The following is a 144,179-nucleotide window of genomic DNA, read 5'->3' as shown; positions in this document are numbered from 1 at the left end:
AACTAGTTCGTCAATATAAATGCTCACTGAATGGAGGAGAAACGAATAATCATGGTTCCAGCCTTTTTCGATCTCTGGAGCAGCTCTAACCATAGCATCGACATCAGCAAGGATATCTGGTGGAAATCCTTCCATGGTCTCAGCATCAATAAGAATATATATGGAGAAAACTCAATCGTTATCTCAGCATCAACAACGGGAGAAACATCCTCATGACATGGCTTCATCAACTAACCGTTCTCTGAAATGTTACACATGAAGCGGGCTTCTCCAAGCACTAATGATTCATATAAAGGTATCTAGACGTGAAAACACGTTAGCATGAGCATCTTCCGAAAGCTTGCATGGTGGACGGTCACAAGCTAAAGTCTTCTACAGATAAAGTACAACATACTTCAGCCCATGGGTTCACAAAAACGTACCAATGACCGAGGAATAGGACAATACTTCCTAAACAAAAGATGTTCGTCTATGTCTCTTATATAACATACCAAAAGGGAGCATCAATCGGACATACGAGCTAAAAGATATGGCCTTTACTGTCAGGTCTACGAGATCTGAAAAATCTGTACGGGATTACAAATTACAAATGTGCACGCCTCGTTGGCTGACTTATACAACTCCAAATTGAGTGATTCTTTTCTCATGTGATAACTCCCTCTTAGATTCAAAATTTTGGGTCAAGCATCGAATTCCGACGTCGTATGAGGTTTCTACAGCTTCCAGAGCATACAACGCGCAACCAGAGATTCGTGGACGGGATTCTTAACTTCCACAGTCGATCGGTGTCCACCAGGTATTTTCGCTAAGTCCTTCATCAAGGTACCTCCAACTTCGACCACCTAGGTCTTTACATTGATTTTTCTACTCGGGTCCTCTATCTAGGTCTTGACAGAAGAAGGGAAAACGAAAGAGGGAGATTCAACAATATACTGGGGACTGTCGGTCCACCGATCATGACGATCAATTTCACAGCCCAACACTCGTGGTGACGGGCTCTCCAGTGCTAATCATTCATCATAAAATGAATGCGACCACCGGGACATGAAACCATGGTCATTACATCATCCCCTCTTGAGAGCAACCTCAGTTATGGTCCCATGACCAAGGTTTCAGAAGTAATGTTTCTACGACTGACAGAAACAAGGTGGTAATCAAGCACCATGCTTATGTACCAATCAAGGAGTCCTGATATCAATTGAATCAATGGCATCAATCCTTCACCAACCGTTCAAGACACAAGTTAATGGTCTAAAGACGCAACATGAGTGTTTTACAACAAGCCCGTCTGAAATAATTTTATGCTGTCATGTACAAACCGACGAGATGGGAGCAATTGGTGAAGAATATAGGTATAGGTCATATACCATTTTCTTCGTACGTATGTCCTCTACAACATATCCAAAATTCACAACAATTGGAGAAACTAGCGAGGATTTTGTGGCCAAAACATTGGACCCCATGCCAGCTGTAAATTTTCTGAAGGTTTCCTGGAAGTTTACTGTTTCGTCGATTTCGGATCCTAAACAAGCTCTAAACTCAAAAAGTTTCTATGTTAAAGCTTGGAAATTTCCTGGGCTTGAGGATACATATGCATATGTCGAAAATACGACCCCAAACGAAGATTCTACAACGTTTTTAATAAAGGCTGAAGTCTGAAATTTCCTGGTGACGTATTTCGGCAAAATTACTCGTGTATTCACATGGATTTTCATTCATTCACTCACTCACAAATCAGCAATTTCATACTTCTATGAAGAGGTCAGAGGAGATATACTTACTAGGGGAGTCTCTAAACCATTTGAGGGTTCGGCAATGTTGGAACCTCCGTTAGGAACTCCATTATCTTCATTCGGGATTTTGGGAACTCTCCATATTCTCATATCCCAAATAAGAGCACGTTTCATCAACATAATGCTTATATACCATGATTTCTTCCTGGGTTCGTCAACAACAATTATTATTATGTCATTCAAGGAGATGCCACAATCACGTGCACGAAAAAGGGTACTTACATCGACTTCTTCATCAGTGCTGGATTCATGAATTGTTTACCCGGGAACAAGTTGAAGACCGTCAATCGATGGAGCAAAAGTCTGAAAAGAAGTAACAAACCTTGATCTCATGATCCTAATTACACGGGTAAAGTCATGACACAAGGAGTGGCTGGGGACTGTACGTCATTTGCTAACACCCTATAGTCCTTACTTCTGGGCTCTCCACTCCCGTAGATTTTCCTCCATTTCCATGGAGTCTACATTGATCCGTTATCTCACTACACGATCATCCTATGGTAAAGCTAACAGAATAACCAGGAATACAACTCAGTATGAAGGATCTATCACCACTCAGAGCACATCGTTCATACAAAGCGCAGGATTCGACAGAACAATGAATCATGGATTAAAGGTGCTCAAAACAGCGTCTACAAAAATGGTAATCCTCCACTCTTACCTATTTACGTTTCACGAACTTAGTGATAATAACGTAAAACCCTCGAAAAACTTGCTCGCCTCTTCAAACTTGCCAAGATGAGCAAAATTCATTATTTAAAACCAGCACCTGACTTTTCATGAAACTATGAATAATTCACATAACCTTTCATATGAACATTCACTGGTTTTCTACATGTGTGCATACACTATAATATCGCCAAACTCACACAGGCATTATTTCACCATGTATAATTGTCTACTTTCAACAGTTGTTCAAAATCAAAACATGATTTTACAAAATATGTAAATATTTAACGTGAAACCCATGTAAATTTGAAAAATATATCTACATACTTTTTCTCCTTCTCGCGAGCATCTGTCTTTGAAGCGAGAGTATATTTTCAAAAATTTGTGAACACTCACATATCGAAAATAAAAATTTTCATGAAAGCTCATAGACAAATTTTTTATTAACAGACGCATGTCTTTTCAAAAAAAAAAACTTTTCTCTCGTGCGAGCATTCACCTTTGGAACGAGAGTTTATTCCATTTTGTGAAATCTCACAAAGATAAAATTTTGGTTTTCGTGAAAGCTCATAAACAAAACTTTATATCATTAGACTCAAGTCTATTTTGTTTGTTCTTTAAACTAATGAACAAACGAGCGTCTATTCCTAAAATAAGGATTTCCTTATTGGGCCCGACCCGCGAATCCTAATCGACCAAGGACTCGTCGTCCAAACCAACGGTTTAGCACCAATTTATGCTCATCATGCGACGCTCTAATCATGACATTGAAGCCTTCATCAAGTCGTGGTTTGCTCATACTCTCGAAATCCGGTAACGTCCCAACTTACGACTAAGTTCAATTACTTGTATAATTTAATGGCCGGAAAATCACTATTTAATGCTGACTGAGGAACACGGCTTTCCTTACTCAGCAGGGGACTTAATGTAGATGGTGAATTTTCGACAAGGGCCAAAATCGTAGACCCATGATTATACAAACCTCTAATCCAGCAATCAGACGTGAGTATCGAGAAACGGGTCTCTCATCGAATTCTCTTACGGAGAGTACTTTCTCTCAGAGTACACGTAGATATGTAATCTCACGGTTGTACAACGGCATATCTCATGAATACTGAACACTTTCAGTGATTATTTCTATATAGTATCATGAGATGGACGTCTCCTAGACAGCTTGCTCTGCTAGTATAGAGCGATAACGTCTTCAGGAACAAACAAAGAGTTTACCCTGACTATATAAAGGATATCACTTACCGGCAAGCTCATATCGGGATAATTAATGCTCCCAGACAGCTTGCTCTGCTAGTATAGAGCCACAAAGTTAATTATTCCTAATTAAGATTAATTCTGTCATGACATTCACTACTGAATTCCCAGAATAATCTATTATTGCTCCTATTCCATGGTCGAATCCACGGCCTGATCCCATGGAATGGCAATAACAATTGCTCTTATTCCATGGTCGAATCCACGGCCTGATCCCTTGGAATGGCAGTAACAATTGCTCATATTCCATGGTCGAATCCACGGCCTGATCCCATGGAATGGCAATAACAATTTCTCCTATTTCATGGTCGAATCCACGGCATGATCTCATGAAATGGCAATAAACAATTATATTATCTCATTACTCTTATTTCATGATCGAATCCACAACTAGTCTCATAAATGGTAATACATAAATCTTAATTACTCTGATTCTGTGGTCGAATCTACGATCCCATAGAATGGTAATGCCCGTTTTATTATTCTGAATTTGTAGTCGAATCATCAGCTGATCCTATGAACTAATAGTAAACATCTATTTATTTTATTACTCAGTTTCATGAATTATTCTCCACCGAATTTCATAAATTAGTAATAAATAATCAACAATCGGGCGTCTGATCTACCTCTAAGTAAGCCCCGATTCAAATGGTGAAGGTGTACACTAACAGTCACCGCACGAACGAGTATTTCAAAAATACAACGAAACGATGAACCTATGCAAAATAGAGAAGAAAATAATAAATAATTCAAAATATTGAACAGGGTGCTGAGAGCACGGACACACGACCGACCGACCGTGTCGTGGTCAATCCCACACCAGTTTTATATTTTTAATGCATTTTTATTATTTTCCATGATTTGATGAAAATTCTCTCATTTTATCAAATCTCCTTCGCCTCGAGGAAACTCCTCGGTTTCATGGTACTTCCATAAATCCATAAAAAATAATATAAAATTAAGAAAAGGAGTGTGGGGCGTGACCATTGGCCAACCGGCCATGCCTTGATCCCAACCGGCCCCACACCCCACGGTTCCTTATTATTTTATTATTATTATTATTATTTCTCTAATTTCATGAAAAAACTCCTTGATTTCATGGTATTTTGCACAAATCATCATATAATAATAAATAAAATAAAATTATGAAAAACTTGTGGGACCGGGCCACTAGCCGGCCGGCCATGCCCTAGCCGGTCCCACACGCCCTTTGCTTTATTATTTTATTATTATTTATCCTATTTTTCCTTGAATTCATCAAATTCCTTGATTTTATGGTATTTCTCTCAAATTAGGAAAAAAATTTTCAAGTCATCAAAAATACCTAAAAATATTAAAAAGTTATGAAAAACTCGTGGGATCGGGCCCTAGCCGGCCGGCCGCGCCTTCACGGTCCCATACGCCCGTGTTTTTATTATTATTTTAATATTTTTTGCTTCCCTGAATGCATGAAAACTCCTTCAATTCATGGAAACTCCCTAAATTCATCAAATTTCTCAAAATTCATGAATTTTTCATAAAATCATCAAAATATTATAAAATTAAGGAAAAGGCACCACGGGACCGTGGTGACGACCGGCCGACCATGCCTTGACCACGGCGGTCCCACGCCTCCTCATTCCTTATTTTATAATTATTTTTCATCATCTCATGGTGTTTTCCTCAGTTTCGTCGAAACCCTAATTTTGGCATATTTTCTCGAATGGATGCTCAACTGCACGCTAGAAAATATCAAAATTCTCAGGACTGAGACGCGGAGGCCTTGGGGACACGAGCACGCTATCTTGACCAACCAAGATTGTCTCTTTGGCTCACGGAAGCCGGTCCCATCAATTTTCACAGTTTTGACCTAATTTGCACAATTGCTCGTATTAGGTCCAAAACTCTTCCAAACACTTTGGATTTTCATGAAGTGATCGTCAGGAGGTAATGTGACAACCCAGGTCCGGTTTCATGACTCCATGGTCGGTCCCTCGCCTCGTCATAATTAATTAGGTTTTCTCGCCTAAGGCTCAGACGAGCATTTTGAATAAATGATTAAGCCAGCATTTAATCATTCTTCCACCAACAAATCGTCAACTCTTCAGGAGTTCTTCGTATTTTCTCACGTGAGCATATGAACACTACATGGTTGATCCACGGTCCTATGTAGTCGCTCCCTCCTTTGTCCCATGGTTAAACTTCCGAAGAACCATGAATTGATCATCAATTGATCAAATTAGGGTTTCTGAATCCAAGGATCATCATTCCAGATTCCAACCTTAATAATTTTACGACGACCTCATGGTCATTAATTTTATTAATTATGCTCGGTTCAACGACCAGTATTCTAATTAATATTTTTTGGTACGCTGCCAATAATCCATCAGATGAGCAACACATGCTCAGACGATCAAATATTCAACAATTCATCACATGAGCAACACTTGCTCAGATGATAAATATTTTCCCAAACCAAGGAATATTGGTTCAACAATCAATATTCAACGATCCATCGAATGAGAAATACTTGATCGCTTCATCGTAAGAACTATACCTCTGTCTCATGACATGTTCAACTCATGAGTTTCAGAACATCATGTTCAACTCAGCAACTACATGGACTCATCGTCCCATCAAACCACGAAGTCATAAATTGACTAACATACCACGAGACGTCAATCGTGTCACTTTGTGGGATATCACTTAGGGTTCTGGTCTGGCGGTCAACGGCACGTGTGTTCAAACACACGATGGAATGTGAGCAAGTCGTGCAATCAGTTGAAGGAATTCACGAGGTAGTGGGTGGAAAATCGACCAAGTCCCCACACGTTGAGCAACTGGTTTCAAACACGATCTCCACTTCCCCACTCCTTGATTCCATCAACTGTCACACTTCATGGGATCATGGTGTCTATAATTCCAGCAATATAAATAAGTCTCTGAATCATGATTGAAAAACACATAACAAGAATCTCACGTCTCATCGACAACACGAGATCATCAACTCATCAATTGAGCAATCACTCTCAATTGAGCAATTTTGATCATTCAGAACTTATCATATTCAGAGTTCACACACCCACAATCTTTGATTACCATTTATTCCACACATTTCCCAACTTCCCTCCTACAGATCAACCCATCCTCTCTTGTGACCGAATTTACTCTGGAACGGTCATTGTCTTGATTTAGGCCGGAGTACTACAGATTGATCTCTCGAATCTAAAGCACCCCCTTTGCAGCGGTACATCTGTGTGAGGTTTAACATTTCGCTCGGTTCGAGGACTCTCCTCCGTACGGTTTCTGATAAACGCATTTTTGTGTCTAATTTGTCTCGATTCTATATATTGATGCTCATTTTTGTACATATTATGGTATTTTATGTGTGTGTAGATACTTTTGGCCAATAAACATTTTTGGAAAAATCTGCTCGAAAAGTTGCGCGGGGCACCCCCGGAGGGCACTTGCTATTCGGACCCCTCAAACGGATAAGGGGCGACCAATTACTAAGGGGCATCCATTTCAGGGCAGTTGCTAAAGGGAGACCAACACAAGATAAGGGGAGGTCACTTTCTTATCAAAATTTGCATATTTTTTGGCGGGAAAAATAACCAGTGAGCAACCAAATTTTCGTTTGGATTTCGAAGATGTTTGAGTGAGATTCAATCGCTGAAATTTGCTGGGCTAGATGTGATTCAACTAAATAAGCCTGGTATGTGCGCTGGAATCAATCGAATTGGGCTGGATAATCCAAAGTAAGGAAACAGAGTTTGAGTTTTGCACGGGTCTCTATTTGGGTTTATTTTTGGTAATTCAGATAAACTAAACGCGTGAAATTGTTTCCTAAGGTAGTATTCTATCTAAGGAAGAGTTTAAGACAATCGGGAAAGCTCAGAATTGGCTAGGGAAGTCGGCAGAAGAGATTATTGCCGTGACTTGCACATAAAGAAAAAGCGAGAATTAATCGCTATTTTTAGGTTTCTGAGTAGTATAAATGGTGTGTTTAAGTCCCAGGAAAGGTAACGAAGTTATTGGAGCAGTTGAAGAGGAGTTAGAAACACTACAGAGCCATATTGATCAAGTTGCAGGAAACCGTATTCTGCTGCTGCTGAAGAACATCCGCTGCAAATAAGACCAACGTCTCAAATTTGTAACGCTGCTACAGTGACTTCTTTGTAACAGTCATTACTTTGTCTTGCAACGCCAATACATCGTCGCAAACATCCAGTGTTATAGTTTTTCATTTTTAATCAACTTTTGGGCTATAAACATGTATTTTGAGAAAGTGATTAATATGAGGAGCTAAACCCAAACATTGGGATGACGGAGGAAGCCCTATTTCACGCATGTGGTAATTCTAATAATTCTTTTATGACTATTTGATTGGGAACATCAACCTTTTCAAGGTTACGGCTCATACCATGGTGAGCCCAATTACTATACACACACACACACACACCGGTCATACGAGCAAGAAAATAAGGATTATTATAGTACTAGTTCCTCGTCTTTGGACAATATAATGAAAATGTTGAAAACTAGTCCCTATTATGATCCTTCTGAACCTGTTCTTCCTCTAGAAGAGTCTCTCAAACAATTAACTGAGAATACAAATAGGTTTGTGTTAGAAATGAATAAACAAAATGCACCCATGAGTGAACCTTCTATACACGATACTATAAGGAAGTCATGTGAGTCGATTCAAAAGCTTTTATTAGAGGCCCAGAACAGAACTGCTCAAGATAGTCTTAATTTCCAATATAGTGTTTCCAATAGTACCGTTGAAAATGAGGATAGTTATTTGCATAATCAAGATGCCGAGGTTAGAATTGGTAACACTACTTTTTTGGATGAGGCTCAACCATTTTCATGTTATTATGATGATTATGACGAGGATAGTTTTGATGAAGAATTTGAAATATGTAGGCATAGTGATCAGGAATTTGTTACTCCAAATGAACTTTATGATGATAGTGTTATTTCTGGTTCAGATCCCGATAATTTTAATGATTATTCACCTATTCAAAAGGACGAGGATTTGATTAGAGATACCAATTCTTTAGATGATGTGGTATTTCCTTTTGATTACGAAGTCGATAATGTTTTAGAGGAACGAGTTTATTCTGAGAATATCGTTTTAGAGTCTAGCGATTTAGAAACAATGGTCTTAGACGAAGAGAATGAACTCGTACAGCTATTAAATATGGGTGAGGATGTGTCACTTGAGTATAACCTAGAAGAAGCAATTGACTATTTTCAGGATTCCAACGATCTAGAAATTAAGGAAATTGTAGCTAGTCTATCTAGAGATACCCAAAACTCTAAGTTTGGGGGTGATTATCATTCTCCATGTGCCTCAACCATTTTACAAGATTATCTTCACACACGTTTTCCTGAACCTAGTGATGTCCATATGGAAGTTCAGTTGTTAGAAACCCATCCTCTGGTTGATGAGGTTAGACCAGGCTATGATACCAAGATCGACTTTGTTTTCCCACCAAATATTTTTCAACCAATTGTGGGAACGTATAAATTTCTGATGTGTCAATTATTTAGTTTTGAGACTAAACCTAATTACTTTAAGAGATTAGGGTCGATACATTTGCTTAAGATTGACCACCAGTTTCATCGTGGTCGATTGTGTGAGTCAAAACTGATTGACTTTAAGGATCCTCAATTATTCAGGTTATTATTATGTGCTTTTAAATTTTTACTTGAGTTTCTTAAGACTCTAATACTGAACCGGATCTTAGCTTTGAGGAATTCCAACCCATGAAAATATTTTATTTGGACCCAGTTATAGAACCTGAACCTGAACCACAGCTAGATGTAGTTGTCTTAAACAGGAAACTAGACAAGGGTGTGCTTTATTTGTTTATTTTCTTGACAGGTTGCAGATTCCTTTTATTTGTGATAGCTCTATTTGGTTTTGATGACTCACAGAAATTTCGGCTATTACTTTATGATTCTATGAGGTGACTAATCCTTTCTTAGTCTGGCTGAAGACTTTAAATTTAGCACTTCTTGGGAGGTAACCCAATCTCATGCAACACTGTAATATCTTTCCTTATCTCTTTTGCTTCAAATGGTAACAGTTTCTCCTTGTTCATGCTTTTAATTCATCTTTAGAACATTGAGGACAATGTTAGATTTAAGTTTGGGGGTATGGGAGAAACTTTTTAGTTGCAGTATGAATAAATAAACTCCAGAACCTAGAAATTTATTCCTATTGAGGATTGCACTAACTAATCTAAGTGGATGGAAGCATTTTGATCGTAGGAGTTGAGGAACCAATCCGATTAGACGGAAACATCTAGAAGAGTCTATTCATAAAAGCACAGAGCTCAGGTGTTAGAAATAACATGATAGTTTCACCATATCTCGTTGAGTCCTTTTCACTTCTATTTTTATTTTATTTTGTTTTTAAACTATGTTTCTCTAAGTGATTAGGTGGGGCTCACGATTCAAGTTGTTACCAATGCTAGGGTGAATTAGAGTGATTGAGATACAAAAAAAAAAAAAAAAAAAAAAAAAAAAAAAAAAAAAAAAAAAAAAAAGAAAGAGAAAAGTTGAAAAAAAAATGGTAGTTACCAAAAAGTTGAAAAAAAAATTATTATGAAAAAAAACAAAGAAAAAAATATATAAAAAATAAAAAATTGAGACCAGACCATTTGACAATAAATTCAATAAAGTCGACCACTGGTACCCTTGTATATGCCAGTTGTGTTGACCTAGAGTTAGGTTATCGACCAATGGTTCCCTTGTATATGCCAGTGTGTTGATATTAGTCAGACTAATATCTCAATCCATTAGGATAGGTTCATTTTGGCGGAGGCCTTCAGAAAGATATGGGAAACGGCGTTCACTTAGTAAACATCAAAACCATCTACGTTTTTCTATATCCATCTCTTAATCTATCCATGTGATTAGTTTTGACTCCGGATATTGATGTCCATAGTGCAACTATATGAGTAGAGCTCTGTCACTTTATATGAATTTTAGTATGCTTGAGTGCAAACTCGTGTACAACAATTGGAATTTCGCATCAGGGTACTTCTTCCTGTAGTCAATAAGTATGCCAACCAAGGATATTCTTTAGTGCCTTCCAAGGTTCTGCGTAGATAGCTAAGGTCTGGAGTAAAGGTTTTTTGGGTATATCTCTTGTAAGCCCTCCGGAGACAACACTCCGCCACTAGGGCCACCTAGGGGTTTAAAGGCTTATTGCATACGCTAAATGCAATCGACGATGCCTGCGACAGTGAGTTAGGATTTTATTTTGTAGTTTTGATTTTCTCGGGACTAGCAAATAATAAGTTTGGGGGTATTTGATAGACGCATTTTTTTGTCTAATTTGTCTCGATTCTATGTATTGATAGTGCTCATTTTTGTACTTATTATGGTATTTTATGTGTGTGTAGATATTTTTGGCCAATAAACATTTTTGAAAAAATCTGCTCGAAAAATTGCGCGGGGCACCCCCGGAGGTCACTTTCTATTCGGACCCCTCAAACGGATAAGGGGCGACCAATTACTAAGGGGCATCCATTTCAAGGCATTTGCTAAAGGGAGACCAGCACATGATAAGGGGAGATCACTTTCTTCTCAAAATTCGCATATTTTTTGGCGGGAAAAATAACCAGTGAGCAACCAAATTTTCGTTTGGATTTCGAAGATGTTTGAGTGAGATTCAATCGCTGAAATTTGCTGGGCTAGACGTGATTCAACTTAACAAGCCTGGTATGTGCGCTGGAATCAATCGAATTGGGCTGGATAATCCAAAATAAGGAAACAGAGTTTGAGTTTTGCACGGGTCTCTGTTTAGGTTGATTTTTGGTAATTCAGGGAAACTAAACGCCTGAAATTGTTTCCTAAGGTAGTATTCTATATAAGGAAGAGTTTAAGACAATCGGGAAAGCTCATAATTGGCTAGGGAAGTCGGAAGAAGAGATTATTGCCGTGACTTGCACGTAAAGAAAAAACGATAATTAATCACTATTTTTAGGTTTCTGAGTAGTATAAAAGGTGTGTTTAAGTCCCAGGAAAGGTAACGAAGTTATTAGAGCAGTTACAGAGGAGTTAGAAACACTACAAAGTCATATTGATCAAGTTGCAGGAAACCGTATTCTGCTGCTGTTGCTGAAGAACATCCGCTGCAAATAAGAACATCGTCTCAAATTTGTAACGCTTCTACAGTGACTTCTTTGTAACAGTCAGTCCTTTGTCTTGCAACGCCAATACATCGTTGCAAACATCCAGTGTTATAGTTTTTCATTTTTAATCAACTTTTGGGCTATAAACATGTATTTTGAGCAAGTGATTAATATGAGGAGCTAAACCCAAACATTGGGATGACGGAGGAAGCCCTATTTCACGCATGTGGTAATTCTAATAATTCTTTTATGACTATTTGCATTGATTTTTAATCGATTTATGATTTTTATTGAATGGGTGTAATTTCGTTTGACGGTGTATGCTTGGTCTATGTATTTTTGATACATCATGCTTTTGATTTACAATCATTGCTTTTCAAAAATCTATTTTTGGCAAAGAACAAGAGTCCATATTTTTAATATTTGATCTATAATTGATTGGAATTATTATTTGAGTCGCATGAATGGAATTTGGTGGAATCTTGAGTCTTAGTCTCTCTCGACATTGTGACAAACCTTTTGTATATATATTTTCTATTTTTATTTTAAGTTTAGAACCCAATCTTATCAAGTCCGAGTTGAACGAACTTTACTACCACTTAAAAACTACATCAGTTTCCTTAAAAGCCAGCAAATTGTTTTCCCCCATCTACACAAATGAAGGAAAATGATAAATATGATAAAATATAAAACTGGCGTGGGATTGGTCATGGCACGGTCGGCCAGTCAATGAGTCCAATCCCTTGGCGCCTTGGTCAATATTTTGATTATTCATTATTTTCTTCCTATTTTGCAATAGGTTAATCGTTTCGTCGTATTTTAAAATACTCGTTCGTGCGGTGACTGTTAGTGCATCGTCGTTGAACAGGCTTTCACCATTTGGATCGGGGCTTATTACGAGGTAGCTCAGACGCCCGGTTGTTGATTATTTATTACTAATTGTGGAATTCAGTGGAGAATAATTCACAAAACTGAGTAATAAGATGTTTATTATTAATTCATAGGATCAGCTGAGGATTCAACTACGAATTCAGAATAATAAAGTGAGCATTACCATTCCATGGGATCGTAGATTCGACCATAGAATCGGGGTAATTAAGTTTTATTTATTACCATTTATGAGACCAGTTGTGGATTCGATCATGAAATAGGAGTAATGAGATAATATAGTTATTGCTATTCTATGAGATCAAGCTGTGGATTCGATCATAGAATCAGAACAATTATTTATTTCCATTCCATGGGACCAGTCGTGGATTCGACCATGGAATAAGAGCAATAATAGATTATTCTGGGAATTCAGTAGTGAATGTCACGGCAGAATTAATCTTAATTAGGAATAATTAACTTTGTGGCTCTATACTAGCAGAGCAAGCTGTCTAGGAGCATTAATTATCCCGATATGAGCTTGTCGGTAAGTCATATCCTTTATATAGTCAGGGTAAACTCGTTGTTTATTCTTGAAGACGTTATCGCTCTATACTAGCAGAGCAAGCTGTCTAGGAATCGTCCATCTCGTGATACTATATAGAAATAATCACTGAAAGTGTTCAGTGTTCATGATATATGCCGTTATCCAGTCGTGAGACTACATATCTACATATACTCTGAGAGAAATTACTCTCCGTTGAGAATTCGATGAGAGACCCGTGTCTCAGTACTCACGTCTGATTGCTGGATCAGAGCTTCGTATAATTATGAGTTCACGATTTTAGCCCTTGTCGAAAATCCACCATCTACATTAAGTCCTCTGCTTACTGAGGAAAGCGGTGTTCCTCAGTCAGCATTAAGTGGTGATTTTCCGGCCATAAATAACAATACCAGTATTTCAACTTAGTCGTAAGTTGAGACGTTACCGGATTTAGAGAGCATGAGCATACCACGACTTGATGAAGGCTTCAATGTCATGATTGGAGTTTTGTTTGGTGAGCATAAATTGGTGTTGAACCGCTGGTTTGGACGACGGAACCTTGATCGTTTAGGATTTGCGGGCCGGGCCCAATAAGGAAATCCTTGTGAAATTAGGTTTTGGAAATAAAATTTGGTGTAAAAGGAATTAATCCTTTTTTTTTAATTTCTCCTTCACACACACACGGCCAGCACCTTCATCACCTCTCCATCACCTTCACGTCAGCAACGAGTGGAGGAAAATTTTTTGCCGAAGCTTCGCCGCCGCGTCGCCGCCGATCAACTTCCGGCCGACTCGCCTAGGTATGTGTTTTTTTTTCTTTCTAATGTCCATGAGTATCATGGGTTTTTCATGCTTTTATCATGATGAAGTTATATACATGTGTGTATATTAGTGTGAGTTTTATGAAAAAACTCTCGTTTTTGAAAACGTATGTTCGTTCGATTGTTAGTTTTTAAAACTAACTATAATCCCTGATTTAGGAGAGATTTTTTTTTAATATATGAACCTAGGTCCAGTGATAAAACTTAGTGTATGATATTTCATGTGTGCCACGATTTTATCATAAAAGGAGTAAATTTTCACGAAATCGAAATAATCCTTCGTTTTAAAGACAAATTACGACGACTCGAAGGAAAATTCATATGATGAACTTGTGTCCAATGATAAAATTTTGCTTATGGTCTTTCATGTAAATACAAAACTTCATCATATGTATGAGATGTGAGCTTTCATAATATTTTTGAAATAATCCTTCATTTTAAAGACAAATATCGACGATACGAAGGAAAAATAGTTTTTTTTTATATATGCAGCCGTGACATATATTGTGCAAAATATGATGGTATATTTTATTTGCATGAATTTGCTTTCATTAGATAAAAATCCTTGAGAATTTATGTATGCAAGTTGCATTAATTGCTGCTTTTCTCGAAAAATCAAAGCGTGTGTTTTGTGGAACCTTCGAAGATAGACGATATATTTATGATGAAATACTTTATTGCTATAAAATTCATAGGTCAGTTGTGTGAATGATCAAATTATGAAAATTGTGTCCGTGATTTCATGAAAAATCAGTTTCGGAAAATAAAGTTTCGTTCGTTTTTGCAGTTTTCGAAGAGACGAACGATTTTGAGGTGTTAACTCTAGCATTACTATCACTATTGTTAGAAGTAAAAGGTAAGAGTTAGAGTTACCATTTTTTTGATGTTGGTTTGTTTACATAGTAGTAATCTTTGATCTTCCGGTTCCAGAAAATGTCGACCAACAATAACAGCAATTACGATTACTGGTATTCCTCTTCTTCCTCTGGCTCTTCTGATGAGGATTCCGACGCTCCTGTAGCGAAATCAAAGGCTAGGGTTACCCAGGAAGGGAAGCCTAATGTTCCGGGTGAGCGAAGAGTCTCTTTTGCTGAACTCGAAAAGAGAGCTGAAGACAAAAAGGAGGATGCCCGTCAACGTGAAAAGATCGCACCCGGCGTAAGAGACAGAGGGTTGAGGAGAAGCGTCAATTCTTGGATGGGTGCCTTCTGATTCTGATGCTGATGCTTCTGAAGAGAGATCACATGGGAACCATCCGAGCGTTACATTAAGCCTGATCGATATGAAAGAGAGCATCAGAGGATGATGAAGAAAATTGAAGCTGAAGCTGCAGCAAAGATACTCGGATTCAGATGATGATGTTATCTTCCGTCCACCGGACTTCACCAATGATCCTGACAGTGACTCTGAAGAAGATGATTCCGAGAAGGAGTGACGATGAAGCTGACAATTCGGATGAGTCCGACGAGTAGTTTTACTTCCATCTTCTTTAGACGTTAGAGCATTCCCTTTTAGTCTTCATAGTGGATATCTTTCTTTTGACTGTTTAAAGACTTTACTTCAATTAGACTTTTCTTCTGAATGATGAACATTTTGTTAACGTCGATTTCTTCTAATCCATGACATGGACCAATGTCCATATATCCAAATTCATCATGACTTGTCGATTTTCATGAGAAGTAACATAACACGGCTGAGAATTCATGACGTGTACAAGGCCGCGTGGCCTATCCTTTGACCCGTGATGTTCAGTCCCCAGTGTATTTTCCTCCGCGTCTTCGGTATCGATCTTTGAAGCCTAGGGTTTCAGTGAAACTCGTAACTGAGTTGACTATGTATATCGCCTGATATATATATATTCAAGACTCCAAATCTATGATCCACGCAAATATTTCTTCCATTCCTGAGTCAGTTTCATCGTGCAGAGAAGTTTTGATCCTACCTCTTGCCGTCATGTCGAGCAATAGCATTTCTTCTCAAGATGATCTTCAGTCGAAGCGTGAAATAGCAACGTCTATCTCAGTAAGTTGTACACTTCTTCTTCTCTCCTTTCTTGTCTCTGTTCAATCGAGATTGTTGATCACAAGAGAATGATTTGTCGTAGGACTGTAAGAAGAATGCTACTCCTCATAATGCAAGGCCTAAGCGGACTGTTAGAGCTCCTGCCCGGTATGGATCGGCTCGTGCTGAAGCTGGATCGTCTGTAAGTAAACCTATGACTCTTGAGATTGTACTGAGTCCCGGGATTAACACTCCTTTTTCATCATAGGCGGATGTCCGTGTCGTCGTCGATGCTAGACGAAGAAAGAGTGGAAAGTCCGTGACCGTGGTTGAGGTTGAGGAAAGCAGTAACCAGGCATGTGAAGATTCTGCAGGATCCGTGGAGACTGGAGACGTGTCCATGCTCGTGAATACCCAACCGCTGGACTTTTATTCGAAGCCCCATTGATTAATACCTTCCCAGACAATGAAATGGGTCGGATTCGTGATTCCCAAATGTCATGCGCCTGTACACCAAGATTGGAAGAAGTATGGTCACATTGCTACCACAGAAGTGTGGAAAGGTTTTCTTCCAACCCTTTTAACCACGGTAGCGGGGCTATTGCCGATCATCGAGGAAATGAATCAGATGCACTTGCGAGACGTCAAAAATGAACTGCACCAATGGGATGAAATGATCTCGAATTGTGAGATATTGCGATTCAATGTAAGCTGGCTCCGTCGTCGTCTTGAGATAATCAAGGTTCATAAGGCGCAGAGGCTGCTGATGCAATTTCCATGAATGCTTTACTGGATGAGGAGAGGATACTGGCTCTGGAGTCAGCAAGGGTTGAGAAAGCGGTCGAAGACTTGAAGGCAAAGACCAAGATTTTTCAGAAGAAGCTTGACGAGGCTTCTTACAGGGATTATCCGTTGCTGGATGGTTTGCTCTGAGTGAGCATTTGGTTGTTGTTTTTGAATAAATCTGAGTTTCTAGTTAGGTGAAACAGTTGATCATGGTATGAACGAATTTTGCTCATTTATGAAATGTTTAATGAACAAAGGAGCATTCGCATGCTCTTTGGAGGAATGAAATTACATTTTTGAAAATGCTTGAAATGATGAAGAGGTAGTTTGTTTTGGATCAGGCATAATAAGCTTTGAGCCATTTGCCATTGATGATGTTTCCTTCCTTTCCTCCATTGATTGCTAAAATTTTGTAGTATCCGCTAGACACTGCTTTGATAACAATATGGCCCTTCCCATTTAGGAGAGAACTTAGGAGCACATGTCTTGTTGAATGTGCTTTGCCGTCTTTAATACCAAATCTCCTACTTGAAATGTTCGAGGTCTTACCATTTTGTTGTAGGCTCTGGAGATCCTCTGTTTGTAAGCTTCCACATATTTTTCCACCTTGGTTCTCCTTGATTCAGCATATCTAGCTCAGCGATTCTTGATCTGGAGATTTCACCTCATCCCATTGTACACCACTGGATGCTGCAATCCTGGCTGAGGGAACTTTGATTTCTGCTGGAAGTATGGCGTCGGCTCCATAGACAAGGGAATATGGCGAAGTACCGATCGAGCTCCTTGGTGCAGTTCTGTAAGCCCATAGAGCCATGGGTAATTGCTCATGCCATGATCGAGGATTGTCATGAATCGTCCGACTGATAATCCTGACAAAGTCTTGTTGGTACTTTCTGCTTGACCATTTCCTTGTGGATAGTAAGGCGTGGAGAAGATTTGTTTGATCCCATATTTATTGAGCAGCTTCTCAACATCTTGATTGGCAAAAGGAGTTCCGTTATCTGTGATGATATGCTTAGGAACTCCGAATCTGCATATTATGTGCTCTTTGATGAAGGCGGCAATCGTAACTCCAGTGGTGCTTCGAAGAGGAATAGCTTCGACCCACTTGGTGAAGTACTCTGTCGCAGTGATGATGTATTCATGTTGTTTTGAAGATGCTGGATTGATCTTCCCAATGATATCTAGTCCCCAGCTGTAGAAAGGCCACGACTATTCACAGAATTCAACGGGAGACAAGGAGTGTGGATGAGATTACCATGGGTTTGGCATTGGTGACACCTCTGAACGTGTGCGCTGCATCATCTTCCATGGTTGGCCAATAATATTTCTCATGAATTTGAAGAAATAGTTTCCTCTTTCCTTGATGTTCTCCATCATGTACTTCCTTCAGGATTGTAGGGATTTCATGTTCGGCTAAGCACCTCAGTAAATTTCCACCAAAGCTTTTGCGGTATAAGATCCCATCGAGATAGACGAATCTCTTAGCTTTCTGAATGAGTTTGACTGCTTGCTCTTTTTCCAGTGGTAGTTCGTTGTCCCGGAGGTATTTGATGTAAGGCTCCCTCCAGTCCCCAGTGTGGTGGACTGTCAAAATCCAAGTGATGAGGAGGTGTTTGGCAATCAGGACAAGATCCTTGTAAAGCTCTTGACTGAGTCTCCATGGATGGCCAGTAGTACCCATTCTTTGAAGCTTTCTGTAAAGTGTTACCACTAACGTTTGCCCACAGACTTCTCATGTATGCGCTTGAGTTGTTCTGCTTCGTTGCTCCCAAGACATCGTGATAGAGATCCATCAGGGTTTCGATAGTATAGCCCTCCATGAAAAAAGTAGTTAATTCCTTGAGGCTGACTTGGCCTTCTGAAAGAGCTGCTCAATTCATGAATGATGGGTGCTCGCCAATCGTTCGCTGGAATGTCTTCGATCTGAGTGAGCCAAGTTGAAGATACTGTACGCCTCTGTACAGTGATCGTTTTCTTTGCTCCTTCGAATTGCAGCTTGGAGGCGAGAGTTGCTAGGCAATCAGCATGCCTATTGTTAGTCCGTCCAGTATGGACGATCGTTGCGTCAGCAAAATAGGTCAACAGTCGCTGAGCTTCGGTTCTGAATGGAGCAAGTGTGATTTCTTTGAGAGAATACGTTCCATTCATCTGGTTGACCAATAATTTTGAATCTCCCCTTATCTCGAGGTGTGTTGCTCCTGCTTGCTTGGCCAAGGATAATCCTAATAGGAAGGCTTCATATTCCTGAGTTGTTGGTGCAGTGGAAATCCAACTTGAACGAATGTGAGAAAACTTCACCAGATGGAGACACCAGCACTATGCCCGCTCCTCCGGTGTCACTACTAGGGGTGGCAGATCCATCAAAGTATAGAAGCCATGTTTCTTCCTTGATGACCAAGATGTCTGGGAATTCGCCGGGCACTTCTTCATGTAGTGTTGTTGTGTCTTCCCCTGGAAAAGCAGCGAGCAAGTCTGCGACCGCTTGACCTTTGATGGCTTTAGGTGGCGTGCAAGCTATGTCAAATTCTGACATCTGGAGTAGCCACTTCGCTGGTCTCCTATCAAGGCTGGCTTTGATAGCAAGAACTTTATGGGATCAGCTTTGGAGATGAGTACGACCCTGTTAGATAGTAAGTAATGTCTGAACTTCTGGATTGCATGTACCAATGCCAGGCATGCCCTTTCGGCCTTTGGATATCGGAGTTGAGCATCTCTCATTGTGCGGCTGAAGTAGTAAATCGGTCGTTCGACGCCTTCGTCGTCTTCCTGAGCGAGGAGTGCGCCGATGGCGACGTCACTGGAGGCTGTGTAAAGAATCAGAGGTCGTCCCTGCACTGGAGACCTCATGACGGCCGGTGACAATAATATCTGTTGTATTTTATGGAAAGCTTCTTGTTGAACAGCTGTCCAGGTGAAGCTTGCTCCTTTTTCAGCAGAGGTGTGAACGAAGCAATGAGTTGAGCTAATCCAGGAATGAAGCGTCGAATATAATTTACCTTGCCCATAAAGCTCTGTAGTTCCTTCACGGTACGTGGAGGAGGCATGGTGGTAATAGCTTTTGCCTTGTCTGGGTCGACTTTGATCCCTTCAGCCGTGACCAGGAATCCTAAGAATTTTCCGGAAGAAACTCCGAATGCGCACTTTAAAGGATTCATTTTTAATTTGTATTCTCTGCATCTTTCAAACACCTGCCTTAGAACTTCGAGATGAGATGCTCGAGTCTTCGATTTTACCACCACATCATCAACATAGTCTTCTACTTGCTTGTGCATCATGTCGTGGAATATGGCAGTCATGGCTCGTTGATAGGTGGCACCAGCATTCTTTAATCCAAAGGGCATCACAGTGTAGTGAAAATTCCCAATGGGAGTACGGAACGCAGTCTTGTTGGCGTCATGTTCATACATCTTGATCTGGTTGTACCCACTATAGCCGTCCATGAATGAGAACATACCGTGACCACTGGTTGCATCGACGAGCATGTCAATGTTGGGTAGAGGAAAATCATCCTTTGGACAACATTTATTCAAGTTCCTGAAGTCGACACAACATCTGATTTGACCATTTTTCTTCTTAACAGGTACCACATTTGCTAGCCACGTTGGATGAAGAATAGGCTTGATGAACCCTGCTGCCAACAGTTTCTGGATTTCGACCTTGATTTGCTCCTCGACTTCGTGTCTAAATTGTCTGGGCGGTTGTTTGACAGCTTTGGAACCAGGGACGATGTGCAGGTGATGGGTGACGAGTTTGTCATCCAGACCCGGCATTTCTTCGTACGTCCAGGCGAAGACATCTTGATATTCTTTCAATAATTTTACAGCTCGGTCCGCTCCTCTGGTGATAGTGCTGAACTGATCAGGATTGGCCTTGGATCGTCTTCAGTCCCAATGTTGATTGTTTCAAGATCGTCAGTGGTAGAGTCAGTGTCGTCCTGTAGTTGTCGTGGGGCATCTTGGACTTCTTCTTCAAGTGATAGCTCACTCTGACACGATTCTTCATGGTGGGGAGACTTTTCATCGTTCTCCCCGATTAATTGCTAATCTTTCCGTCGGCGATAAATGACTCTCCCTTCTACGTCTCGATCGGTCGTGAAGTTTTCCCTGGAGTTGAGACTTGATCATTATGGCGTTTAGTCGTGTGTAGGTGACTTGATCATTTTAGCAGCTGAGGATGACGGATCGTTATCAGCCTTCTCGATAGTCTTCCAGCTTGGAAGTGGAGTACTGCGAATCCTGCTTGGAGGTTCCGGGACGCCTTTTTGAGATTCAAGGAACTCAGTATCATAGACGGGAGCATAAGGAGATGATGAAGCCGGAATGCGAACGATCTTGTTGTCGAGCAGGGCCTTCATGCATTGATGGTATGTTGAAGGAACCACCTTGTTATCATGGAGCCATGGGCGTCCCAGTATTATGTGGTAGTCAGGTTCTTGCTCGATCACATGAAACTTTGCTTTCGATCGAATCGGCCCCACCCTCAAATCTATGTATGCATATCCATATGTATGGCTTTGACTTCCTTCAAATCCTGTCATTAGGATGGGATAGCGAACGATTTTACCTTGTGGGAATCTGGCCATCCTGAGAGTCTTCATAGTGACAATGTTGGTGGAAGCACCGGTGTCACAAGAGCTCTTCTAAATTCGGTGCCTTTGATGAAACCAGTGACATACAATGCTCGGTTGTGTCCTTCATCCGTCATGCGATCTTCTTCTCCAAAAGAGATGTTGTCGATCGAATGCCCAGGCACTAGGGAGACTTCTTCAACTGATGGTGTTGGTGGCGTTATTTGCACGCTGGATGATATCTGGTTGAGTGCTGAAAATGTGTCTGTGCGCTGATCCCTGGAGAAGTGCAGGAGTTCACATAGATTTTCAATCAAATGTGTGACCTCTTGTTCCACCGGCTTCTCGTATGTGGTGAAGCTGTTGATTTGAGGGTCAGATGACGCTTCAGTCCCCGGTTTGAGGCTTCTGGAGCGGAGATACCCCTAACTCGGATGTTAATCTGATGAGAAAGTCGAGGATGTGGTTTATCGTCTCCTTCATCAGGTCCATGTTCCTGGTATGGACCTCTAGGATTTGAGCCAACTCTGCCAAAGTCGGGATCCCTCTGCCTTCCATGCCGCCAGGTGTAACATGAGGAATGTTGCCGTTTGAAATATTCTGATCTGAATTAGTTGAATTAGTCCTAAGACCAACCATCTTGTGAGATTGTGAGATTGCAACCGAGAGAATGATCTCCCACTGTGGTCGCCAATCTGTAGATGGGGAAAAACGATTTGCTGGTTTTTAAGGAATTGAGGAGACGACCGTACGGAGGAGACTCCTCGAACCGAGCGAAATGTTAAACCTCACACAGATGCACCGCTGCAAAGGGGGTGCTTTAGATTCGAGAGATCAATCTGTAGTACTCCGGCCTAAATCAAGACAATGACCGTTCCAGAGTAAATTCGGTCACAAGAGAGGATGGGTTGATCTGTAGGAGGGAAGCTGTGTGGAATCAATGGTAATCAAAGATTGTGGGTGTGAATTCTGAATATGATAAGCTCTGAATGATTGAAATTGCTCAATTGAGAGTAGTTGCTCAATTGATGAGTTGATGATCTCGTGTTGTCGATGAGACGTGAGATTGATGATACTGTGATGGATGATTCAATCATGATTCAGAGACTTATTTATATTGCTGGAATTTAGACACCATGATTCCATGAAGTGTGACAGTTGATGGAATCAAGGAGTGGGGAAGTGGAGATCGTGTTTGAAACCAGTTGCTCAACGTGTGGAGACTTGGTCGATTTTCCACCCACTACCTCGTGAATTCCTTCAACTGATTGCACGACTTGCTCACATTCCATCGTGTGTTTGAACACACGTGCCGTAGACCGCCAGACCAAAACCCTAAGTGATATCCCCCAAGTGACACGATTGACGTCTCGTGGTTGTTAGTCAATTGATGACTTCGTGGTTTGATGGGACGATGAGTCCATGTAGTTGCTGAGTTGAACATGATGTTCTGAAACTCATGAATTGAACATGTCATGAGACAGAGGTATAGTTCTTACGATGAAGTGAGCAAGTATTGCTCATTCGATGGATCGTTGAATATTGATTGTTGAACCAATATTCCTTGGTTTGAGAAAATTTTATCATCTGAGCAAGTGTTGCTCATGTGATGAATTGTTGAATATTTGATCGTCTGAGCATGTGTTGCTCATCTGATGGATTATTGGCAGCGTACCAAAAATATTAATTAGAATACTGGTCGTTGAACCGAGCATAATTAATAAAATTACCATGAGGTCGTCGTAAAATTATTAAGGTTGGAATCTGGAATGATGATCCTTGGATTCAGAAACCCTAATTTGATCAATTGATGATCAATTCATGGTTCGTCAGAATTTAACCATGGGACGAAGGAGGGAGCGACTACATGGGACCGTGGATCAACCATGTAGTGTCCATATGCTCACGTGAGCAAATACGAAGAACTCCTGAAGAGTTGACGATTTGTTGGTGAAGAATGATTAAATGCTGGTTTAATCATTTATTCGAAAATGCTCGTCTGAGCCTTAGGTGAGAAAACCTAATTAATTATGACGAGGAGGGACCGACCATGGAGTCATGAAACCGGCCCTGGGTTCACGTGACCGCCTGACGATCACTTCATGAAAATCCAAAGTGTTTGGAAGAGTTTTGGACCTAATACGAGCAATTGTGCAAATTAGGTCAAAACTGTGAAAATTGATGGGACCGGCTTCCGTGAGCCAAAGAGCCAATCTTGGTCGGTCAAGATAGCGTGCTCGTGTCCCCAAGGCGTCCGCGTCTCAGTCCTGAGAATTTTGATATTTTCTGGCGTGCAATTGAGCATCCATTCGAGAAAATATGCCAAAATTAGGGTTTCGACGAAACTGAGGAAAACACCATGAGATGATGAAAATAATTATAAAATAAGGAATAGGAGGCGTGGGACCGCCGTGGTCAAGGCATGGTCGGCCGGTCGTGACCACGGTCCCGTGGTGCCTTTTCCTTAATTTTATAATATTTTGATGATTTTATGAAAAATTCATGAATTTTGAGAAATTTGATGAATTTAGGGAGTTTCCATGAATTGAAGGAGTTTTCATGAGTTCAGGAAGCAAAAATATTAAAATAATAAAAACAAGGGTGTGGGACCGTGGAGGCGCGCCGGCCGGCTAGGGCCCGGTCCCACGAGTTTCCCTAATTTTAATGATTTTTAATGTATTTTTCATGATTTGAGGGATTTTCCTAATTTGAGAGAAATACCATGAAATCAAGGAGTTTCATGGTTCAAGGAAATCAAAAATATAATAATAAAACATGGGCGTGTGGGACCGGCTGAGGCATGGCCGGCCGGCTGGGCGGTCCCACGTGTTTCCCTAATTTTTATTATTATTTTTAATATATTTTATGATTTGAAGGGATTTTTCCTAATTTAGAGAAATACCATGAAATCAAGGAGTTTCATGACAAGGAAAACTAAAAATAATAATAATAAAGGGGCGTGTGGGACCGGCTAGGCATGGCCGGCTGGCCCGGTCCCACGTGTTTCCCAAATTTATTTATTATTTTTATGTATTTGAAAATGCCATGATTTGAAGGAATTTTCATGAAATCAGGGAAATAATAATAATAATAAAATAATGAGGAACCATAAGGTGTGGGGCCGGATGGGACCAAGGCATAGCCGGTTGGCCAATGGTCACGCCCCACACTATTTTTCCTTAATTTTATATTATTTTCATGGGTTTATGAAAACGCCATGAAGTCGAGGAGTTTCCTCGAGACGAAGGAGATTTGTTTAAATAAAAGGATTTTCATCAAATGAAGGAAAATGATAAAATATGATAAAATATAAAACTGGCGTGGGATTGGTCATGGCACGGTCGGCCAGTCAATGAGTCCAATCCCTTGGCGCCTTGGTCAATATTTTGATTATTTATTATTTTCTTCCTATTTTGCAATAGGTTAATCGTTTTGTCGTATTTTAAAATACTCGTTCGTGCGGTGACTGTTAGTGCATCGTCGTTGAACACACTTTCACCATTTGGATGGGGGCTTACTTAGAGGTAGCTCAGACGCCCGGTTGTTGATTATTTATTACGAATTGTGGAATTCAGTGGAGAATAATTCACAAAACTGAGTAATAAGATGTTTATTATTAATTCATAGGATCAGCTGAGGATTCGACCACGAATTCAGAATAATAAAATGAGCATTACTATTCCATGGGATCGTAGATTCGACCATAGAATCAGAGTAATTAAGTTTTATCTATTACCATTTATGAGACCAGTTGTGGATTCAATCATGAAATCGGAGTAATGAGATAATATAGTTATTGTTATTCTATGAGATCAAGCTGTGGATTCGATCATAGAATCAGAACAATTTTTTATTTCCATTCCATGGGACCAGTCGTGGATTCGACCATGGAATAGGAGCAATAATAGATTATTCTGGGAATTCAGTAGTGAATGTCACGGCAGAATTAATCTTAATTAGGAATAATTAACTTTGTGGCTCTATACTAGCAGAGAAAGCTGTCTAGGAGCATTAATTATCCCGATATGAGCTTGTTGGTAAGTCATATCCTTTATATAGTCAGGGTAAACTCGTTGTTTGTTCCTGAAGACGTTATCGCTCTATACTAGCAGAGCAAGCTGTCTAGGAGCCGTCCATCTCGTGATACTATATAGAAATAATCACTGAAAGTGTTCAGTGTTCATGAGATATGTCGTTGTCCAGTCGTGAGACTACATATCTACATGTACTATGAGAGAAAGTACTCTCCGTTGAGAATTCGATGAGAGATCCGTGTCTCAATACTGACGTCTGATTGCTAGATCAGAGCTTCGTATAATTATGAGTTCACGATTTTAGCCCTTGTCGAAAATCCACCATCTATACTGATACAAGTAATACATAGCCAACACCTTCACAATCTCAAAACCTTCTTCGCTTCCCTCACTAAGATCAACCCCATCTCCTTCACTTTGTGATCGAAGCAAGTTTGGAACGACCATTTCTTGGTTTAGGACGGAGTTGTACAGATTGATTTCTCGAATCACAAGCACTCCCATGCAGTGCATTTGTTTAGGGTTTAGATTCATTTCTCATCCACACACCCCAAATTACTAAAACCAACAGAAATATGTTTCACCCATAAACAGTCACCGAATTCCCTATCGTCAACAGACATTGGAACATAAGGTTCATGAAGAAAGGAGTCAATTCTAACAAACCTTCTTGGTTGTTGTCCAACCAGAGGCTTCTGAATTTCAAGAGATCTTAAAAAAATAGCCTTTATTTGCAGCATATCCAACCTTGTTTCTTTCAACTCTTCAAGAACACCAAAAAACTTCTGAAGATTTGAGGTGTTAACCCTTGGTTTTTTCATATTCTTCCTTTTTCTCTTCAAAGTTGTAGAGGAATGTGATTTGTCTTTTTCCTTCATGATTGATGGCTTAACAATCATATTAACATCTTTTTCATCAGAAGTGAAGTCTCCATAAAGATATGGTATTGTGACAAAAATACACAAGACAATAGTTCCACAAGCAGTCTTTTGATGAAAAGAGTTTTGGAGGAGGAAAAAAGAATGTAAGGTTACAGAACCTATATACAGAGTAAGTAGGGTTCATGTCCGATCAACATACACAACCCTAAGAAGGGTAGAGATGTCGATTTTGATCCCCTTTTATTAACCAAAGAAAAAGAACTCTTTTCAATACCATTTGAGGATATGAAAGGAACAAAATGTTATTCAGAATTCAAAATTCAAGGGAAGACAACCTAGAATTGTTTCTGACCTTAAAATCCGACAGTGCACAACTCTTGTCTCTTTTTGAAATTCGGGCATATGAGACAAGATGCGCCTTCAACACAATTAGATTGTGTTGGGGTGGACAATAATATGTTCACCACAAGGTTTCTGCACGAAAATTTCAACACCCCCTTTATAGGTCGTTTAGACCTGTTCTTTTCTGTAAAGGTCTAACTTTTTCTTTAGAAATCAACTTCTTAGGAGATGAGTTAAATTTTCATACCTCAGATGGATTCGACTTTAAAACAAATTTGAGCTTGTTTGCTAACCGATTTTGTTAGAGAATTGCTCGGTCGAACTCGCATGCGTTGCTATCTCAAGCATGTTTTCAATGTTAGTGATCAAAACTATAATTCTTGATTTCTAGTCTGCTATAACTAAGTCTCGGACTAGGATAGTAAGTGTAGTTGAACTCAAGGACTCCATGGGGATTCATCATACAGGACAAAGATCTACTCAAAGAACCGGTGGAACTTCTCGACAAAAAGGTATGTACAGACTTGAACTTATCTGTCACTCAAAAGTCTATCTATTCTATCTCCTACTCTTTGAGACAAAAAGTCATATGCTATATATATAGACTAGGATTATACACATTTGGTATTTCGAGCCGAGAATACCTTGCCTATCTATATCTTAAAATATGTGTTGGTAAGCTTTTCGCTTCGACCAAGTTTATCTTTACCTAGTGACGAAAGTCATGATACGTTTCAATGACTTTGAAAATTGCTTTGACGAGAAATGGTGTAACAACTGTATAACGTCCTCTAAGAATGTTTCAATGATTGGAATGAGAGTTTAGATTACATAACCAATGGTGGACATAAACATTGTTGTGGAAACACAGTTATGTATAAGTCCTATTCCTTGAACCAAAATTTTTGAAATTTGTTGATCAAGAGAACCGGAAGAATGGCAAGTGCCAAGTCCGCGAACTGCCGAACTTCTCATCCCGAGAAATTCTGCTGTAGTTGAAAAACTATTTGCGCGAGTACCAGTCCGCGAACCCAGTGTGCGAACTTGAGAAGGTTATATATCTAAAGATGATTTTTGAACTTGAACTTAAAAAGACTAAGGAATGCTATTTGCAAACCGTGGCTATAAAAGTTCATGAACTGATTTGAGTGAATCAAATCATGTTTGATTCAATTATGTCTTGTGTAGTTACATAAGATTTCCTTGCAATTGAACAACTCTCTAACTAGTTCAATTGAGTCATTTGAACTAGTTATGGTAAAGAAGAACATGGTTGATATGAAATGCTCATTAGATTGAATATAAATCAGATTTTCATCTAACGGTGGATATTGATTTCTTTGTTACCAAGGAAAAACCCTGATTTGAAAGACTATATAAGGGGACATCTAGCAACTATGCAAAACTGATCCCCACACCTTACGTGTGATACTAGTTTGCGTTATAGAGTCGGTTATCCTTTAACCTTTGGTTTTCTTCTTCTAAAACCAGGTTAAATGACCTAAAGACTTCATTGGGATTGTGAAGCCAGACCGATACTACGTTGTGTGATCTGATATTGCATCTTCTATCGTACGAGTACAATCATATTGATTGACTTGATATTGGTATCTCCTAAAGGCAAGATATAAAAAGTAATCACAAACATCTTCGTTTCATTGTTTGTGATTCCGTAACATCTTGTTTCGCTACCATACGATTAAGATTATTGTGAGGTGATTGATTAATCTAATATAAGACCAGATTATCAATTGGTTCCTGTTCACCTTGATTATTATCAAAAGACGGAACAAAAACTTTAGGGTTTTTCTGTGGGAGACAGATTGATCCTTGGATAAACTTGTCTGTGTGAGACAGATTTGTTTATTGTCAAAGCCTGCGATTTTGGGTCGTAGAAACTCTTAGTTGCGGGTGAGATCATCTAATGGAATCAAGTGCGCAGTATCCTGCTGGGATCAGAGGCGTAGGGAGTATAACCGTACCTTGGATCAGTGAGAGACTGATTGGGGTTCAACTATAGTCCAGTCCGAAGTTAGCTTGTAGTAGGATAGTGTCTGTAGAGGCTTAATACAGTGTGTATTCAATATGGACTAGGTCCCGGGGTTTTTTTTGCATTTGCGGTTTCCTCGTTAACGAAATTTCTGGTGTCTGTGTTATTTCAGTTTCCGCATTATATTATTTTATCTTTATAATTGAAATAATACAGGTTGTGCGTTTAGATAATCAATTAGCATAATCCAACCTTTGGTTGTTGGTTGTCATTGATTGATCCTTGGACATTGGTCTTTGGTACCATCCAAGTTATTCCTTGTATTTGATTAGTACTCACAGTTTCTGTTTGAGGAAATCAAATCAAGAGATAAATATAAACTCGTTGATATACTTCTAATTGATTGAGTCGTGTTGATTCTCTTAAAAGTATATTCAAGTTTTCCATACAGATTGCTAAGCGAAATATTGGGTGGTGTTGTTAGACCCCCGCTTTTTCAGATTTTCTCTCCGTTGCAGTTTGTTGACATATATTACTTTGTATTTATACTTGAAACAACTAGAGAGTTCATGACCCTTAAATAGTATAATAAGAACATGTCAATGTGGAGGATGGTTCAGGCACCATAGCTGAACATGCTGCTAAAAAAAGTGAAGTACCTGAAATGTGTAAGATAGAATTTTTAGTAGTAAGAGTAAAATCCAGTTCATCCTCCAATGTGGTCGAATAAGTTTCTCCATAAAGAATATCAAGATTGATGTACGTATTGCTACAATTATCAAAATTAATATTTTCTCCAAGGAGTGCTACACTTGATTTTTCATCTTCATTTGAATCATAGTGATCAGACATTTCATCAAGAGTTGCAGCAATACCTTTGTTTCCAGTGTATTTTCTACGATTTGGACACTCATTAGCAAAATGACCAAAACCTTTACACTTGAAGCACTGTGGCATATCCTTACCATCAGTGTCGAAAGTGTCCCTGTTTTTAGGAGGAAAACGATCATGAGCTTTAACTGATGATCTGGGTTTATCTCTGGTGAACCGTTTACTTCTCTTCAAAAGAAGATCTATAAACTTTCTTGTGATCAGAGAGACTGAGTTGTCAAGATATTCATCTGATGATTCAGTCTCAATAGGATCATCCACAGAGTTGCCATCCTTTTTACTTTTATTAAGTAATTTAGTGTTCTTTTGTACTTTGAATACATTATACTATTTAGATTTGGATATGTGCTCATGATCAAATATCTTTAACTTCCCAACAAGAGTATTTCTGTAAAGTGTTTCAAGGTTATTTCCCTCAACGATGGCATGTTTCTTAGAATCGTATCTAGGTGGCAGCGGTCTGAGAATTTTCATCCAAATTTTCTTTTCAGGGATGGTTTTACCCAATGCAAACGATGTATTAACAATTTCAGACACTTTGTGATTAAACTCATCAAATGAATCTTCATCAACCATACAAAGGTTTTCCCAATTAGAATTTAGGTTTTGAAGCCTAACTTCTTTCTCAGAGGTATTCCCTTCAAATAAGATTTCTAAAATATCCAAAGAATCTTTAGACTTAGTGCACGTAGTCACATGGTGCTTAAGATCTAAGGTAATGGCATGAATGATAGCATTTTATCCTTCAGAATTTTGCTTTGCAGCAAGAATATCAACTTCACTATCTCTACCAGTATCCTTTGAAATAGTTACACCGTCTACTGTAACCATTGGAGGATCATATCCATTAACAACACGAACCGATGATTGAAAATCACGCGCTTGTAGAAAGGCACGCATAACAATTTTCAACCATAAGTAATTCGAGCCATCAAAGACTGGTGATACGTTTATTGAGATAACACTTCTGTCATAGAGTCAGATTGCTACAAACACAGACTTACGAGATCTTAGCGTGTTTTCCTGCTCTGATACCAAATTAAAAATAGGGGGTATAACAACCACACCCAATAATTCGTTCGTAAATCTGTATGGACTAAACTCCAATATAATTCCGAGAGCACCAACTTAAAAGCGAGCTCAATCAAGAGATATATCGAAGATATTTATCTCTATTTCTTAATGCAATCAGCAAATCGAACAGATAGAAATCCGTGAGCCTGATTGATATGAGAAATAACTTGGATGTTACCAAAGACCAATGTCCAAGTGTCAATCAAATTATATCCAACAATCAAGGTCAGATTTATCAATTGATTGAATTATGCACAACCTGTGATATTTCAATTATATATACAAATATAATGAGGAAAAGAAATAACACGGACACAAAAAAATTTCGTAACGAGGAAACCACAAATGAAGAAAAACCCCGAGACCTAGTCCATCTTTGAACACCACACTGTATTAAGCCGCTACAGACACTAGCCTACTACAAGTTAACTTCAGAATGGAATGTAGTTGAGCCCTAACCAAGTCTCACACCGATTAAGGTATAGTCGCGTTCCTTACGCCTCAAGAATCATGCCGTATTCCGCGCACTTGATTCCCTTAGCTGATCTAACCCACAATTATGAGTTGCTACGACCTAAGGTCGAAGACTTATAAACAAATTTATCTCCCACATATATGTTTATTCTTTATTCGATTTTTGTTCCGTCTTTTAATAAATCAAGGTGAGCATGAGACAATTGATAATTCGGTCTTATACTCCCGAAGAGCAGCCTAGAAATATAAATCACCTCACAATAACCCAACTGATTAACATAAAAATTTATGGCGGAATCACAAGAGTCTGAGATGAAGAACTGTTGTGATTACTTTTTATATCTTACCTATCGGAGATAAATCTCGAGTAAATCTTAGAAAAGATAAAACTCAATACGATAGAAAAAGTAAGATCAGAATATACTACTACAGAGAAAATAGTTGGATCTAGCTTCACGAATCCCAAATGAAGTCTTCAAGTCGTTAACCTATAATGGTTTTGGAAAAACCTAGGTTAAAGGAGAATCGACTCTAATTTGCAACTAGGACACAAGAAAGTGGCGGGATTAGGTTTTCCAGTTGCTAGAGTTCTCCCTTATATAGATTTTCAAATCAGGGTTGCTTACAATCATAGGTAAGATAGCTTAGTAACAAAGCATTTCATATTCATCGTTAGATGAAATACTGATTTAAGATTCAAGCTAAGTCTGCTTAAAAAATAAAGAAATCAATTTCTACCGTTAGATAGTCTTAGATTGTTACACACAAATGAAATATACCTTCATTCGGATATGGGTAATCATACGAAACGTGTATATTGAGTTGGCTCAATAACAGTTAATCCAAGTTAGCCATATGAACACTTTTGTCTTAACCACATTCATCTAACACTTCTAGAACAAGTATGATGATCAATCAATCATGAAACATAATCAAATGAATCTAATTGTGTTTCAAATAGAGTTGTTCAATTGTTCACTATCTCATTGAAATATATATGAACAAATTGAAACAAAATCATATTAATTCGCAATCGTACAAAGTACTTATGCAAGAATAAATTCATGAACATTAAGCTACGGTTTGCAAAGATTGCATTCCTTAATTCATAAATGTTTTATTTCATGAGTATGAGAACCATACATTACTGATTTTAGAACTTAACCATTGTGTTTGCAAACCAGATACGCGAACAACAGCTCCGGACCTTGGCATGTCAAGCCGTTCACAAACCCGGTTCGCAAACAGCCATCCCATACCCAACTCAGGTAAAACCGTTCACATACTAGGTACGCAAACAAGGTTCCCGAATCTGAATCATCACAAAACAGTTCACATACTAGGTATGCATACCGTGTTGCGTCCAGACATGGGTACTTGTTCAAAACTCTCATTTCAATCATTAAAACATCCTTAGAAGACGACAATGGTCTCACACATACCATTAGCTTCAAGTATTTTTCAATTGATCGAATGATCAATATGAAACTTCCCAAGTGAACATCAAATGACAGTCTCACACAAATGATGTAAGATGTTTAAGGAAATTTTCACATGATCATCTTTTGACTTAATATTTAGTTTCCAACAAATAAATTGTCTCCAACTAAACTCGTCAAGAATATGATGAACATAGTTAAAGCAAAAAGCTTCTAACATATATTTCGAGAAATAGATAAGCGAGATAAACTCCGCTCGAAATAGCAAATGCGTTTAATGTAAAACTCTATATAGCTATACGACTTAATCTCATTAGAAGATAGAATAGAATAGACTTCTAAGTGATAGATAAGTTTTAGTCTCCACATACATTTTGTTGATGAAGTTCCTCCAAGCTCCTCAGTAGATCTTCGTCTTCAATTGGTGAACACCGCTCAACTACACATTCTATCCTAATCCGAGACATAGTTATAAGTAGACTAGAAATAAAGTATATAGTTTTGATCAACTAAACGTTACAAACAATCTTGAGATAGAAACGCTTGCGAGTTCGACATAGAATGCTCTAACATTTGGTAATATGAATATTTTTTTCCGTTTCTTACACTACAAATACACCCTTCCTTTAACTCTTCTCTGTAATCAATAATAACTTTTCATGTTGAAGAACGTTTGGAATTTTTCGAAGCTTATCAAAAAGAAGTTTCTATGAAATACTTAGCTTTCATGATTTCTCCCCACACACAGTTCCTATCTCCAAGCAGTTTCCACCCCAATTTAGATATTTGAGCTCTATTTAGGTGAGCCAAAGATCTGATTCATATGCCACCAATTACTTTTTCATCTAGCAATTTTTCGTTCAGCAACCTGTATGGACAAAACCTAATACAATCTCAAGTTGAACAACTTAATGATCCTTGATAATATGAATATAGAGTTTATATCTCCATCTCTTCTCAATCAGAGAGTTTAGACAATAGAGTCTGTGAACCTGATTGATAAGTACTTGGACGATCCCAAAAATAAATATCCAATCTAGTTTTATCCAAATAATCCAATTGGAGTTCTGCCAAGTATGAAACTTGTCATTTATCTTTCAAGATACTAATTCTACAACAACGAGTCTCATAACCGATCACAATTACTATAGACGTATCTAATAAGACTGAATACATACGTACTACTTGTGTAAATCCTATTATAAAGATAAACAATATAATGTGGACAGGGAAAACACAAGACACCATAAGTTTTGTTAACAAGGAAACCGCAATAGCAGAAAAACACCGAGACCTCGTTTAGATTTGAACACCAAATTTTATTAAGCAGCTACACACACTAGCCTACTATCAGACTTCAGACTGGAATGTAGTGGATATATAATATACCCTCTAAGCGATTCAGTTAGAGTCGTATCCTTATGTTTCTTAACCTCGGAAGCTCTATGCAGTTGATTCCCTTTGTTGACGTCCTTTGTAGCCTAAGAGTTGTTTCAACCTAAGTGAAGAATTTTGATACCAATCTACTTCTAACAGATAAACCTATTTGATTTTCATTTAGATCAAAGATCGAGGCTTAGAAATCTGTCTGCAATAAACAAAGCTAGCAAATCTCATAAATCCGAAACACCTACACTCGGTTAGCTAAGAATCCTGGAATCTTTACCACCTTTCAAGAACAATCTTTGACTTATGAATTAAAAATAATTTTCAGATATCTATCTTGAGGAATCATAAAGACTGAGACGAAGAGAACTTTGAGATTACTATTTATCTTTCCTGAAAGATATTATAAAAACCTCGATAATAGAATAACAAGATCATGATACACGAACTATCAAGGTAAAAGATAGTTGAATCTGGCTTCACCATAGAAGAACTTGAAGGACGAAGAATTTAAGACGACATTGAAGAACCAAGAAAATCAGTCATGATGGATTTTTGAGTTAAAAGTGAAAAAGAGGGGATCTAACAACACCACCCAATATTTCGATTAACAATCTGTATGGACTAACTCCGAAATACTTTGCTAGAGAATCAACTAGACAGTCAGACTCAAACTAGATAAAAGTCAAGGAGTTAATATCTCTCTCTTGATTTGATTTTTACTCAAGCTAAAAACAATAGCGAGTCTTTATCAAATACAAGGAATACTTGGATGGTACGAAAGACCAATGTCCAAGGATCAATCAATATAAATCAACAACCAAAGGTTGGATTTCCAATTGATGATCACGAACGCACAAGCTGTATTATTTCAATTATATAAAATATAATGCGGAAAAGAAATAACGCAGACACCAGAAATTTTGTTAACGAGGAAACCGCAAATGCAGAAATACCCCGGGACCTAGTCCAGATTGAATACACACTGTATTAAGCCGCTGCAGACACTAGCCTACTGCAAACTAACTTCTGACTGGACTATAGTTGAACCCTAATCAGTCTCCCACCGATCCAAGGTACAGTTGTACTCCTACGCCTCTGATCCCAACAAGATACTGCGCACTTGATTCCCTTAGTTGATCTCACCCACAATCAAGAGTTGTTGTAACACAAAATCACAGACTTGATAATAAAAAGATCTGTCTCACACAGAAAAGTCTATAAGAGGATAAATCTGTCTCCACAGATAAACCCTAGGTTTTGTTCCCTCTTTAGATATAAAATCAAGGTAACATGAACCTATTGGTAATCCGGTCTTACTCCTCCAAGTCTTTTGAAAACACTGTCAACTTACTGAGTTCTTTTTCTAGTTTTCGTACAGTATTTGTAGATTGAGACAACATTCGTTCATGGTGAACAATATCTTCTAAGGATGCAGAAATCCGAGATTTTAAGCTGTTTCTTTTGTTGATGAAATCTTTTACCAGGTTTCTGAAATTTTAATTACTTTGATACGACGACAAGAACCATTTTAAGGAATGATTTTTACCATTGATTGTAGCCTTCACTTTCTTCAACCATGTGGAGGAAATTCCAGTACACTGTTGTACATTAGCTGCCAGCATTGTATTCCTGCTTGTGTTGCATCTAGTAAGAGGTGCCATGAAATAGAAGCCTTTTTGAAGTACACCGTTCGTGAACCACAGAAATCCTGGATAAACAAAAGATTTTGTATTTTTAGAGATATATATATAGGTAAATGTAGTTGCAGGAAATCCTACACTGCACCCCTCATATGATTTCATTAATACTCAATTAATTTTTAGATTTACACTCTTAATTTTATTGATCAATCTTTGGATATTCTTACAAGAAAAGATAAAGGAATCAAGAATGAGCTCTGCTCTAGACTTTCTCTCTCCTATTTACTTATTTCTTACTCAAAAAAGATCTCTCCCTTTCCTTAACAACTGAACGACTATTTATAGGGAAATACATAGTGGATGACAGCTAATTTGTCCTTTATTTTCGGATATGACTTGCGAAATTCTCACAATCTTACAAATATTAATCTCGCAAACTCTCTAATTTTCGCAGGACCATCACATCTTTCTCATGATTTTAGATGACGTCGTTTATTATATCATTTCTGAAATTGTTCTGCGACGTTGTTGTGTTGTGTTGTGTTGTGTTGTTGATAATTTCGCTAAGATATTATTGTTGCGAGATTCTGATACTAAATCTTGACTCTTCTCATATCTTTTCTGCGAAGTAGAGAATGATGTGAGAAATGCCGCAGCTGTTCATTTCTTCACATTCTGCATTTATCACACGTACTCTTTCTTCCATCTGTTTCTTGACACGTCTTTTGTAACCGCTGCTTTTTAACCGCTTATATATTTCCATATTAATCGTGTTTATCTTTTCGAGGAAAAATTCCCTCTATATATTCCACTCTCTTTTTCTTTCTTTTTATTTTTTCTGCAACTTCATCGTTCTTCTGCAAATTCCGTTATCGCAATTTTTCTTCTTTCTTCTTCAATCTTTTTAAGTTCTTCTTCATCTTCATATTATTTCTTCTGCAAATCTTCATCGTTCGTAATTTTCTTCGAAATAATCTTCCTGCTAGTGTTTTCCATGGATTCATCAGGGTTAGTTTTCTTTTTTTTTTTCTTCTTTACGGGTTTTGCTGAAATTGATCTTGTTTACTGCCTTATTTGGTGTTGTTTATGTGATTCCCATACTATTGTTATTTCAGAAAAAGCGCCTCCAACACTAAATTTACAGTTCAAAACCCTAACATTCCCAAACCGCAGCATAAGGTTGTTGCGCATAAAAGAAAGTCTGTGAATGAGAAGTTAGTAAGAAACATTATCCTTTTCTAATAAAAATATTGTTGCCTCTGTTTCTTATCTGGATTGTAATTCGCAGGGTGATAAGGATGTCAATAAACCTCTCAAGAAATCTCGCCACCTTAAAACTGTTCAAACTTCTGTTCCATTCCACTTACTTATCTCTTCTAAATCTCCTGCGACATCTTCGCAAGATAAACCTTTATCTCCAATTCGCGAAAAGGCTGTCCCAGACTTCATTTCTTCAGCTGACCTTTCAATGATTGAAAACCCCCTTGTTGATCCTTTTGTGAATGAAACTTCTTCTCTTTCTATTGAGAATGTTTCTCAACCTTTTATCACTACCAGTTCTCTACCGGAGTCTCTTCCTCTTTCGAAAGAAACCGTGGAAGGAATAGACATTGCTTTCAAAGTTTTATCTGAAGTCCTAGATGATGGAAAGAAGTCTTCTATTGATCCTATCAAGTCTAATGTTTGAGGAATTCTGAGCAAGCATTTAGGTTCTGACAGAGCTGCTTCGCAGACAGCTTTGGAAAAAGAGTGTAATGCTCTTCGTCTGGAAAATCAAAAGATTCGGAATGTTTTGTTGGATCGTGATAATCTTCGCAAGAAGAATGATGAATTGAGATGTATGATTTTCTTATCCGTGTCTTCAATTTGCCTTTTTAATGGTTTTATCCTTCCCATATTTAATTATCCTTGAAATCCCTCTTTCGCATGTTAAGCCTTAAACCCGTGTTGATATCAATTTGAATTTGCTGTTGAAGAAGCCCGTGTTGATAAAGAAATTTTGATGGATCAATATAACCAATTAAATAACCTTTATTCATATTCTATTGATCATATAAATAATCTTACCAATGAAAATACCCAATTAGTTCAGAGACAAGATTTATTAAGTAATGAAGTATCTCGCCTTTCTTATTCTTTAACTAAAGCTAATTTAGGGATGAAAACTTTATCAAATGAGAATAAAACCTTATCTCAAGAGAAGCGAACTTGTTTAAACAAGATGGCGATATCTTCGCAACGCATTTTTCAGAAAATATGTGATGACCAAGAGCAATCTCTTCGCTCTTTGAGAAATGAACTTAAAGAAGTAACAGAGTCATCTATCGCTGAAAGAGATACACTCATTCAAGGTAGAATAGATTTAAGTGTAAAGGCGAATCAACTTAAAGAACAATATTCCAAATTAGAAGAATCTTATTCTTCTCTTGCGAAGAAAGATGCCTTTCTTACTTCTAAAGAGAAAAATCTTCAGTCTCGACTTAAAGGTTTAGTTGGAGATAAATTTGATGACGCAATGGACCGTTGGGAGAATAGTTGTCAGTCCTTGATTCAACACCTTATTTCGCAAAAGGAAGGTAGTCATAATAGTTTGACTGCCTTAACTATCTTTTCTTTGTCATACTTTTCTGAGTTCTTCATCTTATTGAAATTTTGTATTCTATCTTTCGCAGAGTCTGAGAAGAATCTTCATTCCTCCATTTCTGTTTGGGAGGCTAAATATGCCAAAATTCGCAAAGATAATGCATTGTTCGTCTCTTCCCTTACTGGTTCTCGTGACCGAGCAGAAAGAAGACTTGATTATCTTGCTTATTTTAAGGATATTCAAGATAGAAATCATCAAGAGCACTTCTTCGTCAAGTTCATCTCCGGGATTAAGTCCTTGTAAATGATATTTTATTGTCCAAATCTCTTCCTCCTACATCAATTGAACCTTTGGAAGTAGATGATGATGAAGTTACTCGTCCTGCTGATAGTGATTATGATTATAAAAGTGGTGCAGAGGATGACCTCTTGGAAGGTGAAGAATAAATTCCTTCTAAGGAAGCATCTGATGGTGTTAATCAAAATGAGAAATAAATCTCTCCTGAAGAAGTTATTGTTGGAGATAATCAAGGTGCTAGTCAAGGCGAAGATCAGAACCGAAATGAAGGAGAGGCTTGCGATAATGAGAACATTGGCGAAGAACGTCTGTTATCTCCTGCTACTGGAATTAATACTGAAGCTTGAGTTTCTTATCTAGTTTTATCTTCTTGAATTGTCTTACTTTTATCACTTTTGCGAATAATTTTTCAACCAACTTTGGAATCAATTTTCCTTTTAGTATTTTGTTGATGAGAAAGATAATGCTTCTTGTTATTGATTCCCATACTTGCCTCTCATTATCTTTCTTGCAAAAAATAATCTGTTACGAATACTTATAAATATTTTGTTTTATCATGTGGTCTTATTTTGCCTTCCTAATTAAAGGTCTTATTATGCCACCTCTTGTCATTGCGACAAAATCGCAGGACGTCCTTGCACTTTCATGCAAAAACCCATTGATCTTGCCTTAACTTTTTCTTTTGTATTATGGCCTCTTCAGGAATGTTGCGAAATATGACAGGCCTAAATATTCTTGCGAAAATAAAGCCCCATGACATTGCCGTCTTGCGACGAAATCGCAGGACGTCTTCGCACTTTCATGCGAAAACCCATTGATCTCGTCTTATCTTTTCTTTTGTATTATTGCCTCTTCAGGATTGTTGCACAAATATGACAAGCCTTAATACCTTGCGAATAAAAAGCCTCATGACATTTGCGTCTTAAGACACTTATCAGCTCCCTAATGGAGGGTGCCGCCCTTATCTCCCCCTGGTTGCCCCTTCAAGGAGGCGTACTTCTACCATACAAGGTTTCCTCCTCCCATCCAGTCTTAACAACAACCAGTTTTTTCGCAGCCTCTTATCCCTTTTACCTATAGGGCTTATGGTTACGAGACTGCACCCTAAGTGGGGTTTTCTTCAGGCCGAGTGCAGTATAAGCCAAGACTTGTCAAGAATGGCAAGGTACGCTTCAAACGTCCCTGGCACTCTTGACTCAACCGTGTACCTCGGCGCCTTGATCAGATCTGCACTCCTTGGGAGAGTCCTTATTACCTTAGTCCCAACCCAAGTCATATGCTTAAGCTGAGAATCCAAGGTGCCTCTCCCGGATGGGCTTTATTGACCCCAAATCTCCATGACTCAGGTTCCGGTGGCGGTGTAGCCTTTCCCTGAGCCATGCAACAGGTACCCCTAATATGACGTACTTTAGGTCTTACATTTGCCTCTTGCGAAATTTTATTCGCGAACTAGGGTGTACGCCATAAAGGTTCGCCCCTTTCTTTTATGTCATTGTTTGTGATTATCTCTGCGAAAATTTCGCACATCATGATCTTGTTTTGATATGAATAATCTTGCAATTATTCTTTCAGAATCCATAACTTCTCAAAGCTTCTTACGGATAATATCTTTTTAAGTACAACCTGTTCCATGGTCTGTCAAGTCTATGACCAACATCTCTACCTTCTGGATCCATTAATCTATAAGCTCTGTTCCAACTATCTCCTTAATGATGTAAGGTCCATCCCATTTTTTCGCTAATTTTCCACCATTTTCTCGCTGATATATTGGTGTCTCTCGCAGAACTAAATCTCCTGGTTGGAATTCGCGTACTTTGACACGTTTATTATATTCTCGGGCTAATCTTCGCTGATAATTCTCCATATGTTGTAAAGCTTTTTCTCTTCTTTCTTCTAATTCATCAAGTTTATTTAAATCAAACCCGCACTAAGATTTTTCTCCCAAGCTTCTTTTTGTTGTCGGAATAACAACTTCTGTTGGTAACACCGCTTCAACTCCGTATGTTAAACAAAAAGGTGACATTCCAGTAGCTTCTCTTCTAGTTGTATTATAAGCCCATACTGCATTATGTACTTGTTCGCACCATGCTCTGTGATGTCCTTCCAATTTTTCTTTAATATATCTGCAATTGTTTTGTTTGTTGCTTCTACTGCCCATTAGCTTGTGGATACAAAGGAGTAGACTTTCCACATTTTATCTTGAATGCATTAAGTAGCATTTCTATATTCTGTCCTTCAAATTGTTTCCCATTATCAGATACCAACTGCGCAGGAATTCCGAATCTGCAAATGATATTTTCGAATATGAATGTAAAGATATCTTTGTCGCGAATATGCTGTACTGCCTTCACTTCTGTCCATTTTGTGAAATAATCTGTTGCGACTATTAATATCTTCTTTGTCCAGAACCTGGTAAAAATGGCCCCACAATATCTAAGCCCCACTTTCCAAAAGGCCACACACTGGTTGAAGATGATAATGTGCTCCAGGTGCATGTATTTTCTTTCCATGCCGCTGACAATCTTCGCAACGTCTTGATATTTGTTTTGCATCTTCGTGCATGTATGGCCAGTAATACCTTGCATTTTTGCTCTATGTGCCAAAGATCTTCCCCGCTATGATTGCCAGCATCCCCACTATGTAACATTTTTAGCACTTTTTCTCCTTCCTCTCGTGTCAAACATCTGAGTGATGGTCCTAAAGGATTTTCGGTATAGCACCCATCTCTTAATTCATAATTCGTTGCGCGGCTTTTTAACTTGTGTGTTTCCAATCTATTTCTTGGTGTTTCTCCTTTCGCCAAATATGCATGAAGTTCCATTCTCCAGTCTGCGATATTGTTCGTTTGTTCTTCTTTTCATTGTCTATTATCATCACATCCACTTCTTCTTCTTCTTTTATTGATTGATGGTGACAGAAGTGTTTGTATTTTTATGCATCTCGCAGTTGGATCTGTCATCATGCTTGAGATGAAAGCAAAAGCGTCTGCGAGTCTGTTATCCTTTCTTGAAATGTGCCTCCATTTTATTTTTGGGATTTTCGCTGACAATTCTTCAACAGCTTCTTGTATTTCTTCAAGGATGGTTCATTTGTAGTATACTCTCCCTTTATTTGGCGAATAACTAGCTGCGAATCACTAGTGATCCTGGCATTTTCTAGTTTCATTTCTATTGCGAATTTTAAGGCATGTATCACAGCTTCATATTCGTTTCATTATTAGTGGATGAATTCCAATCTGAATGAAAAAGCCATCTTTATTCCTTCTGGCGAAATTAAAACAATTCCAACTCCATTTCCTTCTCCATTTGATGATCCATCTACCAATATCTCCCATCTATTTGGTTCTGTTAATAAATCTTTTGGATCTCCATGTTCTTCTTCTACATCCATCATTTCTTCTACTGCTTCATCTTCTTCTAAAGGAAATTCTGCCAAGAAATCTGCAACAACTTGTGATTTTGGTGAAGACAAAATTTCATATTTAATATCAAAGTGGCCTACTTGTGCATTCCATCTCTCCACTCTTCCTGATCTTTTAGAATTCTTCATCACTGATTCAATTGGTACTTTTGTTAATACCTTTATCTTGTGCGCTTGAAAATATATGCGGAGCTTAAATGATGCATAAACTAATGCTAAGATTAATTCTCAATCTTTGAGTAATTCTTCTCGGCAGTATTAAAAGTTTTGCTAATGTAATAAATGGGTTTCTCCACTCCTGCGTCTACTCGCAATAACACACACTTAATGCATGCGACGTCGTCGCAAGATAGATCAATAATTCTTCTCCTGATTCTGCTTTTGTAAAATAGTTGTATTCATAAGATGTTCTTTGATCCTTGAAAAGCTTTTTCACATTCATCAGTCCATTTAAATTTCGCACCCTTCTTGAGTATATCGAAAAAATATTTGCATTTGTCTGATGATCGCGAAATGAATCTCCCCAGCGAAGCTAGAAGCCCATTCAACTTCTGTACATCTTTTATTGTTGCTGGTGTTGGCATGTCACGAACTGCTTGCACTTTTTCTGGATCAACCTGTATTCCTTCCTTTGATACAATGTAGCCTAAAAATTTTCCCGATGCAACTCCAATAGTACACTTCTCAGGATTCAATTTAATGTTATACTGCCGCATTTGTTCAAAAATCTCCCTCAGGTCTTGTACATGGTCTTTAGCTTCTTTACTCTTTACTAACATGTCATCCACGTATACTTCTAATGTTTTGTGTATCCATTTTGCGAACACCTTCTCTACCATTCTTTGGTATGTCGCTCCCGCATTTCGCAAACCAAATGGCATCGGTGTAACAATATAAACCTCTAGGGGAAGAAAGCAGTATGTTCTTGATCTTCTTCAGCGAGAGGGATTTGGTTATACCCTTTGTACCCATCTAAAGACGATACCTATCATTTCCCGCTGCGGATTCCACCATTTGAGGAATATCTGGTAACGGAAAACTATCTTTGGGGCAAGCTTTGTTTAAATCAGTGAAATCTATGCAAATCCTGATTCCTTTTTTTTCTTTGGGACAATGACCATATTCGCTATCCATTCTGGGTATTTAGCTTCTCTTATGATTCCCGCATCAAGCATTTTCTGTAGTTCTTCTATTTGGGAATGGTAAGTTGTTGCAATTTTTCTTATTCTCTGTTTAAATGGTCTCACATTTTTGTTAATCTCCAACTTGTGGCATGCAATTGATGGATCTATTCCCGGTATCTCATCCATGCTTCCTGCGAAAACATCTTTATATTCTCGCAAAAGTTAACAGTTCTTTCTTCTTCTTCTTCCACATCCATTTTGGTTCCAATTCTCAATATTAGAGGTTCTTCTATAGTCCCAACGTTTATTTTTTGTTGGTTCTGCGGCAGTGTAACTGGGTTTAGGTTCTCCCATTGGTGTTGGTTCTTTTATTGTTTTCACAGGTCCTTCTCCTTCTTCCGAAATTTCGCTGGGTATTCCTTTGCCTTCTTTTGCCCTTATCATATATACTCTAAATTCTTCTTCTTTTTGCTTCCTTTGCCAACTTTCTGCGAAATTGTTTCTTTTTGCTTGTCCTTCATAATGCTTTACTTCAATTTGATGACATAATTTCGCATTGTCAACATCTCCTCTGATTTCACCTATTCCATTTGGTGTGGGAATTTAATACATTGATGCAACGTTGATACACAACTTTTATCGCATGTATCCATGGTCTTCCTAATAACATATTATATGGCGATTCCATATACCACGCACAGTTACATGTGTTTCGATCTCCAAGTGGAATTCGTACCACTTTCTCCTTTAGGTTTTGTTGTGGATTTTCCAAAGCCGTGAAAAAATATGTTGAACTGGACATTTCTTCATCTTTAAATCCCATTCCCCGGAATGCATGATAAAATATTATATCCACTGAACTTCCTGTATCGATTAAAGTTCTGTTCAATATCCATTCTCCGTGGATTTTTGTTGTCTCCTTCTCTTTTCGCGTAATAGGCACTGTAAACCAATGGAGATGTGTGGTTCAAATTTTTTTTGGTATTTCTGCCGCCATGAATGTAATTTTTTGCTTTTCCCAATCTTTCAAGGGTGATGTCTTTTCTACCGCCATAACCTTCCTTCCTTCAAAATTTCGTTTATGTATTCTTCCTTTGATGTTTTCATGGAATTCATTAACCATCGTTTTTGTTATCATATTACACTCCAATCTTTTGTCATCTTCATTAATTCTAATCATTTTTCTTTTAACTGGTTCACTGATTTATTTAATCACTTTCTTGATTTGAACAATCTCAACAACAATCTTCAACTTTCGATCTTCATCCCTGTTTCTAGCGCCATTATGTAGTTGCAGGAAATCCTACACTACACCCCTCATATGATTTCATTATTACTCAATTCATTTTTAGATTTACACTCTTAATTTTATTGATCAATCTTTGAATATTCTTACAAGAAAAGATAAAGGAATCAAGAATGACCTCTGCTCTAGACTTTCTCTCTCCTATTTACTTGTTTCTTACTCAAAAAAGATCTCTCCCTTTCCATTACAACTGAATGACTATTTATAGGGAAATACATAGTGGATGACAGCTAATCTGTCCTTTATTTTCGGATATGACTTGCGAAATTCTCGCAATCTTACAAATCTTAATCTCGCAAACTCTCTAATTTTCGCAGGACTATCACATCTTTCTCATGATTTTAGCTGACGTCGTTTATTATATCATTTCTGAAATTGTTCTGCGACGCTGTTGTGTTGTGTTGTTGATAATTTCGCTAAGATATTATTGTTGCGAGATTCTGATCCTACAGTAAAAAAAACAAAAATTAACCAAAAATACACTCCTTGAGCCAAAAGACGCAAATCCCCATTTTCTCAAGACAAACATGGGGACGCGAACGTCTATGGTTAGGTAGAAACAATGGGATCAAAAATCTCCCCTTGTTTATCCCATAGTGGCTTTTTAAGGTAAGACACTTGAGCAGAGATTCTTCTTCTTTTGTTCCCCGAAGCACTTGTCACGTAGGACCTGCAACAATTATAAGTAGATTGAATAGATAAGAGCATTTCATAGGAACAATCATTTTTTTAGGCTCAACAACTTCAACACGTAAATGTCCTTGAGAAATGAGCCTGATATTATCTCTGAAGGTGTTTAAACATTCTCCCTCATTCCTGCATGGTACAAGATTCCACACAACTTGTCTATGAAGTTGATCTAACTCATCAATCATCGATTTTTTCCAAGAGGATTTGCTCAGAGTTATATAAATATTTCCTGGTTTTGAATGAGACGAATAGCAACCCATCGGAAGATCTCCTTCTGTCTTGGTTGTATATTCTTTTCCATGTTTGGAGGCGATAGAGGATACACACAATGAGGAATCGCCTAACACATGTAGGAAAGGGTCACAATGACTGTTACTGCACCATCGAAGAGAAAAAGTAGGACAAGAAGTAAGATTACCAATACCATCAGTACTTTTTTGTATAGAATTTCCTGATAGTATTGTACGTCCCTTTTAAGTGATGCACGATTGCACATCATTCTTCCAAGGATTACTTTCAGACTTCAGACTCTTTAAAGATGACGTACAGGGTCGAAGAGGATGATCGGATGAGTATCCATAAAGGCCAGACCCTTGGCATTTGTCTGAGTGGTTCCTAGTCACATCAGTTTTCTCAACAAACGATCGTTAAACGTTTTCTGAAGAGTGACAATCTTTTAGAAAGGAAAACTGGATTCTCTTAGATTCAGCAAGAGATTGTTACTAGATATCAAATACTTAAGAGCTGTAATTCCTGCAACAAGACCTGAATAGATCCGGGTTTGTTTTTCCAATCTCTTCTGAAGATTAACTAGTTTATCAGACCTTTTCCTACGGTTGTTTTTTAGACCCGGTGAGGCGTCAAATGAGACTTTACGGTCCATATAGTCAGATCGCCACAAACACAGACTTTTGAGGTCTTTAACGTGTTTTCCTGCTCTGATACCAATTGAAAAAGCGGGGGTCTAACAACACCACCCAATATTTCAATTAGCAATCTGTATGAACTAACTCCGAAATACTTTGCTAGAGAATCAACTAGACAGTCAGACTCAATCTAGATACAAGTATCTCAAGGAGTTAATATCTCTCTCTTGATTTGATTTTTACTCAAGCTAAAAACAATAGCGAGTCTTTATCAAATACAAGGAATACTTGGACGGTACCAAAGACCAATGTCCAAGGATCAATCAATATCAATCAACAACCAAAGGTTGGATTTCGGATTGATGATCACGAACACACAACCTGTATTATTTCAATAATATAAAATATAATGCGGAAAAGAAATAACACAGACACCAGAAATTTTGTTAACGAGGAAACCGCAAATGCAGAAAAACCCCGGGACCTAGTCCAGATTGAATACACTGTATTAAGCCGCTACAGACACTAGCCTACTGCAAACTAACTTCGTACTGGACTATAGTTGAACCCCAATCAGTCTCCCACCGATCCAAGATACAATTGAACTCCTACGCCTCTGATCCCAGTAGGATACTGCGCACTTGATTCCCTTAGCTGATCTCACCCATAACCAAGAGTTGTTGTTACCCAAAATCACAGACTTGAAAATAAACAGATCTGTCTCACACAGAAAAGTCTATAAGAGGAGAAATTTGTCTCCCACAGATAAACCCTAGGTTTTGTTCTGTCTTTAGATATAAAATCAAGGTAACAGGAACCAATTGATAATCCGGTCTTATATTCCCGAAGAACAGCCTAGATTAATCAATCACCTCTCTACAATCCTTCCTGACTACACAAGCGGATTGTCAAGGAATCACAAACAGTGAGACGAAGATGTTGTGACTTCTTTATCTTTCCTATCGGAGAACTCTCATGATATCAAGTCAATCAATCAATTGTACTCGTACGATAGAAGATGCAAGATCAGATCACACAACTACGATAAAGTAGTATCGGTCTGGCTTCACAATCCCAATGAAGTTTTTAAGTCGTTAACCTGATTTTAGAGAAGAAAATCAAAGGTTAATGGAGATCGACTCTAGCGGGTGCACTAGTAGCACACATACGTGTGTGGATTAGTTTTGCACAATGCTTGATGTCTCCTTTATATAGCCTTCAAATCAGGGTTTTGCCTTAGTTACAAAGCAATCCTTATTCACCGTTAGATGAAAAATTGATTTAGATTCAAGCTAATATTTCTCAACTGTTAGATCGAAAACTTATCTTGTCACACACACTTGGGTATCCGTTTACTGGGTTCGTGAAAACCATGCCCAAACGTGTACGTGTATGTTGGTTCAACATAGTAACCCAAAATGTTAACCATATGAGCATTTCATATTAAACTTGTTCTTCTTCACCATAACTAGTTCAATTGACTCAAATAAACTAGTTAAAGAGTTGTTCAATTGCTATGAGATCTTATGTAACTACACAAGACACAATTGAAACAAAGATGATTCGATTCGATTGAATCGGCTCATGAACATTATAGCCACGGTTTGCATAAGGCATTTCTTAGTAATTTAATGTTTCATGTTCAGAACACATCTTTAGATCATAACCTCTTAAGTTCACAAACAAGTTCGCGGACTTAAGTTAATCAGTGGAGTTTTCCAAACTCAGCAAAAATTCTCGGAAAGAGAACTTCCGCCAGTTCGCGGACTTAGCACACAAACGAGTTTTGGAAAATCCCAGCAGAAATTCTCGGTCGAGAACTTCCGACAGTTCGCGGACTTGGCAAGCCAATTCCACAATCCTCCCCATTTCTCTTGATCAACAAAGTTCGACAACTTCGGTTCAAGGAATACATGGTTATGTAATATAAACTCTCATTTCAATCATTGAGACATTCTCAGAGGAAGCTATGTAGCCATTATTCACATACCGATTCACGTCAGAGCAATTCTCAAAGTGATTGAAACTTTTCATGACTTTCGTCACTAGGTGAAGATAAACTTGATCAAAGCGAAACGCTTTACCAACATACGCTTTCGATATAAAATATAAGCAATGAATGCTTAGCTTGAAATGTCAAATGTGTATGATCTAGTCTATATAACATACGACTTTTGTCTCATAAGAAGTAGGAGATAGAAAAGATATACTTTTGAGTGATAGATAAGTTCAAGTCTTCACATAACTTTTTGTTGATGAAGTTCCACGGTTCCTTGTATAGATCTTCGTCGTCGTATGATGAATCGCCATGAAGTCCTTCAGCTCAACTACACTTTTCTATCCTAGTCTGAGACTTAGCTATGTAGGATAGAAATCAAGACTTATAGTTTTGATCACTAACATTGACAAACATGCTTGAGATAGCAACGCATGCGAGGTTGACCGAGCTATGCTCTAACAAAAAGATCGATTTATTTTAAATCCATATGTATTGATAGTTAAAATTGACAAAGGGTGAGATTGCTGGAGCACTGCTTGGTCGAACTCGCAAGTTTTTATATCTCAAGCTTGTTATTAATGTTAGTTGCACAAAACTATATCTTGATTTCTAGTCTAACAAAGTCAAGTCTTGGACTAGGTTTAGAGGTTGGTAGTTGAGTATCAGACATCATTGAATAATCCTTGAAGACTGAATATCAACGAAGATATTTGGATAACTTCATCAACAAAAGGTATGTGAAGACTGAACAATTCTATTTACTCACATAAATTACTATTATATCTACATGAGACTATGTAATATGAATTCTAGTAGATTTAATATTGCAAAGAAGAGATTTTGAGTCCATCTTATCTTGTTAAACATCTCAAAAATATGATTCAAGCAATGGATGTTCATAGGTCCTTAAAAAATCTTAGTTCGAAACCATTTATTGTTCAAGGACTATGTTTGTGTTAAAAATTTCCCAAGCAATGATATTTTATATCCATGGTATTTGGGAATGTTTCATAACATCAAAACAGAATTTCAAGAACTTACTGAAATCCATGACATTTGAGTAGTTCGTGTATCCTGATCTTGTTCTTTCTGTTATCGAGGTTTTAGTAATCTCTTTCAGGAATGGGATTGATAGAAATTGCAAAGTTCTCTTTGCCTCAGAGTATGTGATTCCTCAAGCTAGATATCCAAAACCCTTATTAATTACTGGTTTAAGATTGTTCTTGAGAGGTGATTAATAATCTAGGCTTCTCAGCTAATTGAGTGTAAGTGTTCTGAACTTATGAGGTTTGCTAGCTTTGTCTATTGCAAACAGTTTTCCAAGCCTTGATCTATTCGATCTAAAAGGAAATCAGATAGGCTTATCTGTTAGAGGTAGATTGGTATCGAAAGTATTCACTTAGGTTGAAGCAACTCTTAGACTGTAAAGGGCGTCAGCTAAGGGAATTAATTTCGCAGAGCCTTGCGAGGTTCAAGAGACGTAAGGAGTACAACTGCAGCTGAAGTGGTTGGAGAGTGAATTCGTTCTCAACTACATTTCAGTATGAAGTCTGATAGTAGGCTAGTGTCTGTAGCGGCTGAATACATTTCTGGGTCGGGCACATTTTTTTTTCAAAGTAAATTCTTTTAAATATTTAGGTATTCTATGAGTTGTTATTAAAAAAAAATTCAATATAACGATGATTAGATGACGAAAATTTGCTAGAATAAAGACTCTCTTATGAAATATACACAAAATGTGATGTACTTTGCAGCGTTTTATGCATATTTTGACGTGCTTTCTTAACGTGTTGTTCAGTGTTGTGCCACGTGTTGTGCCAATGTTCCGATTAGGCTAACGGATCACATCCCACAAAACTAATATGTTGGGCAGTGTTGGGCTAAGTCACGTGCTGAGCTGGACTGTACTGAAATTTTAACGCGTTGGGCTGGGCTGTGCTCGTGCTGACACGACGAAATTCACACCTCCAGATAATAGTGTAACTTTTATAACTTTATGGATTTTCCCCTATGCTTGCTTCATGGTTTTTAGTACACGTCTAGCAAACAAATTGAAGTTGGGAAAAAAAGTTGGCATGGGTGGTCGTTGTAACTGCGGTATTATTATTTTTTAGTTCCAACACGCCATGCATAGACGAATAAAATAATTGCACATTCAATGTCGGGATATCAATTTTTCTTAGCAGTTTTAGAAGTGTTTCACTACTTTTTCTATTTCTAATGAATCTTCATTGAATGTCATGAAAATATTGATTCTCCAATTAAATTCGAGAATCTTGCAAAAGATTCAAGATTTACTACGTCTTGAGAACACATTTATTACATGGCAGATTCGATAAAACGAACTAGTATTCCAAGTTTAAGCCCATTTTTATGGCTTATTACTTGAGAGTTTGAAATAAGTACTTGATGAATGTTAATTCTTGTATTAGTTGGTTAGATGTACTCTGTTAACCCGAGAGCTATTATGAATCTGGATATTTTACTTTAGATCGTATGGTGCATTAACATGTCCCTATTAACGTCATTTGAATGCCTATAATCAGCTTGATTACATTCAAGGAAGAAAAAAAATCTAACTAAATTGTTCTAATTAACGGAAATATTTATAAATAACACTAGGAAGTGAAAGATGTACATTGTATTCATTTTTGCGGCTCCGCCAAAATAAATTGAAAAGATCTATTCAACCGTTAGAAACCGTTATTTGAGAATTTTAATACATGATATGTACGAATGATAGTATTTTGCGTTGTAACGAGCATAACCATAATAACGGTAAACAATGACAATCGTCAAAAACAAATGACTTACCTATACGAAAAAAATGCCTATAATTCTAGCTTGACTACATTCGAGGAAAAAATCTAACTAAATTGTTCTAATTAACCGAAAAATTTATAAATAACATTAGGAAGTGAAAGATAAGCACTTTATTCTTTTTTACACTGCCGCTAGAATAAATCGAAAAAATCCATTTAACCGTTAGAAACCGTTGTTTCAGATTTTTAATACACGATATGTACGAATGATAGTATTTTTCATTGTAACGAGCATAACCATAATAATGGTAGATGATGACAATGGTCAAAAACAAATGACTTACCTATACAAAATTATTTTATATTGTTTCTGAGTACAAAAATATTTTGAAAGAACTACTTACAAGCATAAGAATGGTATTCTTATGCAAATGACCAAAAAAATTCTGACTTACCTACGCCTATTTGTTTTGATTTCAAAAATATTTGGGAGGAATTGTTTGTTAGCATAGGAAAGATACACCCTGACGACATGGTCAATCACATTTGACTTATCTACACACCAAATTAACTACCCCCTAATCCTTGCTTCACATCCACCTATGCTTTCTTATGTTGGCCTATATAAATGAATTTTTCCCCTCATTTCTTCTCCATTCTTTGTCATTTCTTCTTTTTCATCCTCATTTTCTTTTTATTCACAGTTTTGAATTTCTTCCATCATTCACAGACAAGACAGTAGCTTAAATTCCTAGGTGAAAAAAAAATCTTAAATCTGCTCCTATATTACAAAAAATGACTCATACGACCAATCTTCATCTCCAAACGAGGTTTCTCATGTTTGCTGTTTTTTTTAATTATTTGTCTCTATGTTGTGATCTCTTGTTTGCGGTTTCTTTTTTTGTCTAGTTTTTTACATGGGAATTTTATTTATCTATTCATATTGTTTTTGTTTAATCTTATTGAACAACCATCATTTTTCTTAGCTTTTTAGTGTTCTAGCCTCTTTAATATTCGAACGCGATTTTCAAACTTCATTTTTTGGCTCCAAGCCTTTTGCTTGTCATATGACTTGGGTGCGAGTTGTAAGACCCGTATAACATCATACATCTTATGTGGGATTTCTGTTAAAATCCTCCAAGTGGTTTACGAATCGGGGAAAAGCCTTTCCCCTAGCATCCTCCTGTAACACAGTGGTCAGAAAATCAGGAGGACTAAACAACCATTCATTACATGAAGATTCATTAGTTTATGTTCTTGTGTTTCTTTGTTATTATTAATGAAGTAATTAAAAAGAAATTAAAAATATATGTAGTACGGTAATTATTTACGACTTAGATGGAAAAGAAATGAGTTGAACAACAATTTCCTGTTGATTATTAATAGGCTATAGACTGATAAAGAAAATTTGGCCAAGTCTTTTTTTCCTGAAAGTGCTTGGCAAAATCTTAGCCTTATTTATTTCTTGTCATAAATGAGAATCTTAATAGGGCAGAAGTTTAGTCCACTTCATTTTTTATGGTGGTGTTGTTTTGGGGTGACTAGTGTGTTTTTACTTAGGCAAAAAATAACATTGCCGACTTATGATTATTATCTTTTCCACCATTTTACTCATGAATAACTTTGCAGTTGATAAATTGATGGGTGATTTATGGACCTTATCCTCCCAAGCTACAAGAGTCTAAGAAAACACCACTCCTCCACCACCTTGCGTGGCTAGGAGGTGCCCGAGGATAAGGTCTTCAAACGACTCGTCCGTGATAATGGAACAGAGGTGAAGAAAGTGAGGGAGACAACTGGAAAAAATCACAAACCCTATCGTCTAGGGTGACCAATTCCTCCCAAGCTACAATAGGAAGGAACAATAACAACGCGGGTGGCGATGAAATTTGTTGTGCTGCCAATACCATTGCCAAAAACAACAACATTAATGATGTTGTCTTTACTGCCCAGGTAGCATACATACCAAAAGAGTGACACACATTATGTGAAGAAGAAACACAAGGCGTTGAGGAATATACCCAACTATTCGCTTAATGTGAGTCATCAATAGTTTTTATTTTTGGGATTGTTCGTAGCTTCATTTACTTGTTATTCTTTAATTTTGTTGTTATTGTGTTGGCGTTGGTGGGATTTCTGATTGTTATCTAGTTTTGAATAATATAAAGTTGTTTTATCTCTATAAGATGTTTCTTTTAAATCTTAATTTCTGAGCATAAAATCCAATTTACCAAACACTTTTTATGCTTTATCTCGATTTTTTTCGATTATTTTACTGAGACGATTTACATTGGTATACCCATGAATAATATGTTTCTTCTTTTGTTTTACAAACATAATAATGTTTCACTTTTTGGTTAAACCATAGCCGGTTAAGAAAAAAATGTTTTAAAGGAAATGGTTTAAGAGTTTAAATCATGTGTGTTTGTTAAAAGTTTAATTCTAGGATTTTCAGGTTTGAAGAGTGTTTTGAAAATGTGAAAGAAAACTTTAGTCGCTATATGTGTATTCTTCTCGTTCGGTTTATGTCAGGTTATGAAGTAGGCTTGGGGTTCATCAAGAATCATTTGTTGAAACTCTTTTCTTGTGTTTTCCAAATAATTAATGCCCTTTCCTCTCCATGAAGGAAATAGTTATATCACAATCAAATAGAATCACATTAAAGATTCAAAATCTGTAATTTAATTACATTAAAGATTCAAAATCTGTGATTTAATTCGTTTGCTTGTTACCTTGTTTGACGCCTTTGAACTAACTAGAAGTGATTGTGTAAACATTATGGCTACGCGAAGAATGTTCTCGAAACAGAAAATTAGTAGAATAATCTTCAATTTTTACTTTTGGGTCTAATAGACATATAAAAAAAGATACTATTCTAATATCCTAGAATCTAAAAGATACTGCTTTGATAATCTAATAAATACTATTCTAAAAGATACCTTTGTAATCACCATTTTTTTCCTTTAATATATCCTTTGATAAAGCCTACCAACATGGGATAGAACTTAATCCTGCTAAATCAAAAAGTCACCCAAACCATAAGGGTTCACAACATTATGAGATCGAATAACAAGGTAATAAAACCGAAATCAAACATCCCGTAAACATCCATAGCAATAATAAAGCATTCAAGCACAGACTATGTAAATCGAAAACTATCACAACAAAAATTATAAATCAAATAATTTTATTCATAATAGTTTTATTCATAATAGACCTAATACAATCATTGAAAGAAATCAAAAATTGATGTATATTTTCCTTTGAAACTCAGTCCTTCATATCAGTGTTAAATGAAGGTGTATTATTACTTTCAGACTTCAACTTGTGAATTTCTTCAAGTAGAAAACCTTGTTGCTTGACCAGAATTTCTTGCAGGTGAGAAATTTTCATGAAGGATTCTGCAAGAGCATGCAATTTTGTCTTTGATTGAACACAAAAGTGTGTCAATGCTTCAATACACTGATCTTTCTTTATAGTATTCTCTCTTTCCTTCTTTCTAAGCCAATCTCCCTTTCTAATTTTTTACTCTTAATATCAAAAGAAGATCCAGACTTAATCTTAAGTTCATCTTTCTGATCTAGCATCTTGCCAAAAGAAGATGTTGGATCCAGACTCATGGTTCAGACAAAGAATGACCAAAGAAGGAAAATGATCTTTTTATAATTTTCATACTTCCAAAAATATAATATTCCTAAAAATACGAATATATAAAATATTTTCAAATACTAGATTTTATTTCCATAATCTACACATAAGTGCCTTGATTTTTCTTCTTCCTCACTCAATATTTGGCACACATGGTGAGGAAAGAATTCTAATACCGATCAGGTGGTATTAGTATGAGATTTTCTCTCATTATGGAAATTTGAACAAATAGATTGTCCTTGATCTAGCATCGTATGAGATATTCTCCTCTTGCTACCTCGAACTAGCGAAGTATCTTGAGATTGACTTGAGTTGCCTATGAAACTTTTAGCAATTCTGTTTTTGAGACAGTTTTAGCATCTTGTCTTATTTTTCCCTTTACCATTAGATGATTTAATAACATCGGAAGACATGTCCATTTTTAAAATGGGTAAATCACTAATGGAGGAGAAAGAAATAAGATTGAAAACTAATGCAATATTAGTTGTTTCCTCTTCTTCAGAATCGTATGAATCAAAGGTCTCATCTAGAGTTACAGTCAATGCTTGCTTCCAGTGTATTTCTTAAGATTGGGACAGTACTTAGAAATATGAACAAACCCTTTACACTTGAAGCATTACGGCTGATATTCATCATCTTCTTCATGATCCTTTTTGATAGGAACTCGATCATGTGGACGAGAAGATCGATGAGTATCCTTTATGAATCTCTTATTTATTTTCTTTAAGAGATCTCCTGGTAATCAATGATAATGATTGTTCAATTTCATCATCAGAATTTTCTGCAATCTGTTCATCTGAATCATCCATCTGTTTGTTCCTCTCCATTGGAGCTTTCGGAATTTCTGCAGCTTTAAAAGCAATTACTTTATTTTGAATAGACTGTGATTCATGATCAAAGATATTTAACTTTCGAACGAGTGTGCTTCGTGAGAGAGTTGATAGATCATTTTCTTCTATGATTACATGCTTCTTAGAATCGTATCTTGGCGACAACGATCTGAGAATTTTGCACATTATATCCTTTTCAGAGATAGTCTTTCCAAGGGAGAAAGAGTCATTAATTATCTCAGAGAGTTTAAGATGAAACTCTTCAAAAGTGTCGTTGTCATCCATTCGAAGGTTTTCCTAATCGGACATAAGAGTTTGAAATCTAGCTTCTTTCTCTGAAGTGTTTCCTTCGAATACGATCTGAAGATTATCTCAAGCTTCTGTCGAAGTTTGACATGTTGATACATGATGTTGTACATCACGACTTACAACATGTATTATAGCATTCAAACCACCTGAATTCTGCTTTACAAGAGCCTTTTCTTCGTTTGAAAAATCTACTAAGCATTTAAACTCAGTTTCTGAATTTTCTGTCTTTGGACAAATATAACCATCGACGACTAATAGCCAAGTATTAAAGTCTCGTGATTGAAGAAAATATCTCATTGCAGATTTCCACCATAGATAGTTTATTCCGTAAAATCTTGGTGGTACGTTAATTGAAGTCGATTCATGAGAACTCGAGTTCGTTCTTATAAGTTGGATCGCACCAAATACAGATTGTTAGATCTTTTCGTGTTTGCCTGCTATGATACCAATTGAAAAGGCGAGGGTACCCAAATATACCTCAAGCTAAAACTTTTCCTACCTATAAGTCCTTTCTCCGAAAGTGATTGGCTATGGACTGAGTTGAGACAATGCAACTAATCGGTTTACACTTCGTGTGCTCGTCTATGGATACAAGATCGAGACAATACAACAACGAAGTATGTTTACTTAATAAAAGGTTAGGACTTAACCAAACACAATAGGATTGTTATCAAGTAAATAGGAATTAACGTTTGTGTAATTTACTTTATATTAATAACAACAATTATAATTGCGGAAAATAAAAGTAAATGACACAACAAGATTTTGTTAACGAGGAGATCGCAAATGCAGAAAAACCCCGGGACCTTGTCCAGAATTGAATACTCTCAGGATTAAACCGCTACACAAAATTAAACCAACTTCGTATAGTTGAGACCAAGCAACTAAACCTATAGTTCACCTAGTTCCGTCTGTATTCCCATTCCTCCAACTTATGAATAAGTCACGTACTTGGAACAACTCCTTTGGTTCGTATTCCAAACAGTAAATGAATAACAAATTTGTTTGGTAGCAACTCTCTTCAACCAAGTGATATGAGTTCGACAAAGGCTCTTCTGTTTATCTCAATAAACTCCTTCATCAGGTTCTTAGATCTATCTTATTCTCAACTACCGAAGTAATTGTTAAGATTTTTCAATCAATACTTTTAATCACAAAGAATTGTATTGATGGCGATCTACACAACTAATCAATCCAATCTACCACAAGGATAAACTGATTTTAGTTGGATCCTCTATACCGAAACAAGTATTGTGCACACCAAAGATTATGAACCCCAAATCAGAAATCTTCAATATCTTCTTTGTTTTCAAATCTTATTAGATCTTCAATAAACACCTGCACACAACAACTTGAATCTCTTGTGATCAATCACGCACAGAACGGAGTCTGTTAACAATGGATTATCACAAGATCGTCTTTAGAACTACAAACAGTCTGTCGAAACTTCGATCTAGTTTGAGTGAATCTTATATCAGAAGAGAAGATTCTCAAGTATAAACAAACTAGGTGCAATCAAAGTTTAAATATCGTTAGTCAATCAAATTAATCGAAAATACAAGATAAACCGCAATTATCTAGTTTCCCACCAACGATACTCGTAGAGATTCTTAATCCCAAAGAAGTCTTTAAATTGAGCGGCCGTAAGAGATTTCGCCTAATTAGGTTACTCTCCTCTCTGAATAGGCGGCTATACCAGTAACAACACAACCGAGGAAGTTTGCTGTCACGAAGGATTAGTTTGCTAGAAATGCAAACTTCAAGTATTTATAGACAAGGAATTTTGGACACCAAGGAATTTCCAAAAACGAAAATATTCTCAAGACATGCTATATATTCCAAATTCGGTTTCCATAATTCCTGGAAATGCTCTGTCCAAAATATTGTCCGAAAATCTCTTGGAAAATCTTTAACTAGTAAATGCACAGTACTAATTCTCATTTTCCTAAAATAAAATTAAAAACCTTAAATAAAAGATTTTTAACTTATTTATCTTTCGATCCTAGGATTTTCTTCCTTTAGCTATTAAGAAATAACTTTAACCTATAAAAGATAAGCATTATTGTACGTGTTCAAAGTATGTTGACATCCTTACTTTGTAAGTCCTCTTTCATACTTACAACCTTGAAACCGATTTGACACACTTCCAAACAAGTTTAGAATTGGTTTATCTGACTTTCAAGAACTATGTGATTGATCAAGAACACTCAATCACAAATCATGGGTTTAACAGTTTTACCAAAACAAGATTCGGTTCTACCTCCATGTGAGTAATGTGCATAGTCACACTAGCTTTCCAAAACTTGGTTGACTAGGTACTAGGATCGGTTCCCCATATATATATATGGTATCTAACTTGTATGTGTTTCACATGTCCATAGGATCGGTTCCCCTTTGCCTAAAAACGTGTTGCACAAGTCCATAGGATCGGTTCCCCTTTTTGCTAAAAACTTGATGCACCTCATACAAAGATCGATTCCCCTTTGCAATGTGTTGCACCTCTTACTAGGATCGGTTCCCTTTACCCAGATTCGGTCATACACAAAATCACAAACTCGATTATACCATCTCAGGTGATTACTTAAAGATTGGTTTCACTAACAAAAATCATACCAAAACATAAGTCAGGCCTTTGTGAATAGTTTTACCAATAACATAAACAAGTCACGAGCGGTTATACTAAAAAAAGTTTATGAAATTACTTCCTTAAAACACATGTAAAACATTGTTTCCTAGGATGAAATCCTCACCTCATACCCATACATAATCACAATAACATTCAAGCGATTATGTCGATGTCTTATCTAAAAAGTTTAATGGTTAAGCAATAAACCTCGTATTGTATTCCTTAATACTATATCTATCTAGAGTGTTCATGCTTCACAGTTTTGTTTTCAATACAAACGACTTGAAAGTTACGTTAGGGAATGAAACAGTTCAAGTCAAATATCACTAACCTCAAGTGGAAGGATGATGTTGTCGTCATAACTTCTTACTTCTTCACTTCTTCTAGTTTTCGCAATACTTGTAATGTCTCATATCCTAATACTTTCAATCTAACATATACGAAGTTGAATCTAGTACGTAATCAAGCGACTCTTAAAATGAGTTTTGATTCACTAAAATATGACAACCAAACTTGGCGTACCAACGCTTGGTGGGTTCAACCGAGCTATGCTATAACACTTTCGTATTTTGGTTCATGTATTGTTCATTAATGTTTGTCAATAATCGTTTGTCAAATGGATTTTGAAACGAACAAATCAGAAGTTCTTAATTTTGGGTGAATTTTTTCATTCTTAAATTTGGGTGGTGGAATTGTTCAATTTTGTTTTATAAAATCAAATAGAAAATTAACAATAAAACTCGCATCTTATATATGTATTTGTTTTGTTATTAGGAATTTAACTGTTCGGGTTCGTAATTGGTTGACACTTAGGGATCTTGATGTTCCATGCTTGAGATTAAAAATTAATATTTTGAAAATCTACTATTGGAAATACTTAAGAATCACAATTTTTTTTATTGGAGATTTAACGTCTAGAATTGCATGATAATTATTAATGTTGAACGACATAAAAAAATCAAAAATAGTGGAATCTTAGCCTCATTGTTCTCAATACTCTTAATATCGACTTTTGATTGAATATGCTACTTTTAGTTTTAGAATTTAAATCTAGAATCGAATCTTTTTAATTATGAGAATCGAATTCTTATTTACCAGTTCAAATCTATATCATCTCAATTGAAGATTTTGGTTGGACAATATTTTTAGGCTTGTAATTGTAGATGGTGGATTTTTGACAAAGGCTAAAATCGTAAACCCATAATTATACGAACTTTTGATCCAGCAATCAGACGTGAGTATTGAGACATGGGACTCTCATCAAATCTCTGACTGAGAATACTTTCTCTCAGAGTACATGCAGATATGTAGTCTCTCGGCTGGAAAACGACATATTTCATGAATACTAAACACTTCAGTAATTATTTCTATATAGAATCACGAGATTGGCGGCTCCTAGACAGCTTGCTCTGCTAGTATAGAGCGATAACGTCTTCAAGATACAAACAACAGTTTTCCCTAACTATATAAAGGATATGAAGCTCCAGTAAGCTCATGTCAGAATAATTAATGCTCCTAGACAGCTTGCTCTGCTAGTATAGAGCCATAACTTAATTATTCCTAAATTCTTGGATTGATCCACCGAATTTCCGAAAATATTCAGATATTTTCGCAATATTTCGTTACTTTAATCTATGGTTCTTCCCAGCAGAATTCCATGGGTTAGTAATAAATATTCAACGCACGGGAGTCTGAGCTACCTCCGAGTAAGCCCCGACTCAAATGGTGTAAGTATACTCAACGATGATGCACTAACAATCACCGCATGAACGAGTATTTCAAAATACGACGAAACGATGAACCTATGCAAAATAGGAAGGAAAATAATAAATAATTAAATATTGACCAAGGTGCTGAGGGATTGGGCTCACCGGCCGGCCGGCCGGCCACCTTGTGTGGCTAAGAGGTGCATGAGAATAAGGGATTCAAACGACCCCCCCGTGATAATGGAACAGAGGGTGGAGAAAATGAGGAAGACAACTGCAAGAAAATCACTAGCCCAAACGGCTAGGGCCACCAATTCCTCGCAAGCTACAATACGAAGAAATAATAACAACAATAACGACAATGAAATTCGTTGTGCTACCAATACCATTTCCCAGAACAACACCATTGATGATGTTGTCTTCACTTCCCAGGTAGCGTACATACCAAAGGAGTAAAATACATTATGTGAAGAATAAATACAAGCGTTGAGGATTAGACCCAACAATTCGCCTGGTGTGAGTCATCACTAGTTCTTTTTTGGGATTGTCTGCAACGTCATTTAATTGTTATTCTTTAACTTTTGTTGTTATTTTGTTGGTGTCGGTGGAATGTCTAGTTGTTATATGGTTTCAAATAATATAAAGTTGTTTTAACTCTATAAGATGTCTCTTTTATATCTTAATTTCTAAGTACAAAGGCTAATTTGCCAAAACCTTGTTATGTTTTATCTCGGTTTTTTTTTATTATTTTATTTAGACGGTTTACATTGGTATACCCATGAATAATATGTTTCTTTTTTTGTTTTACAAACATAATAATGTTTCACTTTTTGGTTAAAGCATAACCAATTAAGAAACAAGTGTTTTAAAGGAAACGATGTAAGAGTTTTAAATCATGTGTGTTTGTTAAAAGTTTAATTTTATGCTTTTTAGGTTTGAAGAGTGTTTTGAAACTGTGAAAGAAAACTTTATTCGCTCATGCGTGTATTCTCCTCCTTCAGTTTAAGTCAGTTTATGGAGTAGGCTTGGAGTTCATCAAGAATCATTTGTTGAAACTCTTTTCATGTGTTTCCAAATAATTAATACCCTTTCCTCTCCATGAAGGAAATAGTTATATCAAAGTCAAATCCAAATACATTAAAGATTCAAAATCTGTAATTTAATTCGTTAGTTTGTTACCTTGTTTGACTCCTTTGAACTAAATAACAGTGATTGTGTAAACATTCAGGCTATGCGAAGAATGTTGTCCAAACATAAAATCGGTTGAATGATCTTAAAGTTTTACTTCTGGGTCTAGTAGACACATAAAAGAAGATACTATTTTAATATCCTAGAATCTAAAAGATATTGTTTTGATAATCCTAATTGAGCATTTAACCAAAAATATTAAAACTTATTTTATTAGGGATATTAAAATACCCATTTTTAATGAATAGTTCAGTTTTTCTGATCCTTTATCATCTTCGATCCTTGTTTTTTCTCCAGTAAATCTTTATCTCTACCATGGTCACCACCGCACACCACCCTCCCAAGTTTATGCAATCCTTCTCCTCCATTGTCATTATTCTAAAGAGGATTACATGAGAAAGAAGATAAAGCGAAAGTAATAATAAATCAGTCTAATAAATATAGAGGAATGTTTTGGTTTTTATTTTATTTGTGTTTTTCGCTTTCTCCAACCTTCTGTTCCATTATCACCGATGGGTGATTTATGGACCTTATCCTCCCAAGCTACAAGAGTCTGAGAAAACACCACTCCTCCACCACCTTGCGTGGCTAGGAGGTTCCCGAGGATAAGGTCTTCAAACGACTCGTCCGTGATAATGGAACAGAGGTGAAGAAAGTGAGGGAGACAACTGGAAAAAATCATAAAACCAATCATCTAGGGTAACCAATTCCTCCCAAGCTACAATAGGAAGAAACAATAACAACGAGGGTGGCAATGAAATTTGTTGTGCTGCCAATACCATTGCGAAAAACAACATCATTAATGATGTTGTCTTTACTGCCCAGGTAGCATACATACCAAAAGAGTGACACACATTATGTGAAGAAGAAACACAAGGCGTTGAGGATTATACCCAACTATTCGCTTAATGTGAGTCATCAATAGTTTTTATTTTTGGGATTGTTCGTAGCTTCATTTACTTGTTACTCTTTAATTTTGTTGTTATTGTGTTGGCGTTGGTGGGATTTCTGATTGTTATCTAGTTTCGAATAATATAAAGTTGTTTTATCTCTATAAGATGTTTCTTTTAAATCTTAATTTCTGAGCATAAAAGCCAATTTACCAAACACTTTTTATGCTTTATCTCGATTTTTTTCGATTATTTTACTGAGACGGTTTACATTGGTATACCCATGAATAATATGTTTCTTCTTTTGTTTTACAAACATAATAATGTTTCACTTTTTGGTTAAACCATAGCCGGTTAAGAAAAAATGTTTTAAAGGAAATGATTTAAGAGTTTAAATCATGTGTGTTTGTTAAAAGTTTAATTCTAGGCTTTTCAGGTTTGAAGAGTGTTTTGAAAATGTGAAAGAAAACTTTAGTCACTATATGTGTATTATCCTCGTTCGGTTTATGTCAGGTTATGAAGTAAGCTTGGGGTTCATCAAGAATCATTTGTTGAAACTCTTTTCTTGTGTTCTCCAAATAATTAATCCCCTTTCCTCTCCATGAAGGAAATAGTTATATCACAATCAAATAGAATCACAATAAAGATTCAAAATCTGTAATTTAATTACATTAAAGATTCAAAATATGTGATTTAATTCGTTTGCTTGTTACCTTGTTTGACGCCTTTGAACTAACTAGCAGTGATTTTGTAAACATTCTGGCTACGCGAAGAATGTTCTCGAAACAGAAAATTAGTAGAATAATCTTCAATTTTTACTTTTGGGTCTAATAGACATATAAAAAAAGATACTATTCTAATATCCTAGAATCTAAAAGATACTGCTTTGATAATCTAATAAATACTATTCTAAAAGATACCTTTGTAATCACCATTTTTTTCCTTTAATATATCCTTTGATAAAGTCTACCAACATGGGATAGAACTTAATCCTGCTAAATCAAAAAGTCACCCAAACCATAAGAGTTCACAACATTATGAGATCGAATATCAAGGTAATAAAACCGAAATCAAACATCCCGTAAACATCCATAGCAATAATAAAGCATTCAAGCATAGACTATGTAAATCAAAAACTATCACAAAAAAAATTATAAATCAAATAATTTTATTCATAATAGTTTTATTCATAATAGACCTAATACAATCATTGAAAGAAATCAAAAATTGATGTATATTTTCCTTTGCAACTCAGTCCTTCATATCAGTGTTAAATGAAGGTGTATTATTACTTTCAGACTTTAACTTGTGAATTTCTTCAAGTAGAAAACCTTGTTTCTTGACCAGAATTCTTGCAGGTGAGAAATTTTCATGAAGGATTCTGCAAGAGCATGTAATTTTATCTTTGATTGAACACAAAAGTGTGTCAATGCTTCAATACACTGATCTTTCTTCAGAGTATTCTATCTTTCCTTCTTTCTAAGCCAATCTCCCTTTCTAATTTTTTACTCTTAATATCAAGAGAAGATCCAGACTTAATCTTAAGTTGATCTTTCTGATCTAGCATCTTGCCAAAAGAAGATGTTGGATCCAGACTCATGGCTCAGACAAAGAATGACCAAAGAAAGAAAATGATCTTTTTATAATTTTCATACTTCCAAAAATATAATACTCCTAAAAATACGAATATATCAAATATTTTCAAATACTAGATTTTATTTCCATAATCTACACATAAGTGCCTTGATTTTTCTTCTTCCTCACTCAAAATTTGGCACACATGGTGAGGAAAGAATTCTAATACCGATCAGGTGGTATTAGTATGAGATTTTCTCTCATTATGGAAATTTGAACAAACAGATTGTCCTTTATCTATCATCGTATGAGATATTCTCCTCTTATTACCTCGAACTAGCGAAGTATCTTGAGATTGACTTGAGTTGCCTATGAAACTTTTAGCAATTCTGTTTTTGAGACAGTTTTAGCATCTTGTCTTATTTTTCCCTTTACCATTAGATGATTTAATAACATCGGAAGACATGTCCATTTTAAAATGGGTATCACTAATGGAGGAGAAAGAAATAAGATTGACAACTAATGCAATATTAGTTGTTTCCTCTTCTTCAGAATCGTATGAATCAAAGGTCTCATCTAGAGTTACAGTCAATGCTTGCTTCCAGTGTATTTCTTAAGACTGGGACAGTCTTTAGAAATATGACCAAACCCTTTACACTTGAAGCATTACGGCTGATATTCATCATCTTCTTCATGATCCTTTTTGACAGGAACTCGATCATGTGGACGAGAAGATCGATGAGTATCCTTTATGAATCTCTTATTTCTTTTCTTTAAGAGATCTCGAAACTGTCTGGTAATCAATGATAATGATTGTTCAATTTCATCATCAGAATTTTCCGCAATCTGTTCATCTGAATCATCCATCTGTTTGTTCCTCTCCATTGGAGCTTTCGGAATTTCTGCAGCTTTAAAAGAAATTACTTTATTTTGAATAGACTGTGATTCATGATCAAAGATATTTAACTTTCGAACGAGTGTGCTTCGTGAGAAAATTTTAGAGATAATTTTCTTCTATGATTGCATGCTTCTTAGAATCGTATCTTGGCGACAACGATCTGAGAATTTTGCACATTATATCCTTTTCAGAGATAGTCTTTCCAAGGGAGAAAGAGGCATTAATTATCTCAGAGAGTTTAAGATGAAACTCTTCAAAAGTGTCGTTGTCATCCATTCGAAGGTTTTTCCAATCAGACATAAGAGTTTGAAGTCTAGCTTCTTTCTCTGAAGTGTTTCATTCGAATACGATCTGAAGATTATCTCAAGCTTCTGTCGAAGTTTGACATGTTGATACATGATGTTGTAGACCACGACTTACAACATGTATTATAGCATTCAAACCACCTGAATTCTGCTTTGCAAGAGCCTTTTCTTCGTTTGAAAAATCTACTAAGCATTTAAACTCAATTTCTGAATTTTCTGTCTTCGACTAATAGCCAAGTATTAAAGTCTCGTGATTGAAGAAAATATCTCATTGCATATTTCCACCATAGATAGTTTGTTCCATCAAATCTTGGTGGTATGTTAATTGAAGTCGATTCATGAGAACTCGAGTTCGTTCTTATAAGCTGGATCGCACCAAATACAGATTGTTAGATCTTTTCGTGTTTGCCTGCTCTGATACCAATTGAAAAGGAGAGGGTACCCAAATATACCTCAAGCTAAAAAATTTCCTACCTATAAGTCCTTTCTCCGAAAGTGATTGTCTATGGACTGAGTCGAGACAATGCAACTACTCTGTTTACACTTCGTGTGCTCGTCTATGGATACGAGATCGAGACAATACAACAACGAAGTATGTTTACTTGATAAAAGGTTAGGACTTAACCAAACACAATAGGATTGTTATCAAGTATATAGGAATTAACGTTTGTGTAATTTACTTTATATTAATAACAACAATTATAATTGCGGAAAATAAAAGTAAATGACACAACAAGATTTTGTTAACGAGGAAACCGCAAATGCAGAAAAACCCCGGGACCTTGTCCAGAATTGAATACTCTCAGGATTAAGCCGCTACACAAAATTAAACCAACTTCGTATAGTTGAGACCAAGCAACTAAACCTATAGTTCACCTAGTTCCGTCTGTATTCCCATGCCTCCAACTTATGAATAAGTCACGTACTTGGAACAACTCCTTTGGTTCGTATTCCAAACAGTAAATGAACAACAAATTTGTTTGGTAGCAACTCTCTTCAACCAAGTGATATGAGTTCGACAAAGGCTCTTCTGTTTATCTCAATAAACTCCTTCATCAGGTTCTTAGATCTATCTTATTCTCAACTACCGAAGTAATTGTTAAGATTTTGCAATCAATACTTTTAATCACAAAGAATTGTATTGATGACGATCTACACAACTAATCAATCCAATCTAACACAAGGATAAACCGATTATAGTTGGATCCTTTATACCGAAACAAGTATTGTGCACACCAAAGATTATGAACCCCAAATCAGAAATCTTCAATATCTTCTTTGTTTTCAAATCTTATTAGATCTTCAATAAACACCTGCACACAACAACTTGAATCTCTTGTGATCAATCACGCACAGAACGGAGTCTGTTAACAATGGATTATCACAAGATCATCTTTAGAACTACAAACAGTCTAAAGATCCCTGTCGAAACTTCGATCTAGTTTGAGTGAATCTTATATCAGAAGAGAAGATTCTTAAGTATAAACAAACTAGGTGCAATCAAATTTCAACTACCGATAGTCAATCAAATCAATCGAAAATACAAGATAAACCGCAATTATCTAGTTTCCACCAATGATACTCGTAGAGATTCTGAATCCCAAAGAAGTCTTTAAATTGAGCGGCCGTAAGAGATTTCGCCTAATTAGGTTACTCTCCTCTCTGAATAGGCGGCTACACCAGTAACAACACAACCGAGGAAGTTTGCTGTCACGAAGGATTAGTTTGCTAGAAATGCAAACTTCAAGTATTTATAGACAAGGAAGTTTGGACACCAAGGAATTTCAAAAACCGAAAATATTCTCAAGATATGCTATATATTCCAAATTCGGTTTCCATAATTCCTGGAAATGCTCTGTCCAAAATATTGTCCGAAAATCTCTTGGAAAATCTTTAACTAGTAAATGCACGGTACTAATTCTCATTTTCCTAAATAAAATTAAAAACCTTAAATAAAAGATTTTTAACTTATTTATCTTTCAATCCCGGGATTTTCTTCCTTTAGCTATTAAGGAATAACTTTGAACAATAAAAGATAAACATTATTGTACGTGTTCAAAGTATGTCGACATCCTTACTTTGTAAGTCCTCTTTCAAACTTACAACCTTGAAACTGAGTTGACACACTTCCAAACAAGTTTAGAATTGGTTCATCTGACTTTCAAGAACTATGTGATTGATCAAGAACACTCAATCACAAATCATGGGTTTAACAGTTCTACCAAAACAAGTTTCGGTTCTACCTCCATGTGAGTAATGTGCATAGTCACACTAGCTTTCCAAAATTTGGTTGACTAGGTACTAGGATCGGTTCACCATATATATATGGTATCTAACTTGTATGTGTTTCAGATGTCCATAGGATCGGTTCCCCTTTGCCTAAAAACGTGTTGCACAAGTCCATAGGATCAGTTCCCCTTTTTGCTAAAAACTTGTTGCACCTCATACAAAGATCGATTCCCCTTTGTGATGTGTTGCACCTCTTACTAGGATCGGTTCCCTTTACCCAGAGTCGGTCATACACAAAATCACAAACTCGATCATACCATCTAAGGTGATTACTTAAAGATCGGTTTCACTAACAAAAGTCATACCAATACATAAGTCAGGCCTTTGTGAATAGTTTTACCAAGAACATAAAGAAGTCACGAGAGGTTATACTAAAACAAGTTTATGAACTTACTTCCTTAAAACACATGTAAAACATTGTTTCCTAGGATGAAATCCTCACCTCATACCCATACATAATCACAATAACATTCAAGCGATTATGTCGATGTCTTATCTACAAAGTTTAATGGTTAAGCAATAATCCTTGTATTTTATTCCTTAATACTATTTCTATCTAGAGTGTTCATGCTTCACAGTTTTGTTTTCAATACACACGACTTGAAAGTTACGTTAGGGAATGAACCAGTTCAAGTCAAATATCACTAACCTCAAGTGGAAGGATGATGTTGTCTTTATAGCTTCTTACTTCTTCACTTCTTCTAGTTTTCGCAATACTTGTAATGTCTCATATCCTAATACTTTCAAGATAACATATACGAAGTTGAATCTAGTACGTAATCAAGCGACTCTTAAAATGAGTTTTGATTCACTAAAATATGACAACCAAACTTGGCGTACCAATGCTTGGTGGGTTCAACCGAGCTATGCTCTAACACTTTCGTATTTTGGTTCATGTATTGTTCATTAATGTTTGTCAATAATCGTTTGTCAAATGTATTTTGAAACGAACAAATCATAGGTTCTTAATTTTGGGTAAATTTTTTCATTCTTAAATTTGGGTGGTGGAATTGTTCAATTTTGTTTTATAAAATCAAATGGAAAATTAACAATAAAACTCGCAGCTTATATATGTATTTGTTTTGTTATTCGGAATTTAACTGTTCGGGTTCGTAATTGGCTGACGCTTAGGGATCTTGATGTTCCATGCTTGAGATTAAAAATTAATATTTTGAAAATCTACTATTGGAAATACTTAAGAATCACAATTTTTTTATAGATTTAACGTCTATAATTGCATGATAATTATTAATGTTGAATGACATAAAAAAAATCAAAAATAGTGGAATCTTAGCCTCAGTGTTCTCAATACTCTTGATATCGACTTTTGATTGAATATGCTACTTTTAGTTTTAGAATTTAAATCTAGAATCCGAATCTTTTTAATTATGAGAATCAAATTCTTATTTACCAGTTCAAATCTATATCATCTCAATTGAAGATTTTGGTTGGACAATATTTTTAGGCTTGTAATTGTAGATGGTGGATTTTCGACAAAGGTTACCCATAATTATACGAACTTTTGATCCATCAATCAGACGTGAGTATTGAGACACGTGACTCTCATCAAATCTCTGACTGAGAATACTTTCTCTCAGAGTACATGCAGATATGTAGTCTCTCGGATGGACAACGACATATTTCATGAATACTACACACTTCAGTAATTATTTCAATATAGAATCACGATATTGGCGGCTCCTAGACATCTTGCTCTGCTAGTATAGAGCGATAACGTCTTCAAGATACAAACAACAGTTTTCCCTGACTATATAAAGGATATGAAGCTCCAGCAAGCTCATGTCAGAATAATTAATGCTCCTAGACAGCTTGCTCTGCTAGTATAGAGCCATAAGTTAATTATTCCTAAATTCTTGGATTGATCCACTGAATTTCCGAAAATATTCAGATATTTTCGCAATATTTCGTTACTTCAATCTATGGTTACTCAGCAGAATTCCGTGGGTTAGTAATAAATATTCAACGCACGGGCGTCTGAGCTACCTCCGAGTAAGCCCCGACTCAAATGGTGTAAGTGTACTCAACGATGATGCACTAACAATCACCGCATGAACGAGTATTTCAAAATACGACGAAACGATGAACCTATGCAAAATAGGAAGGAAAATAATAAATAATTAAATATTGACCAAGGTGCTGAGGGATTGGGCTCACTGGCTGGCCAGCCGGCCGTGTCGTGGCCAATCCCACGCCAGTTTTATATTTTATCATATTTTTTGTTATTTTCCTTGATCTTATGAAAATCCTTTCATTTGAACAAATATCCTTCGTTTTGAGGAAACTCCTCAGTTTCATGGTGTTTCCTTCGTACCAAGAAAATAATATAAAATTGGGAAAAACATTATGGGGCCGTGATTATTGGCCAACCGGCCATGCATTGATCCCTACTGGCCCCACACCTCATGGTTCCTCATTATTTTATTATTATTTCCCTAATCTCATGAAAACTCCTTAATCTCATGGTATTTTCACAAAACCATGAAAATATAATATAAAATTAGGGAAACTCGTGGGACCAGGCCCAGCCGGCCGGCCATGCCTCAGCCAGTCCCACACGCCCCTTATTTTTTTATTATTATTTTAAGGTTTTCTTGATCCCATGAAATTCCTTGATTTCATGGTATTTCTTTCAAATTATGAAAATTCCTTCAAATCATGGAAAATAATACACAAAAATTACATAAAATTAGAGAAATTTGTGGGATCGGACCCAAGCCGGCCGGCCATGCCCTAGCCGACCCCACACGCCCTTATTTTATTATTTTACTATTATTTGCTTCCTTGATCCCATGGAAACTCTTTCACTTTAAGGAAACTCCTTAATTTCAACAAAATTCCTTGATTTCATGATATTTTCATAAAATCATGAAAAATATTATAAAATTAGGAAAAGGCACCATGGGACCATGGTCACTGGCCGGCCGGCCATGCATTGGCTCCAGCGGTCCCACACCTCATATTCCTTCATTTTATAATTATTTCCCTTCATCTCATGAAGTTTCCTCAGTTTCAGCAAAACCCTGATTTTGTCATATTTTCTCAAATGGTTGCGCAAACGCACGCCAGAAAATATCAAGATTCTCAGGACTGAGACACGGACGTGTTGACGATGTGAGCATGTTACCTTGACCGACCAGGGTTGGCTCTTTGGCTCGCAATGAGCCGATCCCACGTATTTTCATGATTTGACCTAATTTGCGCAATTGCACGTATTAGGTCCAAAACTCTTCCAAATAATTTTGGAATTTCATAGAATGATCGTTAGTCGATGCCGTGACCACCCAGGGTCGTTTCATGATCCCTTGGTCGGGCCCTCACCCCTTCATAATTTATTAGGTTTTATCACCTAAGGCTCAGACGAGCATTTTTCGAATAAATGATTAAACCAGCATTTAATCATTCTTTCATCAATAAATCACCAACTATTCAAGATACCTTGGTGTTTACTGACATGAGCATATGTACGCTACATGGTCGATCCATGGTCTCATGTAGCCGATCCCTCTTTTATTCCATGGTTGATTTTGAAATAAACCATCAATTGGTCATCAATTGATCAAATTAGGGTTTCTGAGTCCAAGGATCATAATTCCATATTCGAATACTAATAACTTTACGACGATATCATGATCAATATTCTTATTAATTATGCTCGGTTCAACTACCAGTATTCTAATTAATGTTTTATTTTGGTCACGCTACCAATAATTCATCAGACGAACAACACTTGCTCAGATAAGCAATATTTGCTCAAATCAAGGAATATTGGTTCAACTATCAATATTCAACAATTTATCAAATGAGAAATACTAGCTCGCCTCAACTATCAACGTGAGAATTATACCTCTGTCTCAACAGACACGTTCAATTCATGAGTTTCAGAATATTTAGCAAAATCAATGTTCAACTCAGCAAATACATGGACTCATTCTCCCATAAAGTCATGAAGTCAACAACTGACTAATTAGCCACGAGACGTCAATCGTGTCACATGGGGGATATTAACTAGGATTTTGGTCTGGCGGTCTACGACACGTGTATTCATACACACTTTGGAATGTGAGAAAGTCGTGCAATCAGTTAAAGGAGTTAATAAAGTAGTGGATGGAAAATCGTCTAAGTCTCCGCACGATGAGCAACTGGTTTCAAACACGATTTCCATTTCCCCACTCTTTGATTCCATCAACTGTCACACTTCATGGGATCATGGTGTCTACAATTCCAGCAATATAAATAAGTCTCTGAAATCATGATTGAATATACAACGATCTCACGTCTCACAGAAAACAGGAGATTAACTCAAAATCTGAGTAATTAGTCTCAACAGAGATTCAATCATTCAGAACTTATCTTATTCAGAATTCACAACACACCCACAATCTTTGATTACCATTGATTCCACACATTTCTCAGCTTCCCTCCTACAGATCAACCCATCCTCTCTTGTGACCGAATTTACTCTGGAACGACCATTGTCTTGGTTTAGGACGAAGTACTACAGATTGATCTCTCGAATTCAAAGCACTCCCTTATTGCAGTGCATCTGTGTGAGGTTGAACATTTCGCTCGGTTCAAGGAGTCTCCTCCGTACGGTCGTCTCCTCAATCCCGTGAAAGCCAGCAAATCGTTTTGCCCCATCTACAGTAATACTTTACTTCTTTACAAGTACTAGGAGCATCTATTCCTTCATATCCCAGACCTCATGTATCACGATAATTTTACAATAAATATGAACTAACGGTTTACTGCTAAAAAAGTGCTTACAAAGATGAATTTATAATCAAACAGAGATTTTTAACGCTTTTCAGTCGCTGAAGGTCTTTTGCAAGCACAACCAATATCGACTGCTTTTGCGACAGACTGTTCTTATCTGCGACTGACTTGAACATGTCTTCGTTTTTGATGTTCTTCTTCACCAGCATAGCAGGATACTTTCCTGCAATTCTTCTTTGCAATTCTCTGCGATTTCCCAAACCTCTCGATGTTTCTTTTTATGACTCCCTAAACTCTATATATACACGACAAGACCATAATATCTTCACAAAATCTTTTATTCTCCTCTCTTGTAAGCTACAAAATTTCCTTTTATTTTCCCACGCGACTACTAGCTGTCAAAATTCTCTCGTTAAACCAAAAGTAACTTTTAATAGACATACTTAATTTTGGAGACGATATTCTTTCCAATTAAACGAAATATCCTCATTGTTTTCAACATTAAATCCCGAGAATATTGTTTTACCTTGTTTTATCAAAAATCAATTCAAAACTCCCTTTTATAGGATTCTGAGTCAATACACTTCCTATTTTATCTACACAAGTTTATCCCAATCAAGTTCCAGCCAAAACCCCGACTAACTCTCGCTCAAAATCTCCACAACTTTATCCCAATAACATTTTTCTGGGGTATCTCCAACATACTTCTGGGGTGTCTTTAGTAATTTCTCTCAGGAACACTTTTCGAGCCAATTTCTCCGCAAAATATTATTTCTCCAAAAACGCATACAAAAGCATAAAATACCATAATAAGTACAAAAATGAGCACTAACAAAATAGATAACAGAGATCAAATTATATACAAAAGCGTGTCTATCAAACAAAGCACTCCTGCTCATGTCTAGAAAGCAACACCCTTAAACAAAGATGGAAAGAACAGAACCCGTCGAGCTCCAATACAGGTGGATCCACTAAAAGGTAACATGAATAGTTACATTCCTTATGTTACTAAGTATGCCCTTTTGTTAGAGCACTGCTCGGTCGAACTCGCAAGTGTTGATATCTCAAGCTTGTTTGTCAAGTTTAGTAGATCAAAACTATATACTTGATTTCTAGTCTACTTATAGCTATGTCTCGTATTAGGATAGAAGTGTGCAGCTGAGCATTAGACTTCACACCGTTTACCAATTGAAGAAGAAGATATATTGAAGAGCTCGGAGGAACTTCATCAACAAAAGGTATATGGAGACTAAAACTTATCTATCACTAAGAATTCTATTCTATTATAAATATTCTATCTTCTAATGAGACTAACTGTATTTGAAGGAAATACCTCTGAAAAAGAAGCTAGGCTTCAAAACCTAATTCTGATTGGGAAAACCCTCGTATGACTGATGAAGATTCATTTGATGAGTTTAATCACAAAGTGTCTGAAATTGTTAATGCATCATTTGCATTGGGTAAGACTATTCCTGAAAAGGATATTGTGATGAAGATTCTCATATCTCTACCAGCTAGATACGGTTCTAAGAAACATCGGATCGTTGAAGGAAACAACCTTGAAACACTTTCCAGAAATACTCTTGCTGGAAAGCTAAAGATTTTTTTATCTTAAAGGAGTAAAAGAGAAAAATTTCACGTGTCTTGCAATCCTATTGTTGCACCTGATGTAAATTCTCTATTTCCTGAATTGATTGATATTAAGGATGAATTTTTTTTTAATTCAACACTTTAACTGTTTGTATAATAGTTAAAGAAAAAGAAAGTCTCGTAAAAAATCCTCGTCAATCAATGAAATGGATAGGAAAGTTCATAAATCTTTTCTTTTATGGGCTAAAGTTAATAATCCTTCTCATTTTACTCCTTTTGATATTTGTGATAGATCTGAAATTCATAATACTCCTCCAAGGCCACAAGCTAGTATTCATAAATCTATTACTGAGAATTTTCCAGCAGAAGATTCAGTTATCAACCAAATTTTAACTCCTGAAGTTCAACAAGTCAGTACTGCATCTCAAACAAAGTTGGTGGGAGGGAGATTCAATCTCTTGGACTCAATTGTAATTAATGATCTAGAAGGTAATGAGCAAGAAAAATCAGTTGAATCAGTAATTTTAGAAGTTCCTCAAATATTGAAGATTGTTGAAGATAATAATTTACAAAATAACATTGTGAAAATTTTCAATGGATCAAATAGTATTGTCTCTAATACCCCAATCCAAATTACTTCATGGTCAAAAGTAGTAGAGAAAGAAATGGTCACCTCATCATCTGATAATGCTTCTACTTCAACAAATGTTTCTGACAGAATAAAGGTTAATGCTCCAGCACCATTAAACAACAAATACACCTTTAGAAAGAATCCTGGTAATGGAGGTACCAGGAATCCACCACTTAAATAATGAAGATAATTTTTTGGAATATCAGGGGCCTTAAAAGAGTAAGGGCTCAAGATAAACTATGGTCTTTAGTAAATCAGTTTTATCCTTCTTTAGTCTGGGTTACAAAACCTAAAATAAATTGTAGTCCTTCTTTTTCCAATAAACTGAATCTCCCAGGAATGGGAAGTATGGTGATTCATAACTCAATTTCAGGTAATAAAGGCAACATTTGGTTGTTTTGGAATAAAAACTTAACTCAGCCTCAAGTTATTTCAGTTTCTAGTCAAATGATTACTTTCAGTGTTGGTGATGTTTTAGTATCAGGTGTTCATGCTCATGTCAAAGTTACTCAAAGAAGATTTCTTTGGTCTGAAATTGAGATGATAAGTGCTCTAAATAAACCTTGGATTTTATTGGGTGACTTCAATGCAGTATTAAGTCTTGAAGAAAAAGTTGGTGGAAGACTTCCAAATAGAACTGCAATGTTGGAATTCAATGATTGCTTAAATAATTGTGAACTACTCCAAGCTCCTAGAACTGGTTTACAATTTACATGGTCTAATTGTCAACATGGAAGTAGAAGAATTCTTTGCAACTTAGATAGAGTTGTTTTTAATCAAAAGTGGTTGCAAATTTATAGTGACTGGGGTTATAAAGTGTCATGATCCTACAAGTGGTTTCACACAAACATGCAGATTAGAAACTCTAAAAACTTAATTAGTGAACTTGAAGATGAAGATGGAAATGTGTTGGCTGATCAAAACCAGATTGCAGATTCTTTAGTAAATCATTTTCAAAAAAAGTTTCAAAATCAACCTATTCAAATTGTTGAATAATTATTGGATGTTATTCCTAATGTGATTACAGAAGGAGATCAAACTAAATTGGATGCTATTCCAAGTGATGAAGAGATTAAGAACATTGTTTTTTCTATGGATCCAAAGAGTGCACCAGGACCTGATGGCTTTTCAGGAATTTTTTACAGAAATTGCTGGGATATAATTCAAACTGATCTTGTAAATGCTATCCAATTCTTCTGGAGAAAAAAATTCATTCCAAAGGGGATGAATTCAAATTTCTTAGTATTGCTGCCAAAAACTCAAGGAGCAAGAACTGCAAACCAATTTAGACCCATTGGTCTAAGTAATGTCATATTCAAGATTTTCACAAAAATAATTACATCAAGAATAAGTCGTCTTATGGAGAAGTTGATATCACCTCAGCAAGCTTCCTACATCAAAGGCAGAAGTATTCATGAGCAGGTTTTGTTAGCTTCAGAGTTAGTAAATGAAATGAAATTTAAAAGAAGAGGTGGCAATGTTGGAATCAAACTGGACATATCTCAAGCATATGACTCAGTTAGCTGGGAGTTTCTGATCAAATTATTACAGAAGTATGGCTTTTCTTCTAACTGGTGTTCATGGTTAATTACTTTGCTTGAATAAGCTAAGCTCTCTGTAATGGTAAATGGTGGTCCATGTGGATTTTTCTCAGTTGGGAGGGGTTTAAAGCAAGGGGATCCTTTGTCCCCAATACTCTTTGCCTTGATGGAAGATGTGTTGAGTAGAAACATTTCAGCTCTAGTAGAGAAAGGTAAATTCCAACCAATGGTAATCAAAAAGGGGATACATCCAACCCATTTGTTTTTTGCAGATGATGTCTTCATCTTTTGTAATGGTGCAAAGAAGAGTATTTCAAGCTTACTTCAATTGCTAGATGAATATCAAGCTAGTTCAGGTCCAATCATCAATAAAGCCAAAAGTAAGTGTTTTGTAGATGGTGCATCTCAACTAAGGAAGCAGATAATCAGTGAAGCAGTTAACATGGAATTATCAAATTTCCTTGATAAATACTTGGGTGTTCTTCTTGCTCCTGGTAAAATCACTTCTGTAATGGTGTGGTCAATTGTTGAAATATCGCAGAGTAAGTTAGCTGCATAGAAAGGTAAAATGTTATCCTTCAGTGACAGATTGGTTTTAGTCAAACATGTTTTATGCAGTGTGCCCATATACAACATGTCCATCTACAAATGGCTGTCTTCTGTCATTAAAGTATGTGAAAAACTCATAAGGAACTTTCTATGGACTGGTGACAGTGATTCTAGAAAATATAAAAGCTTGGAGAAAGGTTTGCACCCCTTATGAAGAAGGTGGTCTTGGCATTAAAAGGCTTGAAGTTATCAATAAATCTCTTTTGATGAAGATGATGTGGAGGATTTTAAATTCAAAAGAAGAATATGCTTTATTTTTTCATGCAAAATTCCAGGACAAGCAGGGGCAATGGACCACTAATTGGAACCAATCATCTATATGGAAGGGATTAAAATGGGCTTGGGATTATCTCAAAGAAGATGTTAGGTGGTGTATTGGTAATGAAACTCAAATCTCAGTCTGGAATGACATTTGGTATGGGGAATTTCCTTTACTAAATGTAGTTGGCTTGAATGATTATGTCAAGAAAAATATTGACATGAAAGTCAATAAATTACTGCAGAACAACAAATGGGTTATACCATATGAAATTAAAAAAATTATTTCTATAAATGCATTGCCTGATTTTAGTGGTGGAAAGGATCAAAGAATATGGGGTGCAGATAGAAATGGAAAATTTATTACTAAGATTGCAGTAGAGAAGATTAGAGCTAAAGAACCACCTCTTGCATGGACTAAATTCATTTGGCAGGCTTTCTTACATCCTGGAATTTCCTGTAATATTTGGAAACTGCAGCAGGGCATATATGTTGACGATGAAATTATGAAACAAAGGGGCTTTGAAATGGCATCAACATGTTGCATCTGTATGGAGGAGCAAGACAGTATGGATCATACTCTCTGGAAATGTAAGTTCGGCATTTCTATATGGAACTGGTTAAATGAAATTTTTGCTTTCAAAAATCCATCTTCTTTTGAAGATATTTACAAGGCTGCTAAAAATAAAAGTCCTCTGGTAAAAGAAATTTGGCTTACTTCTTCTTGTGCTACCTTAACAGATTTATGGTTCCAAAGAAATGAGAAGTTATTTGAAGAAAAGAAGCCTAATATCAATAGATTTAAAAGCAGAATTTTTCAGCTAGTTTATGAGGGTGGTTATAGAACAAAAGGTAACAAATGGGGAAAAAACTATGACAGTCAGATTATCTCTTTTTTCATGCTTGGTGTTAGTAATATTAAGTACAGTGGGATTACAGAATGCTACTGGAAGTCTCCAACAAGTGGGTATACTCTCTCTGTTGTGATGGCTCATCATTTGGAAATCCAGGCTCTGCAGGTTTTGGAATTATTGCAAGGGATAATGAATGTCAGGGGATAGGTACTCTAATTGGTGGACTTGGTATTACCACTAATTTCATGGATGAGGTATATGCAATCTTATGTGCCTTGGAATGGGCAGTGTGCTCGAACTGCAAAAAGGTAATTGTTCAATCTGATTCCCTATCTGTAATCAATTTATTTAAACAAGGAAATGTGCCTTGGTTCATTAGATCAAGATGGGTGAAAGTATTACAGGGATTTGAATATATTCAGTTCTATCAAATTTTCAGAGAAGTCAATTTCTCTGCTGACAATTTAGCCAAAAAAGGTGCAAGACTGAATGATGGTGAAAGAATTGTACACATGAGAAGACCTTCATTTCTCAAAAGGATTGAAATGCCAGGAGTGGTTTATCACAGATTTCACTAAGCCTGCTTCAAAAAATGTTCTGCTATAGCTAGTATCAGTAAGCTCTTTTATGTTGTAATTTGAGTTTTCTTAAGTCAGTCCTGTAATTTTGTGGTTTTTGCCTTTTTTTTCAATAAAAATATATGATTCAGCAAAAAAAAAAGATAGGAAAGTTCACAAAGACTGTGATGTTGGAACTTGTTCCAAGTTCTGCGGATATGGTCATCATATCTCTGTTTGTCCCAATAAGGAGTTCAGTCATAAAACCAAAGCATGGATGAAAACTCTTGACTATTGTTCCGAGGAAGAAGCCTGTGAAAGTTCTCTCACATATTTTTCTGATAACCACACTTGTATCTCTAACAACTCTAATTATTCCATGATAAACAATCTAACTTCCTCAGAAAAAAAATTGATCTCTTGACCAAAAATTTGTGTTCGATGAAGATTATGTTTCAACTGGAGAAGGAATCATGGATTAAAATAATTGAAAATCTGGATTGTCAACTGGAAAACTTAAGACAAGAAAATACAATATCTCGCGGTTGTGATCACAAGAAGAAGGATCGATTTTTTTTGAAAAATTCTTTTAAAATCAATCAACATGTTACTCCTAAAAATATGTCACAGTCAAACTCTTCTTGTAAAGAGAAAAACCTGATAAAGTACAAGGACACAACAGATCCTCTTAAGTCTTCCTTGTCTAAAAACCAGGATCGCCTAAAGTTGGATTGCACATCAACGAAAAAGGTTCTTTAAAAGTATTCTTCTAATACTTTACTATATCAGAAGAAGATAATAAAATCTCATAAGAAATTAACACCACTTTCGAAGGAGATGTTCGGGACCATTCATAGTCTGCAAAAATCGATAAGCAAAGCGTGCAAAATGTTTTGGAAAAATAAGATATCCTCTATTAGCCATTTTTCTATGATGAATAATCAGAGACAAGGAACAGGGAAAACACCTTTTCCTCTTGAGAAACCACATGATCCTTCATTTGATGGGAGAAATTACATTTTGTAATAGTTTCTAAGGTTGTTTTTGTCTGCCCCTGGATAAGAACCACAACCTCAAAGAGGGGTGAGAAAGGTTGTTCCTAGAGTATCATGCTTGTTAAGCTATTTTCTGTGAATATGCTCTCATGACTAACTTGTTTTTGGTTTTTCTTTCTTGTGCTCTAAATTCGTTTATTGAGCTAAGAACCTTTTTCATGTGATTCTGTTCGTGAATATAACATGCACATGTCCTGGGTATGTGTACGAATTTGCTTGACATAATTTGTCTGACAAAGCATATCTGGGTATCCAAAATCTTTTTAGGGTTTTGATCAAAGGTCATTTTGGGAAATTATTCCTTACATGCTTCTTTTTAAGGTTGAAGGTTTCATTTCACGAGAAAGCATTTCATTTACCTTTATCATGTCCTTATCATGATATCTGGACTGTTCTCTTTCCTTCTAAGAAAGTTTGTTTTGATTCTTCTGATAGCGAGATAGGTCAAGAAAAACGTAAATCCTCTTCTTGTGAGAATCCCTCAATCTCTCATCTTGATAATATTTCACTAACTATGGATCTTATTTTGGAACAAGTACATGCTCTGAAGAATGAACTTGAATCTTCAACCAAAATACTTGAACATAAGATCGATAGTATCGAATCCAGGATTGATCTAATCGAAGATGAACTTCATGATTACAGGGAATATGAGAAGAATCTTCTAAAGTAAGTGAAATTTTTTTTTATTGTTTCAAGGTTTACTTAATGTCTATGAAACTTCTTGTGAGAATTTATTCTTATCTTCAAGAAAGATAACTAGGGTTTGGTATAACAAATATTGTGATTACACATAACTATTTCCAACGATTTTCATCTTGCAATGTTTTTAGATTTATTTAATTAAATTCTAAGTTTTTTGGAAGATGAACTTGTAGTATTTAATCTTATTGGTTTTATATATTGCAAATTTCTTATGAGATATATATGCCTTTACTTTCGTGAATTGTGTTGTTATCTCATACATGCTCAAAAGTTAAGTCTATTATGTTTTATGCATATACTGATAAAAGATAAAATGAACTTTTTGAGAAAATCTGCAGTACTGATCTTTCCCTGATCCACTAATATGTGAAAGTACTGTATCTACTTCGTAAGTTTTTTTTTTATGTTGAGTGATTTCCGACTAAATTAATCTATAAGATCTTCACGTGATTTGTTAATGTCCAAATAAATCCTTCTTTTCTTGTAAAAGTAAGGTCCCTCATGTTTTTCTCTTCGGAATGACATCAAATGGGAGAGAGTTGTTAAATGAACTTGTGCTTAATTGTCACATCTTTGTGGGGAGAGCGGTTGTGGAATTTGAAGGGGTGAATTTGTATCTTAATAAACTCCTTGATGAATACACTAAGTTTCGACTATGTGAAATCAACGAAAAAAGTTGGTATGTTTTCTTTTTATTCATGAATTATCATTTGAGAATTTATTACGATCCCATAGTTTTCGTACCTTTTGAAAAAACGGGGGTCTAACAACCTCACCCAATATTTCGTTTAGGAAATCTGTATGGACAAACTCCAATAGAATTCCAAGAGAATAAACTAGATAGTCAGACTCAATCAATGTAAATATATCCAAGAGTTGTGAGAGTACAACATTTTCGTGATGCTCTTACCAGGCCGGATAATGCTATGGCGGAGGATTTGTTGGCGTCTATCAGTGGTGTGGTGAACATCTGGCTGGATGGCTTATATCCTACACATCTTGGGGAGTATGTTGCTTGCGCATCACTTACTCCGTTTCTTAAGCCAAATGGTGGTATACTACCCTTTATTGTTGGTACACTGTAGAGATGTATGGTGTCTAAAGTTGCAGCTCATTCCGTAGGTAAAGACATGCATGTGTTCGTACCTTGAGGATTTTTAGTTTGGGGTTGGGGTTTCGTGCGGAGGAGAGGCTAGTTTACATTCGGTTAACAAGCTCATTCGGGAAGAAGGTAATTATCATTCTATGATTATGTTGCTTGTAGATTTTAAGAATGCCTTTAATTTGGTGAGTCAGTCTGTTATGCTCCAAGAAGTGAGAGCGAGGCGCCCATCCATTTCTAAGTGGGTGGAGTTATGCTATTCTCAACCACCGCGGATATACACAATGAACTCCATTTGTCTTCTGCCCAAAGTGTTCAACATGGAGATCCTATTGGTCCCCTTCTTTTTTCTCTTACTTTACACTCATTGGTCAAGAAGATTGCGGATCAGTGTTAGCTTGATTTGAAATCATGGTATTTAGATGATGGCAAGGTTATTTGGGATACTCTTATGGTTTCCAAGGAGCTAAAAATTATCCAATCTGAGGGAGGTCGCTCGGCCTCCATCTAAATATCACCAAGACGGAGGTTTTCTGGCCCTCAGTTGATCCACGAAGTCTTGATGCCTTTCCTTCATTGGAAGACCTGCAAATGGGGTTAAATTATTGGGTGGTCTGTTGAGCCTTGATCATGGGTACTGTAGTGAATTAGTCAAGGCCAGGGTTCTCTAGACTATGGAGTTGATGGATGTAATGAAGAGGTTGGAGGATCCTCAGTGTGAACACCATTTATTAAGAAGCTGTGCAGGGTTTCTAAGCTATATTTTTTATGAAGTTTCTCCAATATCCTCAGTAGATCTTCGTCTTCAATTGGTGAACGCGGCTCAACTACACATTCTATCCTAATCCGAGACATAGATATAAGTAGACTAGAAATCAAGTATATAGTTTTGATCAACTAAACGTGACAAACAATCTTGAGATAGCAACGCTTGCGAGTTCGACGGAGCAATGCTTTAACATTTGGTAATATGAATATTTTTTCCGTTTCCTACACTACAAAGACACCCTTCCTTTAACTCTTCTCTGCAATCAATAATAACTTTCCATTTTGAAGAACGTCTGGAATTTTTCAAAGCTTATCAAAAAGAAGTTTCTCTGAAATACTTATCTTTCATGATTTCTCCCCACACACAGTTCCTATCTCCAAGAAGTTTCCACCCCAATTTAGATATTTGAGCTCTATTTAGATGAGTCATAGACCTGATTCATATGCCACAAGTTACTTTTTCATCTAGAAATTTTTCGTTCAGCAACTTGTATGGACAAAACCTAATACAATTTCAAGTTGAATAACTTAATGATCCTTGATAATATGAAAATAGAGTTTATATCTCTATCTCTTCTCAATCAGAAAGTTTAGACAATAGAGTTTGTGAACCTGATTAATAAGTACTTGGACGATCCCAGAATAAATATCCAAGATCAATCTAGTTTTGTAGTTGCAGGAAATCCTACACTACACCCCTCAAATGATTTCATTAACACTCAACTCATTTTTAGATTAACAATCTTAATTTTAGTGATGAATCTTTGAACAATCTTACAAGAAAAGATAAAGGAATCAAAAATAACCACTTCTCTAGATTTTCTCTCTCCTATGTACTTGTTTCTTACTCAAAAAAGATTTGTCCCTCTCCTTTACAACTGAACAACTATTTATAGGGAAATACGTAGTGGATGACAGCTAATCTGTCCTTTATTTTCCGATATGGTTTGCGACATTCTCGCAACCTTACAAATGTTAATATCTCAAACTCTCTAATTTTTGCAGGACCATCACATCTTTCTCATGATTTTAGCTGACGTCGTTTATTATATCATTTCTGAAATTGTTCTGCGACGTTGTTGTGTTGTGTTGTTGATAATTTCGCTAAGGTATTATTGCTGCGAGACTCTGATCCTACATATTGCCTCTTCTCATATATTCTCTGCGAGGTAGAGAATGATGTGACAAATGCCGCAGTTATCCATCATTTCATATTCTGCATTTATCACACGTATCCTTTTTCCCATCTGTTTCTTGACACGTTTTTTGTAACTGCTGCTTTTTAACCGCTTATATCTTTCCACATTAATCGTGTTTATCTTCTCGAGAAAAAATTTACTCTATATATACTCTTTCTCACTATCTTTTTCTTTCTTTTTATTTTCTCTGCAACTTCATCGTTCTTCCGCAAATTCCGTTATTGCAACTTTTCTTCTTTCTTCTTCTTTCAATCTTTTTAAGTTCTTCTTCATCTTCATACTGTTCCCTCTGTAGATCTTCATCATTCGTAATTTTCTTCGAAATAATCTTCATGCTAGTGTCTTCCATGGATTCATCAAGGTTAGTTTTCTTTTTTCTTCCTTATGGGTTTTGCTGAAATTGATCTTGCTTACTGCCTTATTTGATGTTGTTTATGTGATTCCCATACTGTTGTTATTTCAGCAAAAGCGCCTCCAGCACTAAATTTACGGTTCAGAACCCTAATATTCCCGAACCGCAGCATAAGATTGTTGTGCATAAAAGAAAGTTCGCGAATCAGAAGGTAGTAAGAGACATTATTCTTTTCTAATAACAATATTGTTGCCTCTGTTTCTTATCTGGATTGTAATTCGCAGGGTGATAAGGATGTCAATAAACCTCTCAAGAAATCTCGCCACCTTAAAACTGTTGAAACCTCTGTTCCATTCCACTTACTTATCTCTTTTAAATCTCCTGCGACATCTTCGCAAGATAAACCAATATCTCCAATTCGCGAAAAAGCTGCCTCAAACTTCATTTCTTCAAGTGACCTTTCAATGATTGAAACCCCCATTATTGATCCTTTTGTGAATGAAACTTCTTCTCTTCCTATTGATAATGTTTCTCAACCTTCTACCATTGCCAGTTCTCTACCCGAGCCTCTTCCCTTTTCGAAAGAAACCGTGGAAAAATGAGTTGAGTGTTAATGAAATCATATGAGGGGTGTAGTGTAGGATTTCTTGCAACTACATAATGGCGCTAGAAACAGGGAAAGGCTACACCACCACTGGAACCTGAATCATGGAGATTTGGGGTCTATAAAGCCCATCCGGGAGAGGCACCTTGGATTCTCAGCTTAAGCATATGACTTAGGTTGGGCGACTAAGGTAATAAGGACTCTCCCAAGGAGTGCAGATCTGATCAAGGCTCCGAGGTACACGGTTGATTCAAGAGTGCCAGGGGCGTTTGAAGCGTACTTTGCCATTCTTGACAAGTCTTGGCTTATACTACACTCGGCCTGAAGAAAACCCCACTTAGGGTGCAGTCTCATAACCATAAGCCCTATAGGTAAAAGGGATAAGAGGCTGCGAAAACAACAGGTTATTGTTAAGACTGGATGGGAGGAGATAACCTTGTATGGTAGAAGTACGCCTCCTTGAAGGGGCAACCAGGGGGAGATAAGGGCGGCACCTTCCATTAGGGAGATGATAAGTGTTTTAAGATGCAAATATCATGAGGCTTTTTATTCGCAAGGGTATTAAGGCTTGTCATATTTGTGCAACAATCCTGAAGAGGCAATAATACAAAAGAAAAAGATAAGACGAGATCAATGGGTTTTCGCAGGAAAGTGCGAAGACGTCCTGCGATTTCGCCGCAATAACAAGAGGTGGCATAATAAGACCTTTAATTAGGAAGGAAAAATAAGACCACATGACAAAACAAATATTTATAAGTATTCATAACAGATTATTTTTCGCAAGAAAGATAATGAGAGGCAAGTATGGGAATCAATAAACAAGAGGCATTATCTTTCTCACCAGCAAAATACTAAAAGGGAAAATTGATTCCAAAGTTGGTTGAAGAATATTATTCCCAAAAAGTAATAAAGATAAGACAATTCAAGATTATAGAACTAGATGAGAAGCTCATGCTTCAGTATTAATTCCAGTAGAAGGAGATAATAGACGTTCTTTGCCAATGTTCTCATTATCGCCAGCCTCTCCTTCATTTCGATTCTGATCTTCGCCTTAATTAGCACCTTGATTATCGCCAGCAATTACTTCTTCAGAAGATATTTCTTTTTCGTTTTCATTTTGATTAACACCAGCAGATGCTTCCTTAGAAGGAATTTCTTCTCCATCTTCCAAAAAATTATCCTCTGCACCACTTTCATAATCATAATCACTGTCAACAGGACGAGGAACTTCATCATCATCTACTTCCAAAGGTTCAATTGATGTAGGAGGAAGAGATTTAGACAATAAAATATCATTTACAAGGACTTCAGCCCGGAGATGAACTTGACGAAGAAGTGCTCTCTGATGATTCATATCTTTAATATCCTTAAAGTAAGAAATATAATCAAGTCTTCTTTCTGCTCGGTCGCGAGAACCAGTAAGGACAGAGACGAGTAATGCATTTTCTTTGCGAATTTTGGCATATTTAGCCTCCAAAACAGAAATGGAGGAATGAATATTTTTCTCAGACTCTGCGAAAGGTAGAATACAAAATTTCAATAAGTGAAAAACTCAAAAAGATATGATAAAGAAAATATAGTTAAGGCATTCAAACTATTATGACTACCTTCCTTTTGCGAAATAAGATGTTGAATCAAGGTCAGACAACTATTCTCCCGACGGTCCATTGCGTCATCAAATTTATCTCCAACTAAACCTTTAAGTCGAGACTGAAGATTTTTCTCTTTAGAAATAAGAAAGGCATTTTTCTTCGCAAGAGAAGAATAAGATTCTTCTAATTTGGAATATTGTTCTTTAAGTTGATTCGCCTTTACACTTAGAGCTATTCTACCTTGAATGAGTGTATCTCTTTCAGCAATAGATGACTCTGTTACTTCTTTAAGTTCATTTCTCAAAGAGCGAAGAGATTGTTCTTGGTCATCACATACTTTCTTAAAAATGCTAAGTTGTTGCGAAGATATCGCCATCTTGTTTAAACAAGTTCGCTTCTCTTGAGATAAGGTTTTATTCTCATCTCATAAAGTTTCCATCCCTAAATTAGCTTTAGTTAAAGAATAAGAAAGGCGAGATATTTCATTACTTAATAAATCTTCATTGGTAAGATTATTTATATGATCAACTGAATATGAATAAAGGTTATCTAATTGGTTATATTGATCCATCAAAATCTCTTTATCAACACGGGCTTCTTCAACAACGGATTCAAATTGATATCTCTCCATTATTCGTTTCTGGTTTAAGGATTAACATGCGAAAGAGGGATTTCAAGGATAATTAAATATGGGAAGGATAAAATCATTAGAAAGGCAAGTTGAAGACACGGATAAGGAAATTATACCTCTCAATTCATCATTCTTCTTGCGAAGGTTGTCACGATCCAACAAAACATTCTGAAGCTTTTGATTTTCGAGACAAAGAGCATTACACTCTTTTTCCAAAGATGTTTGCGAAGCAGCTCTTTCAGAACCGAAATACTTACTCAGAATTTCGCAAATACTAGACTTGACAGGATCAATGGAAGACTTCTTTCCATCATCCAGGACTTCAGACAAAACTTTGAAAGTAATATCTATTCCTTCCACGGTTTCTTTTGAAAAGGGAAGAGGCTCAGGAAAAGAACTGGCAATGATAGAAGGTTGAGAAACATTATCAATAAAAAGAGAAGAAGTTTCATTCACAGAAGGATCAATAATGAGGGTTTCAATCATTGAAAGGTCAGTTGAAGAAATGAAGTTTCAGGCAGCTTTTTCGTGAATTGGAGATAATGGTTTATCTTGCGAAGAAGTCGCAGGAGATTTAGAAGAGATAAGTAAGTGGAATGGAACATAGGTTTCAACAGTTTTAAGGTGGCGAGATTTCTTGAGAGGTTTATTGAAATTCTTATCACCCTGTGAATTACAATCCAGATAAGAAATAGAGGCAACAATATTGTTATTAGAAAAAAAATAATGTTTCTTACTACCTTCTGATTCACAGAGTTTCTTTTATGCACAACAATCTTATGCTGCGGTTTGGGAATATTAGGGTTCTGAACCGTAAATTTAGTGTTGGAGGCGCTTTTGCGGAAATAACAACAGTATGGGAATCACATAAACAACATCAAATAAGGCAGTAAGCAAGATCAATTTCAGCAAAACCCATAAGGAAGAAAAAAGAAAACTAACCTTGATGAATCCATGGAAGACACTATCAGGAAGATTATTTCGAAGAAAATTACGAATGATGAAGATCTACAGAGGGAACAGTATGAAGATGAAGAAGAACTTAAAAAGATTGAAAGAAGAAGAAAGAAGAAAAGTTGCAATAACAGAATTTGCAGAAGAACGATGAAGTTGCAGAGAAAATAAAAAGAAAGAAAAAGAGAGTGAGAAAGAGTATATATAGAGGAAATTTTTTCTCGAGAAGATAAATACGATTAATGCGGAAAGATATAAGCGGTTAAAAAGCAGCAGTTAAAAAAAACGTGTCAAGAAACAGATGGGAAAAAAGGATACGTGTGATAAATGCAGAATATGAAATGATGGATAACTGCGGAATTTCTCACATCATTCACTACTTCGCAGAGAAGATATGAGAAGAGGAAAGATGTAGGATCAGAATCTCGCAGCAATAATATCTCAGCGAAATTATCAACAACACAACACAACAGCGTCGCAGAACAATTTCAGAAATGATATAATAAACGACGTTAGCTAAAATCATGAGAAAGATGTGATGGTCCTGCGAAATTAGAGAGTTTGCGAGATTAACATTTGTAAGGTTGCGAGAATGTCGCAAACCATATCCGAAAATAAAGGACAGATTAGTTGTCATCTACTATGTATTTCCCTATAAATAGTCGTTCAGTTGTAAAGGAGAGGGAGAGATATTTTTTTAGTAAGAAACAAGTAAATAGGAGAGAGAAAATCTAGAGCAGTGGTTATTCTTGATTCCTTTATCTTTTCTTGTATGATTGTTCAAAGATTCATCAATAAAATTAAGATTGTTAATCTAAAAATGAGTTGAGTGTTAATGAAATCGTATGAGGGGTGTAGTGTAGGATTTCCTGCAACTACATAATCCCAACTATCTCCTTAATGATGTAAGGACCATCCCATTTTTTCGCTAATTTTCCACCATTTTCTCGCTGATATATTGGTGTCTCTCGCAGAACTGAATCTCCTGGTTGGAATTCGCGTACTTTGACACGTTTATTATATTCTCAGGCTAATCTTCGCTGATAATTATCCATATGTTGTAAAGATTTTTCTCTTCTTTCTTCTAATTCATCAAGTTTGTTGAAGATCAAACCCACACTAAGATTTTTCTCCCAAGCTTCTCTCTTTGTTGTCGGAATAACAATTTCTGTTGGTAACACCGCTTGAACTCCGTATGTTAAACAAAAAGGTGACATTCCAGTAGCTTCACTTCTAGTTGTATTATAAGCCCATATTGTATTATGTACTTGTTCGCACCGTGCTCTGTGATGTCCTTCCAATTTCTTCTTTAATATATCTGCAATTTTTTTGTTTGTTGCTTCTACCTGCCCATTAGCTTGTGGATACAAAGGAGTAGACTTTCCACATTTTATCTTAAATGCATTAAGTAACATTTCTATTTTCTGCCCTTCAAACTGTTTCCCATTATCATATACCAACTGCGCAGGAATTCCGAATCTGCAAATGACATTTTCGAATATGAATGTAAAGATATCTTTGTCGCGAATATGCTGTACTTCCTTCACTTCTGTCCATTTTGTGAAATAATTTGTTGCGACTATTAAGTATCTTCTTTGTCCAGAAACTGGTAAAAATGGCCCCACAATATCTAAGCCCCACTTTCCAAAAGTCCACACACTGGTTGAAGATGACAATGGTGCTCCAGGTGCATTATATTCTTTCCATGCCGCTGAAAATCTTCGCAACGTCTTGATATTTGTTTTGCATCTTCGTGCATGTATGGCCAGTAATAGCCTTGCATTTTTGCTCTATGTTCCAAAGATCTTCCCCCGCTATGATTGCCAACATCCCCACTATGTAACATTTTTAGCACCTTTTCTCCTTCCTCTCGTGTCAAACATCTGAGTGATGGTCCATTAAAGGATTTTCGGTATAGCATCCCATCTCTTAATTCATAATTCGTTGCGCGGATTTTTAATTTGTATGTTCCAATCTATTTCTTGGTGTTTCTCCTTTCGCCAAATATGCATGAAGTTCCGTTCTCCAATCTGCGATATTGTTCGTTTGTTCTTCTTCTTCACCGTCTATTATCATCACGTTCACTTCTTCTTCTTCTTTATTGATTGATGGTTACAGAAGTGTTTGTATTTTTATGCATCTCACAGTTGGATCTGTCATCATGCTTGAGATGATAGCAAAAGCGTCTGCGAGTCTGTTATCCTTCCTTGAAATGTGCCTCAATTTTCATTTTTTGGATTTTCGCTGACAACTCTTCAACGAGCTTCCTGTATTTCTTCAAGGATGGTTCATTTGTAGTATACTCTCCCTTTATTTGGCGAATAACTAGTTGCGAATCACTAGTGATCCTGGCATTTTCTAGTTTCATTTCTATTGCGAATTTTAAGGCATGTATCACAGCTTCATATTCCTTTTCGTTATTAGTGGATGTGAATTCCAATCTGAATGAAAAAGCCATATTTATTTCTTCTGGAGAAATTAAAACAATTCCAACTCCATTGCCTTCTCCATTTGATGATCCATCTACCAATATCTCCCATCTATTTGGTTCTGTTAATAAATCTTTTGGATCTCCGTGTTCTTCTTCTATATCCATCATTTCTTCTACCGCTTCATCTTCTTCTAAAGGAAATTCTGCCAAGAAATATGCAACAACTTGTGATTTTGGTGAAGACAAAATTTCATATTTAATATTAAAGTGTCCTACTTGTGCATTCCATCTCTCCACTCTTCCTGATCTTTTAGAATTCTTCATCACTGATTCAATTGGTACTTTTGTTAATACCTTTATCTTGTGTGCTTGAAAATATATGCGGAGCTTAAATGATGCATAAACTAATGCTAATATTAACTTCTCAATCTTTGAGTAATTCTTCTCGGCAGCATTTAAAGTTTTGCTAATGTAATAAATGGGTTTCTCCACTCCTGCGTCTATTCGCAATAACACAACACTTAATGCATGCGACGTCGTCGCAAGATAGATCAATAATTCTTCTCCTGATTCTGTTTTTTGTAAAATAGTTGTATTCATAAGATGTTCTTTGATCCCTTGAAAAGCTTTTTCGCATTCATCAGTCCATTTGAATTTCGCACCCTTCTTGAGTATATCGAAAAAATATTTGAATTTGTCTGATGATCGCAAAATGAATCTCCCCAGCGAAGCTAGAAGTCCATTCAACTTTTGTACATCTTTTATTGTTGCTGGTGTTGGCATGTCACGAACTGCTTGCACTTTTTCTGGATCAACCTGTATTCCTTCCTTTGATACAATGTAGCCTAAAAATTTTCCCGATGCAACTTCAATAGTACACTTCTCAGGATTCATTTTAATGTTATACTGCCGCATTTGTTCAAAAATCTCCCTCAGGTCCTGTACATGGTCTTTGGCTTCTTTACTATTTACTAACATGTCGTCCACATATACTTCTAATGTTTTGTGTATCCATTTCGCGAACACCTTCTCTACCATTCTTTGGGATGTCGCTCCCGCATTTCGCAAACCAAATGGCATTTTCGTGTAACGATATAAACCTCTAGGGGCGAAGAAAGCAGTATTTTCTTGATCTTCTTCAGCGAGAGGGATTTGGTTATACCCTTTGTACCCATCTAAAGACGATACCCTATCATTTCCCGCTGCGGATTCCACCATTTGAGGAATATCTGGTAACAGAAAACTATCTTTAGGTCAAGCTTTGTTTAAATCAGTGAAATCTATGCAAATCCTTATTCCTTTGTTTTTCTTTGGGACAATGACCATATTCGTTATCCATTATGGGTATCTAGCTTCTCTTATGATTACCGCATCAAGCATTTTCTGTAGTTCTTCTTCTATTTGGGAATGGTAAGATGTTGCGATTTTTCTTATTCTTTGTTTAAATGGTCTCACATTCTTGTTAATCTCCAACTTGTGGCATGCAATTGATGGATCTATTCCCGGTATCTCATCCATGCTCCCTGCCAAAACGTCTTTATATTCTCACAAAAGGTTAACAGTTATTTCTTCTTCTTCTACATCCATCTTGGTTCCAATTCTCAATATTAGAGGTTCTTCTATAGTCCCAACGTTTATTTTTTTTGTTGGTTCTGCGGCAGTGTAACTGGTCTTGGGTTCTCCCATTGGTGTTGGTTCTTTTATTGTTTTCACAGATCCTTCTCCTTCTTCCGAAATTTCGCTGGGTATTCCCTTGCCTTCTTTTTCCCTTATCATATATATTCTAAATTATTTTTCTTTTTTTGCCTCCTTTGCCAATTTTCTGCGAAATTGTTTCCTTTTTGCTTGTCTTTCATAATTCTTTACTTCAATTTGATGACATAATTTCTCATTGTCAACATCTCCTCTGATTTCTCCTATTCCATTTGGTGTGGGGAATTTAATACATTGATGCAACGTTGATACTAAAGCTTTTATCGCATGTATCCATGGTTTTCCTAGAAACATATTATATGGCGATTCCATATCCACCACGCATAGTGTTACGTGTATTTCGATCTCTTCTAGTGGAATTCGTACCACTATTTCTCCTTTAGGTTTTGTTTTGGATTTTCAAAGCCATGAAAAAAATATGTTGAACTGGAGATTTCTTCATCTTTAAATCCCATTCCTCTGAATGCATGATAAAATATTATATCCACTGAACTTCCTGTATCGATTAAAGTTCTGTTCAATATCCATTCTCCCGTGGATTTTGTTGTTGTCTCCTTCTCTTTTCGCGTAATAGGTACTGTAATAACCAATGGAGATGTGTGGTTAAAATTTTCTTTTGGTATTTCTGCCGCTATGAATGTGATTTTTTTCTTTTCCCAATCTTTCAAGGGTGATGTCTTTTCTACCGCCATAACCTTCCTTCCTTCAAAATTTTGTTTATGTACTCTTCCTTTGATGTTTTCATGGAATTCATTAACCATTGTTTTTGTTATCATATTACACTCCAATCTTTTTTCATCTTCATTGACTCTAATCATTTTTATTTTAACTGGTTCACTGATTTATTTAATCACTTTCTTGATTTGAACAATCTCAACAACAATCTTCAACTTTTGATCTTCAGCCTCCCTGTTTCTAGCGCCATTTTGTAGTTGCAGGAAATCCTACACTACACCCCTCATATGATTTCATTAACACTCAACTCATTTTTAGATTAACAATCTTAATTTTATTGATGAATCTTTGAACAATCTTACAAGAAAAGATAAAGGAATCAAGAATAACCACTGCTCTAGATTTTCTCTCTCCTATTTACTTGTTTCTTACTCAAAAAAGATCTCTCCCTCTCCTTTACAACTGAACGACTATTTATAGGGAAATACATAGTGGATGACAGCTAATCTGTCCTTTATTTTCGGACATGGTTTGCGACATTCTCGCAACCTTACAAATGCTAATCTCGCAAACTCTCTAATTTCCGCAGGAACATCACATCTTTCTCATGATTTTAGCTGAAGTCGTTTATTATATCATTTCTGAAATTGTTCTGCGACGCAGTTGTGTTGTGTTGTGTTGTGTTGTGTTATTGATAATTTCGCTGAGATATTATTGCTGCGAGATTCTGATCCTACAAGTTTTATCCAAATAATCCAATTGGAATTCTGCCAAGTATGAAACTTGACATTTATCTTTCAAGATACCAATTCTACAAGAACGAGTCTCATAACCGATCACAATTACTATAGACGTATCTAATAAGGCTGAATACATACGTACTACTTGTGTAAATCCTATTATAAAGATAAACAATATAATGTGGACAGGGAAACCACAAGACACCATAAGTTTTGTTAACAAGGAAACCGCAATAGCAGAAAAACACCGAGACCTCGTCTAGATTTGAACAACAAATTGTATTAAGCAGCTACACACACTAGCCTACTATCAGACTTCAGACTGGAATGTAGTTGAGATCTAATCCACCCTCTAAGCGATTCAGTTAGAGTCGTATTCCTTACGTTTCTTAACCTCGCAAGCTCTACACAGTTGATTCCCTTTGTTGACATCCTTTACAGCCTAAGAGTTGCTTCAACCTAAGTGAAGACTTTTGATACCAATCTACTTCTAACAGATAAACCTATTTGATTTTCCTTTAGATCAAAGATCAAGGCTTAGAAATCTGTCTCCAATAAACGAATCTAGCAAATCTCATAAATCCGGAACACCTACACTCGGTTAGCTAAGAAGCCTGAAATCTTTACCACCTTTCAAGAACAATCTTTGACTTATGAATTAAAAATAATTTTCAGATATCTATCTTGAGAAATCATAAAGTCTGAGACGAAGAGAACTTTGAGATTACTATTTATCTTGCCTGAAAGAGATTACAAAAACCTCGATAATAGAATAACAAGATAATGATACACGAACTATCAAGGTAAAAGATAGTTGAATCTGGCTTCACGAATCCCCAAGCGAAGTATGTTAGTTGTAGACCTAATTATGTTTCTCATAGGAAATCTGGATCAATAGAGGACGACTCTAGCTATCAACTAGGTCAAGGGTGCTGAAACGAACACATGCAGAACCATAAAAGAACTTGAAGGACGAAGAATTCAAGACGACATTGAAGAACCAAGAAAATCAGGCATGATGGATTTTTGAGTTAAAAGATCGATTTATTTTAAATCCATATGTATTGATAGTTAAAATTGACAAAGGGTGAGATTGTTGGAGCACTGCTTGGTCGAACTCGCAAGTTTTTATATCTCAAACTTGTTACTAATATTAGTTGCACAAAACTATATCCTGATTTCTAGTCTAATAAAGTCAAGTCTTGGACTAGGTTTAGAGGTTGGTAGTTGAGTATCATACATCATTGAATAATCCTCGAAGACTGAAGATCAACGAAGACATTTGGATAACTTCGTCAACAAGAGGTATGTGAAGACTGAACCATTCTACTTACTCACATAAATTACTATTATATCTACATGAGACTATGTTGTATGACTTCTAGTAGATTTAATATTGCAAAAAAGAAATTTTGAGTCTAGCTTATCTTGTTAAACATCTCAAAATATGATTCTAGCAATGGATGTTCATAGGTCCTTAACAAATCTTAGTTCGAAACCATTTATTGTTCAAGGATTATGTTTGTGTTAAAAATTTCCCAAGCAATCATATTTTATATCCATGGTATTTGGGAATGTTTCATAACATCAAAACAGAGTTTTAAGAACTTACTGAAATCCATGACATTTGAGTAGTTCGTGTATCCTGATCTTGTTCTTTCTGTAGTCGAGGTTTTAGTAATCTCTTTCAGGAATGGGATTGATTGAAATTGCAAAGTTCTCTTTGCCTCAGAGTATGTGATTCCTCAAGATAGATATCCAAAACCCTTCTTAATTACTGGTTTAAGATTGTTCTTGAGAGGTGATTAATAATCTAGGCTTCTCAGCTAATTAAGTGTAAGTGTTCTGAACTTATGAGGTTTGCTAGCTTTGTCTATTGCAAACAATTTTCCAAGACTTGATCTATTCAATCTAAAAGGAAATCAAATAGGCTTATCTGTTAGAGGTAGATTGGTATCGAAAGTATTCACTTAGGTTGAAGCAACTCTAGACTGTAAAGGGCATCATCTAAGGGAATTAATTTCGCAGAGCCTTGCGAGGTTCATGAGACGTAAGGAGTACAACTGCAGCTGAAGTGTTTGGAGAGTGAATTCGGTCTCAACTACATTTCAGTCTGATAGTAGGCTAGTGTCTGTAGCGGCTGAATACATTTCTGGGTCGGGCACATTTTTTTTTCAAAGTAAATTCTTTTAAATATTTAGGTATTCTATGAGTTGTTATTAAAAAAAAGTCAATATAACGATGATTAGATGACAAAAATTTGCTAGAATAAAGACTCTCTTATGAAATATACACAAAATATGATGTATTTTGTAGCGTTTTATGCATATTATGACGTGCTTTCTTAACGTGTTGTTCAGTGTTGTGCCACGTGCTTATCTGTGCCGCGTGCTGTGCCAATGTTCCAATTAGGCTAACCCATCACATCCCACAAAACTAATATGTTGGGCCGTGTTGGGATAAGTCACGTGCTGAGCTGGGCTGTACTGAAAGTTTAACGCGTTGGGCTGGGCTGTGCTCGTGCTGACACGACCAAATTCACACCTCTAAATAATAGTGTAACTTTTATAACTTTATGGATTTTACCCTATGCTTGCTTCATGGTTTTTAGTACACGTCTAGCAAACAAATTGAAGTTGGGAAAAAAGTTGGCATGGGTGGTCGTTGTAACTGCGGTCTTGTTATTTTTTAGTTCCAACACGCCATGCATAGACGAATAATGTCGGGATATCAGTTTTTCTTAGCAGTTTTAGAAGTGTTTCATTACTTTTTCTATTTCTAATGAATCTTCATTGAATGTCATGAAAATATTGATTCTCCAATTAAATTCGAGAATCTTGCAAAAGATTCAAGATTTACTACTTCTTGAGAACACATTTATTACATGGCAGATTCGATAAAACGAACTAGTATTCCAAGTTTAATCCCATTTTTATGGCTTATTACTTGAGAGTTTGAAGTAAGTACTTGATGAATGTTAATTCTTGTATCAGTTGGTTAGATGTACTCTGTTAACCCGAGAGCTATTATGAATCTGGATATTTTACTTTAGATCTTATGGTGCATTAACATGTCCTTATTAACGTCATTTGAATTCCTATAATTCTAGCTTGATTACATTCAAGGAAGAAAAAAAAATCTAACTAAATTGTTCTAATTAACGGAAATATTTATAAATAACACTAGGAAGTGAAAGATGTACATTGTATTCATTTTTGCGGCTCCGCCAAAATAAATTGAAAAGATCTATTCAACCGTTAGAAACCGTTATTTGAGATTTTTAATACATGATATGTACGAATGATAATATTTTGCGTTGTAACGAGCATAATCATAATAACGGTAAACAATGACAATCGTCAAAAACAAATGACTTACCCATACGAAAAAAATGCCTATAATTCTAGCTTGACTACATTCAAGGAAGAAAAAAAATCTAACTAAATTGTTCTAATTAACCGAAAAATTTATAAATAACATTAGGAAGTGAAAGATAAGCACTTTATTCTTTTTTACACTGCCGCTAGAATAAATCGAAAAAATCAATTTTAACCGTTAGAAACCGTTGTTTCAGATTTTTAATACACGATATGTACGAATGATAGTATTTTTCATTGTAACGAGCATAACCATAATAACGGTAAATGATGACAATGGTCAAAAACAAATGACTTACTTATACAAAATTATTTTATATTGTTTCGGAGTACAAAAATATTTTTAAAGAACTACTTACAAGCATAAGAATGGTATTCTTATGCAAATGACCAAAAAAATTCTGACTTACCTATGCCTATTTCTTATGATTTCAAAAATATTTGGGAGGAATTGTTTGTTAGCATAGTGAAGATACACCCCTGACGACATGGTCAATCACATTTGACTTATCTACACACCAAATTAACTACGCCCTAATCCTTGCTTCACATCCACCTATGCTTTCTTATGTTGGCCTATATGAATGAAATTTTCCCCTCATTTCTTCTCCATTTTTTGTCATTTCTTCTTCTTCCTCCTCATTTTCTTCTTATTCACAGTTTTGAATTTCTTCCATCATTCACAGACAAGACAGTAGCTTAATTCCTAGGTGAAAAGAAAATCTTATATCTGCTCCTACATTACAAAAAATGACTCGTACAGTCGCCGACCAATCTTCATCTCCAAACGAGGTTTATAATGTTTGCTGTTTTTTTTATTATTTGTCTCTATCTTGTGATCTCTTGTTTGCGGTTTCTTTTTTTGTCTAGTTTTTTACATGGGAATTTTATTTATCTATTCACATTGTTTTTGTTTAATCTTTTTGAACAACCATCATTTTTCTTAGCTTTTTAGTGTTCTAGCCTCTTTAATATTCGAAAGCGATTTTCAAACTTCATTTTTTGGCTCCAAGCCTTTTGCTTGTCATATGACTTGGGTGTGAGTTGTAAGACCCGTATAACATCATACATCCTATGTGGTATTTCTGTTAAAAGACTCCAAGTGGTTTACGAATCGGGGAAAAGACTTTCCCCTAGCATCCTCCTGTAACACAGTGGTCAAAAAATCAGGAGGACTAAAAACCATTCATTACATGAAGATTCGTTAGCTGAATTTTTTTTCTTATTTTTTTGAAGCATAAAATTCATTCGCTCAATTAGTTTATGTTCTTGTGTTTCCTTGTTATTATTAATGAAGTAATTAAAAAGAAATTAAAAATATATGTAGTACAGTAATTATTTACGACTTAGATGGAAAAGAAATGAGTTGAACAACAATTTCCTATTGATTATTAATAGGCTATAGACTAATAAAGAAAATTTGGCCAAGTCTTTTTTTCCTGAAAGTGCTTGGCAAAATCTTAGCCCTATTTATTTCTTATCATAAATGAGAATCTTAATAGGCAGAAGTTTAGTCCACTTCATTTTTTATGGTGGTGTTGTTTTGGGGTGACTAGTGTGTTTTTACTTAGGCAAAAAGTAACATTGCCGACTTATGATTATTATCTTTTCTACCATTTTACTCATGAATAACTTTGCCGTTGATAAATTGATCTTTTCCTTTTATTTTATTTTCTCAGAGTTTTCAAGAAAACACTACACCTCCATCACCTCAAGTTATTTATGGGTGCCTAAGGATGAGGGCTATAAACGATCCATCGGTGACAAGGGAACGGAAGCAGGCAAGGAAAGCAAAAAAGATAACTAAAAGAAAATCACCTCCTCCTCCACCACCTTGTGTGGCTAAGAGGTGCATGAGAATAAGGGATTCAAACGACCCCCCGTGATAATGGAACAGAGGGTGGAGAAAATGAGGAAGACAACTGCAAGAAAATCACTAGCCCAAACGGCTCTGGCCACCAATTCCTCGCAAGCTACAAAACGAAGAAATAATAACAACAATAACGACAATGAAATTCGTTGTGCTACCAATACCATTTCCCAGAACAACACCATTGATGATGTTGTCTTCACTTCCCAGGTAGCATACATACCAAAGGAGTAAAATACATTATGTGAAGAATAAATACAAGCGTTGAGGATTAGACCCCACAATTCGCCTGGTATGAGTCATCACTAGTTCTTTTTTAGGATTGTCTGCAGCGTCATTTAATTGTTATTCTTTAACTTTTGTTGTTATTTTGTTGGTGTCGGTGGAATGTCTAGTTGTTATATGGTTTCAAATAATATAAAGTTGTTTTAACTCTATAAGATGTCTCTTTTATATCTTAATTTCTAAGTACAAAGGCTAATTTGCTAAAACCTTGTTATGTTTTATCTCGGTTTTTTTTTATTATTTTATTTAGACGGTTTACATTGGTATACCCATGAATAATATGTTTCTTTTTTTGTTTTACAAACATAATAATGTTTCACTTTTTGGTTAAAGCATAACCAATTAAGAAACAAGTGTTTTAAAGGAAACGATGTAAGAGTTTTAAATCATGTGTGTTTGTTAAAAGTTTAATTTTATGCTTTTTAGGTTTGAAGAGTGTTTTGAAACTGTGAAAGAAAACTTTATTCGCTCATGCGTGTATTCTCCTCCTTCAGTTTAAGTCAGTTTATGGAGTAGGCTTGGAGTTCATCAAGAATCATTTGTTAAAACTCTTTTCATGTGTTTTCCAAATAATTAATACCCTTTCCTCTCCATGAAGGAAATAGTTATATCAAAGTCAAATCCAAATACATTAAAGATTCAAAATCTGTAATTTAATTCGTTAGTTTGTTACCTTGTTTGACTCCTTTGAACTAAATAACAGTGATGGTGTAAACATTCAGGCTATGCGAAGAATGTTGTCCAAACATAAAATCGGTTGAATGATCTTAAAGTTTTACTTCTGGGTCTAGTAGACACATAAAAGAAGATACTATTTTAATATCCTAGAATCTAAAAGATATTGTTTTAATAATCCTAATTGAGCATTTAACCAAAAATATTAAAACTTATTTTATTAGGGATATTAAAATACCCATTTTTAATGAATAGTTCAGTTTTTCTGATCCTTTATCATCTTCGATCCTTTTTTTTTCTCCAGTAAATCTTTATCTCTACCATGGTCACCACCGCACACCACCCTCCCAAGTTTATGCAATCCTTCTCCTCCATTGTCATTATTATAAAGAGGATTACATGAGAAAGAAGATAAAGCGAAAGTAATAATAAATTAGTCTAATAAATATAGAGGAATGTTTTGGTTTTTATTTTATTTGTGTTTTCGCTTTCTCCACCTTCTGTTCCATTATCACCGATGGGTGATTTATGGACCTTATCCTCCCAAGCTGCAAGAGTCTGAGAAAACACCACTCCTCCACCACCTTGCGTGGCTAGGAGGTGCCCGAGGATAAGGTCTTCAAACGACTCGTCCGTGATAATGGAACAGAGGTGAAGAAAGTGAGGGAGACAACTGGAAAAAATCATAAAACCAATCATCTAGGGTAACCTATTCCTCCCAAGCTACAATAGGAAGAAACAATAACAACGAGGGTGGCAATGAAACTTGTTGTGCTGCCAATACCATTGCGAAAAACAACAGCATTAATGATGTTGTCTTTACTGCCCAGGTAGCATACATACCAAAAGAGTGACACACATTATGTGAAGAAGAAACACAAGGCGTTGAGGATTATACCCAACTATTCGCTTAATGTGAGTCATCAATAGTTTTTATTTTTGGGATTGTTCGTAGCTTCATTTACTTGTTACTCTTTAATTTTGTTGTTATTGTGTTGGCGTTGGTGGGATTTCTGATTGTTATCTAGTTTCGAATAATATAAAGTTGTTTTATCTCTATAAGATGTTTCTTTTAAATCTTAATTTCTGAGCATAAAAGCCAATTTACCAAACACTTTTTATGCTTTATCTCGATTTTTTTCGATTATTTTACTGAGACGGTTTACATTGGTATACCCATGAATAATATGTTTCTTCTTTTGTTTTACAAACATAATAATGTTTCACTTTTTGGTTAAACCATAGCCGGTTAAGAAAAAAATGTTTTAAAGGAAATGATTTAAGAGTTTAAATCATGTGTGTTTGTTAAAAGTTTAATTCTATGCTTTTCAGGTTTGAAGAGTGTTTTGAAAATGTGAAAGAAAACTTTAGTCACTATATGTGTATTATCCTCGTTCGGTTTATGTCAGGTTATGAAGTAAGCTTGGGGTTCATCAAGAATCATTTGTTGAAACTCTTTTCTTGTGTTCTCCAAATAATTAATGCCCTTTCCCCTCCATGAAGGAAATAGTTATATCACAATCAAATAGAATCACAATAAAGATTCAAAATCTGTAATTTAATTACATTAAAGATTCAAAATATGTGATTTAATTCGTTTGATTGTTACCTTGTTTGACGCCTTTGAACTAACTAGCAGTGATTTTGTAAACATTCTGGCTACGCGAAGAATGTTCTCGAAACAGAAAATTAGTAGAATAATCTTCAATTTTTACTTTTGGGTCTAATAGACATATAAAAAAAGATACTATTCTAATATCCTAGAATCTAAAAAATACTGCTTTGATAATCTAATAAATACTATTCTAAAAGATACCTTTGTAATCACCATTTTTTTCCTTTAATATATCCTTTGATAAAGTCTACCAACATGGGATAGAACTTAATCCTGCTAAATCAAAAAGTCACCCAAACCATAAGGGTTCACAACATTATGAGATCGAATATCAAGGTAATAAAACCGAAATCAAACATCCCGTAAACATCCATAGCAATAATAAAGCATTCAAGCATAGACTATGTAAATCAAAAACTATCACAAAAAAATTATAAATCAAATAATTTTATTCATAATAGACCTAATACAATCATTGAAAGAAATCAAAAATTGATGTATATTTTCCTTTGCAACTCAGTCCTTCATATCAGTGCTAAATGAAGGTGTATTATTACTTTCAGACTTCAACTTGTGAATTTCTTCAAGTAGAAAACCTTGTTTCTTGACCAGAATTTCTTGCAGGTGAGAAATTTTCATGAAGGATTCTGCAAGAGCATGTAATTTTATCTTTGATTGAACACAAAAGTGTGTCAATGCTTCAATACACTGATCTTTCTTCAGAGTATTCTATCTTTCCTTCTTTCTAAGCCAATCTCCCTTTCTAATTTTTTACTCTTAATATCAAGAGAAGATCCAGACTTAATCTTAAGTTGATCTTTCTGATCTAGCATCTTGCCAAAAGAAGATGTTGGATCCAGACTCATGGCTCAGACAAAGAATGACCAAAGAAAGAAAATGATCTTTTTATAATTTTCATACTTCCAAAAATATAATACTCCTAAAAATACGAATATATCAAATATTTTCAAATACTAGATTTTATTTCCATAATCTACACATAAGTGCCTTGATTTTTCTTCTTCCTCACTCAAAATTTGGCACACATGGTGAGGAAAGAATTCTAATACCGATCAGGTGGTATTAGTATGAGATTTTCTCTCATTATGGAAATTTGAACAAACAGATTGTCCTTGATCTATCATCGTATGAGATATTCTCCTCTTATTACCTCGAACTAGCGAAGTATCTTGAGATTGACTTGAGTTGCCTATGAAACTTTTAGCAATTCTGTTTTTGAGACGGTTTTAGCATCTTGTCTTATTTTTCCCTTTACCATTAGATGATTTAATAACATCGGAAGACATGTCCATTTTTAAAATGGGTATCACTAATGGAGGAGAAAGAAATAAGATTGACAACTAATGCAATATTAGTTGTTTCCTCTTCTTCAGAATCGTATGAATCAAAGGTCTCATCTAGAGTTACAGTCAATGCTTGCTTCCAGTGTATTTCTTAAGACTGGGACAGTCTTTAGAAATATGACCAAACCCTTTACACTTGAAGCATTACGGCTGATATTCATCATCTTCTTCATGATCCTTTTTGACAGGAACTCGATCATGTGGACGAGAAGATCGATGAGTATCCTTTATGAATCTCTTATTTCTTTTCTTTAAGAGATCTCGAAACTGTCTGGTAATCAATGATAATGATTTTTCAATTTCATCATCAGAATTTTCTGCAATCTGTTCATCTGAATCATCCATCTGTTTGTTCCTCTCCATTGGAGCTTTCAGAATTTCTGCAGCTTTAAAAGCAATTACTTTATTTTGAATAGACTGTGATTCATGATCAAAGATATTTAACTTTCGAACGAGTGTGCTTCGTGAGAGAGTTGAGAGATAATTTTCTTCTATGATTGCATGCTTCTTAGAATCGTATCTTGGCGACAACGATCTGAGAATTTTGCACATTATATCCTTTTCAGAGATAGTCTTTCCAAGGGAGAAAGAGGCATTAATTATCTCAGAGAGTTTAAGATGAAACTCTTCAAAAGTGTCGTTGTCATCCATTCGAAGGTTTTTCCAATCAGACATAAGAGTTTGAAGTCTAGCTTCTTTCTCTGAAGTGTTTCCTTCGAATACGATCTGAAGATTATCTCAAGCTTCTGTCGAAGTTTGACATGTTGATACATGATATTGTAGACCACGACTTACAACATGTATTATAGCATTCAAACCACCTGAATTCTGCTTTGCAAGAGCCTTTTCTTCGTTTGAAAAATCTACTAAGCATTTAAACTCAATTTCTGAATTTTCTGTCTTCGACTAATAGCCAAGTATTAAAGTCTCGTGATTGAAGAAAATATCTCATTGCAGATTTCCACCATAGATAGGTTGTTCCATCAAATCTTGGCGGTACGTTAATTGAAGTCGATTCATGAGAACTCGAGTTCGTTCTTATAATTTGGATCGCACCAAATACAGATTGTTAGATATTTTCGTGTTTGCCTGCTCTGATACCAATTGAAAAGGAGAGGGTACCCAAATATACCTCAAGCTAAAAAATTTCCTACCTATAAGTCCTTTCTCCGAAAGTGATTGTCTATGGACTGAGTCGAGACAATGCAACTACTCTGTTTACACTTCGTGTGCTCGTCTATGGATACGAGATCGAGACAATACAACAACGAAGTATGTTTACTTGATAAAAGGTTAGGACTTAACCAAACACAATAGGATTGTTATCAAGTATATAGGAATTAACGTTTGTGTAATTTACTTTATATTAATAACAACAATTATAATTGCGGAAAATAAAAGTAAATGACACAACAAGATTTTGTTAACGAGGAAACCGCAAATGCAGAAAAACCCCGGGACCTTGTCCAGAATTGAATACTCTCAGGATTAAGCCGCTACACAAAATTAAACCAACTTCGTATAGTTGAGACCAAGCAACTAAACCTATAGTTCACCTAGTTCCGTCTGTATTCCCATGCCTCCAACTTATGAATAAGTCACGCACTTGGAACAACTCCTTTGGTTCGTATTCCAAACAGTAAATGAACAACAAATTTGTTTGGTAGCAACTCTCTTCAACCAAGTGATATGAGTTCGACAAAGGCTCTTCTGTTTATCTCAATAAACTCCTTCATCAGGTTCTTAGATCTATCTTATTCTCAACTACCGAAGTAATTGTTAAGATTTTGCAATCAATACTTTTAATCACAAAGAATTGTATTAATGACGATCTACACAACTAATCAATCCAATCTACCACAAGGATAAACCGATTATAGTTGGATCCTCTATACCGAAACAAGTATTGTGCACACCAAAGATTATGAACCCCAAATCAGAAATCTTCAATATCTTCTCTGTTTTCAAATCTTATTAGATCTTCAATAAACACCTGCACACAACAACTTGAATCTCTTGTGATCAATCACGCACAGAACGGAGTCTGTTAACAATGGATTATCACAAGATCATCTTTAGAACTACAAACAGTCTAAAGATCCCTGTCGAAACTTCGATCTAGTTTGAGTGAATCTTATATCAGAAGAGAAGATTCTTAAGTATAAACAAACTAGGTGCAATCAAAGTTCAACTACCGTTAGTCAATCAAATCAATCGAAAATACAAGATAAACCGCAATTATCTAGTTTCCACCAACGATACTCGTAGAGATTCTCAATCCCAAAGAAGTCTTTAAATTGAGCGGTCGTAAGAGATTTCGCCTAATTAGGTTACTCTCCTCTCTGAATAGGCGGCTACACCAGTAACAACACAACCGAGGAAGTTTGCTGTCACGAAGGATTAGTTTGCTAGAAATGCAAACTTCAAGTATTTATAGACAAGGAAGTTTGGACACCAAGGAATTTCAAAAACCGAAAATATTCTCAAGATATGCTATATATTCCAAATTCGGTTTCCATAATTCCTGGAAATGCTCTGTCCAAAATATTGTCCGAAAATCTCTTGGAAAATCTTTAACTAGTAAATGCACAGTACTAATTCTCATTTTCCTAAAATAAAATTAAAAACCTTAAATAAAGATTTTTAACTTATTTATCTTTCAATCCCGGGATTTTCTTCCTTTAGCTATTAAGGAATAACTTTGAACAATAAAAGATAAACATTACTGTACATGTTCAAAGTATGTCGACATCCTTACTTTGTAAGTCCTCTTTCATACTTACAACCTTGAAACTGATTTGACACACTTCCAAACAAGTTTAGAATTGGTTCATCTGACTTTCAAGAACTATGTGATTGATCAAGAACACTCAATCACAAATCATGGGTTTAACAGTTCTACCAAAACAAGTTTCGGTTCTACCTCCATGTGAGTAATGTGCATAGTCACACTAGCTTTCCAAAATTTGGTTGACTAGGTACTAGGATCGGTTCACCATATATATATGGTATCTAACTTGTATGTGTTTCAGATGTCCATAGGATCGGTTCCCCTTTGCCTAAAAACGTGTTGCACAAGTCCATAGGATCAGTTCCCCTTTTTGCTAAAAACTTGTTGCACCTCATACAAAGATCGATTCCCCTTTGTGATGTGTTGCACCTCTTACTAGGATCGGTTCCCTTTACCCAGAGTCGGTCATACACAAAATCACAAACTCGATCATACCATCTAAGGTGATTACTTAAAGATCCGTTTCACTAACAAAAGTCATACCAATACATAAGTCAGGCCTTTGTGAATAGTTTTACCAAGAACATAAAGAATTCACGAGCGGTTATACTAAAACAAGTTTATGAACTTACTTCCTTAAAACACATGTAAAACATTGTTTCCTAGGATGAAATCCTCACCTCATACCCATACATAATCACAATAACATTCAAGCGATTATGTCGATGTCTTATCTACAAAGTTTAATGGTTAAGCAATAATCCTCGTATTTTATTCCTTAATACTATTTCTATCTAGAGTGTTCATGCTTCACAGTTTTGTTTTCAATACACACGACTTGAAAGTTACATTAGGGAATGAAACAGTTCAAGTCAAATATCACTAACCTCAAGTGGAAGGATGATGTTGTCTTTATAGCTTCTTACTTCTTCACTTCTTCTAGTTTTCGCAATACTTGTAATGTCTCATATCCTAATACTTTCAAGCTAACATATACGAAGTTGAATATAGTACGTAATCAAGCGACTCTTAAAATGAGTTTTGATTCACTAAAATATGACAACCAAACTTGGCGTACCAATGCTTGGTGGGTTCAACCGAGCTATGCTCTAACACTTTCGTATTTTGGTTCATGTATTGTTCATTAATGTTTGTCAATAATCGTTTGTCAAATGGATTTTGAAACGAACAAATCATAGGTTCTTAATTTTGGGTAAATTTTTTCATTCTTAAATTTGGGTGGTGGAATTGTTCAATTTTGTTTTATAAAATCAAATGGAAAATTAACAATAAAACTCGCAGCTTATATATGTATTTGTTGTGTTATTCGGAATTTAACTGTTCGGGTTCGTAATTGGCTGACGCTTAGGGATCTTGATGTTCCATGCTTGAGATTAAAAATTAATATTTTGAAAATCTACTATTGGAAATACTTAAGAATCACAATTTTTTTATAGATTTAACGTCTATAATTGCATGATAATTATTAATGTTGAATGACATAAAAAAATCAAAAATAGTGGAATCTTAGCCTCAGTGTTCTCAATACTCTTGATATCGACTTTTGATTGAATATGCTACTTTTAGTTTTAGAATTTAAATCTAGAATCGAATCTTTTTAATTATGAGAATCAAATTCTTATTTACCAGTTCAAATCTATATCATCTCAATTGAAGATTTTGGTTGGACAATATTTTTAGGCTTGTAATTGTAGATGGTGGATTTTCGACAAAGGTTACCCATAATTATACGAACTTTTGATCCAGCAATCAGACGTGAGTATTGAGACACGTGACTCTCATCAAATCTCTGACTGAGAATACTTTCTCTCAGAGTACATGCAGATATGTAGTCTCTCGGATGGACAACGACATATTTCATGAATACTAAACACTTCAGTAATTATTTCTATATAGAATCACGATATTGGCGGCTCCTAGACATCTTGCTCTGCTAGTATAGAGCGATAACGTCTTCAAGATACAAACAACAGTTTTCCCTGACTATATAAAGGATATGAAGCTCCAGCAAGCTCATGTCAGAATAATTAATGCTCCTAGACAGCTTGCTCTGCTAGTATAGAGCCATAAGTTAATTATTCCTAAATTCTTGGATTGATCCACTGAATTTCCGAAAATATTCAGATATTTTCGCAATATTTCGTTACTTCAATCTATGGTTACTCAGCAGAATTCCGTGGGTTAGTAATAAACATTCAACGCACGGGTGTCTGAGCTACCTCCGAGTAAGCCCCGACTCAAATGGTGTAAGTGTACTCAACGATGATGCACTAACAATCACCGCATGAACGAGTATTTGAAAATATGACGAAACGATGAACCTATGAAAAATAGGAAGGAAAATAATAAATAATTAAATATTGACCAAGGTGCTGAGGGATTGGGCTCACTGGCTGGCCAGCCGGCCGTGTCGTGGCCAATCCCACGCCAGTTTTATATTTTATCATATTTTTTGTTATTTTCCTTGATCTTATGAAAATCCTTTCATTTGAACAAATATCCTTCGTTTTGAGGAAACTCCTCAGTTTCATGGTGTTTCCTTCGTACCAATAAAATAATATAAAATTGGGAAAAACATTATGGGGCCGTGATTATTGGCCAACCGGCCATGCATTGATCCCTACTGGCCCCACACCTCATGGTTCCTCATTATTTTATTATTATTTCCCTAATCTCATGAAAACTCCTTAATCTCATGGTATTTTCACAAAACCATGAAAATATAATATAAAATTAGGGAAACTCGTGGGACCAGGCCCAGCCGGCCGGCCATGCCTCAGCCAGTCCCACACGCCCCTTATTTTATTATTATTATTTTAAGGTTTTCTTGATCCCATGAAATTCCTTGATTTCATGGTATTTCTTTCAAATTATGAAAATTCCTTCAAATCATGGAAAATAATACACAAAAATTACATAAAATTAGAGAAATTTGTGGGATCGGGTCCAAGCCGGCCGACCATGCCCTAGCCGACCCCACACACCCTTATTTTATTATTTTACTATTATTTGCTTCCTTGATCCCATGGAAACTCTTTCACTTTAAGGAAACTCCTTAATTTCAACAAAATTCCTTGATTTCATGATATTTTCATAAAATCATGAAAAATATTATAAAATTAGGAAAAAGGCACCATGGGACCGTGGTCACTGGCCGGCCGACCATGACTTGGCTCCAGCGGTCCCACGCCTCATATTCCTTCATTTTATAATTATTTTCCTTCATCTCATGAAGTTTCCTCAGTTTCAGCAAAACCCTGATTTTGTCATATTTTCTCAAATGGTTGCGCAAACGCACGCCAGAAAATATCAAGATTCTCAGGACTGAGACACGGACGTGAGCATGTTACCTTGACCGACCAGGGTTGGCTCTTTGGCTCGCAATGAGCCGATCCCACGTATTTTCATGATTTGACCTAATTTGCGCAATTGCATGTATTAGGTCCAAAACTCTTCCAAATAATTTTGGAATTTCATAGAATGATCGTCAGTCGATGCCGTGACCACCCAGGGCCGGTTTCATGACCCCTTAGCCGGTCCCTCACCGGACCCTTCATAATTAATTAGGTTTTATCACCTAAGGCTCAGACGAGCATTTTTCGAATAAATTATTAAACCAGCATTTAATCATTTTTTCATCAACAAATCACCAACTCTTCAAGATACCTTGGTGTTTACTCACAGGAGCATATGTACGCTACATGGTCGATCCATGGTCTCATGTAGCCGATCCCTCTTTTATTCCATGGTTGATTTTGAAATAAATCATCAATTGGTCATCAATCGATCAAATTTGGGTTTCTGAGTCCAAGGATCATAATTCCAGATTCGAACACTAATAACTTTACGACGATCTCATGATCAGTATTCTTATTAATTATGCTCGGTTCAACTACCATTATTCTAATTAATGTTTTATTTTGGTCACGCTACCAATAATTCATCAGAAGAGCAACACTTGCTCAGATAAGCAATATTTGCTCAAATCAAGGAATATTGGTTCAACTATCAAAATTCAACAATTCATCGAATGAGAAATACTAGCTCGCCTCAACTATCAACGTGAGAATTATACCTCTGTCTCAACATACACGTTCAATTCATGAGTTTCAGAATATTTTGCAAAATCAATGTTCAACTCGGCAAATACATGGACTCATTCTCCCATAAAGTCATGACGTCAACAACTGATTAATTAGCCACGAGACGTCAATCGTGTCACATGGGGGATATTAACTAGGGTTTTGGTTTGGCGGTCTACGGCACCTGTGTTCATACACACTTTGGAATGTGAGCAAGTCGTGAAATCAGTTGAAGGAGTTAACAAAGTAGTGGATGGAAAATCGACTACGTCTCCGCACGATGAGCAACTGGTTTCAAACACAATTTCCATTTCCCTACTTTTGATTCCATCAACTGTCACACTTCATGGGATCATGGTGTCTACAATTCCAGCAATATAAATAAGTCTCTGAAATCATGATTAAATATACAACGATCTCATGTCTCACAGACAACAGGAGATTAAATCAACATCTGAGTAATTACTCTCAACAGAGATTCAATCATTCAGAACTTATCTTATTCAGAATTCACAACACACCCACAATCTTTGATTACCATTGATTCCACACATTTCTCAGCTTCCCTCCTACAGATCAACCCATCCTCTCTTGTGACCGAATTTACTATGGAACGACCATTTTCTTGGTTTAGGCCGGAGTACTACAGATTGATCTCTCGAATTCAAAGCACTCCCTTATTGCAGTGCATCTGTGTGAGGTTGAACATTTCTCTCGGTTCAAGGAGTCTCCTCCGTACGGTCTTCTCCTCAATCCCGTGAAAACCAGCAAATCGTTTTACCCCATCTATAGTAATACTTTACTTCTTTACAAGTACTAGGAGCATCTATTCCTTCATATCCCAGACCTCATGTATCACGCTAATTTTACAATAAATATGAACTAACGGTTTACTGCTGAAAAAGTGCTTACAAAGATGAGTTTATAATCAAACAGAGATTTCTAACGCTTTTCAGTCGTTATAAATACGCAGTTACAAAGAATAGTTGGAAAAAATGACTTTCAGTCGTTGAAGGTCTTTTGCAAGCACAACCAGTATCGACTGCTTTTGCGACAAACTGTTCTTCTCTGTTTTTGATGTTCTTCTTCACCATCATAGCAGGATACTTTCCTGCAATTCTTCCAATTCTTCTTTGCAATTCTCTGTGATTTCCCAAACCTCTCGATGTTTCTTGTTATGACTCCCTAAACTCTATATATACACGGCAAGACCATAAATTCTTCACAAAATCTTTTGTTCTCCTCTCTTGTAAGTTACAAAATTTCCTTTTATTTTCCCACGCGACTACTAGCTGTTAAAATTCTCTCGTTAAACCAAAAGTAACTGTTAATAGACATACTTAATTTTGGAGATGATATTCTTTCCAATTAAACGAAATATCCTCCTTGTTTTCAACATTAAATCCCGAGAATATTGTTTTACCTTGTTTTATCAAAAATCAATTCAAAACTCCCTTTTATACGATTCTGAGTCAATATCCTTCCTGTTTTATCTCCACAAGTTTATCCCAATCAAGTTCAATCCAAAACTCCGACTAACTCTCACTCAAAATCTCCACAAATTTATCCCAATAACATTTTCTGGGGCGTCTCCAACATACTTCTGGGGTGTCTTTAGTAATTTCTCTCAAGAACACTTTTCGATCTAATTTCTCCGCAAAAGATTATTTCTCCAAAAACGCATACAAAGACATAAAATACCATAATAAGTACAAAAATGAGCACTAACAAAATAGATAGCAGAGATCAAATTATATTCAAAAGCGTGTCTATCAAACAAAGCACTTCTGCTCATGTCTATAAAGCAACACCCTTAAACAAAGATGGAAAGAACAGAAACCGTCGAGCTCCAATACAGGTGGATCCACTAAAAGGTAACATGAAGAGTTAGATTCCTTATGTTACTAAGTATGGCCTTTTGTTAGAGCAATGCTCGGTCGAACTCGCAAGTGTTGCTATCTCAATCTTGTTTTTCAAGTTTAGTAGATCAAAACTATATACTTGATTTCTAGTCTACTTATAGCTATGTCTCGGATTAGGATAGAAGTGTGCAGTTGAGCATTAGACTTCACGGCGTTTACCAATTGAAGAAGAAGATCTACTGAAGAGCTCGGAGGAACTTCATCAACAAAAGGTATATGGAGACTAAAACTTATCTATCACTAAGAAGTCTATTCTGTTATATCCATTCTATCTTCTAATGATACTAACCGTATTTGAAGGAAATACCTATGAAAAAGAAGCTAGGCTTCAAAACCTAATTCTGATTGGGAAAACCCTCGTATGACTGATGAAGATTCATTTGATGAGTTTAATCAAATAGTGTATGAAATTGCTAATGCATCATTTGCATTGGGTAAGACTATTCCTGAAAAGGATATTGTGATGAATATTCTCAGATCTCTATCATCTAGATACGGTTCTAAGAAACATCCCATCGTTGAAGGAAACAACCTTGAAACACTTTCCAGAAATACTCTTGCTGGAAAGCTAAAGATTTTTGTATCTTAAAGGAGTAAAAGAGAAAAATTTCACGTGTCTTGCAATCCTGTTGTTGCACCTAATGTAAATTCTCCATTTCCTGAATTGATTGATATTAAGGATGAAAATTGTTTTAATTCAACACTTTAACTGTTTGTATAATAGTTAAAGAAAAAGAAAGTCTCGTAAAAAATCCTCCTTGTCAATCAATGAAATGGATAGGAAAGTTCATAAATCTTTGCTTTTATGGGCTAAAGTTAATACTCCTTCTCATTTTACTCCTTTTGATATTTGTGATAGATATGAAATTCATAATACTCCTCCAAGGCCACAAGCTAGTATTCATAAATCTATTACTGAGAATTCCAGCAGAAGATTTAGTTATCAACCAAAATTTAACTCCTGAAGTTCAACAAGTCAGTACTACATCTCAAACAAAGTTGGTGGGAGGGAGATTCAATCTCTTGGACTCAATTGTAAATAATGATCTAGAAGGTAATGAGCAAGAAAAATCAGTTGAATCAGTAATTTTAGAAGTTCCTCAAATATTGAAGATTGTTGAAGATAATAATTTACAAAATAGCACTGTGAAATTTGTCAATGCATCAAATGGTACTGTCTCTAATACCCCAATCCAAATTACTTCATGGTCAAACGTAGTAGAGAAAGAAATTGTCACCTCATCATCTGATAATGCTTCTACTTCAACAAATGTTTCTGACAGAATAAAGGTTAATGCTCCAGCACCATTAAACAACAAATACAACTTTAGAAAGAATCCTGGTAATGGAGGTACCAGGAATCCACCACCTAAATAATGAAGATAAATTTTTGGAATATCAGGAGCTATTTAATCAACTGAAGGCTCTATATGATACAATGTCAGGGAAGATCCAATGAAAAGGAAAAGAAAAGGAAAAATCCTCAGACGCAGATCCTGAGGTAATTCCAATTCATACAATTGATGATGATGAAGCTCGCAAAGATGCGGACGATCCATCGGCGAAAGAATCATCAAATTTCATCACTCGGGAAGATTTAGAACTCCTTCTGGAAAACCGTGGAAAGGACAAGACCCCACATGTCCATCGTCACCAGCCTTCACACCCCGTTGTTACGCAGAGGATTCCTCTTCCAAAAGGTTATATCTCTCCAACCTTTACTTTGTACGACAGAACCGGCAATGCTCGGGAACATGTTTCTCGGTTCCTGGAAGCTTTGGGTGAAAATGAGCATAACCATGTTGTTCGCCTCAAAGAATTTTCAAAATCCTTGAAAGGCAGAGCGTACACCTGGTACAACAACATCGCACCAGGAACTATCAACAGTTGTGGAGAAATGGTTAATGCTTTCTATAGGAAGTATTTTTTCGTTTCAGATCAAGTTACCCTCTCTGATCTCGGAAGGATGTTTCAAAAGAACAACGAACATCCTAACGATTATGTGAAAAAATTCAGAGTTCAAGCGCTGGATTTCCATGATCCGAATGTCACAGAGAAGCAACTTATGTACTTATGCATCAACGGAATGATTCCAGTCTACAGAGCCTTATTGGAGAATCTCAGGTTCCAGACCTTCTCAGAACTCCATGAAGTAGCCAAGAGGTCGGCAACTACTGCACCTGCTCTATTAGAAATGACTAAGACTGCAAAAGCTGAAGAAACACGAGAGGCCAGAGGCAGCAATAGACGTTTGATCAACAAACAATATAACCTTCAACCTTCCACAAATGCTTTCGCGGATGGAAGCAAACGAAAAGATGATCCAAAACATAAGCATACTTCCTCAGCCCCTTCAAAGGCGCAAAATAAAGATAATGGGCAAGCTCCTCCTCAACACACGGAAGATCCAGAAGCACCTGATTTCCCTGCTCCATTGAAGAACTTATCGAATTACTGGATGCCTGGATTCAAGACGGTGCAATCAAGTTGCCATATGTCAAGAAGGAACCAACTGAAGAGGCCATGGAAAATCCTCGGTACTGTCGCTTTCATAGGTTCGTCATTCACCCCACAAGTGATTGTAAAACTTTGAAACACATATTCAGAGAAAAGGTAGAATCGGGAAAACTCAACCTGGATACTGAAGGAGTACACAGAAACCCCCTTCCAGTCCAAACCTTTACCATCTCTGAGCCTCCCGTCAAAGAAGCAGTTCAATCCTTAATCGAGCATGTCTGCGAATTGCTATACTTATCAAAGGCTCAAAGGAAAGACATGTTTGGGGCATTAAACCACATTGTGTCAGGCAAGCGTCTGTTGATTCAAGAGACACTCACTGAGCCTCCAGCAACGGACAAAGAAATGTATGACTGGGGACTGCTCACCACGGTGCACATCAAAGGAAACGAGTTCAAGAGAGCATTTGTTGATGTCGGCACTGCCGTCAACATCATCCCTTATAAAACTCTCAGAGCCGCTGGCATTACTCGACAGGAAGCTACTCATTCACCCATGGCAATCAGAGATCACGAAGGAGTTTCCAGAGACGCGTACGGCTACGTCATCCTCAAAGTCAAAGAAAATTTGGTCTGCACTAAGACCAAGTTTTACATAATCCGAGAAGATTCAGGATATGATATGATCCTTGGACGCACATGGATTCATGATGGGAAGGTGACGCTGACACCTTCAATTACACATCTCTTCGCTGAAGAAACCTCTGACTCAGAGGAAGAGAAAGAAGATACCTCACCGCTCGAGTATCTAGAGGAGGTCAAAGCCTTGACAGAACTTATACAAAAGCCTGAGGAACACCCAAACGCTTTCGTCAAGAGATTTCGCACTCAGGCAAGTCTTATTCCTTCTCATGTGCCCATATCGTCAGTTTTCAAATATGCTTATTTGGTTCAACGGCTTCACTCCGCAAAAAATTTAGCAATCGCAAAATGCTATGAGTGGATAATCTCTCCTCAACAATATTTCACCAAATGGTTGGGTCCAGAATCTCTTCAAGTGGATCATCCTATCAACAGATTCATTGCTGAACATGTGGCTAAGCATGACAGATATTACGAGGGATACTCCTTCCTGCACGAGTGTCCATATGTGCCACAACCACGGAATCCCACCACACGAGGAATTCCGAATCAACAGAAGAATATTCAAAGCGCGGACGACCAAACCTTACAAATTTTGTGAAGGGGACCTGGTTCTCAAAGCAGTTCAGCGCAATCTTCACTCGGCAAGAAACTCCAATTGGGAAGGACCATTTATGGTTGCTAAATCCATAACCGGAGGATACTACAAACTGATCAACACAGATGGCAGAACCCTGCCAGTAATTCACGAGAATTGGCTTAAGGCGTTTGTCTGTAATTATCAGGCATTTGAGGTACTGGGCGTTTGAAGCATTCATGGTGTCTGGATTTGGCATTTAGGATTTTCTTTCATTGTATTTCAATTCTTCCAAAACGTTTGCAATACTTGCAATCAGTATTTGAATTCATCAATTTATCAAAATTCAGTTCATACTTCTTAAAAGAAAATCTCTATCAAATCCAAAAGAAAATCCTTAACCATCTACCAATCCAAAACCAGCTAATATCAAAACCCAAATAAAAACCTCACATCTCTCATAAGTTCATAAGTTCAAGAGATTATGAAAAAGGAATCAAAGAAAATCAGCAAAAAAGGGTTTTTGCTCCTCTGCATCCTTCAAGACTTGCAAAGATGCCTTCTCCTTGTTCAGTTCTTCAGTCATCCTGGATATCTTGTCTTCTTTCCCCATCACAGCATCATTGGGAAAGGATATGTTGTTCTCACATGATTCCTTGATAGCTTTCATTTGCTTAAGAAGCCACTTCATATTGAAGCCAAGTCATTCTGAATTTTCCAAATTAAACTCCCAATCAAAGAGAATATCTGGAGTTTGCAGTATTTCTGGCCTTAGTGCATATATCACTCACGACATGCAAGATAATATCTACTTGCATTGTTAATGCATAAGCACGTCCAGGGTTCTTATCAACGATCATGTGACCAAACTTCTTCCATATTTTCTCATATAAGCATGCATATCCAATGGGAATGCTGAATCCACCAACTAGTTCATGATACGGGAGTGAAGCATCAAATGGAGGATCAAAAGAAACTCCTGCACTTGAATATTCATGCACCACACGGTTCTCAATTACTGGGGCAGCTTCTGCAATCAGGGCAACAATATTCTCTACTGGTGTTTCAGTTTCTTCTATCACTGAAGCAGCAACAATCTGGGTTTCCAAAACTTTAGTGACAACCTTCTCATGGACTTGAAGTTCAGGTATGGTTGTTTCTTCATCAATAACTCCAGGTAAGTTCGAGATATCCTCATTGGATTCAATATCCTCAACTTCGGTATTTGACACCTAATACGAAGATTACATGAGATTAGAGTCATTTAAGCATGAAACCAAGTGAGATTATAAAATACAGTATACAAGCAATGCAACATCATAAAATTTCATCATTATGCACCCAATACGCGAGAAAATATCATGAAAGTCATGAAGATACGTTTTACGGTAACCTCGTCTGAAGAAACTGTACTCTGCCATGTACTAGAAGACAAACTGAGAGCAATCTACAAGGAATCTGAAGATAGGTTATATATCATTATCTTCGTATGGATGTCCTCTACAACGTCTAAATATTCCATAACAATCCGATGAACGAGCAAGGAGATGTGGCCAAAACATTGAGCATCATACCATCTGAAAAAGTTCTGAAAGTCTCCTGGAAGTTTCCTATTTCGCACTTTTCAGGCCCTGAACGTGCTCAAAACTTAAAAATCTTCTGTGATAAAGCTTGGAAATTTTCCGGGCATGAATATGCATATGCAGATCATGAAAATATGACTCCAGATGAAGGTTTTACGGCATTTTTGCTAAAAAACTGAGTTCTGAATTTTCTGACGACGAATTTCGACTAAGTTTTTCGTATATACACATGGATTCTCATTCATTCATTCACAAATCAGCACTTTCATACTTCTATGAAGAGGATACAATACATGTACTTACTTGGGGAGTCTCGGAAGTGTTCGAGGAATTGGGATTACCCGTGTTAACGACAAAGGGCTCATTACTTCTATTCGGCTCCGATTATTTGGAAGTGCCCTCGTATCTATTCTCAGAGGATGGTCGAGTATCAGCACTCTCCGTCTCCATGACGACATCCTCCTAGACACATCCTCAACAATCAACATTTTATCTAAAAAGCATCATAATTGAATATGTGAAGGAATACTTACGGCTTTTTCTTCATCGCTCAAATCAGGAATTGTTGCAGAAAACCGAAGACCATCGATACTTGATGGAGTAAAATTCTTCAACGGAATAACAATATTGGTTTCATGATCCTAATAATGTGGGCAAGAAAAAGTCACTACAAGGGGAATACCGAGAACTCACCAAAGAACCAACTGGGGACTTTATGGTATTAGGTAACAACTTATAACTTTTGTTCCTTCATTCTCCATTGTGAACAATCGCTTTAGTATCTGAGAAATCTACACGGATTCGAGGTCTTACATTACGACCGTCCTTTGGTAAAATTCAGTAACATAATTAGAATATAGTTCTCATAATTTCATGAAGATTATACGAAGAAACATACCTGAGAAGATCCTGGAGACGATTTTCGTTTATCACCAGAGAGATACTTCAATCTTGGTCGAACAGAAATCATCTCAGTAGAAGGAGGATCCTTCACTGGAGGCTGACCAGCCATCACGTAATCACGCAACCGCTGAAGTTGTTGATCCCAAAAGTCTACATAACCTGGAGTTACATATGCAAATCTCTCGGATCAAGGGAACCAGTAATTACTTCCTTCCACATGAGTATGGTTTAAATGGATTCTAAGCTGTTCAACTGATGGCTTCCTCCTTCGAAAAGTTGGAACACACTGATCCATACCCATTTTTCGAGCTGCTCTGTCAATATTATATTCCTCCACTGAAAGTCCTCTATATATAGCCAATATCAAATGACCAGGGGTGAAACTCAACATGAAAGATCTTTCGCCGTCACTCAGATTTGCACCAGACATCAGCATCACACTCTCTCCAGTATTGAATTTTGTTGGCTTGGAAACATAAGCAGGAACTGACACCCACGGGCAGAAGTTGAACTCAGATTCATCATCCAACACATCAATGAGGCGTTCTTTAGACCGAGGCTGCTTTGTAGACCAACGCATGATCCTGGCATTATATTTTCCAGAGAAAATGTGACGAGCATCAACATTCGGTCCTTGCAAAATATTACGTGGAATAGTCACATAATTCTTGAAGTGCTCCCACATCAAAGCTTGAAGAAATATCGTATTAGCATAGCACTCAATCTTCGTAAAGCCATTCGATACACTGGAGTCTATAACCAAGGAGTCTAAGTTAGAATACAAAGAACCCAGTAACAGGCTACCTATTGGGAGTTGCTCACCTTGAGCCATCTTGATAGCAAAGGGGATCACAAAGGGCTTCAAAAAGTTTCCATTGTTTTCAAATATGTCTCTCGACAGCCATAAACATAAGAAGGCAGCAATGGGTAACATACCATCGACGGGACTATCAGAAACCTCGTCTGTTGGCCACCAGCGTGTCAACCAGTGAGCATAGCAACCTTTACTGCCAAACGCCTTATTCACTTCCTCCATTGCAGCTGTCAAAATGTTGGAAATTGCAGTCTCCTCATCTGAAAGATCTCCAGGGAGATTGCCTGTGATTGAGAGATGCATCAAAGCACCCACATCCTCTAAGGTAACGGTAAACTCTCCCCATCTGCATATAAAAGTGTGAGTGGTAATACACCAACGAGCAAGTAGAGCCACAATACCTCTCGCATCATGGAAAATGAATAAGTATCCAGAAGCCTGAATAGCTCTCATCACTTGCGCCTGATCGAGTATAACCCTGACATGAGGGAAACCCAGCATATGTCTCGCTCATCCAGAGAATTTTTACAAAGGTTGTCGAGAAAGATTAAACTCTATGATTTATGCAAGAAAGATACCTCGTTCAAGACAAAACCGAATCACTGTCTTAGGAGTCACAAATTTCTTCTGAGTAACATTTCTGGGATTTATCAGAAGACGATACGCTAGAGATTTGAGATGTTTTTCAGCTTCCTCCTGAACCTCAAAAAATGCATCATCCACATTCGGAACATTCTTAATTCCATAGGCTTCATCCTCTTCTTCGCCAACGGAAGTCTCATCCATACATGTCTCATCCCTGGAGATATCATCATCAATACACATTTCATCTCTCGAAGTGTCATTAGCCTGGTAGTTGGACATCTTTGCGAAGTAGCTGTAAAATTCACACTGCATTCTACTTCAGTATATCATCAGGATATGAAATTCAACAAGATGATGAAGTCATGCAAATGGAAATGCTAGTATCTGCAAAAATGGTAACTCTTAACTCTTACCTTTTACACTTCCACTAACGATAGTGATAGTAATGCTAGAGTTAACACCTCAAAAATCGTTCGTCTCTTAGAAACCTACAAAAACGAACGGAACTCAAATTTTCACAAAATCATGAACATTTCTACTGTGTGAACATTCACCATGGAATTATGAAAACTAAAACATTATTTCATCATAAATAATTGTTTACTTTGAACATCGCTCAAAATCAAACTTGTTTTTGAAAATATATGTTTACAAAAATATAAACAATAATTCACGTTTTATCTTTTGCGAGTGATACCTCACGCTAAAAAAAAGACACACTCTTTTCCGTGAGAATGTCACGGTTTTGCATACAAAAATATTTTTCGTGGACAGGCCACGATTTTACAAAAAAAAAAAAAAATCTTTTCCTTCGTATTGTCATTCGTCTTTAAAACGAAGGTTTATTTCAATTTTGTGAAAGCTCACACATTATAGGATAAAGCTTTGATTTACATGAAAGCTCATAAAATAATTTTATCCCTGGACACAAGTCCTCATATAAAAAAAAAAAAAAATTCCTTCGTGCTATCGTCGTTCTTTAAAACGAGGGTTTATTTCGGTTTTGTGAAAAATTCACTCCTTTTATGATAAAACCTTGGTTCACATGAAAGCTCATAAACTAAGTTTTATCACTGGACCTAGGTCTACATATATAAAAAAAATTCTCTCCTAAATCAGGGATTATTATTAGTTTTCAAAAATTAACGATCAAACGAACATACGTTTTCAAAAACAAGGGTTTTCAAAAAAACTCACACTAATATATGCAGATGTATATATAACTCAAACATGAATCAATTCATGAAGCTCAAAACATCAGCAAAAAAAAAAAACGAGGCTTACCAGCCGGCGGCCGGAAGTTGGCCGGATGGATGATCGGCGGCGACTGCCGACGGCAATGTTCCGGCGATTTTTTACCTTATTCCTCTGCCGACGGCAAAGATGGAGGGGTCAGGATGCTGGTCGTGAAGTAAAAAAAAGGGATTAATTCCCTTTTATATCTAATTTTATTTCCAAAACCTAATTTCACAAGGATTTCCTTATTGGGCTCGGCTCGCGAATCTTAAATGACCAAGGTCCCACCGTCCAAACCAGCGTTTCAACACCAATTTATGTTCGTCAAACGATGCTTTATCATGCCACTGGGATCTTCATTCAAGTCATGGTTTGCTCGTACTATCAAAATCCGGTAACGTCTGAACTTACGACTAAGTTCAATTACTTATATTGTTTATGACCGGAAAATCACCATTCAATGCTGACTGAGGAACACGGCTTTCCTCACTAAGCAGGGGACTTAATGTAGATGGTGGATTTTCGACAAAGGATAAAATCATAAACCCATAATTATACGAACTTCTGATCCAGCAATCCGACGTGAGTATTGAGACACGGGTTTCTCATCAAATCTCTGACTGAGAATACTTTCTCTCAGAGTACATGCAGATATGTAGTCTCTCGGCTGGAGAACGACATATCTCATGAATACTGAACACTTCAGTAATTATTTCTATATAGAATCACGAGATTGGCGGCTCCTAGACAGCTTGCTCTGCTAGTATAGAGCGATAACGTCTTCAGGATACAAACAACAGTTTTCCCTGACTATATAAAGGATATGAAGCTCCAGCAAGCTCATGTCAGAATAATTAATGCTCCTAGACAGCTTGCTCTGCTAGTATAGAGCCATAAGTTAATTATTCCTAAATTCTTGGATTCATCCACTGAATTTCCGAAAATATTCAAATATTTTTGCAATATTTCGTTACTTCAATCTATGGTTCTTCCCAGCAGAATTCCATGGGTTAGTAATAAATATTCAACGCACGGGCGTCTGAGCTACCTCCGAGTAAGCCCCGACTCAAATGGTGTAAGTGTACTCAACGATGATGCACTAACAATCACCGCATGAACGAGTATTTCAAAATACGATGAAATGATGAACCTATGCAAAATAGGAAGGAAAATAATAAATAATTAAATATTGACCAAGGTGCTGAGGGATTGGGCTTACCGGCCGGCCGGCCGGCCGTGTCGTGGCCAATCCCACGCCATTTTTATATTTTATCAAATTTTTTGTTATTTTCCTTGATCTTATGAAAATCCCTTCATTTGAACAAATATCCTTCGTTTTGAGGAAACTCCTCAGTTTCATGGTGTTTCCTTCGCACCAATGAAAATAATATGAAATTGGGAAAAACATTGTGGGGTCGTGATTATTGGCCAACCGGCCATGCCTTGATCCCGGTCGGCCCCACACCTCATGGTTCCTCATTATTTTATTATTATTTCCCTAATCTCATGAAAACTCCTTAATCTCATGGTATTTTTACAAAACCATGAAAATATAATATAAAATTAGGTAAACTCGTGGGACCGGGCCCAGCCGATCGGCCATGCCTCAGCCGATCCCACACGCCCCTTATTTTATTATTATTATTTTAAGGTTTCCTTGATCCCATGAAATTCCTTGATTTCATGGTATTTCTTTCAAATTATGAAAATTCCTTCACATCATGGAAAATAATACACAAAAATTACGTAAAATTAGGGAAACTTATGGGACCGGGCCCAAGCCGGCCGGCCATGCCCTAGCCGGCCCCACACGCCCTTATTTTATTATTTTAATATTACTTGATTCCTTGATCCCATGGAAACTCTTTCACTTTAAGGAAACTCCTTAATTTCAACAAAATTCCTTGATTTCATGATATTTTCATAAAATCATGAAAAATATTATAAAATTAGGAAAAGGCACCATGGGACCGTGGTCACTGGACAGCCGGCCATGCCTTGGCTCCAGCGGTCCCACGCCTCATATTCCTTCATTTTATAATTATCTTCCTTCATCTCATGAAGTTTCCTCAGTTTCAGCAAAACCCTGATTTTGTCATATTTTCTCAAATGGTTGCGCAAAGACACGCCAGAAAATATCAAGATTCCCAGGACTGAGACACGGACGTGTTGACGACGTGAGCATGTTACCTTGACCGACCAGGGTTGGATATTTGGATCGCAATGAGCCGGTCCCACGTATTTTCATTATTTGACCTAATTTGCGCAATTGCACGTATTAGGTCCAAAACTCTTCCAAATAATTTTGGAATTTCATAGAATGATCGTCAGTCGATCCCGTGACCACTCAGGGGCAGTTTCGTGACCCCTTGGTCGGGCCCTCACCTCTTCATAATTAATTAGGTTTTATCACCTAAGGCTCAGATTAGCATTTTTCGAATAAATGATTAAACCGGCATTTAATCATTCTTTCATTAACAAATCACCAACTCTTCAAGATACCTTGGTGTTTACTCACATGAGCATATGTGCGCTACATGGTCGATCCATGGTCTCATGTAGGCGATCCCTCTTTCATTCCATGGTTGATATTGAAATAAACCATCAATTGGTCATTAATTGATCAAATTAGGGTTTCTGAGTCCAAGGATCATAATTCCAGATTCGAACACTAATAACTTTACGACGATCTTATGATTAGTATTCTTATTAATTATGCTCGGTTCAACTACCAATATTCTAATTAATGTTTTATTTTGGTCACACTACCAATAATTATCAGACGAGCAACACTTGCTCAGATAAGCAATATTTGCTCAAATCAAGGAATATTGGTTCACCTATCAATATTCAACAATTCATCGAATGAGAAATACTTTCTCACTTCAACTATCAACGTGAGAATTATACCTCTGTCTCAACAGACACGTTCAATTCGTGAGTTTCAGAACATTTTGCAAAATATGTTCAACTCAGCAAATATATGGACTCATCGTCCCATAAAGTCATGAAGTCAACAACTGACTAATTAGCCACGAGACGTTGTAGATGGTGGATTTTCGACAAAGGCTAAAATCTTAAACTCATAATCATACGAAGCTCTGATTCAACCATCAGACGTGAGTATCGAGACACGGCTCTCTCATCGAATTCTCAACGGAGAGTACTTTCTCTCGGAGTACAGGTATATATGTAGTCTCACGACTGGACAACGGCATATCTCATGAATACTGAATACTTTCAGTGATTATTTCTATATAGTATCACGAGATGGACGGCTCCTATACAGCTTGCTCTGCTAGTATAGAGCGATAACGTCTTCAGGAACAAACAAAAAGTTTACCCTAACTATATAAAGGATATGACTTACCGACAAGCTCATATCGGGATAATTAATGCTCCTAGACAGCTTGCTCTGCTAGTATAGAGCCACAAAGCTAATTATTCCTAATTAAGATTAATTCGGTCGTGACATTCACTACTGAATTCCCAGAATAATCTATTATTGCTCCTATCCCATTGTGAATCCACGACTGGTCCCATGGAATGGCAATAAAAATTGCTCCTATTCCATGGTCGAATCCACGACTGGTCCCATGGAATGGCAATAAACAATTTTTCTGATTCTATGATCGAATCCACAGCTTGATCTCATAGAATAGCAATGACTATATTATCTCATTACTCCGATTTCATGATCGAATCCACAACTGGTCTCATAAATGGTAATAGATAAATCTTAATTACTCTGATTCTACGGTCGAACCTACGATCCCATGGAATGGTAATGCTCACTTTATTATTCTGAATTCGTAGTCGAATCCTCAACTGATCTTATGAATTAATAATAAACATCTTATTGCTCAGTTTTGTGAATTATTCTCCACCGAATTCCACAATTAGTAATCAATAATCAACACCCGGGCGTCTGAGATACCTCTAAGTAAGCCCCGATTTAAATGGTGAAGGTGTATTCAACGACGATACACTAACATTCACCGCACGAACGAGTATTTCAAAAATACAACGAAACGATGAACCTATGCAAAATAGAAAAGAAAATAATTAATAATTAAAAATATTGACCAGGGTGCTGGGAGCACGGACACACGACCGACCGACCGTGTCGTGGTCAATCCCACGCCAGTTTTATATTTTTAATGCATTTTTATTATTTTCCATGATTTGATGAAAATTCCCTCATTTTATCAAATCTCCTTTGTCTCGAGGAAACTCCTCGGTTTCATGGTACTTCCATAAATCCATAAAAAATAATATAAAATTAAAGAAAGGAGTGTGGGGCGTGACCATTAGCCAACCGTCCATGCCTTGGTCCCAACCGGCCCCACACCCCACGGTTCCTTATTATTTTATTATTATTATTATTATTATTTCTCTAATTTCATGAAAAAACTCCTTGATTTCATGGTATTTTTGCACAAATCATCATATAATAATAAATAAAATAAAATTATGAAAAACTTGTGGGACCGAGCCACTAGCCGCCAGGCCATGCCCTAGCCGGTCCCACACGCCCTTTGCTTTATTATTTTATTATTATTTTTCCTATTTTTCCTTGAATTCATCAAATTCCTTGATTTTATGATATTTTTCTCAAATTAGGAAAAATTCCCTCAAATCATCAAAAATACCTAAAAAATATTAAAAAATTATGAAAAACTCGTGGGATCGGTCCATAGCCGGCCGGCCATGCCTCCACGGTCCCACACGCGATTGTTTTTATTATTTTAATATTTCCTGCTTCCCTGAACTCATGAAAACTCCTTCAATTCATGGAAACTCCCTAAATTCATCAAATTTCTCAAAATTCATGAATTTTTCATAAAATCATCAAAATATTATAAAACTAAGGAAAAGGCACCACGGGACCGTAGTCACGACCGTCCGACCATGACTTGACCACGGCGGTCCCATGCCTCCGCATTCCTTATTTTATAATTATTTCTCATCATCTCATGGTGGTTTCCTCAGTTTCGTCGAAACCCTAATTTTGGCATATTTTCTCGAATGGATGCTCAATTGCACGCCAGAAAATATCAAAATTCTCAGGACTGAGACGCGGACGCCTTGGGGGCACGAGCACGCTATCTTTACCGACCAAGATTGGATCTTTGGCTCACGGAAGCCGGTCCCATCAATTTTCACAGTTTTGACCTAATTTGCACAATTGCTCGTATTAGGTCCAAAACTCTTCCAAACACTTAGGATTTTCATGAAGTGATCGTCAGGCGGTCACGTGACAACCCAGGGACGGTTTCATGACTCCATGGTCGGTCCCTCGCCTCATCATAATTAATTAGATTTTCTCGCCTAAGGCTCAGACGAGCATTTTTGAATAAATGATTAAAGCCAGCATTTAATCATTCTTCCACCAACAAATCGTCAACTCTTCAGGAGTTCTTCGTATTTGCTCACGTGAGCATATGGACACTACATGGTTGATCCACGGCCCCTGTAGTCGCTCCCTCCTTCGTCCCATGGTTGAAATTGTGACGAACCATGAATTGATCATCAATTGATCAAATTAGGATTTCTGAATCCAAGGATCATCATTCCAGATTCCAACCTTAATAATTCTACGACGACCTCATGGTCATTAATTTTATTAATTATGCTCGGTTTAACGACTAGTATTCTAATTAATATTTTTGGTACGCTGCCAATAATCCATCAGATGAGCAACACATGCTCAGAAGATCAAATATTCAACAATTCATCACATGAGCAACACTTGCTCAGATGATAAATATTTTCTCAAACCAAGGGATATTGGTTCAACAATCAATATTCAACGATTCATCGAATGAGAAATAATTGCTCACTTCATCGTAAGAACTATACCTCTATCTCATGACATGTTCAACTCATGAGTTTCAGAACATCATGTTCAAATCAGCAACTACATGGACTCATCGTCCCATCAAACCACGAAGTCATCAATTGACTAACAAACCACGAGACGTCAATCGTGTCACTTGGGGGGATATCACTTAGGATTTTGGTCTGGCGGTCTACGGCACGTGTGTTCAAACACACGATGGAATGTGAGCAAGTCGTACAATCAGTTGAAGGAATTCACGAGGTAGTGGGTGGAAAATCGACCAAGTCTCCACACGTTGAGAAATTGGTTTCAAACACGATCTCCACTTCCCCACCCCTTGATTCCATCAACTGTCACACTTCATGCAATCATGGTGTCTAAAATTCCAGCAATATAAATAAGTCTCTGAATCATGATTGAATCATCGACATCAACAGTATCATCAATCTCACGTCAAACTGACAACACGAGATCATCAACTCGTCAATTGAGCAACTACTCTCAATTGAGCAATTTTAATCATTCAGAGCTTATCATATTCAGAATTCACACACCCACAATCTTTGATTACCATTGATTCCACACATTTCTACGCTTCCCTCCTACAGATCAACCCATCCTCTCTTGTGACCGAATTTACTCTGGAACGGTCATTGTCTTGATTTAGGCCGGAGTACTACAGATTGATCTCTCGAATCTAAAGCACCCCCTTTGCAGTGGTGCATCTGTGTGAGGTTTAACATTTCGCTCGGTTCGAGGAGTCTCCTCCGTACGGTCGTCTCCCTAATTCCTTAAAAACCAACAAATCGTTTTTCCCCATCCACAGACGTCAATCGTGTCACATGGGGGATATTAACTAGGGTTTTGGTCTGGCGGTCTACGGCACGTGTGTTCATACACACGATGGAATGTGAGCAAGTCGTGCAATCAGTTGAAGGAGTTAACAAAGTAGTGGATGGAAAATTGACCAAGTCTCTGCACGATGAGCAACTGGTTTCAAACACGATTTCCATTTCCCCACTCTTTGATTCCATCAATTGTCACACTTCATGGGATCATGGTGTCTACAATTCCAGCAATATAAATAAGTCTCTGAAATCATGATTGAATATACAACGATCTCACGTCTCACAGAAAACACGAGATTAACTCAACATCTGAGTAATTACTCTCAACAGAGATTCAATCATTCAGAACTTATCTTATTCATAATTCACAACACACCCACAATCTTTGATTACCATTGATTCCACACATTTCTCAGCTTCCCTCCTACAGATCAACCCATCCTCTCTTGTGACCGAATTTACTCTGGAACGACCATTGTCTTGGTTTAGGCCGGAGTACTACAGATTGATCTCTCGAATTCAAAGCACTCCCTTCTTGCAGTGCATATGTGTGAGGTTGAACATTTCGCTCGGTTCAAGGAGTCTCCTCCGAACGGTCGTCTCCTCAATCATGTGAAAACCAGCAAATCGTTTTGCCCCATCTACAGTAATACTTTACTTCTTTACTAGTACTAGGAACATCTATTCCTTCATATCTCAGACCTCATGTATCACCATAATTTTACAATAAATATGAACTAACGGTTTACTGCTAAAAAAGTGCTTACAAAGATGAATTTATAATCAAACAGAGATTTGTAACGCTTTTCAGTCGTTATAAATACGCAATTACAAAGAATAGTTGGAAAAAATGACTTTCAGTCGTTGAAGGTCTTTTGCAAGCACAACCAATATCGACTGCTTTTGCGACAGACTGTTCTTCTCTGCAACTGACTTGAAATGTCTTTGTTTTTGATGTTCTTCTTCACCAGCATAGTAGGATACTTTCCTGCAATTCTTCCAATTCTTCTCTGCAATTCTCTGCGATTTCCCAAACCTCTCGATGTTTCTTGTTATGACTCCCTAAACTATATATATACACGGCAAGACCATAAAATATTCACAAAATCTTTTATTCTCCTCTCTTGTGAGTTACAAAATTTCCTTTTATTTTCCCACGCGACTAACTAGGTGTCAAAATTCTCTCGTTAAACCAAAAGTAACTGTTAATAGACATACTTAATTTTGGAGATGATATTCTTTCCAATTAAACGAAATATCCTCCTTGTTTTCAACATTAAATCCCGAGAATATTGTTTTACCTTGTTTTATCAAAAATCAATTCAAAACTCCCTTTTATATGATTCTGAGTCAATACCCTTCATGTTTTATCTCCACAAGTTTATCCCAATCAAGTTCCAGCCAAAACTCCGACTAACTCTCGCTCAAAATCTCCACAACTTTATTCCAATAACATTTTTCTGGGGCGTCTCCAACATACTTCTGGGGTTTCTTTAGTAATTTCTCTCAGGAACACTTTTCGAGCCAATTTCTCCACAAAAGATTATTTCTCCAAAAATGCATACAAAGACATAAAATACCATAATAAGTACAAAAATGAGCACTAACAAAATAGATAACAGAGATCAAATTAGATACAAAAGAGTGTCTATCAAACAAAGCACTTCTGCTCATGTCTAGAAAGCAACACCCTTAAACAAAGATGGAAAGAACAGAACCCGTCGAGCTCCAATGCAGGTGGATCCACTAAAAGGTAACATGAAGAGTTACATTCCTTATGCTACTAAGTATGGCCTTTTGTTAGAGCAATGCTCGGTCGAACTCGCAAGTGTTGCTATCTCAAGCTTGTTTGTCAAGTTTAGTAGATCAAAACTATATACTTGATTTCTAGTATACTTATAGCTATGTCTCGGATTAGGATAGAAGTGTGCAGTTGAGCATTAGACTTCACGACGATTAACAATTGAAGAAGAAGATCTACTAAAGAGCTCGGAGGAACTTCATCAACAAAAGGTATATGGAGACTAAAACTTATCTATCACTAAGAAGTCTATTCTATTATATCCATTATATCTTCTAATGAGACTAATCGTATTTGATGGAAATACCTCTGAAAAAGAAGCTAGGCTTTAAAACCTAATTCTGATTGGGAAAACCCTCGTATGACTGATGAAGATTCATTTGATGAGTTTAATCACAAAGTGTCTGAAATTGTTAAGCATCATTTGCATTGGGTAAGACTATTCCTGAAAAGTATATTGTGATGAAGATTCTCATATCTCTACCAGCTAGATACGGTTCTAAGAAACATCCCATCGTTGAAGGAAACAACCTTGAAACACTTTCCAGAAATACTCTTGCTGGAAAGCTAAAGATATTTTTATCTTAAAGGAGTAAAAGAGAAAAAATTTGCGCGTCTTGCAATCCTGTTGTTGCACCTGAAAGTCTCTATTTCCTGAATTGATTGATATTAAGGAGGAAAATTGTTTTAATTCAACACTTTAACTGTTTGTATAATAGTTACAGAAAAAGAAAGTCTCGTAAAAAATCCTCCTTGCCAATCAATGAAATGGATAGGAAAGTTCATAAGTCTTTGCTTTTATGGGCTAAAGTTAATACTCCTTCTCATTTTACTCCTTTTGATATTTGTGATAGATCTGAAATTTATAATACTCCTCCAAGGCCACAAGCTAGTATTCATAAATCTATTACTGAGAATTCCAGCAGAAGATTCAGTTATCAACCAAATTTTAACTCCTGAAGTTCAACAAGTCAGTACTACATCTCAAACAAAGTTGGTGGGAGGGAGATTCAATCTCTTGGACTCAATTGTAAATAATGATCTAGAAGGTAATGAGCAAGAAAAATCAGCTGAATCAGTAATTTTAGAAGTTCCTCAAATATTGAAGATTGTTGAAGATAATAATTTACAAAATAGAACTGTGAAATTTGTCAATGCATCAAATGGTATTGTCTCTAATACCCCAAATACAAATTACTTCATGGTAAAAAGTAGTAGAGAAAGAAATGGCCACCTCATCATCTGATAATGCTTCTACTTCAACAAATGTTTCTGACAGAATAAAGGTTAATGCTCCAGCACCATTAAACAACAAATACAACTTTAGAAAGAATCCTGGTAATGGAGGTACCAGGAATCCACCACCTAAATAATGAAGATAAGTTTTTGGAATATATGGGGCCTTAAAAGAGTAAGGGCTCAAGATAAACTTTGGTCTTTAGTAAATCAGTTTAATCCTTCTTTAGTCTGGGTTGCAGAACCTAAAATAAATTGTAGTCCTTTTTGCAATAAACTGAATCTCCCAGGAATGCAAAGTATGGTGATTCATAACTCAATTTCAGATAATAAAGGCAACATTTGGTTGTTTTGGAATAAAAACTTAACTCAACCTCAAGTTATTTCAGTTTATAGTCAAATGATTACTGTCAGTGTTGGTGATGTTTTAGTATCAGGTGTTCATGCTCATGTCAAAGTTACTCAAAGAAGATTTCTTTGGTTTGAAATGGAGATGATACGTGCTCTAAATAAACCTTGGATTTTATTGGGTGACTTCAATGCAGTATTAAGTCTTGAAGAAAAAGTTGGTGGCAGACTTCCAAATAAAACTGCAATGTTGGAATTCAATGATTTCTTAAATAATTGTGAACTACTCCAAGCTCCTAGAACTGGTTTATAATTTACATGGTCTAATTGTCAACATGGAAGTAGAAGAATTCTTTGCAACTTAGATAGAGTTGTTTTTAATCAAAAGTGGTTGCAAATTTATAGTGACTGGGGTTATAAAGTGTCATGATCCTACAAGTTACTTCACCTTAAACTGTAATTTGAATTCATTTTTACTGTGGGGGGCAACTTGAGTCAGTCAGGGGTGTAATTAGCATTAGGTTACTTGAATTATTTCCTAGGAACAAGTGTTATGCTTGATGCAATCCTAACTGTTGGATGCAGTTATCAGGATTGGTCCTTTAAGAACCAATTATTGTACTCAAGTGAATTCAGTTGATGAAAATCAATTTGCTTTCAATTCTTTGAAGGTTAGGCTCTGCTTGCAGAGAGAAAGCAGCTTGCTGCTAATTATTTCCATTGATTCATCTTGTAGTTGTATCTAGATACTCTACAATTGGTATCAGCCTCTATCCTGGAATCTGTTATCATGGCTAACAAAGAGAAACTGCAAGAACTTACCACCACCATTAATCAAAATTATGCTTCTATCATCGAAATCAAAGACGACATCGGATTTATCAAAGGCGAAATTAGCTCCTTACAGACTTCTGTTGCTGATTTAGATTCCAAACTTTCTTCTATCTTCGATCTACTTTCTACTATTCAGCAGCAAGGTTCAAATCGAACTCCAGATCCGCAGTCATCTGGGGCTCCTCCACCTTTTCCGAGCGGCATCTTTGATGACATCAATCAACTTATCAAGAATTTTCGTCATCCTGCTTCTAGTAAATTCACTCGTACCCCAAAGGTAGATTTTCCTAGATTCAATGGTACAAACCCTCGTGACTGGGTTCTTAAATGTGAACGCTAGATATTTTCACCTTCATAACTTCCCTGAAAAAGAACGTGTTGATATGACTGCCATACACTTCAATTCTCAGGTTGATCCCTGGTATCTCAACTATCAACAAGGAATTTTTAATAAATTATCCCAAACAAGCACAATGGAAGACTATTATGATAAATGGGAACACTATAAGAACTACATGGTAGCTAACAATCCATCTCTTCCTGAGAGTTTTTATACACTGAGTTTCATTAGTAGGTTGAAGGAGGAAATACGTACTATTGTGCAAATGTTTAAACCAGCTGATACTTCCACAGCTTTTTATCTGGATAGATTACAGCAAGCTTCAATACATCCACAACCTAAACCAGTCAAATCATTCCCTAGACCATTTACACCTACACCGTTATCTGTTTCACACCCTCCCTCTACTATCAAACCATTTTTATCTTCTCCTTCTACATCCTCCAAAGGCACTGGTACTTCACCACCACCTATTGTAACACACCCACTCACCCCAACAAAACATTCACCAGATTCCACTCTTACTCCTGTGAAACGATTAACCCATGCTCAAATGCAAGTTCGCAAGGACAAAGGGTTGTGCTATAATTGTGACGAATTCTATAGACATGGTCATAAATGCAAAACTCAACAGTTGTTCATGTTGATTGCTGATGATGAACAAGATGAGCAAGGAGACTTGTCCAATGATGAAGTTAGTGATGCATCTCATTCGGGTGGCGACTCCCCAATTGAGATTTCCTTACATGCCTTAACATGGACCACTAATCATGAGACAATCAGGATATCTGGTCATCTTAACAAGCATCATGTGACTGTTCTTATTGATACAGGCAGTACACATAGCTTTATTAATGCAACATTGATTCCGAAGTTGGGTCTACATGTATCTCCTACTGGACACATGCTGGTTACAGTTGCAAATGGGGATAACACAATAAGTCAAGGCATCTGTCACAACCTCACTTGGGAGATGCAAGGCTACCAATTTTCAGCTAACTTACGGGTCTTACCTTTAGGTGGATGTGACATTGTATTGGGAGCTGACTGGCTTCGCCAACTTGGTGATGTTCTTTTCAACTTTGCTCTCTTCAGCATTTCCTTTCTTCACCAGGGCAGTAAGATCACTCTACAGGGTACTCATTCTAAACCCTCTCTTAGCTTAATTAGTGGTTCTTCTCTTGTGAAATTTCTTAAGCAAAACACACCCACCATTATTGGCCAATTTTTTTCTATATCATCTACTCCCATCATTCCACCCCCACTTGCAGTTTCCACACTTTTGGATACCTTTGCTGATGTTTTCACAGAGCCAACTGGCCTTCCTCCATCTAGACCCCTTGATCATAAAATACCTCTCAAACCTGGCTCAAACCCTACTTCTCAACGGCCTTATAAATGCCCCTACATTGATAAGTCTGTAGTTGAATCCTTCGTTTCTGAAATGTTATCCAATGGTATCATCCAAAAGAGCCATAGTCCATTTGTTGCTCCTATCCTCTTAGTCAAAAAGAAGGATGACACTTGGCATTTTTGTGTTGATTATCACAGACTGAATGACATTACGGTTAAAGATAAATTCCCAAGACCACTTATTGAGGAACTTTTAGATGAGTTGAATGGGTCTGTAGTATTTTCCAAGATTGATTTGCGTTCAAATACGTCTTTATGCACCTGACATCTACAAAACTGCTTTTCGCACCCACCACGACCATTTTGAGTTCAGGGTAATGCCATTTGGGCTTACTAATGCCCCTACAACTTTCCAGGCCCTCATGAATGAGGTATTTCATCCATATCTACGCAAATTTGTGCTTGTTTTTTTCGATGATATTTTGATATACAGTCCTTATATAGAAGCCCATCTGGAGCACCTTCATCTCACATTATATTTACTAAGGAAACATTCTCTATTCTCCAAGATGTCCAAATGTGATTTTACTCAGCCACAACTAGAATACCTTGGTCATATTATCTCTGCAAGTGGTGTTGCTGCTGACCCTGAAAAGATTGCAACCATGGTCAATTGGCCAAAATCTCAAACCATTAAACAACTCCGAGGATTCTTGGGTCTTACGGGTTACTACAGAAAGTTCATCCAACACTATGGCACCATTGATAGGCCACTCACTGATATGCTAAAGAAGGACTCCTTCCCTTGGTCTGATAATTCCACTCAAGCTTTCACTGCACTCAAGCAAGCCATGACTTTTGCACCTGTCTTAGCCCTGCCATACTTTTCTCAGCCATTTTCACTTGAAACTGATGCATGTTCAAGGGGGTTGGAGCTGTACTTATGCAGCATAATAGGCCAATTTCCTTCCTCAGTAAGCCATTGGGCCCTAAAACACTAGTTCTATCTACATATGAGAAAGAATTATTATCCATTTTCATGGATGTTCAAAGGTGGAAGCATTACTTGGGAAGTCAACAATTCATTATCCATACTGACCACCAAAGTTTAAAGTACTTGATGGACCAAAATTTATCTACTGCATTACAGCAAAAATGGCTTGTCAAGCTCATGGGTTTCGATTATGTCATCAAGTACAAGCAAGGCATGGAAAACAAAGAAGCTGATGCACTGTCAAGACTCCCTACAGCTGCTTGCTCTAAAATATCCTTATCTCAACCACAATGGATGCAGGACATTCACTCTAGTTATGAGTCTGACTCTTCAGCACAACAGTTCATTACTCAGCTACTTGTCACTTCACCTCAGGGGCATTATTCTTATTCCCAGGGCATCATCAAATTCAAGGGTAGACTTTATATTGGCGCAGGTACTGCTCTCAGATCCTCTATTCTTCATTCCTTGCATGCTTCTTCAATAGGGGGCCATTCTGGCATTACTGGTACCTATCACAAGCTAAGGCTTCATTTTTCTGGCCCAATATGAAAAGAGACATAGTTCAATTTGTCACCACTTGTGATGTCTGCCAATGTCATAAAGGTGAAAATACACTTCCAAGAGGGGTATTTCAACCTCTTCCTATACCTGACACTGCATGGTAACATATGTCTATTGACTTCATTGAAGGACTTTCATTGTCATACAAAAAGAATGTTATTTTGGTGGTTGTAGACAGATTGACTAAATACAGTCATTTCATTCCTCTTGGCCATCCATTCACTGCTATTATTGTTGCTAAGGAATTTCTATCCCAAGTATTCAAGCTCCATGGCCTTCCTAGCTCTATTGTCAGTGATAGAGACAAGATTTTCATCAGTCAGTTCTGGCAGGCTCTTTTCAAGTCTCTAGGCACCACCTTGAAGCTCAGTACTGCATACCATCCTCAAACTGATGGTCAGACTGAAAGAACTAATCAGTGTGTTGAGAAATATTTGAGATGCATGACAAGCTCTCACCCTAAGCAATGGGTCCATTGGTTAGCCTTAGCTGAGTGGTGGTTTAACACCAACTATCACACAAGTTTGAAGATGTCCCCATTCCAAGCCTTATATGGTTATGCTCCACCTTATCTGATATTTCCTATTCCTGCAACTACTTATGTGAAAACTGTAGAAAACTATTTGCAGGAAAGAGATCTTATGCTCCAACTTTTAAAGGATGAACTCTCCAAAGCTCAACACAGAATGAAGTATTTTGCTGATCAAAAGAGATCTGATAGAGAATTCACGGTGGGAGATCTAGTTTTCTTAAAGCTACAACCATACATGCAGACATCAATGGCTATAAGGAAGAATTTCAAGTTGTCTGCAAAGTACTTTGGCCTCTTTGAAGTTATCCAGAGAATTGGAGTTGTTGCTTACAAGCTTAAACTTCCCTTGGGTTCTAGAATCCATCCAGTTTTCCATGTCTCTCAATTGAAGAAGAAGCTGGGAGCACATGCTGCCTTATCACCCCAATTACCATTGGTAGATCATGCAGGTCAGTTTGTGGTGGAACATGTAGCTGTTTTAGATACTAGAGTTACACTCAGGGGTACTTCCCAGGTTAAACAGATTTTGATACAATGGTGCAACTCAGCTCAGGAGGATGCTACTTGGGAAGATGCTTCTCACATGAAGGATCAATTTCCAGATTTTATCCTTAAGGACAAGGATGTTAAATGGGAGGGGCAATGTCATGATCTTACAAGTTACTTCACCTTAAATGTAATTTGAATTCATTTTTAATGTGGGGGCAACTTGAGTCAGTCAGGGGTGTAATTAGCATTAGGTTACTTGAATTATTTCCTAGGAATAAGTGTTATGCTTGATGCAATCCTAACTGTTGGATGCAGTTATCAGGATTGGTCCTTTAAGAACCAATTATTGTACTCAGGTGAATCCAGTTAATGAAAATCAATTTGCTTTCAATTCTTTGAAGGTTAGGATCTGCTTGCAGAGAGAAAGCATCTTGCTACTAATTATTTCCATTGATTCATCTTGTAGTTGTATCTAGATACTCTACATAAAGTTGGATTGAGAATAGTATCAGATCATGCTCCTCTCTTGGGTGGTTGTGCAAGCATACCTAAACCTACAACTATTCCCAGAAAATTTCAGAAGATGTGGATCACCCATCCAAATTTTTCACAAGTTGTTAAAGACTGCTGGAATATTCATGTAGAAGGTAATCCTGCATATAAATTTATGCACAAATTGAAGGAACTTAAAAAGGTACTAAATGAGTGGAATTGGAGTGTATTTGGAGATGTGAAAGTTAAAATACAAGAAGCTGAAGAGAAAGTTAAAGTTGTAATAATATTATCTGATTCAAATCCAGCTAACACTGAATTGCTTGATCAACTTGTTCAAGCTCAAAATGAGCATGCTAATAGAGAAACACAACAAAGTACATTATTGAGGAAAAAACCCAGGGTCAAATTGATAACTGAAGGTTCTGCTAATACAAATTTCTTTCACACAAACATGCATATTAAAAACTCTAGAAACTTAATTAGTGAACTTGAAGATGCAGATGGAAATGTGTTGGATGATCAAAACCAAATTGCAGATTCTTTAGTAATTAATTTTCGAAAAAAGTTTCAATATCAACCTGTTCAAATTGTTGAAGAATTATTGGATGTTATTCCTAATGTGATTACAAAAGAAGATCAAACTAAATTGGATGTTATTTCAAGTGATGAAGAGATAAAGAACATTTTTTTTTCTATGGATCCAGAGAGTGCACCAGGACCTGATGGCTTTTCAGGAATTTTTTACATAAGTTGTTGGGATATAATTCAAACTGATCTTGTAAATGCTATCCAATTATGCTGGAGGAAAAAATTCATTCTAAAGGGGATGAATTCAAATTTCTTAGTATTGCTGCCAAAAACTCAAGGAGCAAGAACTGCAAACCAATTTAGACCCATTGGTCTAAGTAATGTCATATTCAATATTTTCACAAAAATAATTACATCAAGAATGAGTCATCTTATGGAGAAGTTGATATCACCTCAGCAAGGTGCCTACATCAAAGGCAGAAGTATTCATGAGCAGGTTTTGTTAGCTTCAGAGTTAGTAAATGAAATGAAATCTAAAAGAAGAGGTGGCAATGTTGGAATCAAACTGGACATATCTCAAGCATATGACTCGGTTAGCTGGGATTTTCTGATCAAAGTATTACAGAAGTATGGATTTTCTTCTAACTGGTGTTCATGGTTAATTACTTTGCTTGAATCAGCTAAGCTCTCTGTAATGGTAAATGGTGGTCCATGTGGATTTATCTCAGTTGGGAGAGGTTTAAAGCAAGGGGATCCTTTGTCCCCAATACTTTTTGTCTTGATGGTAGATGTGTTGAGTAGAAACATTTCAGCTCTAGTAGAGAAAGGTAAAATCCAACCAATGGTAATCAAAAAGGGGATACATCCAACCCATTTGTTTTTTACAGATGATGTCTTCATCTTTTGTAATGGTGCAAAGAAGAGTATTTCAAGCTTACTTCAATTGCTAGATGAATATCAAGCTAGTTCAGGTCAAATCATCAATAAAGCTAAAAGTAAGTGTTTTGTAGATGGTGCATATCAACTAAGGAAGCAGATAATCAGCGAAGCAGTTAACATGGAATTATCAAATTTCCCTGATAAATACTTGAGTGTTCTTCTTGCTCCTGGTAAAATCACTTCTACAATGGTGTGGTCAATTTTTGAAATATTGCAGAGTAAATTAGCTGCATGGAAAGGTAAAATACTATCCTTCAGTGATAGATTGGTTTTAATCAAACATGTTTTATGCAATGTGCCCATATACAACATGTCCATCTACAAATGGCCATCTTATGTCATTAAAGTATGTGAAAAACTCATAAGGAACTTTCTATGGACTGGTGACAGTGATTCTAGAAAATATAAAACTCTAGCTTGGAGAAAGGTTTGCACCCCTTATGAAGAAGGTGGTCTTGGCATTAGAAGGTTTGAAGTTATCAATAAATCTCTTTTGACGAAAATGATATGGAGGATTTTAAATTCAAAAGAAGAATGGGCTTTATTTTTTCATGCAAAATTCCAGGACAAGCAGGGGCAATGGAGCACTAATTGGAAGCAATCATCTGTATGGAAGGTATTAAAATGGTCTTGGGATTATCTCAAAGAAGATGTTAGGTGGTGTATTGGTAATGGAACTCAAATCTCAGTCTGGAATGACATTTGGTATGGGGAATTTCCTTTACTAAATGTAGTTGGCTTGAATGATTATGACAAGAAAAATATTGGCATGAAAGTCAATAAATTACTGCAGAACAACAAATGGGCTATACCAGATGAAATTGAAAATTTTATTTCTATAAATGCATTGCCTGGTTTTAGTGGTGGAAAGGATCAAAGAATATGGGGTGCAGATAGAAATGGAAAATTTGTTACTAAGATTGCAGTAGAGAAGATTAGAGCTAAAGAACCACCTCTTGCATGGACTAAATTTATTTGGCAGGCTTTCTTACATCCTGGAATTTCCTGCAATATTTGAAAACTGCAGCAGGGCATATATGTTGATGATGAAATTATGAAATAAAGGGGCTTTGAAATGGCATCAGCATGTTGCATTTGTATGGAGGATCAAGACAGTATGGATCATACTCTCTGGAAATGTAAGTTCGGCATTTTTATATGGAACTGGTTAAATGAAATTTTTGCTTTCAAAAATCCATCTTTTTTTGAATATATTTACAAGGCTGCTAAAAATAAAAGTCCTCTGGTAAAAGAAATTTGGCTTACTGCTTCTTGTGCTACCTTAAGAGAGTTATGGTTCCAAAGAAATGAGAAGTTATTTGAAGAAAATAAGCCTAATATCAATAGATTTAAAAGCAGAATTTTTCAGCTAGTTTATGAGGGTGGTTATAGAATGAAAGGTAACAGATGGGGTCAAAACTATGACAGTCAGATTATCTCCTTTTTCATGCTTGGTGTTAGAAATATTAAGTACAGTGGGATTACAGAATGCTACTGGAAGTCTCCAACAAGTGGGTATACTCTCTTCTGTTGTGATGGCTCATCATTTGGAAATCCAGGCTCTGCAGGATTTGGAATTATTGCAAGGGATAATGAATTTCAGGTGATAGGTACTCTAATTGGTGGACTTTGTATTACCACTAATTTCATAGCTGAGGTATATGCAATCTTGTGTGCCTTAGAATGGGCAGTGTGCTTGAACTGCAAAAAGGTAATTGTTCAATCTGATTCCTTATCTGTAATCAATTTATTTAAATAATGAAATGTGCCTTGGTTCATTAGATCAAGATGGGTGAAAGTATTACAGGGATTTGAAGATATTCAGTTCTATCAAGTTTTCAGAGAAGTCAATTTCTCTGCTGACAATTTAGCCAAAAAAGGTGCAAGACTGAATGCTAGTGAAAGAATTGTACACATGAGAAGACCTTCATTTCTCAAAAGGATTGAAATTCCAGGAGTGGTTTATCACATATTTCACTAAGTCTGCTTTAAAAAATGTTGTGTTATAGTTAGTATCAGTAAGCTCTTTTCTGTTGTAATTTGAGTTTTCTTAAATCAATCCTGTAATTTTGTGGCTTTTGCCTTTTTTTCAATAAAAATATATGACTCAACAAAAAAAAAAGATAGGAAAGTTCACAAAGGCTATGATGTTGGAACTTGTTCCAAGTGTTGCAGATATGGTCATCATATCTCTGTTTGTCCCAATAAGGAGTTCAGTAAGAAAACCAAAGCATGGATGGAAACTCTTGACTATTGTCCCAAGGAAGAAGCCTATGAAAGTTGTCTCACATATTTTTTCTGATAATCACACTTGTCTCTCTAACATCTCTGATTATTCCATGATAAACAATCTAACTTCCTCAGAAGAAAAATTGATCTCTTGACCAAAGATTTGTGTTCGATGAAGATTATGTTTCAACTGGAGAAGGAATCATGGATTAAAAGAATTGAAAATCTGGAATGTCAACTGGAAAACTTAAGACAAGAAAATACAATATCCTCCGAAGTCTTCCTTGTGTAAAAACCAGGATCTCCTAAAGTTGGATTGCACATCAACGACAAAGGTTCTCTATTGGACATTTTTATATGATGAATAATCAGAGACAAGGAACAGGGAAAACACCTTTTCCTCTTGAGAAACCACATGATCCTTCATTTGATGGGAGAAATTACATTTTGTAATAGTTTCTAAGGTTTTTTTTATCAGCCCCTGGATAAGAACCACAACCTCAAAGAGGGGTGAGAAAGGATGTTCCTAGAGTATCATGCTTGTTAAGCTATTTTCTGTGAATCTGCTCTCATGACTAACTTGTTTTTGGTTTTTCTTTCTTGTTCTCTAAATTCGTTTATTGAGCTAAGAATCTTTTTCATGTGATTTTGTTCGTGAATATAACATGCACGTGTCCTGGGTATGTGTACGAATTTGCTTGACATAATTTGTCTGACAAAGCATATCTGGGTATCCAAAATCTTTTTAAGGTTTTTGTTAGAGCATAGATCGGTCAACCTCGCATGCGTTGCTATCTCAAGCATGTTTTTCAATGTTAGTGATCAAAACTATAGGTATTGATTTCTAGCCTACATAGATAAGTCTCGGACTAGGATATAAAAGTGTAGTTGAGCTCAAGGACTTCATGGCAATTCATCATACAATGACGAAGATCTATACAAGGAACCGTGGAACTTCATCAACAAAAAGGTATGTGGAGACTTGAACTTATCTATCACTCAAAAGTATATCTCTTCTATCTCCTACTTCTTATGAGACAAAAGTCGTATGCTATATAGACTAGATCATACACATTTGATATTTCGAGCTGAGCATTCATTGCTTATCTTTTATCTCGAAATCGTGTGTTGGTAAAGCGTTTCGCTTGATCAAGTTTATCTTCACCTAGTGACGAAAGTCATGAAAAGCTTCAATAATTGCTCTGACGTGAATCGGTCTGTGAATAACGGCTACATAGCGTCCTCTGAGAATGTCTCAATGATTGAAATGAGAGTTTAGATTACATAACCATGTATTCCTTGAACCGAAGTTTTCGAACTTTTTTGATCAAGAGAAATCGGGAGGATTGTGGAATTGGCTTTCCAAGTCAGCGAGAATTTCTGTTGGGTTTTTCCAAAACTCGTTTGTGTGCTAAGTCCGCGAACTCAGTCCGCGAACCCAGTCAACGAACTGGCGGAAGTTCTGTTTCCGAAAATTTCTACGGAGTTTGGAAAACTCAACCGATTAACTTAAGTCCGCGAACTTGTTTGTGAACTTAAGAGGTTATGATCTAAAGATGTGCTCTGAACATGAAACATTAAATTACTAAGGAATGCTTTATGCAAACCGTGGCTATAATGTTCATGAGCCGATTCAATCGAATCGAATCATCTTTGTTTCAATTGTGTCTTGTGTAGTTACATAAGATCTCATAGCAATTGAACAGCTCTTTAACTAGTTCATTTGAGTCGATTAAACTAGTTATGGTGAAGAAGAACAAGGTTAATATGAAATGCTCATATGGTTAACCTTTTGGGTTACTATGTTGAACCAACATACACGTACACGTTTGGGCATGGTTTTCACGAACCAAGTAAACGTCTACCCGAGTGTGTGTGACAAGCTAAGTTTTCGATCTAACGGTTGAGAAATATTAGCTTGAATCTAAATCAGGTTTTCATCTAACGGTGAATAAGGATTGCTTTGTAACTAAGGCAAAACCCTGATTTGGAGGCTATATAAAGGAGACATATAGCATTGTGAAAAACTAATCCCCACACGTCTGTGTGCTACTAGTGCGCCCGCTAGAGTCGATCTCCATTAACCTTTGATTTTCTTCTCTAAAATCAGGTTAACGACTTAAAGACTTCATTGGGATTATGAAGCCAGATCGATACTACTTTATCTTAGTTGTGTGATCTGATCTTGCATCTTCTATCGTTCGAGTACATCGTGAGAGTTCTCCGATAGGCAAGATAAAGAAATCACAAACATCTTCGTCTCACTGTTTGTGATTCCTCGAAAATCCGCTTGTGTAGTCAGGAAGGATTGTAGAGAGGTGATTGATTAATCTAGGTTGTTCTTCGGGAATATAAGACCGGATTATCAATTGGTTCCTGTTACCTTGATTTTATATCTAAAGACAGAACAAAACCTAGGGTTTATCTGTGGGAGACAGATTTATCCTCTTATAGACTTTTCTGTGTGAGACAGATCTGTTTATTATCAAGTCTGTGATTTTGGGTTACAACAACTCTTGGTTGTGGGTGAGATCAGCTAAGGGAATCAAGTGCGCAGTATCCTGCTGGGATCAGAGGAGTAGGAGTACAACTGTACCTTGGATCGGTGGGAGACTGATTAGGGTTCAACTATAGTCCAGTCTGAAGTTAGCTTGGAGTAAGCTAGTGTCTGTAGCGGCTTAATACAGTGTGTATTCAATCTGGACTATGTCCTGAGTTTTCTGCATTTGCGGTTTCCTCGTTAACAAAATTTCTGGTGTCTGTGTTATTTCTTTTCCGCATTATATTTTATATAATTGAAATAATACAGGTTGTACGTTCGTGATCATCATTTGGAAATCCAAACTTTGGTTGTTGATTGATATTGATTGATCCTTGGACACTGGTCTTTGGTACCGTCCAAGTATTCCTTGTATCTGATAAAGACTCGCTATTGTTTTTAGCTTGAGTAAAAATCAAATCAAGAGAGATATATTAACTCCTTGAGATACTTTTATCTAGATTGAGTCTGACTGTCTAGTTGATTCTCTAGCAAAGTATTTCGGAGTTAGTCCATACAGATTGCTAAGCGAAATATTGGGTGGTGTTGTTAGACCCCCGCTTTTTCAATTGGTATCAGAGCATTCAAACACATTAAAGACCTTATAAGTCTGGGTTTGTAAGCGATCTGACTCTATGGATAGTAGTGCTATATCAATAAATGCACCACCAGATCCAGGGATTTCAGAATTCTCTTCCATGAATAATTTAATTAAATATGTAGAAGAAATTCTATCTAAACTTCCACCAGGTTTAAAATCCCTTGAAGTATTTTCAGGGCTTGAAAATAAGCTTGAGAGCTTATCTCTTGATGTTGAGTTATACCTCCAGAAAGAGCAAGAATCTCTTGACAGGCTAAATCAAGTTATGATGAATAATATTTATGTTGAGGTTGATATTGATTTACTAATCAGTGAGACCAATGCTCCTCCTTTGCGTAATCCAATTAGTTGTAACAAACTAAACGAATTACAAGAGGAGTTTAAATCTCAGTCATCTGAGTGTATCACCTCAAAGCATGAATTGATTCGTTGCTCAGTTCCTGATACTTCATATCAAGATAGTAGTATTGCCTTCTTTTATGAAGAAGCTAGGATGTCTCTGTTTATCAAAAGAGTTTCCCCTCGCAGTACTAAAACTATCTGCAGAAACTGTTTTTTATAAGTTGGAAAACAAGAAATCAGAAACACAAATCCTTTTGGGTTCTCTTGAAGTTCTTTGATAGACTTATAAAAACAGTTCCTTGGGTGTTTCTCAACACTACAAGATGTAAGAGTTGCTGGAAAGAAACTCTCTCTTGGTGCCATGGTGAGCAAGACAATGTTCATCTCAGCACAACTTGTTTGTGTTGAAAGTGCATCCTCACCAAGGAATGCCCTGTTACGGTAAAGGAAGCACGAGAACTAGGGCACACAGATTGTGTTCAGTAATGTTGTAGAATTCGATTGAATTCTTATAAAAAGGTATGTCTATAAACTTGAGCAATATTTGTGTTTTTACTTGCTTAAGTACTTATTATGATCCATTTACCTTACTTATCGTTCATTTCTACCTAACTTGATCCGTGTTTAAGGTTCTTATATGTTTAGGTTTGAAAATAGTTGTTTGGGATGTTTGGACTCATGGTACACATTCCAGGGATGCATACCATCATTTAAAATCAAAATCCAGGGGTTTAAGTTCGCAAACCCAGTCTGCAAACTTCGTTTGTCATGAAAATTCGTTTGCAAACACGTATGCATACTTGACGTCGATATTCGGTAAACCTTTCTTGGCCGTAACTTCTTCGTCCGAACTCAGAATGAACTCATTCTTTTTGCATTCTCTTCCTATTTGAATCCTCTTCAAAATGGAGATGATAATTATTGATTTTGGATGAGTTAAGATTGGTATTTGTCCTGTATCTTGTGTTTTGAGTGTTTTGCTCCATTTCGTCGCACTTGTTCCACTTCTCTTGGATTTGGGAACTTGGATTCTTGGAGTAATACTCTTCTAAGCTAATTTGTAGCTTTTACTAGAATGTTGTTGGTGAATCACAAAGAAGGAAGTTCAATAATGGAAATTAGTACGCATTGCTATGGAATTCTTGAATGTTCACAATCATCCTTTGTGAACTATGGTGCATGGTCGTTCGTGACTTTGTATATTCTTCTTTGTGAAAATCTTTGTATACGCCTTTGGTATCTATTCTTGGTTTAAATCCGGGCGGAAAAGACTGATTCTACCCTCTAAGGACAAATCATCTTATATGTGCATTACGAGTTTGTCTTGATGCCTAGGAAACTTCTTATGAGAATTTATTCTTGTTTTTGAGAAGGATTACTAGAGTTTTGAATAGCGAAGATTGTGACTACACATAGCTATTTTGTTTTCATCTTCTTATGTTTATTTTTTAGGTTTATTGGTTTTAAATTCTAAAAATATTTGGAGGATGATGTTTATTGCAGTATTTTAATGGTTTGTGATATTGCAATATTTTCATGGGATATGTATTGTTTACGTCCGTGAACTTGAAGGTCCCATATTGCAGTCAAAAGTAAAGTCGTTCATGAATCAGTGTTCGTATTGATGAAAGGACGAATGGACTTTTGACATATACAAAAGTTATGCCTATGCAATCATGTATGTGATGGAAAATACGATAAAATCTTTTGTTCAACAAGGATAAAGTCTATTATGTCATTATGATGGAAAATAGAATAGATCCTTGTATGTTATCCACGGTATTGATCTTCATTGATCCATTTTATTATGTTTTACCGTGAAGGCTCCATTGTGTGTCTTATGTTGAGCACCTCACAACTAAGTCGATTTACCTTGGCTTTGTTGGTTGTTCCATAAGATGATATACGTCGAGCATTAGGAACTAAATTGATCAACTAGTTTGGCTATTGAGTTAGTTCTCCATAAGTCTTCTTTCTTATGTTGAGTACATGTACGGTTAAGGTTGTCATATTCTATGATGAACTTAGTCGGGGTTCCATAAGTTCTCTTATGTTGAGCCCAAAATAATTAAATTAATTACTTCGGTGATTAGTTTGGTTGTTTGTATTCCAATTAGATTAATTATAGGTTCTCTTGTAATTAATCTAGTTGAGTTTTTATATATTCCACAAGTTCTTGTGTTGAGTATATGAAAGGCTACACTATCATGTTCTTTGGTTAATGTAGTCATATATTCCGTAAGTTTTCCTTATGTTGAATATTTGAACGGTTAAGTTAGTCATCTCCATATGATTGACTTAGTCGTAGCTCCGTGAGTTTACTTATGTTGAGCACTTTCAATTAAATTGATCACTTTTATGGTTTGATTTAGTCGCG

The 144,179-nt window shown here is 36.5% G+C and overlaps 1 protein-coding gene across 1 annotated transcript; it reads left to right on the top strand.

Moving 5' to 3' along the window:
* Positions 1 to 137,166: 137,166 nt before the first annotated feature.
* On the top strand, positions 137,167 to 138,072 carry LOC113278781. The gene is made up of 2 exons (XM_026527529.1): positions 137,167 to 137,802; positions 137,899 to 138,072. The coding sequence occupies exons 1-2, from the start codon at positions 137,167 to 137,169 to the stop codon at positions 138,070 to 138,072; spliced, it is 810 nt and encodes a 269-aa protein (XP_026383314.1).
* Positions 138,073 to 144,179: the final 6,107 nt, after the last annotated feature.

Source organism: Papaver somniferum, chromosome 5, assembly GCF_003573695.1.
Source record: "Papaver somniferum cultivar HN1 chromosome 5, ASM357369v1, whole genome shotgun sequence".
Lineage (NCBI taxonomy): Eukaryota > Viridiplantae > Streptophyta > Magnoliopsida > Ranunculales > Papaveraceae > Papaver > Papaver somniferum.
The sequence above is the reverse complement of the archived record's forward strand: the minus strand, read 5'-3'. Positions and strand labels throughout refer to the sequence as shown.

What these genes read in the sequence shown, in the direction of transcription:
- LOC113278781 (XM_026527529.1), top strand. Translation starts at nt 137,167, where the DNA reads ATGGCATCAGCATGTTGCATTTGTATGGAGGATCAAGACAGTATGGAT. An exon ending in TGTGCTTGAACTGCAAAAAG is followed by an intron (nt 137,803 to 137,898) that starts GTAATTGTTCAA and finishes AAAGTATTACAG; the next exon opens with GGATTTGAAGATATTCAGTT.